The 144,179-nt window shown below is 39.2% G+C and overlaps 2 protein-coding genes across 4 annotated transcripts; one reads left to right on the top strand and one right to left on the bottom strand.

Moving 5' to 3' along the window:
• Positions 1–27,779: 27,779 nt before the first annotated feature.
• AKAP7 (A-kinase anchoring protein 7) lies at positions 27,780–98,595 on the top strand. 3 transcript variants are annotated; one of them, XM_014061638.2, is made up of 8 exons: positions 27,780–28,076; positions 33,712–33,849; positions 36,287–36,432; positions 40,426–40,562; positions 47,015–47,175; positions 60,748–60,857; positions 74,891–75,038; positions 95,593–98,595. In XM_014061638.2, exons 1-8 carry the CDS (start codon positions 27,797–27,799, stop codon positions 95,745–95,747), a joined length of 1,275 nt encoding a protein of 424 aa, XP_013917113.1. In that variant the 5' UTR covers positions 27,780–27,796; the 3' UTR covers positions 95,748–98,595. The 3 variants fall into 3 exon arrangements, with proteins under 3 accessions (XP_013917113.1, XP_013917112.1, XP_087574608.1); XM_014061637.2 differs by lacking the exon at positions 95,593–98,595 and adding an exon at positions 94,692–95,490; XM_087718482.1 differs by lacking the exons at positions 27,780–28,076; positions 33,712–33,849; positions 36,287–36,432; ... (3 more) ...; positions 74,891–75,038; positions 95,593–98,595 and adding exons at positions 86,851–87,090; positions 94,692–95,490.
• Positions 63,882–68,302, bottom strand: MSH5 (mutS homolog 5). Its single transcript, XM_014061636.2, has 2 exons — positions 68,158–68,302; positions 63,882–66,422 (listed from the first exon to the last, which is right to left on the bottom strand). Exon 2 carries the CDS (start codon positions 66,391–66,393, stop codon positions 63,952–63,954), a length of 2,442 nt encoding a protein of 813 aa, XP_013917111.2. The 5' UTR covers positions 66,394–66,422; positions 68,158–68,302; the 3' UTR covers positions 63,882–63,951.
• Positions 98,596–144,179: the final 45,584 nt, after the last annotated feature.

Genomic DNA, 144,179 nt, shown 5'->3' with positions numbered 1-144,179 from the left:
TGCAGGACAAGAGTTACATCAATATCAAAGAATTGGTGGAATAGAAGAAAGGATTAAAGAAAGATGCAAAAGGAGAGACAGAATAAAATGTGAATAGCAAAAATTAAAATATTTTTTATTTATTTTAAATAATTAATAGAATTGTTAAAATTGTCCCGGGGTGAGTTTTCCCATGGCGAGTTGGCTTGCTTTCTCTGCCCATTTTTGTCAGAATGATGACCTGATCTAACCTAGTCTAGTCAATTTGCATTTGGGGAAGGATGATGATAAAAAACCAACATTTCCACCCATGGGCATCTGGGGGAGGGGGGAATCTGTAATCTGGCATTCTCAATTTCACAACTGAGTCCCCACCCCTTTTACCTGTGAGCATGTACAAAAAAGGCAAGACTTTGATTGCAATACCCAAGCTTGCAATTCTTGCAGATTAAGAAACACTCAACCCATTCCTCAGACTCCACTGTCCCATCCGTATGGAAAGGTTTTCAATAGAAAACTGGAAAAATAGTCCTGAGACAGAGTCAATTTCATGAGCTATGGCAAGCAATATTATATTGAGGACAAATAGATCTGATACCTCCCGTATGAGGCACACTATGAGTAGATAACTGAGAATGTGATAAAGGAGAATCTTCACAGATGAAACATTTGGATAAAAGTTTAAATTGCAGCCATGAACAGGCATAATACAGGCATATGGGCAGTTCCACTACTTACAATAGTAGTTCCATCTAAAGATGGATAAGCATCCATTTTATCCCTTTTATGTCTAATCTGGCAGCTTGCTGCTATCTATGACTAATGAAGAAGAGTAATAACCAAAGCATTCATCTAGGGAGGTCATTCAGTATAACTGAGATATTCAAGATTTCATACAAATGTTTTGTCCTCAGTTTTCTATATAGCAACTAAAAATGGTGGAAACATGGTTTTTTGTTTTTGTTTTTTGTACTCAGTCTACTATACTATATGTAGACTTTGGGGTATTTGTTAATTGCCTGGAGATTATTCTGTATCTCCCTCCTCCAAGCCAAAAAGTTTACATCCAGGATAGCACCTCCATTAAGCTTTCATTCAGATAAAGTTTCATCTCAACTTTCAATTAAATTAAATATTGCCTTTGAAATAGCTTATTGCAAGCAACATTTTGAAAGGCAAATAGTAGTCGGAAGTGGGGCACCAGGCATCTGTCACATATCTGGCCTGGATTAAAAGCATATTTCAAAACAAGTCCTTAAAGCTGCTTTGGCTTCAAAATAAAAACAGTTAATTTAAATCCACTTTTGAAAATGCAAATATCTAATGGAGGTGTGGCTAAAACCAAATGGGAAAACAGGTTTGTTGGCTACAGATATTGTTTTGTTCTGTTTTGATATTCATGAAACATTTGCTTTTCCACAACTTTTATTTTTCAGTTTAGTTATTTTCATCTTAATTCATTGCAATCCTCATCTTTAACACATAAATAAAACCTAATTAAAACAGAAACATTGTTTGATCTTAGTTCTTACCTAAGATAATACTATTTTACATAATATATTGCATACTACACCGATCTTTCTACTTTTATAAATAAACAAGGAGCTATTTTTCACACCTTTCACAAATTGCTTTGATTAGGATATGAAAGGCTATCTAAAATGATGTTCAATTGTATTTTGATCATTATGTGTCTGGTGTCGTTTACATGTTGTCATTGGTGACTTTACAGTTGTCATAAACTAACCAAATAACATTCCTAAATTCAGCTGCCCTGATTTGACTCTGATTTGATAATCCTTGGAATATCATTAAAGTGGTTCCTTACATTATAATGATTACCATGTAAAGTTCCACTACATTATATAAATTTCCAGTTTGAATAGTGTGATTATTTTTCTTATTTTTAATCAAATGGCATATAAAATCAGAAGTTTAATAACTAAATATCATTATGAAAAAAATGCTTTAATAAGCAAAAGTCTCCTCCCCCATATATGCTTAGCCCAGGCTAAAAAAAAAACACCTAGATCCTGCATAGATGTTTGTATTAAATAGAATATACATTTAGCAGTTAAGGTACAGACTGTTAAAGTACAGGTTCAAAACTGCCTATACTTTAACTGCTACATGTATACAAAGCTTGTAATGTTTGCATTTATTTCCAATATAATTTCCTTTTTGCAAACGATATACACAAAATAAAAAATATTTGCATATACACATAAAACCATTGTACTGGTCATGGTATAATCATGAAGTGTTTTTGGTCATTGTAAGAACTTCTAAAACTGTATTTAATGAACTTCATACTGTATTTAATCAACTTTGTAGGCAATACTTACTTTAAATTATAGGGAAGAAAAATATAGCAGATGAAAATATAGCATGCAACTCAAAACTGACTCCTTTGTTTTTTTATTTATGTCATTAAATAGAATTTCATCTTAGATTTTTGTCTTTTATTATTCTATTGAGGAAAGCCCAGCAGTCTTTCTCAAGTGTCTGTTTATGCGTTATTATGCTCTCAGCAAAGCTTGTCCTATTTATCTGTGATGCTTCTAATGCAACCCCTTAAAATATTTAATACGTAACTATCATTGATCTTGTTATTTTACTATGCCACACTTTGAAATGAACAGTATGTAAGTGGCATAAAGTAATTCTGGTTATCTATATCAAATAATCCACAAACCTTATGATTCTTTCAGTACTTGTTTAGTTATTCATATTTTAATAGATATAGATGTATTTCAAGCTCAGAATGAAAAGTAAATCATAAATTAGAATGTTAAATGAGATGAGCCAAAAGCAAGTGTTTATTTTATTTTATTTGAGTACAAAACAGTTTGAAATTCCATTCTTTATAAGCTGGCATCTCTCACATATCAGCTGCAATCTTATTTGAGAGTCAGTACAATTGGGATCAGAGATCATAACATTGGTTTGCACAAACTGGATTATGCTGAAAGTCAAATAAACAAGACTTTTTGGGGGAGTAAGATCCAATGTTGTAAAAGCAGATGTTCATATCAGTAACAGGATTTTGTGCTCATACTTCCTGTCTTGAAAAGAAATTGCTCCAGAGGTCCTCAAGTCCTCCAGAAATAGAATCTGAGATGATCATACAGAAAGCAACACACTGGGAATCTTTGATTCCACTGATGGAGTAGATTTCCTTGAAGGAACAAAAAGTCCCATCAATGGAAACTGATTCTCCACATAATATGTTATTATTCACATATAACACTTAGCATTTTTCTTAAAAACCAGAAACTTAGATTTCTTCATGTTATAGATTTGTTTCTTCTTTATTCTAAACATGTCATCAGTATACTGGAGCAGCCAAGGGTTACAGCTCTGGTCCCTCATGATTACATGCTATAATTGCCCACCTAGAAGATAAACCATCAAAGTATGCTGCCCCCAACTCCTTGCAGATGGTTTATTAGGATACTATGGTTTGACAATATCAAAAGCCAATAGGGGCCAGAGTGGTGATTTCCCTCCATCAAGATCTTGTGGACAGTCATCAACTGGAGCACACGGTGCCATTTCTGAATGATGTAAAAATTCAATTCAATTTAATTCAATTTATTAGATTTATAGGCCGCCCAATCTCGGAGGACTCCGGGCGGCTTACAAAGAACAAAAATGTTTAGGATTGGACCTTAAATGACATGGATTCAGATAAACTGTTTCTTATAAGATTCCTTGTATCTGAATTGCATTACCTTCTCAATAATCTTCCCTTAAAAAGGGACAGTGGGAGATTGAACAATAATGATCAAGTGAGGTCTTTGGGTACTAGTACGCTCCCACCTCTTCAAGGCAGGCAGCATTCCTCCCTCCCTCCCTCCTTCCCTTCCTCAAAAAAGAAGTGATAATTTACATGCTCACACCCCAAGAGAGCCAAGAGAGGTGGGAGGAAGACAATTTGCAAGAGAAAGGCTCTTACCCCCTTTCTCAGGTTCTACAAGCTGAAGAGAAGTCCAGTTAATTTCATAAGACCTTACCTTGTTTCCCACTGTGGATTCTGCCCAGCTAGCATCCATTCCAAAGTGGTAAGTAGTCCAGAGAAGACACACACAGAGAAGTAATAGCTCTTATCTTTCTTGTAGGATTACATTAAAACAGACCTGGGCATTTGATGGCTCCAGGGCCACATCTGGCACTTTGGCTATCCTCTGTCAGAAATTAAAAATACAAATAAGTGTATGCCATAGCTGCAGTGCAACTACATTGCTTCTATTTTGAAGGCAACTGCTCCCCCCCCCCAATTTAAGTGTGTGCCTGCATGCCTCTGCACCTTCATAACCTTATTGATTTGGCCCTCTGCAACAGGCACATTTTCTCATGGGGCTCCTTGGGAAAATTAATTGCCCATCCTTGCGTTAACAGAATCTTGCAAACCTGAAAATACATCTTCTCATCCCCCTCAACTTTACAATCCAAGAAACAAGAAAGGGTCTCTTCTGGAATGTTTGCTATGCCCCCATTCCTTCCATGAGCTAAGCTGCCTCTTATCTGATTCCTCCTGTCTCCCAAGGTCATTCTCATGTACCATTACAATGGGATTTTATCCAAGAAATATACATAATTCTTTCATAAGCAATGGTATCATAAGCAGTTTAAATTGGGCAAAAGGGCATGTTCCATACATTGCTTTCGCTATTATAACGCAGGTGCCATTAGTCTTAATAAAAGCATTATTTACAGTGAGTGTTCTTAAAATTGTATAGTTTTCTGCCATTAGAGAGGCTATAGAAATGTCTATAGAAATTAATTTCAGTTAACATTGTTCATGAATAAAAGGTAGAAAAGAAGGGTGCGTCTATCCATTTTCTGAATCATAAGATGGACCAGTTGGGAAGAGTGCCAACCACATAAATGTTCGTCTTTCTGTTGGCCTAAAAGAAAGCTGCACTGCTATTTGAATTGAAATACTAAAGTCTAGAAAAAGAAACCATGTCAGCATTAGTGCAATGCTGAGCAAATTAGAACAAATAAATAAAGACTCACTATTATTTCTGTAACTACAGTACCGCAGAAACTAACTTCTCCCCCAATTTATTATCATTTATGAAATGATAGGTAAGACAAAGTAGTTCAATTTTAATGTATAAGGATGACCAAACTTAATTATAGCTTATATTTGACATGATATATGAATAATTTACTGAGCTCCTTGTGATTAAGAAATATTGTCCCAATGCAACATTTGGCCAGGTGTTCACATATAAGAAATCACAACATTTTAATTACATATTATTGCTGAATCAAGGCCCATACTTTAAGGACATAAAATTGACTTTAAAAAGACCAGAACTATTGCCAAGGCTGAACATTTTAACAACAGAATAAACAGAGAAGCCATCGAGATAGAAAAACGCCCACACAGCATGAACAGGCGGGACGATACCTCCCGCCTGCCAGCCATTTAGAAGCCTGCCCTTATTGATAAAAGAGTCCCTAACATGATGAATGACACCAGGCCCACATTCACAAGAGCCACACAGGATGTCACCACCAAACATCCACAAAGAAAGCAGACAAAAACCCACATTGATGATGAGGCACGACCAAGGACCAGAAGCCAGACTGCAACAGCACCATTAGCCACTTTAAACCCCTCCTATCCTTACATGAAACACAAACCCCCAACCAATCAGAACACACCTCCACCCAATCAGAACACAGCCAAGCTCCCACCCAATCAGCTCAACCCCCCACTGGCAGTTAAAAGGAAGAAACAGCCGAGATCTCAAGTTGCTCCTGGAAGCACGAAGCCTGAAGATGACGAATGAGACTTCGTCGAAACGTCGCCAAGACACCTCCAATTTTACACGGGAGAAAACCCGAATAACCAAAGACCTACATACTAACACCTGCGAAAACCTCAGAAAACATATATATGTTCACACACGTGTGTGTGTGTGTGTGTGTGTCTGTGTGTGTTGTATTTGTGCAGGCAACAGTAAAAATATTGGATTTCTGTCTGGATGGTCTCTTGTGACGAGCCGATGGACAGAGAATGGAAGCAGTGAGCTTCTTCCCATATTTGGGCATACCGGGGGTTGTAAATAAATAAGTAAATATATATATATATATACATATATATATACATATATATATATACATATATATATATATATATATATATATATATATATATATATATATATATATATATATATATATATATATATATATATACATACATACATACATACACACACACACACACATACACACACATACACACACACATATACATATACATATTCACACACACACACACACACACACACACACCAGTGGTGGGATTCAGCCAGTTTGCACCTATTTGGGGGAACCGGTTGGTAACTTTCTAAGTAGTTCAGAGAACCGATTGTTGGAAAAAATCTCCTTTTGTTTTTTTCCACTTTAAAAGGCTAATCCTGTAAGGAAGGCAGGAAGGAAACATTCTAGTGTTGTTTTTAGCCTAATCTTTATTGACCTGCTTACAGAAACTGCCTCTCCGGTTAACCTTATTACATTGTAACAGCTAAGGTGAAGCATCCATCAGTCTGAGTGACCTTGAGTTGGCCACACCCACCCAGTCACATGACCACTGAGCCCCACCTACTCAGATGGTCATTAGGGCAGAGAACCGGTTGTTAAATTATTTGAATCCCACCACTGATACATACATACAATGCTACTTACCAAATAATTCTTTTTTAAGTCCTTCTTTTTATATATTTCTATTTAAGTGTGCAAATAAATTTATGTGTATCGGTGCATAGCTTCTGCAATATGTTGCCACATTATTATCTATTGCAGCATCATTATATCATCTATTTTCAGTGTTCATCTATCAGCAGTTACTTCTGCAATGGTACCTATGTACAGAAAGAAGGTGCCAATTGGCTTTGAGGAATCTGGTGATTTCAGTCAGGAAGTGGGGAAAATATATTTATTTATTTATTCATTTATTTGGCAATCCATCACACTACGAGATGACTCTGGGCAGCTTACAATGTTAAAAAGCATAAAACAATTCAAAAACACTACTGCAGTGTCTTATTCTGTTCACCATCTGGTTTACAATGTGGAAATAACATTAAAGAAATCAAATGAGCTATAAGTACAGTATCTCTGCTGGTGGATAGAGCACCCTGTTGTGAAGTTACAAATAAAAGTTAACCCACAATATGATATATTTCAAAACATCACTATAAACAAATGTTTTTTTCCTCCATTTCCAGTCCAAAGGTTTACATTACCATTGCACATTACATTACTATCCCCTCTGCACACATATACACCACTAATGCAACTCATAATTCAAATATATTCTCCAGGTTAAACATGTGAGGAGACTAAAGTGTTAATTTTCCTTTTAAAGAGGTTAGCTTCATGTTTTTATTTCAACAAAGTTCTTGTTTCTATGGAACCCAGAATATGGGAGTATCTGTTCAGGGACCATCGCCAAAGTACAATATTATAGGTTTAAATTTCAGTCCAGCTGTTCTCTTGCAAATCAGTATAAGGGATATTTTATTCACGTATATCCTTGTGAATAAAATATCCCTTTATAAACAAGGACAAAAGATAGGCTTTTCTGCTCTAGTAACCTTACCCAGAATAAAGAGACTCAGAAAAGCGCCAAGGCACAGAATATAACCAGCTTGTATTGGCAAAGAAGAGTGAAAGTCTATCTGCTTTTCCCATGATGGTTAGCTGCTGGCTCTGTCAAAAAAGATAATCAAAAGTTACATTCAAATGTTTGTACAATAAAGGAAAACTGGCTCCTAAAAGTCTTAAGGTGATGGATCTCCTTAGTCAAAGTGACTTTGGCCAGTTGATGGGAAATGTTCAGAGAAGAAATGCATGAGGTGCAAGATAGAAGAACACTCTCTGCTAAGTGCTACGTAGGAATCTGTAAATGTTGTGATAATTTAAAAAATGTGGTCATCACTACTTATGATATTTGGCAGTGAGGTCTCCTTCTCTTAGTGGTGCTACTGGATACTGCCCGCTCACCATGGCAGTGCTAAGGTGAACACAGATCAAACTAACATAAAGCCAGGTGACAAGCCAGTTGGTCACTTTTTTGTCCCAACCCATCTACAGCCATCTCCGGCAAAATGCAGACATGACCTGGATGCTGTCATTTCAAGATGACGTTCTTTGATCCAAAAAGTGGATCCTGCACTTGCAGTAACAATGCTAGGAAGATGAAGATGTTGACAGCAATGATGATGAAGATAATGACTACTTCTGATATTTATCCGTTTAGTTACCTCACTCTAAGTGTAGCAATACAAAATATTAAATTGGGCTCTCCTAACTTGCTATAATCAAAAACAGGATAGAGATCTGCATTTTGGCTGTTACATCTGAGATTCAGATTATGAAAACGGATAGTGAATCAATTTAAATTAGCAATGTACATGCAATAATTTTGAGTTAATATTATTGCCTAGCAAGATTGTGCCTGATCAGAGGTCCCCAAATTCTTCAGCTCATCAATCCTTTCATTAAGTTTCATTTAGGTTTGTTCATCGACCCCCAAACATCCACTATATGAAAATAATTTAATAAATACTAATTTAATAGTACCATAAATAACAATAATTATCATAAATCATAATGACATCATAAAAGTAGCTAATATTTAAAATGTGAACAATATAAGATTTAGCTTAACTGAAACTATTAATATTCATCTCATCTTCAGGATTAGGGACTGGTATGGAACTCTACAGAGATTCCCCAAAAGATTAATTGTTCACAATCAACCTTCCATCATTTATTGTTCATCTGCTGATCTCTGAACTTTTAGTGACCCCTTAATGTAGCGACCCCATGGGTCAATACTGACTTCTTTCAGGATCCCTGGCCTAGATGAATCTCTACTACTTACGAGTCCAAATATATATTTTTGGCTTACAATTTACACATGTCAATAATTCATTCAATGTCCTCCCTCATTCAAGTTGCCTCTGTCCAAACACCAATGCCCCCATGAGCAAAGCACAATAGATTGTAATAAGACACAAGATAGGTGTTGCAGCCTTTGGAAGTCAAGCTATGTGGACAAACTGTTATACCTGTTGAGTAACACTTTCCAAGGGTGATGAAAAGCTTACAGAATCAAGAACTGGGCAGGGCAGAAGAAATAAAATAGAGAAAGCAGCAGGCAAAGACAAACAGTGCAAAGAGCAAGAAAAAATAAATAAACCAGTTTCTGGAGCTGGATAGAAAGATCTATACTCAGAACGAACTTAATGGCATCTTGTATCTTCTTGCACAGATTGAAAGAGAAGTTTGCAAGATATTGCTATCTAAAAGAGCTATTTTGCTGCAAGTTACACCCCCCCTTAAAAACAACTTGCATGATCTAATAAGGTGATCTTTAATAGTAATGTATGATTCTACTTTCCCTTTCAGATGTGAAACAGTCTTGGAAACATAGAATGGACACCCATATTTGTTTTAAGTTCAGACCTTAGGATGATGAGAGTTAGTCTGCCAGTTCATATGCTATGAAGATGTGTAAAATGATCCAGTTTTTCCTCTGTAAAGAACAAAGGATTACCACTGTTTTTTCTATATTCCCATGTAAATGTATCCTAAATTACATGACCTAGTTTCCTCATTACTTTTTAAATAACATGCATTTTTGCATTACTTTTGTTAAAAATTTGAACTTAATTTGTGATTCAAAATATATGTGAAATAAAAATAACAATAGCTAAATCCATTGTCTACCTTGGATAATTTAGGCAATTGACTCTACATGAGAGTGTCTACCTGTGTCTTTCTGTGTTTTTGTGCACACACAGATATACAGGAATGAATCAATTTGTAACTATATGGGGAAAGAGGAGCTCTTGCAAAGTGAGACCAAAAATGAGCGAACTGAGTTTAAAAGAGACTGCATGTGTATTCAACACGTTGCTGAATTTCTGTAAACTTCTTTTCATTTTGGTCAATTAGCATTCTGTAGCTATTGGATATTATTAAGACACAGGGGTGGGCTTCAAATATTTTAGCAAAATTCTGCCCAGTTGCTGGGTGGGTGTGGCCTAGTTGCACCACTGGGGGGCATTTTCGCTTTCCCTGGGCTCTTTCTCCAAGCCTCCGGGAGGGCGAAAACACCCCCCCCAGGCCTGTTTCTGGCCTTCTGGAACTTCCAGGAGGCCCATTTTTCCCCTCCCCAAGCCTCCATAGGGGCCCTGTATTTAGCTGGCATCCCAAATGGGTCACGTAGAGACTCCTGGGAGGGCAGGGGCAGGGTGGGAGGGACAGGGTAGGAGGGGCCAGCCAGGGGTGGGATTTGTAGGTTCACCAAACTGGGCAGATCCTTAGCTAGAGGATCTCCTGAACCCGTGTGAACCCGCAGCAGCCCACCTGTGATTAAGATGTCTTTTCATTGTATCCCTCAACTACTGTTTTCTTTCTCCTTCTATAAAACTTGAGTTTCCCTGTTGTGCAAGTTGTTTAATGGCATCTTACCTAATGCTGTCAATATCCTCTGCACCTAAAAAAATAGAGAGATAACAATATCCTTTATTTCACAACAGAGGTCTTTAGACAGATAAAAAGTAAACATCTCAAAAGATTGTTTTTTAAAGATAATAACAGTAATGAAGGATAAATTTTGAAAAATTATACATAGAAAAATAGAAACCATAATGTTTCACAAATAATAATATTGTGGAAGCAGGTTTTACATCTGGATTTTTATCCAAGAATGAATTTAGTCTTAAAACAATGGTTTTACTAGGTTGCAAAAATGCATCTCTTCCAACTGGAACAAGAAAATTTTTGGATCCAGTTCTGCATTCCTCACTGAAAATCCCAGTGAAATCAATTAAGAGTGTTCTGTTTAGTTGGAAAGGATAGTTATGTATACACATGAGCAAAAATGCAAAATCTAGCCCTTTTCTCAGAAAGGAAATCACTACACAGCATATGCATCAAGTTGAAATTATGTCTTTTATTGTGGATGTTGCTTTTTAATGATATATTTGACATATTTTCTCTGCAGTCCATTTGAGACTGAAAATTAATTCAAAATACTTACAGCGTTGGAAGATTTCCATCCTCCCCCTGCCCCCTTTCTCTCTTCAGAGTGCAAAGATTTGGCAGTGTTGTTGTATGAGAGGGGCACATTTCCCCCCATCAACCTGTTTCAAAAGTATGAGATATTTGGATTTTAGTAAGCTGTTTCATGGTATCTTGCTTTGGTGAATAACTTCTGATAATGGCCTCTCAAGCACATATCCTTTTACTTAGAGATACATTTTCTTTTCGAAATGCAGGAAACAAAAAAGGCAACAGGCATCCCATTGAAGCAGTTTCCTGCTTTGTGCTGACTTACAGTAATGCAATGTGGCATCCTGGAATGGTGTCAAAACTCTGTATTCAGAAATTGTAAGCTATATGATTTTGCTTAGAAGAATAATAAATCTTCACCATACAATGCTGAGAAATACTACTTGGAGATCAATAAGGCCTGGAGGTTTCTTGGATCCTAAGCATACAGAAAGCTCTCTGATAGGATCAGATCAGTTGTAAGTAAACAGAAGTGCTCCATCAAAAAGCCATGCGCCACAGCAGCCCAATTAAAGACATCATCATTCTTTGTTTCCATACAAAAGTTAAGATTACATGTTTTCAAAATAAGACAACTGAAACCATTGTCTTCGTATCCTAGAGGATTAAAAAATACCCCAGCTATAATAGATGTAAACACCAGTTTTCCATAGCATGTTATGGAATTTGGAAGAGGCACAAGAATACAATTTTGAAAACTTAATTGCTATAGTTAAAAAAGTAAACATCCCAAATTCATAACACTGCACTCAAGCCTACAGGCTAAGAATAACGCACATTTCACTACATAATGCTCTCCAGTGAGCACAAAATGATTTACTAGAAAAATGAAATGCAAACCAAAAAATAGAAATAGCACAAATTCGTTGGAAGCAAATTCATTAGAAAGAATCAAATGTTGTAATAAAGAGATGCATCTTAATTATTGTTTTTTAAAAAAAAAACTAAATCACCTTCAAACTTGCCTCTTTGAGATCCATGAAGTTTTCTAGAAATCAGCATGAAAGGGATTTGCCATTGCCTTCTTCTTCCAATTACTTTTAGAATTCCCAATCTAATATGGGACTAAGAAGAAAAAAATGCACCTAACAGAGCAGACCATGCTCTGTGCATGGAATTGCTGCCAACCCATATCTAACCTCCCATACATCAGCTGTCAACTTACAAAAATATAGAGCTATGCAACCTTCTATGCACATTATTCTGTGTGCAGATAGCTAGGTGATCTATGTTTGGCTAGAAATGCTTCAGGATGAGAAAAGGAAAAGCCCAAAATTATAGGTGGTAGTAAAGTTAGGAAAGGAAATAAAGTAATGTTAGGAAAGGATGAGGTTAGGAAAATAGAGGGAGGAGTAGGCAGGCTGAGCAGCCAAGTAATGTTATTGTAAGGTGACCAGACATCCCGCTTTTGGCGGGACAGTCCCGATTTTTAATAATTTGTCCTGCATCCCGCGGCGTTTTTAAAAAGTCCTGATTTTTTTGAAAGAATGCACGACAAGCTAGGGAACGGCGGGAGAACAGGAAGAAGAGGCTTCGTTGCTCAGGGGAACTGAACCAGCAATTCGTAGACAATCAAACCAGGGGGCTTAGCTGTTTCCCAGGTGTGCTGCTTCGGGAGGAGGGGGTTACTGGCTGGAAGCGAGGTGGGATCACCACACAAGCGGCCGGAGATGGAAAGAACGGAACCTTGCACCAGTAGGGGAGGGGCTTCTACTGCTCCTCTCGTCGAAGGCGGCCCAGTGCCCAAGATCAGAAAAAGAGAGAGAGAGGTGGGGTGGGTGTGGGGAATGTAGGAGCTGGAACAGAGGCGAGAGGGGGGAAAGAGCGGCTCCCTGCTCACCCAATCGCGCAATCTGCTCTCCACACCGAGAAGGCACGAGCCTCTCACCTCCTTTTGCCATTCCGCGTCCTTTGCAGGCAACTCAATGTCGGGAAGAGTTCCAGCCCTTTTCTCGCACTCATCTCTTGTGCATGTGCAAGCGAAATACCCTCCTGGGCCAGGATCAAGGCGGAGGAGGCAATAATTTATTTGCAATAAATCCTGGGTTCCCCCCCTTTTTTTTAAAGGAAGGAAAATGACCGATCTTCTCCCACCACCCCCCTCACCAAAAGGAGACCAGAGAAAAACAACCAGATCGAAAGGGAGGGAGATATGATCATGTTTGGAAGAGCAGGAGGAGAGGGAAACCACTGCTCTCTAAAGGCCACATCGGGAACGACACTTCAGATAAATAAAAACTTTTTTTAACAGCGTCCTTTTTAAATCGGGACTTTTTGAACACGCCGTGGGACACGGGACAAATTTTGAAAAATCGTGACTGTCCCGCCAAAAACAGGATGTCTGTTCACCTTATCAATCGGGGCCTGGAGGTGGAGGGGAACTGAGAGAGGATATTGGGGGCTGTGAGTTGCTTCTCTGGAACTGGCTCCCCTTTGTGAAAGGGGCTGGAAACCCTCCTTTTGAAGGGATCCATGGACCATATAGACCAAATTTTTAATCACCCCCCCCCCCCGGTCAATGATGTCCCTCTTTACCAATGTTAAAATCTGGTCACCTTATTATTGTCAACATCCCTAGCTTTGAGTGTGGCATATCCAATTTCTCCCACCAGAAATGAATAATCTTGCCATTGAACTTTGAGAGCATGATTGGGACTGTTGGGGAGGTTCATAAGTGATCTATAGAATAGTAATCTGATTTAGATTACATAGGCGTTTGTATTAGAGCCAACGAATTAATTTAAGGCAATTTTAACATATTTAAACCTTGTCTACTCACTTCAAGAGCAATAGCAAGTTTTTCCTAGAGTGTTAGATCTCAATATTTACTGAAGGAAGACAGAGAAAAACCATAGAATCTCAGCAACAAGAGGTCTTGCCTACTTTGCTCTGTTCCCTAATATGGTCTTCAGTATCTTAACTTAACCAAAATTTTGCTTCATCCTGATCTAGAACCCTCAGCTTTGCATCCCCACAGAAACAAGTGGCAAGCCTTGGGTAGCATTTAATAAATTTGGATGCGTATTTGTTCAGATTCAACTTCATAAATTACTAACGTGCAAAACTAACTCCATATTTTTAGACTTGTTTACCAATTCTTATATTGATCAGATATGACTAGAGAATCTTGGATTTCCTATTGAATATGCAAGGCTGTAATTCTAATTTAGGATTCTACTTTTAGAATCCTAAATACAAATTTCTAGATAACAGATTAGATGCATTTGGTTAGCTAGCATATGACATAGAATGCAGGATCAAATGGAGCTTTAGATTGATTCAGCAAGGCTTTTCTTATGTCCTTATCCTAAAATTTTCTGTTCGCAAATACACTAAGTAGTACTCACTTTAGTGGGGTTCCTATGATACAAGTTAACCTTATTAGGAAGTCAAAAGAATTGAATATAATGGGTTTTACTTACACAAGGATATAGAATACCATCATAAATGGTTAATGAATTTCATGAATGTTAATATTCCTAATATTCTGTTGAAATTCAGTAGTCATTTATGATGCAATGAATATTTATTTATTATTATGCTTTTAGATATTAGTGCATGGCACCTCAGTCTTGGGTTGAAATCCTATCCGTTGACATACTGAAACATATAGGATCCCGTTCTTAATGTTTTAAGGTAGCAAACCTTACATGCTGTTTATTATTGTTATATTATTATTGTTGTTGTTATATTATTGTTGTTATTGTTGTTATTGTTGTATTATTATTGTTGTTGTTGTTGTTGTTATTATTATTATTATTATTGTTATTATTGTTATTATTATTATTATTATTATACAATTGTATCACAGCGGCCAGTTGTTTCGCCGGATTTGGCATTGGTTACTAGTCGGGCCCCACCCAGGTACCTAGGACGTCGTAACGTATTTTCGTAATATGCGTGCAGTTCCAAGCAGTGCGGCTTTTTGCATTTGACTGGTGGTGATTTTGTCAATTTTTAACTGTTTTAAATGTAATTCCAGTGCTTTTGGAATAGTATCCAGTGTGCCAATTACCACTGGAATTACCACTGCTGGTTTGTGCCATAGTAGTTGAAATTCGATTTTTAAGTCCTGGTATTTTGCGATTTTTTCATGTTCCTTCTCGGCGACCCTGCTATCACCTGGTATTGCGATGTCTATGATTGTGACCTTATTTTTCTCAACCAGTGTGATGTCTGGTGTATTATGCGCCAGTATTTTGTCCATTTGTATACGGAAATCCCACAAGATCTTGACCATCTGATTTTTGGTGACTTTTTCAGGCTGATGTTCCCACCAGTTTGTTGCTGTTTTAATATTATAATTTTTGCATAAATTCCAATGAATCATTTGTGCTACTGAATTGTGCCGCAATTTATAATCATTCTGCGCGATTTTTTTACAGCAGCTGAGTAGGTGATCAACAGTTTCATCAGCTTCTTTGCAAAGTCTGCATTTGGCATCATCAGAGGATTTTTCGATTTTGGCCTTAATGGCATTTGTGCGGATAGCTTGTTCTTGCGCAGCCAGGATTAGTGACTCTGTTTCTTTCTTTAATGTACCTGTTGTTAACCATAACCAAGTTTGTTCACTGTCCACTTTATCTTTTATTTTTTCCAGAAATTGGCCATGCAGTGCTTTGTTCTGCCAACTCTCCATTCTTGATTTTATCACATCTTTTCTGTATTCTTGTTTCGTCTGTTGGGCCTTCAGTAGATTTTTGTTCCTTACTTCGATTAATAGATGTTCTTGACTTTCTTTTAAAAAGTCAGCCAGTGCATGTTTTTCTTCTTCAACTGTTTGCTTCACTTGTAATAATCCTCTGCCACCTGATTTTCGGGGCAGGTATAATCTATCAGTATCACCACGTGGATGTAAACTGTAGTGCATTGTCATTAGTTTCCTGGTTTTTCGGTCCAAAAGGTCCAAATCAGCTTGTGTCCAGTTAATTATACCAGCTGTGTATCTTATAACTGGTATTGCCCAGGTATTTATGGCCTTGATTGTATTTCCACCATTCAATTTAGATTTCAAAATTTTCCTAACTCTGTTGGTGTACTCTCGCCTGACAATAGTTTTTACTTCTCCATGCTTGATATTATCCAACTGCAGAATGCCTAAATATTTGTAGGCTTCATTTTTGTTGCATTTAATTAGTTGGCCATTGGGCATTTCAATTCCCTCACATGCAGTGATATTGCCTCTTTTTATGGATACAGTGCAGAGGTGGGTTCCTACCAGTTCGCACCTATTCGGTAGAACCGGTTCGTCAAATCTACCGAACTGGTTAGAAGAGGTTCCACCAGTGGACCCGGAAAGCAGGCCACACCTACAGAAGAGGTTCCAAAATTTTTTGAAACCCACCACTGATACAGTGGCACATTTTTCAAGACCAAACTGCATTGAAATATCGGTGCTGAATACTAGGACTGTGTTTGTCAATGAATTATTATTATTATTATTATTATTATTATTATTATTATTATTATTATTATTATTACCTTATTCATTAAACATGAAACTCAGCCAACTGAACATTCAAAAATGCATCACAAATACCAGTTTCCTAGATATCAACCAAGTACCTTCTTAAAATATAAGATGTTCCGAGTAGCACAGTTTTTTGCAGTTCCGCTGGTGTTATTGCAGGAAGCTGCAATTTGTTGATGTATTTTGTAAAATTCTTGGACATGGTGCCAAGTGCCCCGATAACAATAGGTATCACTGTTACATGCTTCATCCATAGCCGTGTAGTTTTGATGGCCAGGTTGTTGTTGTTGTTGTTGTTGTTGTTGTTGTTATGTGGTTAATCTTTGGTGAGATTCACAGCTTTGGGGCTGGTTGGTAGCTCAATAGCTCAAGTCCCAACCAAGGACCTAGGAACTGTTAAGGTAACATCGGGGATATAAGCTGTTCCAAGTAGGGTGGTTTTTTGTAGAATCAAAATGTTCAAGTCTGATCAATTTAAAATTTCCAAATAGCGAGGTAGCCCTTTAGGTATTGCTCCAAGGGCACCAATTACAATTGGGACAACACACAATTTTTTTGTATTTTTTCCGCCGGCCGGCAGGCGCACCAGGCCCAATCAGAAGCCTCGGGCTCTGGCTGCCGGCTGCGTCGGGAGGACGCAATACTCCTTTCCCCCCAGATTGCGCCTGCGTAGTCATTTAAGTAAGAAGGTTTTCTGCGCACGCGCTGGGAACGCCTAGGCAAAGGAGTTGGTGCGATGAGGCGCGGAGCGGGGAAGACGGCTTAAGACTGGAGAGCCGCAGTTGGGCAGGCTGGGCAGCTGTTGGGCAAGCAGGTCCCAGCTGCGGTGATAATTGTGATAATGTGATTGTGATAATGGCGTGGCCGGCTGGGGTGGCACCGCGGTTGTTTGGCAGCACAGCTGATTTTTATGGCACCGCCATAGTCTTCCATCATCGAGCTGGACCCTGTAAGAGCAGGGCCCAGTTAGTTCTATTATGACCCCCGGTAGCCACCTGGGGTCTCCAGAATAATTTTGTGTGAAGACCCCTCACCTACCAGAAAGGACCTAGGGGGCGCGGGAAGGGGACAGGCAGTGGGGGCAAAGGAGAGGTGCAAACAGTCGAGGGTCATACGAAGGCGCCGACCCATGAGGATTTCAGCTGGACACTTGCTGGAGGCCTGGCAAGAAGTGGAATGTTGAGCCAGGAGGTACGTATGGAGGCGGGCCGGCCATGGCAGGTGGGAGAGGCGGGCAAGGCCCTCCTTGGCTGAATGCACGGTGCGCTCAGCCATGCCATTGCCAGCGGGGTGGTAGGGAGCCACCAGAGCATAGTGGATGTCCAGGTTGGCCAGATAGGAGTGGAAGGGAGCAGAGGCAAATTGGGGACCATTGTCGGAAACAATGACGTCAGGGATGCCATGGTGGTAAAAAGGGCATCGAGAATTTGGATGGTGGCGCCGGACTTAGTGGACTGCATGGGGAAGATATCCACCAACTTAGAGAGGGCATCCACCATGAGGAGGAAGGTACGGCTGTCAATGGGACCTAAGAAGTCAAGTTGGAGGCGGCTCCACAGGGCGGAGGGGGCATCCCAGGTCTGGGCAGGAGCGGAGGGCGGAGCAGGGCAGATGGCTTGGCATGGAGGGCACCGCTGGACCCAGGCAGCAATGTCAGAGTTCATGGAGGGCCACCAGACATAGCTGCAACCCAGAGATTTCATTTGCACTCTGCCGGGGTGGCCCTTATGGAGGCGGCGGAGCACTTGCTGGCGGAGGGCCGCAGGGACAATGACCCTGGAGCCCCAGAGCAAGCAGTCCTGCAGGATGAAAAGTTCGTCCCGGCGGCGGAAAAACGGGAGGAACTCGGCCAAACGAGTGTCCGCCGTCCAGCCCCGGAAGATAGCGTCCAGGACTTTCTGGAGGAGGGGGTCAGAACGAGAGGCATGGGTGATGTCGGATGCAAAGAGGGGAAGAGCGAGGTCATCCGTTAAGAAAGCAACAGTAAACGCCGGGGCATGGTCAGAAACAGGGATGGGCAGCGGGAAGCGGCTAAGGGCATCTGCATGGCCCATGTACTTGCCAGGGTGGTAGAGGAGGGAGTAAGAGTAGGAGGAGAGGAACTCTGACCACCAGCCCATGCGGGGAGAGAGAATGGGGGGTGGGCCGGTCCCAGTGAGGATGCCCAGAAGAGGCTTGTGGTCGGTCAGGAGGGTGAATGGGCGGCCGTAAAGGTAGGGATGGAAGAGTTTTACCCCCGTAACGGCCGCAAGGGCCTCCTTGTCCAGCTGGCTGTAATTGCGCTCAGCCTTGGACAAGGTGCTGGAGTAAAAGGTGATCGGGGCTTCAGAGCCATCGGGATATGAATGGCTCAGGACAGCCCCTACACTGAAGGGTGAGGCATCATAAGCAAGGAGGAGTGGGAGGTGCTGATCATATTGGATGAGCACGGGGGCAGCTGTCATGAGGGATTTGACAGCCGCAAGTGCATGCACCTCGGGGTCTGTCCAAATCCAGGGGGCGGAGGAATCAAGGAGGCGGTGAAGGGGCTCCGCAATGGAAGCCTTGTGGGGAATGAAGGAGGCATAGAAGTTAAGGAGCCCCAGGAATGTCTGGAGCTCCGCCTTGGAGGAGGGGGTGGGGGCGGAGACAATGGCCTCAATTTTGGCAGGAGTGGGGTGGATTCCTCTGGAAGCCATGAGATAGCCCAAGAATTCAGAGGGGATGCCCAGCTGACACTTAGAGCGCTTTAAGTGAAATCCAGCATCCCTAAAGCGTGTCAGCACTGCCCTGAGAGTTTTGACGAGTCCTGATTGATCGGCCGCGGCAATCAGGACATCGTCAAAATATGGGACAACTTTAGACTTTAGAGTTTTATTTAGCTTGTATGCCACCCTATTCCCGGAATACTCAGGGCGGCTAACAATAAGAAGGGAAGGTGGGGTACAAAAATAAAAACAACAATTAAAAATTCAGCAACAGTCATAACATAGGATGGGGCTGGATAATTCAACAGCCCCAGGCCTGCCGGAACAGCCAGGTCTTAGTTGCTTTGCGGAAGGCCGGAAGGGTAGTAAGGGTCCGGATCTCAACGGGGAGATCATTCCATAGGGCTGGAGCAGCTACAGAGAAGGCCCTCACCAGGGGGCTGCCAGCCGACATTGGCCGGCAGATGGAATCCGGAGGAGGCCTAGTTTGTGGGATCTAATACATCTTTGGGAGATGACTGGCAGGAGGTGGTCTCTCAGGTAACCAGGTCCAATACCATGTAGGGCTTTAAAAGTAACGACTAGCACCTTGAAGTGTGTCCGGAGACCAATGAGAAGCCAGTGCAGCTCGCGGAGGATAGGTGTAACGTGGGTGTACCTAGGTGCACCCACAATCACTCGCGTGGCTGCATTCTGGACTAGCTGAAGTCTTCGAACACTCTTCAAGGGCAGCCCCATGTAGACCGCGTTACAGTAATCCAGTCTTGAGGTGACGAGGGCGTGAGTGACTATCCGAAGGGCCTCTCGGTCCAGATAGGGTCGCAATTGGTGCACCAGGCGAACCTGGGCAAAGGCCCCCCTCGTCACAGCCGACAGATGATGTTCTAGAGTCAGCTGCGGATCCAGGAGGACTCCCAAATTGCGAGCCCTCTCTGAGGGCCATATAATTTCACCCCCCAGGCTGAGAGATGGAGTAGCTGGACCATCCTTGGGAGGGAGCATCAATAGCCACTCGGTCTTGTCGGGATTGAGCGCAAGCTTGTTCATTCCCATCCAGACCTTGACAGCCTCCAGGCACTGGCACATCACTTCTACCGCTTCACTGAGTTGGCACGGAGCGGACAGATACAATTATTGATGATATTTAATCCCGTGCCGGCGTATGATCTCACCCAGCGGCTTCATGTAGATGTTAAATAGGAGGGGGGACAGGACCGAACCCTGCGGCACTCCGTAATTGAGGGGCCTAGGGGTCGATCTCTGCCCTCCGACCAACACCGACTGCGATCTGTCTGAGAGGTAGGAGGAGAATCACCGAAGAACGGTGCCTCCCACTCCCACCTCCCGTAACCGTCGCAAAAGGATACCATGGTCGATGGTATCGAAGGCCGCTGAGAGGTCAAGAAGCACTAGGATAGAGGAATGACCCCTATCCCTGGCTCGCCAGAGATCATCGATCAGCGCAACCAAAGCAGTTTCCATGCTGTAACCAGGCCTGAAACTGGACTGAAAGGAATCCAGATAATCGGTTTCATCCAAGGACTGTCAGAGTTGAAAGGCCACCACTTTCTCAACATCCTTCCCTACAAAGGGGAGGTTGGAGACTGGACGATAGTTACTCAAAATGGCTGGATCCAGAGAAGGTTTCTTCAGGAGGGGTCTCACCACCGCATCCTTTAGTAGGTGTGGGAAGGACCCCTCCCGGAGAGAGGTGTTAACTATCATCTGGATCCAGCCACGTGTCACCTCCCTGCTGGTCGAGACCAGCCAGGAGGGACATGGGTCCAGTATACAAGTGGAGGCACTCACCACTCCCATGGCCTTGTCCACTTCCTCAGGAGCGACAAGTTGAAACTCGCTCAATAAAATTTGCTCAAGCCCTTCCCCCCAGTACCTCCGCTGGTACCGTGCAATTGGAGTCCAGATCTGTCTGAATCCGAGCGACTTTATCCATTACAAACTGAACAAATTCCTCAGATCTACCCTGTAAAGGGTCGTCAGCATCCCTCCCTTTCAAGAGGGAGCAGGCTATTCTAAGCAAGGTGGCTGGGCGCGATTCAGCGGATGCAATAAGAGCGGCAAAATGCGCACATTTCACCGCCCGTATTGCCACGAGATAGGTCCTGATAAAGGCTCTCATCAGTGTTTGTTTGTTTATTGTTTGTTTATTTATTAGTTTTGTATGCCGCCCACTCCTGAAGGACTCTGGGCGGCTCACAAAAAACAGGGAAAGGGAAATAAATAAGACAATACAAAGAATTTAAAAATGCACAACATTCACAATTGAGGCGGGGCTGGATATTTCAACAGCCCCCAGCCTGTTGGAACAGCCAGGACTTGGTAGCTTTACGGAAGGCCGGGAGGGTAGTAAGGGTCCGGATCTCCACGGGGAGCTCATTCCAGAGGGCCGGCGCAGCAACAGAGAAGGGTCTCCCCCAGGGGGTTGCCAGCTGACATTGGCTGGCCGATGGAACCCGGAGAAGGCCAAGCCTGTGAGATTGAATCGGTCTTTGGGAGGTAATTGGCAGGAGGTGGTCTCAGTGCTCGGTCTGACTCGGCATTACTGGCCCTCCAGCAGCGCTCTAGGCGTCTCTTTTTGGCGCTTCATCCCCCGGAGTTCCTCAGTGAACCAAGGAGCTCTCCTGGATCCACTACCTCGGAGAGGCCGTAAAGGCGCAATCCGGTTTAGGGCCCCCACCGCCACTGTATTCCAAGCAGCGACTAAGGACTCCACCGGATTGTGGACGAGTGTCAGGTATTTCTCCAAGCGCCGTCTGAAATCCCATAGGGTCCATCAGGCACCTGGGGCGGAACCACCTAATCAGTTCCTCCTCCCTACAGTGGGGGATTGATCTCCGAAAGTCAAGCCTCAATAGGAAGTGATCAGACCATGATGAGCCCCGGGATGCCATGGAGCACCCGCTCCATTAATCCCTGAAAAAGGCCAGGAGCCATGCTGACCCCGAATTGTAGTCGGTGGCACCTGAAGGCCCCACGGTGGGTCACAATGAACTGTGCAATAGCAGAGGCCTCGTTGACGGACAGCTGCTGGTACACTTGGGCCAGGTCCAACTTCGCAAAAAGTTTGCCCTGGCCCAAGGAGTGCAACACGTGTTGCACGACTGGCACAGGATAGGGGTGGGCTTGTAGGGCCTTATTGACGGTTGCCTTATAGTCCACGCAGATCCTCAGGGATCCGTCGGACTTCAAAGGCAACACGGTGGGGGTCTCCCAAGGGGAGTGATCCACGAGCTCCAAAATGCCCTGTGCAATCAGCTTATCCAGCTCCACCTCAACCCGAGCCCGGAGGGCAAAGGGAACCTGCCGTGCCTTAAGGCGGAGGGGCGCCACCATAGGGTCCAAATTTAGGGAAATAGGGGTGCCCTTGTAGCAACCCAGGGCATCCAAGAAAACGTCGGCAAACTCAGAGAGGAGGGAATCTAGGGAGGAAGCGAGGCGTAGGGAGTTAATGCCAAAAATAGTAAGGCCAAAAGCCCTGAACCAATCAAGCCCCAGAAGGAAAGCAAGGGGGCTGCGGACCACCACGAGGGGCAAGGAGCCCTTAAATTGTCCATACTGGACAGGGAATGTCCCACAACCCAGGATGGGAATAGGGTTGCCCTGGTAGTCCCTCAGATGGCAGGTGGCAGGTGACAGCTGGCTTGGCTGGAGATGCGGCAGCAAATCATGAAGAGTGTCCCAGGACATGATCGTGCAAGCTGAGCCAGTGTCCAGTTCCATCGTGCAGGGGCAACCGGCGAGTAAGACGCGGAGATGCATCTTACTCTGGGCTCCGAAAGAAGAGGCAGCGGAGTCGGGCAGCCACTCAGGAAGCAGAGCCTCTGGGTCGGAGAAGGCGTAGCACCCCAGACGGGTGGCAGAAGAGTCAGAAGCAGGACGGTGGAAGGTGGCTGATGAATGAGGAGGAGGAGGCCCCGGGCTACGAGAGTCTCCAGGAGCCGAGCGGCAAACGGCCGCAATGTGGCCCTTCTTCCCGCACTTGCGGCAGAGGGCATTATGGAAACGGCAAGAGGCTCCTGAGTGGCGGCCGCCACAGCTGAGGCAAGCGCTGCCATCCCGAACAGCCATCGACTTGAGGCGATCGACAGAGGAATCGAGATCAGTGCGGAGCTCATCGGTCATCATCTGACAGTGGACACTAGAGTGAGGCAGCGCAGTCAACGCAGATGCAGGCAACCTTCGGACATCAGGGGTGGACTGGCTGGCCATCTCATAGGCACGGGCTTCGTCCACCGCGATCTTCATGGAGAGTTCGGCGCGGGACAAGATGAAGCGATGCAAATTGATATCGAGCAGTCCATAGATGAACTGCTCCAGGAGGGCATCTTGCAGGTCCACAAATTCACAATGTATGGCGGCAGCCCTCAGGCCAGCCACATACTGGCTGATGGACTGTCCCTCAAGTTGGATGCAGCGCCTGAAGTACTGCCGCCGGGCGTATTTGGATGGCGTCAGCTCATAGTGAAGCTTGAGCCTGGCCATTAGAATGTCAAGGGGCATTGTATGCACCGGGGTCAGTGCTGAAAGAGCCCTGGCGGTAGCAAACATTTCAGGGCCACAATAGTGGAGGAAGGTGCCCCTTTTCCTCCCCTCAGGCAAGTCAGACAGATCATGAGCCTGAAGGAAAACCTCGAAGCACTCAATGAACGAATCCCAGGATTCCTCCTCAGGGCGGAATGTGGCGAAAACAGAAGAAGGAGCCAATGCTGGGACGTGGACGGGATCCGTGTCGCTCATCCTCGTCGCCGGTTTTAAAGACTCACACCTGAGGTGAATTCAATGGAATTTTTATTGCAGAACACAACAGCGAGAACATAACACGGAGAACAGAGCCCGCCTGACAGCTATTTATACTTGATAGCTGTCAGGCGGGTAGTCAATCGGTGGCGTGTATTTCTCCCGCCGGCCAGCAGGCGCGCCAGAGCCAATCAGAAGCCTCGGGCTCTGGCTGCGGCTGCCGGCTGCATTGGGAGGACGCAACACATAGCTTTGTTTTTCCAATTTTCAGCTCGCTTCTCAATTACTCCTTTCTTATATTCAGCTTTTGATTCATCATCATCATCATCACCATCATCATCATCATCATTATTATTAAAGGTAGGCTCCAGTCACAGATGGTCACTATAAATTGAAACTTGAAATAAGAGGATATTTACTACTTTCTTTTGTGACACAAATTCTAATTGTATTTCCCTCTCCTTTCTATAGTTTGTATCTTCAGTAGTTCTGTCCATTTCACTAGGGTTCCATTATGTCTGTTTTAGCTACATTTCAGCATTTCTCCATAACATTTAACCAACATTAATGCCAACATATACTATGACCATTTATTCCTCCCTTGTTCATTTTTCAGCCAAGTTAGATGAAGTGACATCTGCTAGCTTTATAAAAGACACACAAATCACAATGAAGTCTAGACTCCAATCACAAATCCATCTCTCAGATGATCCTACATCCACAATCACAAATCCATAAGCAAATAAATCCTCAATGGCATTTCCTGTTGTAGGGTGTGCTATATAAAGGTTAAGTGGAGATTGGTAATATTTTACTTTTTCAATGCCGCTTGGTGTTTAGATTTCCATTTTTCTATTCCATGTACAATGCAAGTTTGCTGCCTTTATAAAATCTTTGTGACAATTAGTAAGAAGTGGACTACGTAAGTCTAGTTAGGACATAAGTCACTGACAATTAGGTTTGCCCTTTGAAAAGAGCCATTAAATAAGGATCAGGCTACCAGGCCAGGTTCAACGGGTCTTTTAACATTCTGTAGCAGAATGTTAAAATGTTGATGAAAAAGATATCTCAAGCCTGCTCTTTAATTTGAAAGCTATAACATATCTTGAAAATCACTGAATAGTAAAGAACCAAGGCAATTAAAACTGCAGCATTATAAATATCCTTCCCTCCCAATGAATTCAAAATCTGGAAACTGGTAGAAAATGGGCTTCATTCAAACTATTTTTTAGAAGAATTTGCTAACTCCATCTTATTGGTCACTTTTTCCCTTTAATCTCTAACAAAGGGGTTTAAAAATATTTCGGTTCATTGCCAGCTGTTCAAGATGTGTATTGTTGCATTTCCAGAAAGATAACTCTTCCATTAGCTAGCTTTCTTCCTCTGGAGGGAACATCCTTTATAATACCACTGTAATTGGTTCCATATGAACACTTTCCTCTTTTCCTTCCAGTGCCTTATTAACTCCTTCCTTCCTCCTTAGACAGCTGCTGCGGCTTCAGTTCTATTCATGCTCTGCGGGTGAATTTGCAAGGGAGATAACCTAGCTTTGTTTTATTTTCTTAAATCATCCACAGATTAATTGAAGTCTTTCCCATCTTGGGAATTTTGGGTACTGTAGTCCCAACAGATATGAAAGGACCAAATCTCAGAAGAATAGATTTGGCTTTGACCAGGCAGACTAAATACTATATGAAAACTCAAAAGAGTTAAAAGATTACAGCATATTGATGGAAAACTGTTCCAGAATACCAGAACCAGGATATTTTGACAAAGTTAAGGATTATTTTATTACTTATATCGTGCTTTTATTTAGCAGTTCAGCATTGTATGCATAGCTCTTTCTTTATTACCCCCCCCAACACACACACAAAACACTCCAGTGATATTGTGCTAAAAAAGAACAACTGGCCCAGTGAGTTGCCATGGCTGAGGGAGAACTAGAACTTGATTTCCTCCATTCATAGCCCAACCTCTTATCCTTATGACAAACACCATGTTTACTAATGGGGAGGAAAGAGCATGGAGAATAAATATTTTGGGGCTCTTCTCAAGAAATTACAGGTGCTTGCCCAAGAGAGGCAAAAACAGGGGTTGTATATAGCAGTGGTGGGTTCCGGATCCCGTTCCAACCGGTACGGTTGGAATAGGCCCAGCATCGCACATGGATGTGTGTGGTGCACGCGCATGCATCATACCTGCCTGCAACACCTTTGCAAGCTTCCGTGACGCTCCAGCTGCTTGGCAGAGCGTCACCCAGGTGCCGTACGTGCCAAGTACATGTGTGGAAGTGCCAAAGGCTTAAAGGACAGGTAAGGAGCTCAGGTGAGCGGGTGGGCCCTCCGGAGTACCGTACCGGAATGGTACCCGGTGCTCCAGGCAGGCTCTGGTACGCCCGTACCAGGGTGTACCGCCTGCAACCCACCACTGATATATAGTCAAATGTTTGCCCAAGACCATAAAAAAACGAGAATTTAATGGGCTACGAATGATGGAGCAGTCAAGTAGTAATATTTCAAAGATCTGTTGGAGGAAGATTCAAAAAGCAAGAAGGTGGAAACAATGTAAGCTAAACAAACTTCACTCTTTTTTGTATATGCATTGATGTCACATACAGACATGTGTAAAATAGGTAGGGCTTGCATTGTGACTAGATTTCCATCATCTCTTTTGGTGAATACCTTTGCTCTGGGCTGGGTTCACACAACTTACTAGCTCATGACTGACCACCTTAGTTTCCTGAGTTAACATGGATTTACATGATTTAATGGAGCATAAATTAACTTTATTAAAACTTCCACAGTACATTGACCTACAAGTCAATTAACACATCCAAGTTTAAAATGTTGTGTGATGTTATGTCTTTGCATTTATTTGCCTACATTGAGTAAATTCGCAAAAAATATATTTAACTGGTAATTTTTAAGTGCAATGCATTGTGCAAAGGCACAAACTGAATGTAAACCCAAATGAGAATCATTCCAAAATCACCACATTGTAAGTAAATCATTAATTAAGACATCTCCCAGTGAAGCCTTGTTCTATAAACCTCAATTTCTGTTTATATTTCAAAGCCAGGTATGTGGACAGGTGTAGAGCAGCTGAAAATACAAGGCACTCATTAGGAAGTTGGCTCCTAAGGGCCATGCAACAACAGCATGCCATACTTTCCAAAATTGCTTGGCTGCCATCCCCATCATTTCTTGTTTGAACCAGTCATATTGCTGTAGTGAAGTTGCCAGTGCTGTCCTGGCACAAAGGCTCGTGGGGTACCAGAGGACAAAATATTGAGAAACACTGTATTTTCCAAAACGGTTAAGTCTTGATCTAGTTTACAGAGGGGGTTGGGGGTGTTGCCACCTCCAATAAAGAGCTGCTATGGTGGGAATTACGGGTTATCGGGCTCAAGAATATTATGTAGATGCAGTCCATATTCCACACCAAGAACTTTGATTCTTCCGAGAATACAACAGAGAGGAAGAAAGAATAATAGCTGGAAATTGTTTTCACACGAGTAACATACGATGCAAGCCGAACAGAAAGGCCTAACGCCGTTCACTCCCAATAAACATTCGAAGCGGCGTCGCAATGCACGGCTCGCTCTTCCCCCTAGTTTCGAGCCCCCTTTGCAACCTGCGTTGCATGCCGGGAGTTGTAGTTTCCCCTAAATTGGACGGGGGGGAGGGCAGCAAAATCATGTCTGCTCCGCCGATTGAACGGCAGTGACCGGTGGAACTTCCCTTTGACTCCTTCGTTTTTCCGTAGGTGCTCGGAGAAGGCGAGAGCCCGGGCTATGATGATATCGAAAGTGCCGCGACTTCTTTTCCGGACTCTCCGCTCCGTTCGCTTCGCCGCGGGGGCAGCTGGGTCCTTTGGTCCCCAGATCCCCTGGGTACCCCCAGAGGTGGGACGGGGAGCTCTCTTCTCCGGCGCCGTTATGGCTGCACAGGGATCCTCCCCTCTCCTGGCGGATTCCCAAAGGCTCGAAGCGGAGGAGAAGGAAGCTGGGCGAGGAGGAATAGGAGGAAAAGTTCAGCCTCCAACTGCGAGCAAGCAGTTGTCACAACAAATTGGTGAGGAGGAGATAATCAATGCTAGCAGCGGCCCCAAAGCCAAGAGGAGCGTCCAGCAGACCCACCCTTCTATTCAACTTTTCCTTCCTTAACGTGGGAGGGGAGTGCGGGGGCACTTCCATTTTGCCTCTCACTTTTTTGGCAGTCGCAGATAATGAAACCTCCCTTCCTCGTCTAAAACTTGTGCAATGCTTTGTTCCGGCGCTTAGTTAACCCAAAAAGGGAGCTCGGTCATCATAACGGCATCAGAATCTGTAGAACAGTGGTTCCCAATCTTTTTTTTTTGGCCATGCCCCACCTAAGCATCTCTAAAATCCTGGTGCCCCCCCCCCCCCCCAATATAATTCTTACTTTACTCAAAAAGTGAACTCTACTGATGCAGAGGAAGCCCAAAAGGCCATTAACTTGGTTTAAACAAGGTTCAAATTGCCCCCATGAAAAATCAAATTGCCCCACTGTGGGCGTCGGCCTCACGTTGGGAATCACTGCTCTAGAGAGAACACTAATGGGTGAAAGAATAATTATGAGCGTTCCCCATGTATTGTGAATAATTATTCCACAAATGGGGTGATAATCCTGCTAAAAGAAATCACCAAATTGGTTTGAAAAGACTTTAGAAAAACCTTGTAACCAAAGGAGGATCTTGTTTGAGTCCAATTCAACTTTTGGATATTATGCAGACATGTCCACTTTTGCTTTCTTGGCCAGAGTACAAAGCGACTTGCCACTGTCACCTTTTTAAAAAAATATTTTCTGTCTAGCTTGCTGTTCGGATGTTTTCTGATGGCCTCCTTTCCAATTTGCTGATGAAGTCTAATCCAGCTGCTGGTTTATCATGTAATTGGCAGCTGGAGGTTACTACTAGGAATGGGAGTTATGATGGGCTTATTGTAGTGTAGTAAGTGAGCATTTAAATGCATAAACATGCCACTATTTATTAACCCATGCTTTTTAAGCAAACAGTTGGTAAGGGTAATAAAACCTCAATTTGCACAATTTTTCTGTGCCCCAGATTGGCACATAAAGTAAGTGACTGCCTTAGAAGTCATTGCATTTTGTTTGTTAAGTCACCTTTTGGTTTTATATGTATTAGTTCATGTGGGTATTTTGTCCTTTTTTTAGTGGACATAACACATGAACTGATTTTCTTTCACCATAGGTTTATCATATTAGAGAAATTTGACTAAAACTTGGTGGATGTGATAAACATTATGGTATAATATGAAGTTGAATTTTCTATCCATCTTATTCCATTATTGAAAATTGTTTTAGTTTTCATTAAAATTACATGTGATTTTTATGCCCCTGCCCTTCCATTTTCTCATAGAAACTGAATTACTGAGAGAAATTAAAAGTTCCTATGTTTTATTCCACTTAGAAAGAAAGTGATATTAATATCTGGTCTGCTTTAACACCTGCCAGCAACTCAGGCTTTAATAGTCAATGAGATACATTCATATTTACTACCTAAGACAGCAATTATTCAGGTACAAGTAGTCCTCAACTTACAACCTGTTTAGCACTGGTTTTAAGTTACAACAGTATTGAAAAAAACTGACTGGCACTTACAACTCTCACAGCATCCTCATAGTCACATGATACAAATCCGGGTGCTTAGCAACCAGCAAGTATTTACAATGGTTGTAGTATTCTGTGGTCATGTGATCACCATTTGTAATCTTCCCAGATGGCTTCTGACAACCAAAGTCAATGGAGAAAGCCAGATTCACTTAACAACCATATAATTCACTTAATAACCACAGTGATTCACTTAACACCCATCACAAAAAAAGGTAAAACCAGACATGGATCAATTAACAACCACTTGTTAACAGAAATTAGCAACAGAAATTGCGGTCTTGAGTCAAGGGCCACCTGTATTAAAATGTTGCCTGTTTTTTTAGTTACAGACAACCAAAACGGAGTACTTTTCTTTTACTGAGTGATAAGGAAAACTTCCAAAAAAATGTTTTACAATGCAGGATATGCTGAAATAAACCCTAGTTCCCAGTTAACAACCCTCGAAGGCAGATGTGGTAGCACAAATAATGAGGAAATACCTATCTTGGGAGATGCAAGGGTTGAATCTAGATATATTTTATTATGCTTCTAATAGTTGTGAATAGTATTTGAATTTACAGATCCAAATACTGTAGATCCGGGCAGTATAGCGTCAGCAAAACCTATCTGAGGCATTCCAGAGTTGCAAAATTTCTAATAATTAAGGATTACATGCATCTGTATGACAGCAGTAAAAACAACCTTGTTATAAAACCCGCATGTTGTCTATTTCTGAGAGTTTGTTCGTATTTTAGAAATTGAACATTTACGATAGAATCTGGTTCAAATCACTGTTTCTCAGTAATAAGGAACAGAGCAGCCTATGCAATGATCTTTGCAATAGATTCTCCAGGTCAGGCTCCATTCCTGATGATATAATGAATAAATTCTTATGATTTTATTGGTAACAGTCCCAGATGTGGTTTGCCATAGACATTTTTTAATGCGTTGTTTTGATTTCTCAATCTAGTCTACATCTCTTGTATTCCCTAGATGCCTTCCATTCGAATAGTAGCCACACCCCTGCTTCTCCATAATTAAAAATGCATCTTCAGTTTGAAAACAAGGAAAGAACAGTATATTCTGTGAAAGTAACTAATCCTAGGCTTAAAGCACTCAATTAAAGATTATCATTGTTTTACAACAATATGGTCATCAAGTTGAAAGGAATTATTGAGGCTATTCAGTTCAACCTGCAACTTACAGCAGGAAATTTAAAGCTTTTCTGTCTCTGACAGTATCACAAAGTGAGAGCAAAAGCTTTCAATATTAGAGATATATAGATTGAGTTGCAAAGTATAATTGGTCTTTTTTGTGAATGAAACTTCTGCAAAAATTATCTTTAATGAAAGTTATAGGCCAATAAATAACAACAACTAACTGTTATGAGTTGGAGTAACTTGTGATCTGTCTATCTATTGTTGTTAACCAGCAGACTATCCACTCATGACTATGACTCACTTGTTTGTCTCATCCTTTTTTGATGATTTCCCTTGAGAGAAAGAATACCTGCCTCACTTGTTAATACTGCAAATCATTTTGTTCAGCAGTTTCTGCTTCCTTGCGTATTGATTGTTCATAGCATTTATATTTATATAATGGTCAAATCACGCAATTCTATGTGTTGCAACTGGGGCGATTAAACTCTGACCCAAAGCCATCAGGGACATTCATCTTACCTTTTTGTTTGTTCCATTAAATACTGTCTTCATACAGGACCAAAAGTATCAGACTAATAAAAGACAGTTGCCACAATGGCCCTTTTACTTGTAATAATTTTGGAAATTTAAGATGGCAAACTAGATTTGGTCAGTGATGATGCATCTAAAAAGGAACTTGTGATCTATGTCCCAATAAATTGCTCACATGGTGTCTACGTTTGTAAGCTTTTAGCTGCCTGTCTAAAACAGAGCTACTGAAATTCATACAGCTGATTTGGGGGCAGGCAATTTTTCTCTTCCCCTCCCCAGATAAAAAGGCACACAGTGGTTTAAAAAAATAAACCTGTTGAAGACAGGATTGCTCAGCTAGGATGTTCATCTTAGCATTTCATACAAGAGAAATCTTTTCTCCCCAAAATCAGTTGCCATCTAACAGCTATTATAATTTATGTACAGCTTCCAGGAGCAGTTATCCTTTCCTTGTTTTTTGAACACTGAAGCCAATTAGCTTGTAATCAGGTGGCTTATCTCCCCTAGCGCTAGGGATGAGGTATCCAGGAAACACTATACAGGACACTAATAATCTGGATGAAATGTTTGGGGTTTTTCACACTCCATCTATCAAGCCACTGGTTTCTTTTTATGTCTTAAGAATAGAATGTGCTTCTCTGCTGCCAAATTCCCTCTGGGTTAGCGGTGGAATACCCAACCTTGACAATGAGATGTGTCTTTCTGCAGTGATTTTTTACTTCACTTTGAAATTCTTGCATGAGGCCCCAGAGGCCGTGTGAGAGCAGGGCCCTCTGAGGTCAGCTTGAGTGTAGAGAGCCTAGAGCCATTATGGTGAACCTATAGTACGTGTGGCACAGGCGGCACCAAGAGCCCTCTTTGCGGGCATGCCAGCCGTCATCCCAGCCCAGCTCCAACATGCATGTGGGTGCGCCTCGCACCGGCCAGCTGTTCTTCGGGTCTGCCGTGCATTTGTGGGGCGCATGTGGGGGATGCATGCGCAGGGCCACTCGCATTGCATTTTGGCCCTGGAAAGCCTGCACCAATCTGGAAGCCAAAACCTGTCTTGGGGCCGCCACACGAGCCTCCTCCCCATGCACACTGTTTTGGGCCTGGAAGGCCGCCTGCATCAACCTGGAAGCCAAAAATGAGTGAGGGAGGCATGCGCGGGGAGGTGCTCACATTGCATTTTGGCATTTGGGACGCCCACTTTGGACACTCAGCCCCCAAAAGGTTAACCATCACTGGTCTAGAGGCCTGGTGTGTCATGAGAAATGGCATGGCATATCACCTGTAGTTTGCCATTACTGCTCTAGTGTAAAAAGCCTCAAGAAAAGAAAAAGCCAAACACACCAAAGAATTTTAAGCTCTCTTTTTTAGAAGGCACAAACATAATATTTGTACAGCACATGGTATAATCAAAGTGGCATGGAGTTCTGGAAAACACTTGAAGGATATATGCAAATATGGCTAATAAACTTAATGTAGTGATACGGAGCAAAACTTAAAACATGTTTGCTGAGTTTATTGCTTTTCAGGATGGAATTCTATGCTCAGCCAGCCTTGGGGAACTCAGCAAAGTTTTGGAGATTCCTTAACAAATCTCTCTAAATCTGCTTAGATTTGCAACCTAGATCAAAATGAAAAACAATTTCCCAATTCATCTGTTATGTGGTTGTTCGTTTGATAAGCATCATTACAAGTCATTAAGTAATAGATAAGAATATAATTGAATCATGGCTTTTGGTTATGTCCCTGAATGCATACATAAGGATAACACAATAGTGGAGTTGCAGATACTTGAGTATTTGGAATAGGAAAAAAAAGTCTGCGTTTACTTTATTTAAAAGTATGCGTCCCACCTTTTATCGTAATTTTCCCAAATAGTTCTAAATAAGAAATGAGTGGTAACCAATAAAATCTGAAGCCAAACAAGTAATAGTATTGTTTCCATTCAACAGTTCCAGCTATGAGAAGCCTTTGAATGTATCTTGGTTAAATCATTTTTTTTCAGTGCAGAACTGAGTCGCCAACCTTACTTCACATTAATTAAACACTGTTAATAGCTTACTTAGCCACCCAGAGAAAGTTATTCTAGTTTCAAAGCTTAAAAAACAGCAAGAGAATTACTCTACACTGGATTGTTATGACAAACTTGAGTCAACTGCATCCCTGTTTTTCAAATACGTTTTCAAAACGTATCTCTTATTGTAATGTATTTAATGCTTTAAAAAGTCAGTTAAACTTGAAAACTGGAGAAATAAGCAAATGCTGGAGAACCTCTGATATTGTGCTTGAAAAGCTGCCTTGTAATTAGCTTGTAAGTCTAGGACAGAATTGTATTGGTGATGGTTTAATCAGCCATGAAATCTAAAACCAAATTCATTGTTTTAAATGTATTCCAGATGGAAAACAAACTGTGGAGTGCAAGAAAAAAGAAAGAAAAAAGCAAAGGAAGAAATCATACAGCTCTAACAATTCCATTGATAACTTGATGGCGGAAATGCCATTTGCTGAAGCAGATATTGAACTTGAACCTAGCAGTAAGTTTAGTAGAATAGAGCTATGAAACTTTGTTAGATTGGATATTCACATTGTAGTTAAGCAAATAAGTACCATAAAGCCAGATGTCTTAAAGAAAAAAAAAATCCTAATCTTTGCCATTTCAAATTCCAGGTCTTGTTAGGGTAGTTCTCCCTTTCAAAATTGCTAGAAGTTTCCTTTTTCTGAAGTATGTTTGAATTCCAAGTTATTCAGTATAAGAATTCTTTCTATGAAGCAAAAGCTTCCTTTCTAATGCTTGCTGGTGCTAACTTTGTAGGAAAATGCCACAAAAGGGCAATTTCAATAATGAAAAATGCAGTTAAAACATTGAATAAAGAAAGATGGGATTGCTTGATTATACCAGAGGCAACTAACTAAAAGATTAAGTGTGATCAGGGTGTGTGAACACAGAACTAATTAAAGCTTTAGGAGCGGAGCAGAAGGAAGTCTTAATAAGTACCCTGCAAAGGCCACCTGGAATAGAATAATGTAATTTGAGTTTTAAGTTTCAAAATATACAGAAAGGGTACACTCACATGAGCACTCTGAAAAAAATGACATGGATTGAAGGTGCCCCAGAAGATACTGGAATACAATAATTTTGAAGTGACATTGTATGATTGTTTCATAAAAGAAAAAATGAACAAACAAATGCCCCTTCTGCAAACAACTGTATATCCTAATCATCTTGACCTCACTGTTTTACATTTATAACAGGTAGAAACTTTTCAAACTTTTGACTTTTCAGTGCTTTTTTAGCCACGACAAATGTTTGTTTGGGGCAGGCAGAAGATTTCCCCATTAATGTATTAGCGGTTGAATTGGGGAGGGGGGGGCGGACATTAGTAGGATTAAGCAAACTGATACTAGATATTCCGGGCTTTGAAGTTCTTAGTGCTCTCTTAGTTTGGTTGATTGCTTGCAGACATTTCATTACCTGACTAGATCATATCATCAGTGCTAGGGATATGGAGTTTGTTCCCCACCATAGTTTGCCTACCACTGTTGATGGGGTTGTGGTTTTCTCCTTGACAGTTTCTTCATTTAGGATATTGGTTTTTGCTAGATTGCTTGTCTTGATCACCAATGTGTACTTAAACACATCCTCTGCAGCAATCAACACCCAGTTTAAGACCAGATGAGCAATCTAGTAGAAGGCAATAGTCTAATCAAGGAAGTAGTAAAGAGAAAATCGTATCCCCACATACGCTGGCAGGCCAAACTGTTGCATACAACAGGCAGCAAACTCCATGTTCCCTAGCACTGGTGATGTTAATATCACCAGCTAATAGCAAGCTAATAGCAAGCTTGAAAAGCACCAAGGACAATTCAACTCTAACCTACACATATTCCCTTCTATTGGATTCTTGACTTTAGTTAATCATTAGCTACTGCCAGTACAGCCAGTGTCAAGGAATATCAGTCTAAAATATGTGGAAGCTCCAGGTTTTTAATCCTGGACTGGGACCAGATTTGTATTTAGCAGTGTGTTGTTGGGTTTTTTAAACATTGAAAAAAGAGGGTAATATGGCCTTTGTTTTTAGTTCTTTCTTCCATTTCACTCCTTAGCATTACTTCCAAGGGTGGGTGTCAGAGGTGGTATTCTGCCGGTTCGGACCGGTTCACCCGAACCAGTAGTGGAAGTTGCGGGTGGGTCCTACCCACCTGCCCTGGCTCTATGCCATCCCATTTAGGCACCTTTTTTTTTTGCCAAAGCTCATGCGTGCACTTATATTTGCGAACCGGTAGGGAAGGTAGGTGAATACCACCCCTGGTGGATGTCTATGGAGATTCTTGACCATCCAGGTCATGGATGTCCCAAAGGTGCTTTTCAAAAGGCAACTGGACTTTCATTGTTTTGATTGAAGACATTTCGCTTCTCGTCCAAGAGCCAAGGTGGCGCAGTGGTTAAATGCAGCACTGCAGGCTACTTCAGCTGACTGCAGTTCTGCAGTTCGGCTGTTCAAATCTCACCGGCTCAGGGTTGACTCAGCCTTCTATCCTTCTGAGGTGGGTAAAATGAGAACCCAGATTGTTGTTGGCAATATGCTGACTCTGTAAACCGCTTAGAGAGGGCTGAATGCCCTATGAAGCGGTATATAAGTCTAACTGCTATTGCTATTGCTAACCTTCAATTCTGCATTTCAGTTCAGAACTAAGGCAGCTTCTTGGATGAGCAGTGAAACACCTTAGAGCAAAATAAAGTCCAGTTGCATTTTGAAAAAGCACTTTTGGGACTTCCAAGGACAGAGGAAGATCTTGAACAAAATGGAAATGTTGTTTCTGACTAAGAAAGGATGAAACTTTAGCATTCAGATTTGAAAATTAGGATAAAATAATGTCTGAATAGCCTTTTGATGTTGTATTTATCAGATGTTATGCATTATTCTACTTACATGTGCTTACAGTATAAAAACTGTTTCGCTTTCTATCCAGCCTCGAGCAAATCTAAACCATCTGTTAAAAAGAAGAGAAAGAGAATAGCAGGAAAGGGGAGTGAAGAAGACAGCACAATAACGAAGAAAAAGAAAAACCAAGACAGACCCAATTATTTCATTTCTGTTCCAATCACAAATCCAAAGGTGATCTTTTTTTCTTAAAGTCTACTCTTTTAGTAGCCAAAGTGGCATAGAGTTAATAAATCACAGTTTATTCCTAATGACAACAATCTGTTTCATATTGTTGGCACAGGAAGTCCACTGATTTAAAATCATGTTATCCAGAAAAGGCTCACCTATTCTGATTGCAACAGTGACATCAAAGATAAATTTAATAAGAGGGTGGAAGGAGAGAGGAAAGTAAGAGGGTAGTTTGAAAACAGGAAGATTTTTGAGAACTAATTATCTGCCTAACTAGCATTTTTTCTTTCTCTCAAGCATATTATCTGGGTTTGCATAACATGATAGGTTAAAAAATGGCTGGTGAGTTTGTTCTCAATGTTTTACTTTATAGTTGTTGTGGTTCATAAGCCTAGGCAATTAGGATGATTCTCACAATTGTTACAGAACACTACTAGTAGAGTACATTTACAGCTAAGACTGCAACTAGCAGAAATGATCTATTGAGTTATTTCATCTTGTAAAAAATAAGATCCTGGTGAAGGAAGGCTCCAGTCAGGCAATGTACTTATCTATGGAGTAGTGGTGGTGCAGTGTTTTGAATGCAGTATTGCAGGCTAATTCAGTTCACTGCCAGTAGTTCAATCCTTACCGGCTCAACCTTCCATTCTTCCAAGGTCAGTAAAATAAGGACCTGGATTGTTGGGGCAATAGGCTGACTCTGTAAACCGCTTAAAGAGGGCTGTAAAGCACTATGAAGTGGTATATAAGTCTAAGTGCTATTGTTATCTGGGATATTTCCTCTCTTAGCTGGACCTTTTCTTTCAACTCTCATGGTTGTGTACAGTATTCTAATAACTAAGGTAGTTGGTCATGTTACTTTATATATACCAGTGATGGCTAATCCTTTTGGCACTGTGGTGAAAGCGCCTGCGCACATGTACGCACACCCATAATGTGTGAGCAACCCCCTGCACGCCCCACCCCTGCATGTGTGTGTGACCCCCCATGTCCCCCTACACATGCATGTGTGACCCCTGAACATGCGCACACACCCTTAGCATGCACCCTGAACACCTCGCATGCCATGCCCCCCGCCACCCACACATGCATGCGCAACCCCTGCACATGCCCCCTAGCATGTGCCCCCAACCCCCACGTGACCCCTGAACGTGCCCTGCACATGCGCGACAGAGACCCAAAAACTAGCTGGACGCATGCCATAGGTTTGCTATCCCGGATATATACTTTGTCTATAACGTTATTGTAAAGCATTTCTTATTACTCTTACCAGGAAGGCATGATCAGAAAAAAAAACTTTTTTTGTTTAGGTTCCCCCACCTTAATCCCAACTTGAAATAATTTGATTACTGCTTGTCTTAAGTGTTCACCAAAATGACAGGGCTTGTCTTACCCTGGATAATCTTGAAAAGCTAATCGGGGTCAGATCTTGGACAGGAGCTCTCTGGATACATTCAGGTCACAAGTTAGGTTGTAAATTTAAAAAAGACTTCCATAAGACTATACTGGCAGATCACATCTACATTGTGGTCAGGAAACCATGGCAATGAAATTTGCAAGAGTCAAGCTCAGTTCAAAGGAATTGACTTTACAGTAAAATGAATACTTTTATTTGAGCCAGTATCTTTATCATACTATATATTTTCTTTGAATTTCTATTCCCCTTAAATTTGCACTCATTTGTTGTCATTTGGAGGCAATAGCCCTGAACAGATAGTTCTTGGTAAGCAGAGTTATACAGGCAGTCCTGGACCATTTGTTTAGTGACCAATTGAAATTGCAACAGCACTGAAAAAAGTGACTTGTGATCGTTTTTCACAATTATGACCATTGGAGCATCCATGGCATGTTCATGTGATCAAAGTTTGGCCGTTTGGCAACTAGCATTGCACTGTCCTGGGCTCATGTGAGCACCATTTGTAACTTTTCCAGTTAGCTTCTGAGAAGCAAAGTCAGAAGGGGAAGCCACATTCACTTAGGGACCATATGATTCACTTAACAACTTCAGCAATTGCCTTAGCTGTGGCAAATAAGATAATACAATGAGGAGCAATTCACTTAACAATTGCCTCACTTAGCAGTGGAAATTTAGGGCTCAATTGTGGTCATAAGTCGAAGACAACCTGTAGTTAGGCTTAACTGTACAAGTGATCCATACTGTTCTACACTTACAGGAAAGAGAATCTTACGCTGAGAATTAGGAGATACATTAAATTGAAACTGCAGTGAGTCTTGTTGCAGTTCCAGAGATGATATTTGGAAGCTCTTTTTTATTAAAGGCAGTTATGTTCATACACTAAATTGTGATTAATCTTAACTGATTTCTTTGACCTCAGCTTACTTCAAACAAAACATACTTGACTGAATATTATATTTTCCTGCTGCTTTCAGATCAAAAGTAAACCTCTTGTAAAGTGTTTCTTAAGTTTTACTCAGAAGCTTACATGCAGCATATGAAAATGAATAGTTCAAATAGATAAAGTTGAACATAATGCTTAGAAATTATTTAGAATATAATCTTGGGGAGGAAATGATCAACATTAATTATGAATTATACATGCATCAAGTAATGATATCCCTATCCTAAGTAAACTTGGTCTTTATATTAAAAAGTTCTTCCAATTTAACCTATGAGTAATATAATGAATAATCATTTGACTCTCTAAATATTATTTAGGCTTCTTTTATTAGAGACTTAAAAATTATGGCCTCACAATCTATTTTGCATGACTCTTAGAAATAGAGGTGAAAGAGACATCAAGTCCAACCCCTCTATGCAGCATAAAGATCCAAATTAAAGCATATTTACAATGCTTTTTGACAGTGCTATCAACTTGTCAAATATTGAGGGTACAGTTTACTTCAGTCTGAAGAATTCAGGGGTTACATTATAAAAATACTATTATGTAAATTCTAAATAGGTTTTAAAAATCCTCAATGAATATCACGGCATTCTCTCCCTACATATTATAGCCCTCATTCTTTCCCATTATGTTAAATTTGTCCCAGGCCAACAACAACAACAACAAAATGTACGATCCTGCTCACTGAACAGGGAAGCACTTTATTCATATGTTTGTGAATCTCTAACCAATACTAATATTCCTTATCCTATTGTTATCCTATTGTTACAGTTGATTTAACTTAGTGGAGTTACTTTATAATCCTGTAATTGTTTGCCAGACTCTGTACGAATTTAATGTTCCAAGCAGTGATAACTTAAGAACAAACTCTTTATGTTGATGTGGTATAAAATGGGCTCTAATTCCTATATATACTGTATTAATATTTGAGGATGGGCTACATGTTCTCACTCCTATAATTTCCAAACTAGCAATACCTGCTGTTAAAATGATGTTGATGTAACACAGCTTTGTTGTGATAATAGCTTCTTTTACTGCTTTGTTTTGGCATTTCCAGTCAAATAGACTGGACATGCCATCACAATTCTCTTCAGAGAAAAAGCTAATACAGTCTGTCCTTTTTTCAATAATTGTATTGATTAATCAATGTTATGATTGGATTTGCATGTTTTAATGAGAAATCTTACTTGCCGTCATGTCCTTTACTTAAGATTAATATGAATGAAATGTTTGTGAAAGCATATAATCGGGCACAAATGATGTACAGTGACATGCTTTTACAAGCTGAAACCATAACAAGATGTGACAGCAGGGAGCCATTTTATCCACTAATTTACTGAAGCAGATTTAAAACTCCAATCAGAGAGCTGATTATATACTTGTCCCCTGGAACAATTTCGGGGGGGGGGGGGGAATGCCATACACTGGATTGGCTTTCATCATAAATCCCACTAAGACATAATGGATACCTTGCCTTTGTTGGTTGTGTTCTTCCATGACCCTACTGACTATCATATTTGCTTACCTAAAACTAAAATGCTTAATCTTTTTCCCCCACTCTTTTTTCTTTTGCTGTTAATTGTAGTAATCTTTACAGTAATTTCGTTTTCTATATGCTTCTGTTTTATCTTAGATTATAGATGGCATTCAGACTCTTCAGAACACAATCATACAAAAAGATAATAGGCTCTCCAAAGCAATGATTCATTATGGCTCTTTCCATGTCACCCTCTTAGTGATGCATCTGTCCAATGAAGAAGCAATTAGCAAGTATGTGTTTCATTGTGAAATCAAATGTTTTAAAACTTGTTTTGTTTAGGATAAAACTGGGAAAAGAATGACAATTGAATAGGAGTAGAAACTATTATTAATTATTTTAATAATAATTATGACATCAATTACTTACCCAGTAACCATCATTAATATGAATTTCTGTAGTCTAGGAGGGAAATGTTTAGTTACTTCTAGATAACTAGACCTTATACATACTTAGTAACTGAAGTGATAGGCTCCTCATTGGTATTACACATAAATAGTGGCATTTAAACTTATCTGGTGAAAACCTAGAAATGGACACAATTAAATATTGAGAAGGTTTTCTTATGAGATTGCATGATGGCAGTAAGAGCACCAAAATGTCACTTTTCTCTACATTTATTACATTCATAAGTTGCTGCCCAGCTATTCCATTTAGAGCAGTGTTTCTCAACCTAGGCAACTTGAAGATGTCTGGACTTCAACTCCCAGAATTCCCCAGCCAGCATTCGCTGGCTGGGGAATTCTGGGAGTTGAAGTCCGGACATCTTCAAGTTGCCTAGGTTGAGAAACACTGATTTAGAGTATTCTGTATTCTTTTGAGAAAAGATGTGGGGGAACAGGCACACTGGAGTTTGTGGGTATCTTAGTAGATGTCGACTTAGGGTTGGGTGTTAGTTGAACAGAACCTACTCTGGTGAACAAATCATTTTTTAAAATTTTAATCTGGATTTCTTTTGAGTTTTGAGCAAGAAGAAGAGGTTACTGGTCTCAGTAGCCTGAATTATGCCAGTTGTGGATCAGTCCATGTCCTTCCCAGGGCATTTGGATAGTTAAGTGAGATGTGAGTAAGTTAGAAGCACCTCTCTGGGAAAGGATGTAATGCTCCTTGCTTTTAAGAATTGAATAGTGTTCTGTTGTCTGAAGAGAGCCAGCCCTTTTAAATAATGTTCGCCCACTTTCTAATCTTGGTTGAGAAGGTGGTGACATATTATCTTTGGACTAAATGAAACAGATTATCCAGATTCTTCGCAGTCAGAATTTAGGCTTGATTAGAGGACAGAAATGGCATATGTTGATTATCTTTGTCTATTCAAGCTAGATTTTAACTTTCTGGTGAGTATATATTGTACTTAATATTGATGGCACCACCAAAGTCCACTCACATACTTTTCATACACGGTTGCACTTGGCTGAAGGCTATGAATTTTGACAAGAAAAAAATAGTTAAACTGTTTTTGGGAACTTTGTGTTCATCTCTGACTTTTCACAAAGCAGTTAATGGCTTGAGTTTAGCAAAAATAAATCATGTGGTAAATTGGAGGATATAATGAGTCTGTGGCTGAACCTCTCAACATAACTGTGCTAAAAGCCAAAACATTTCCATTTACTTGCTTCCAGTAATTTTAGCTGTGATCTTAAATCCTACAGTTAGCAGATGTTGAATACACCATTGATCTGCAGCAAAATTTACTTTTAACACAGCTTTAAGTTAACAACAAAAAAAGTGAAGAAGTTTCATTTCTGACATTAGCAGTCTCTTAAACATATTTTATTTAATGATTTATTTAAAAAAAACAAGGACTGCTTATAAAGACTTGTTTTGCTACATCCACTGCCTTTTCTTTTCCCTTTCTCCCTTTTCCTGCAATTTCTTTGTCTCCTCATAATTCAATTTATGTTTGTGCGCTCATTATTTCTGAATGTTCTTTCAGTGCCAACTTGAAGTTCTGTATTCTATATCAGGAGTAGTGAAATATGCAAATGGTCACTTAAAAATATTGACTATGGAGTTTCATCCTTCACTAATTAAAAAGGGGGTCATATGGAAACAGGTCTTCTCCTTCAGTCTGTGTCTCAGCATACCATCAATTACTGAAAGCCAGTGCATTATCTAAAACCTACGTTTATGAGTTTATTGTTAAATAAAAACTCTCTCTCTCTCTCGCTCCCCCCCTCCTTACTGTGTAAAATTGGCAGCAGAATTCCTTTGCTCATGCTGTGCTAAATATACCACCTAAAAGTGGTATATTTTACAACATATTTATATTGGTTGAATATACAGTACTTCTAGCCTTTTTTTCCTTTGTCATCAAATAAAAAGTTCTTCCATTTCTGAATCTGATAGCACCTCTTCTCTATGCTCCATATTTTTTATTTTGATAACCATTCAATTTTATAAAATGATCACAATTTTATAAAAGTTTGGATGATGGCCCTAGTCTTCTTTGACACTTACAATCTCAGATGTTTGTATAGCTGTTACTAATATAATTACCATATTTTTCACAGCAGTCACTCAAAGGTTATCTAAACATCTTGCTATCTTTTCATCCAGTGGTAATGTTACAATATCATCTGGCTAGATATGTTTTCCATAATTGATTCATTCCAGGAAAAGTTCAGGTGTCCAACCAGCTCATTTTCTGTCTTCTGTTATCCTTATCTGAGAGGAACATATCTCCTGCAAATGGTTATTTCTTGTGGCCTTGACCTTGTGTTATCTTAACAGTAACTTCTCCAATAAGTACATTATATATACTGGTTCTTCAATTATAATAGGAAGTCTAGATGACAGCTTGCTTGTTTGTTAAGCCTAACATAATGTCACTTGAAATATTGACTTGAGTGCATTTACCTGGATTTGACTTTTGTCTTTTTACCAAGTGGTTTATAGATATGGTGGTTATATTTTCTTAGAAAACAAAAGACAAACCTAAAAAAAGGGAAAATCTGAAAAGGGTTCATAGGATATTTTTTAAAAAATAGTTTATGTTTATAATTGCTTTACAAGAAATTTTGATAGCGAAACAAAACAAAAAGGTAAATAATTAAATAAAATCTAAGGGGTAGCTTTCTGAAAAAATAGAAAGAAAATAAAATACTTCAAAAATCCTTGTTACTCTTCAAAGTACATTCCAAGGTCCCATAGCGTGGACAAAAGATAATAGATGCTAGCCCAGTCTTGGGTCACCAGCATGATAAGTTTCTGTTGTAATGTGAGATCTAGGTAACTCCAAGTGTCACAATTCTTGGTGAGAAAGAGGATTGCTTTTTTCCCCATAGAGCAGAATTAGAAGCAGAAGAAGTGAGAATCATTCATGCTTTGCTTTTGTGGTTGCTGTCAGCAAATGAATCGGCTGTTGCTTAGTTTAGAGATTGGCAATAGAAGATCTCTGAGACAGTTACATTTGTAGGATAGCTAAGAACTATTTGCATATATCTTGGTAGAAAGTGATTGGGAGAAAATTGGGTGGCTGAAAGCATAGATAAGGTTTAAGAAAGTATAAAGAATAGTATGTTCCTCTTCCAATATATACCTCTTTTTTGGAGATATCAAGACCAGGCAGTTATTAGTATTCATGCAACTTGATAATTATTATTATTTACTTATTTAGAAATTATAAATCTGGCATGAATGAGTTTTTGAGCATTCTTGGGTGGGAGAGCTGTATATAAACCATTCTTTGTTGTTTTCTTCACCATGTAATACTTACTTGTTCACACGTGTAATCCAGCTAGTTACTCTTATACAGACCCTCCTTATCAGAGAATGGAAGAAAAACTACTCTGATGTGGGTGGTTCCTATACTTGTAATGGATTGAAATAAAGGGCTGCCTTTACTACAGAAACTAACCAACCCCTGCCTCATTCCTTAGCATGTAGGCAGTGAAAGTCGTTGAGTTTCTTTGTAGAATATAATATTAGAAACAATCATGTGGGGAAAGAGTTGCTGTGAGCCTCGAAACATTTATATTCAAACTTTTTTTACTGCATTTATATTCAAACTTTTTCTAAAAACTCTGATTTTTAAAAAAATTTATAGGAATTTATAAAATCACCCCACTTCCGTTTCTATCTCCCATAATAGCAACAACCTTTTAAAGTTGGTTATGAGATCCCTGGTCAAGCAGAGATTAAAATTGGGTCTTTGTAGTTCAAATCTAAGAGCTTATCCGTTATCCAGGCTTACTGCTTCCTGTTTTGTTTTCTTGTTCTTTTTCCTGTGAAATCCATGATTTTACAACAGTAATTTTTAAGCTGTGTTCTAGGACAGCGGTCACCAACTGGTGGTCCATGGACCACTGGTGGTTCGCGAGAAAACTTTGGTGGTCTGCAGAAAAATTATTTGCATTTTTTATATTGCACTAAATACTATTTATCTTCTTTTAAAATTCATGTTAGTCGTCTGCAGGATTTAAAATTATGAATGTAGTGGTCCCTGAGGTCCGAAAGGTTGGTGACCTCTGTTCTAGGAAACAGTTATTATTTTGCTGCCCTTCTCAATGAATTATAATGAGCATGTTTCCTTGAAAATCAATTCCTAGCTGTTGATTCTTCCCTGTACTGTAGTGTGTTGCTATGGGAGATTATTAAATTTATTTATAGGCACAGTGATAAGTTGAAATAATATGGCTTGAAAAGTGTGACATATGTGATCTCCCGGACATGTCATGGGAGCCGCTACAATTCACATCAATATTGTAGCAAAGCCCTTCAGAGTTCAGAGAAGACAAAAAGGAGTGGGAAGAGAAAACTAGAAAATGATTAATTTAAAGAAAATGATTGTCAGAACATATATATGCCTTATTTGTGTTGATTGTGTTCCGGGTTACTATGTTGGGCCACAGTTATGGCTTTAGTAGGCTATCTTGGTAATTATTAAAGAACTAATTGCATATCTTACCATTATTATTTTATTTTATTTTGCTTAAGGCAGTGTTTTTCAACCACTGTGCCGTGGCACACTAGTGTGCCGTGACATAGTGTAAGGTGTGCCGTGGGAAAAACACCCGCCTATATTGAATATAGGCACAGAGTTAAAATTTTTTAACATTTTCTAATGGTGGTGTGCCTCGTGATTTTTTTCATGAAAAAAGTGTGCCTTTGCACAAAAAAGGTTGAAAAACACTGGCTTAAGGCATACTTGAGTCAAATTGCATTTTTACAGTACAAAGTATGAAAGGAAGGATGCTTGCTTAAAAGGTAGTTACTGCCACCTAGTGATAGTTATGTGAATACAATGTTAACAATAACAACAACAACGGTTTTAAAGACCTTAATAGGCTTAATAAGGCTGAAATCTTAATGATGTCTATTGGCAGGAAATCCCATTAATTATTTTTTAAGATGTATTGTGTTTTAATCTTATCCTTTTCTCACCAGAATAATACTGAATTGTAAGTTTGCAAAAACCAGGGTTCTGGCCCAAGGTTGACCATACCATTTGGTAATTTGCTCTGTATCCAACTCCCCCAAGTCCCGGTCTGATATTTTATTTCATCTATAACATCTATTTCATCTGAAAGAACAAGATTTTTGTTAAAAAAAAACATGCAAGACTGGGTTATCCCAGTCTCAAGCCTCCTAACATAAGGGAGTGCCTCCCCTGCCTCCTCCTAATCTTCCAACCCACCTATCCCGTCTCTTCCATTTTGACTGTCCTGCACAGCGACACTCCTTGGTGGCAGTACAGGAGCTGAGGTCTAGTCTGCTGTCAGTTCCCCTTGGTCTCTACTTCAGGCCTGGCACTGCTGCTGCCAAGGAGGGCCACCTCAAGCCCCACACCACTGCCTGCCATCACAACACAAAGCTCCTTCTGCTCTGAAGGCCCTGCTGATCCCAGCTTACCTTTGCTGTCTTCTCCTGCTGAGAAGGCATAACTGGCCTAGCCCTACGCAAGGCAGCTGTTGGTTACCCCAGGCCTTCCTAAGGCCACGCACACAATTTTCCAAATAGCACGCACCATTCTTGTGTTGCTTTGAGAGGCTTCTGAGGCCTTCTGAAACCTCATGAGAAGGCTGCACCCATCATTCTCCAAATAACGCATGCTGGTTCTTGCAATGCTTCAGAAAGCCTTCCAAAAGCTTCTGAGATCTTCCAAAGCATCACGAGAATGTTGAAAGCTATTTGGACAATGACAATCCTCTTTTTTTTTTTAAACGATGCAAGGGGCCTTGTGGAGAAGGAAGGCCAGCAGCTGCTTTGGGTAGGGCCAGGCTTTGCATTCCTTGTCAGCAGAGGGAGGAAGACAGCCCAGGTCAACTAGGCACAGCAGGCTTGAGAGTGAGGCAGCTGGTGAGATTGCCAAAGGCCCAAGCCTCTATTTCAGCCTCGGCATTTCTGCCGCCACCAAGGAGTGTCAATGTGCAAAGTGGCCAAAAAGGCAGAAATGGGGGTGGGGTAGGTAGAGAAGGAATTGAAGCATTCTGCAATCCAATTTTTTTGTGAGTAGCAAAGCACTCAAATTCTGATCATGTGATCATGGGGGCACTGCAATGGCAATAATTCTGGGAACCAGCTACAAGTATTGTTCGTTGAGTGCTGCTATGACTTTGGACACAGAACCAATGATCATTAAGCCAGAACTACTTGTAGCAAGCTAATGTAGTGATTGTATGTATTATGTCAGATAGATAGATGCTAGATTGATAGATTAATATATATATTATTTTCTTTCTGATAGTGGTGTTGGTGCTTTCTTGGAGAGTGGAGGCTTAATTGAAGAATTACTGCAAGGAAAACCTTTGAATTTGTCTTTTCAAGGTACTGATCACTTCAAAAATCAAGTTGGATTTGTAAAGTTGACAGAGGGTGATAACACAACCACGCTTTTAAAGATAGCAGGTAAATCTTTTTTAATATTATTAGAAATTTTTATTTTTTAAAAAAAATGTTATTTAGATATAGCTGCTACATTAGTCTTTGAGCAAGTTTGATCCATTTGTGAATCTGGAATTAAAGAGAACACAAAATAATAGCTCTAGAAATGGAGATAATATCACTACACTACCACTCCTATAGAATTCACCAATTCCACAAGGATTAGATACCCAATCTTGATTCAGATATAATCTGAAGCCTGAGATTGCAGAATATGAGAACAAGCTGAGATACACTTTGGGCACTTGCAATCCTTTCTTACTATTTTTATATCATGCCTACAAAAATGAACTTCATATTAAAGCCTAAGTAAAACCAAGGTATGGAACAAGTTGCAAACATTAACGTGATTTACTAAAATTCTTTTTATAACTGGAAATGATTATTTTTATTACATCAGAAACAGAGATAACAATAAATGAAAGATTATCATTAATATAACGAAGTGATAGACCACTTGCATGCAATGCACAACTGTATCCATCGTCCTGTTATGAAGAGAGCAACAGTAGTTATTTAGAATCACAGAGCTAGAGGTTTTTATAGGCAGAGACTCAAATTCATTGATAATCTAAGCATCTGCAAACCAATCTTCATATTAAGGAAAAAGCCACAGAAGAATAAGGTCTGCTATTGCTGTCTCATCCGTGAGATCGTGTTTGAAGGTTACAAAGCCAAGGGTTCTATATGAGATTGATTGGACTGCACTGAACAATAAGGCATCCTATGTAGATAATGTTTCAAACACAGAACTCTGCCATAATCACTAGCTTTCCCATTGTAAGTGATTCTCAATCCATTTTAAAACCACGCTGTGATTGCTACACTTTGTTCTCGCCATTTCCAGATCTAAACCACTTTTAGTTAAATGTTTGTATGCTTGTGGGTTTAGAATTTAAAAAGAGCAACTTCTGATGCTGAGCTGGACTATGTCTGAGGCCACAGAAGGAACAGCCAAAGAGGACTCACCCTTTATGCTTCAAATCTGCAAATTGCTAAGTGTTCCCAGAGCTTTCAGTGCTCCTGAGATTTTTTTAAAAAAGCCTTTCCCTTTCCTTCACCAAAAGAGGAGTAATTAAGTTCCTGGGCATCCTTGCATAAACGTGTTCGTACACTCAGATGCATGTACTGCACTTATATAGTATGTATGTGCACATTTATCTATTGGATTGTAAAACATTCTTCCTTAAGATCTAATTCATTTTGAAAGTATTAAAAATGTACAAAGAAGCCTTAAAAAATCTTACTCCATAGCTCTACAGCTCTACAAGATCTTTCAAGAATACGTATTATGTAAGAGCAACTCCTGAGAGCATTGCATGGCTACAGACCTGCAAGCCGGCAAATACTCTTCAGAGCTTTTTTCCTGTTCGACTGTGTGAAATGTGAACTGGGAGGTGAGGGGCAATCACAGAAATATCTTTAGTGAAAAAAGCATAGCAAAAAAAATATAAAATGGACTTTGTTGGTTGCTTAAGTGTAAAGAAAACAGTTATTACTTCAAATGTATCAAGGAAGTAGAGTTTTTAGCTTAAACATCAGTGGAGGTTTGTAGTTGGTGTCTTGTGAAGGTGGGAGATGTGTAAAATTTTTGTAGGATTTATTTCATGTTATACATATTGATATTTGTCAGAGGGTGTAAAATTCATGAAGGTAGGAATGGGAAAGGAAGGTTCAATGGAGAAAGTAATGTCAATGATATGATTTTGTTTGACTTTCATCCTTTGGTGATGGCAATACTGCTTTTAAGCCAATATCTTGGAGAGTTTGATTGCAATTACAATTTTGGTTGGCTGCCAAATACAGTACTTTAACTAAATAACACAGATTTATGGAGGAAGAAATTATCTCTGGCAAGTGGTCAGGATGGCTACAAACAATTTTCAGAATGAGATGTAACTTGTTGTCATGTATCACTTGCTAAGAAAAGCAGGGAGAAAGTAAAGCCTATATGCATTTCTTGGGAATTGCTGCGTATATGAGAAATGAGAGATTGTAGGCATTAGATCTAATTGAATGGAACTTTAAATGGGAGCAATACAAAACGTGGTATTAAAAAACAGAAACCATCTGAGAAAGCAAAGTGTTGGAAAAATAAAGTAACAAAAAGATCTCAGTCTGGGAGAAAAGCCTGGAGTTTGACATTGTCCTTTTACTGTTCCCCAAATTCCAATCATTTCTTGAAAAGTTTTCCTTTAAGACATTATTAGATGCAATGAATGTTCTTTTGTGCTCGAAGGAATGTGAAGTCGTACCATGCTTGAATATTGCGTGACTCACATTAGGAGAATTTTTCAAAGTTGCAAAGGCCACAGCCATTTTGATTATGTTTTACATAGCTCAATATAAGATTCACAGGCGTTCTATGTATTCCTCTAATTTCCAAATGATTAGTATGAAACTGGAGGATGGAGATGGGGGCAGTTTTAGTAGCATTGAAAACATTCTCAGGGAGAATGAGATAAACATGTTGTTCCATTCATGGAAAATAAAATACACATCCTTTGAAATAAGTCAGGACTTATTAGAAAGGGAGCATTTTTCCAAGTTGGACCTTGAAAGCCAAAAAAAAAAAAAAAAGTATTTCCAGTTTTAACTCAAAAGATTCTAGTATTGTATACTGCAATACTTAAGCATTATTAAATTTTGTAGCATTATATCTCTTTGATATGACAGCCAATTTGATATAGTGGATAAAATATGAGGTTATTGGGGATTATGTATTCTACTTCCACTTTAGGCGTAAAAGCTGGTTGGGTAACTTTGGGCTAGACACTCTCCCTCAACCCTACAAAGAAGACATTGGTAAACCACTTCTGAAATTTTGCTTAGAAAATGTTCCAGGCAGTTGTCAGGTGTCAATGACTTGAAAGCACAAACAACAAGAGCAGCCTTGTATTTTAATTTTAAATCTCTAAACAAAATGTTTCTAGGAGCAATAACTAATAACCAGTTATGAGAAAAACATAAAAATAAATACCAAACACTCTAATGGTCCTTTGTTCTACCCAGTTATATATATGACATCATGAAATATCTCATGCTGTGCAATATTTTTCCTGACAACTGTGTTTCTAGAAATTCACACAGTTAAAAAGTAGGGTCAAGATCTCAGTTATTATTAATTTTTGTGAAATGGCTACGCCAAATGAAAATGGATTAATTTATATGACATTGTCAGGTGATTTGAAACGGGGTGTGTGTGTGCATGCAAGGAACCAATTAAACATCACACAGCTGCATGAAGAAGTGGGAAAGAAGTCTTTCCAGTCAATATCAAAAACCAAAATCAGTAGTACACACTGATAATAAATGCTTACTTGAGTTTGTTGAAAGAAATGTCCTGGGTTCGGCTCCGAGTGGGAAAAAAGACATTGGAGACATGGAGGCTGCTTGGAAAGATGGTTTAATGGTGGACAGGGCCACATGGCTTGAGCCCTGAACAGAAAAGGTGATCACGTGCTTTAATGTTGGTGGAGAAGAAGAGAAGGGTTGAGGGAGTTAGCCCACATGCTTTCTGAATATCTGGGCAACAAAGGAGATTGGAGAAGAAACTGAGGTAGAGCTCCTCTTCGGTTCATCTAATGGTGGCCAGAAAATCAGAAAATTTGTTGACAAAATCTAAATCAAAACTGCCTCCTGGAGGCCAGGTTTCTACCTTAGTACTAATAGAGTAGGTTGGCCAGATAGATGTGCAGAGGGTTTTTACTCATGTCGAAGGCAAACCTCTAGTAGGAATTTCCTTCATCTCATACATGCAGACACAAGGCAACACTCCCCTCAAAAGGAAAAAAAAATTCTTCTCACTTCGCAGAATACAATCTTCCCCACTACCTAATTCAAGCTTCTTTGGCATTCAGGACCAGATGGATTCAGGATCTGCTGGCATCAGGCCAAGCCCTTGTCACCGGTCCAAACTCACCGGGAGCGCTTCTCGACATAGTCTGTGGCCCACGCCAGTTTCTCCAGTCCATCATGTTGAAGGCCTGCCGAACCTCAAAGAGGTTCAGATCAATGGGAAGCCAGATGTGCCTACCTTGAAGGAAAACAGGGCCTCCAAGTTCCATTCACGTTGGAGAATGGAAGGTTTGATAATACATTGAGACTCATAGAAGTTTGAGAACACATCCAAGTCGCAATGAGCCAAACATGAGACTTAAACAGAGGCTTACGGAAGGTCTCCTCTGGAGGCATCTGGATCTATGTGTTCTGCTCATCTGTGCAGGACTGAAAGACATGAGAACAAGGTCTCCTCCCCTACAGAAAAGGCATTGGAGGATTAGAGATAAAGGGGGTGGGGTAGATAGCTTGCAGGCAGAGTTTGGAAAAAAAAACCCACCAGTATTGCTGGTAACATTATTGGGATATCACAGATGAGAAATGGGGTCTGGATTCACATGCTTCAGGAAAGAGATGAATAGGTAAAATCATTTAAACACACAATAAAGGCAAGGATGAAACTTCTTGTAAATGAACTTAAAACATTCCCTGGGTTGTTACTTTAAGGTACAGGGAAGGAAGGAAGAAAAGTACTTCTCTTTACTCTGTTTTTGTTGGCCAAACAAACACAAAGTAAAGACTCCTCCCCACTTCATTCAGTTTTCTGGGTCTAATAAATGGAGCAAAGGCAATTTCTGCCAGTATACTCTTTCCTTTCATTGAGCAATTTAAAATTCTTGACTTTTTGGATTGGAGACATTTTATAGTTACAATTACCTTGAGGATGCACAAAGACTTAGACACACATACACAAGGACAAGGAGAAAATAAGAGGGGAGGGGGGGAAAAGAAATCTCATGTTTACATACCCTAGTCATTCCCAGCACAAATCTGGTAAATTAGGGAAGGCACAAATCTTAACAAACAAACCACATGGTTGCATAGAAGATATAAAAAGAGACAAGCAGACAAGAGGAAAAAAAAGAAACACCAACATTTTTCCTTTTCTTTTAAGTACCTTTATGTAGCCAAATTAGTTTTCCTGTATTATCTTTCAGCAAAGCCCATTTGCCACACAGTTTCCTTGCTCTCCATGCCAACCAAGATAGGCATATGTCTGGCATGCCAGGCTTCAAGGAAATCACCAAGGGAAATTCCTGTCACCTGGCTAGTATCCATGTTTGCTTGAGAACCGGCTTATTGTTTTCCTTTACTCTCCTTTCCTCTCTGCGCACACGTGCTTCTGGTCTGGGCCCCATCTGTGCCTGCCCCTCATTCAGTTGAGGCCCTGAAGACCGCTGCGTCTCCACCTCCAAAGCCAGCCCAGGCTCTCCCTTCACCGCCTCCTCATCTGACTCTACAGCTAGTTCTGCTGGCAGTTGACGGGCCACAACAATACCTTAGATTTTCTTTCAGGATATTTTCCCGTAGAGCAGAATGATTAGTGAGCTCTAGAGGAATAATTTCACTGTGGTTAAAACTTGAACTGTCTGCCACATTATTGCCCCTTTTTTGTTCTCTTATTTTTATTATTTTCCTCAGGAACAAATGCAACTGTTTTGGGAAATGCATTGCCAATATTTGTATAGATTTTTGAATCTCAAAGTCGTTTACTAAGTTTTAGAGCTATTTTTTAATTTGTGGCACAGCCAGCAGCGTCACTCCTCTCATTCTTCTGCACTGCATGAAGATGCTCATGGTTTACCTCATGGTGTCCAAGGAGAAGAGTTTCAAAGCTGGGAGAAGAAAAAAGGACCACCTGCAAGGAGGTTCCAAGAAAATTAATGGTCCAGCCATTTCCTTCCTCCCATCTTCCTGCCTCTAGCACTGCTTTCTTTTGTAAATGGGAAAAAAGTCATTAATGATTACATATGGGAGAGAAGTAGATGGGCATCCCAAAGAAGTAAGTAGGTCAGTGAGAAGCCAGCTGTTTCAAATGTGGAAGGAGCCAAAGAAATCTTCTGCATCCATACACTTTGTTTCTGAATCCAGAATTCTTCTGAAACTTGCATATAGCTCTTTGTTTTCTTTTTAAATTTGAATGTATTTTTTCACTTGCTCTTTCTTCTGTTTCATTCCTCCCCCACCCCCTATTTAATTAATTTTAAAACCAAGCTAATTCTCTTACGTTCTTGAATACTTTCCTAAAAATTGCAAGAGAAGGGAAAAGAAGATGATGTTATTGAAGATGTAACTTCAGTTTTTACAACTTACTGACCACAAGACACAGAAAATCTGTTAGGAATTCTCTCTGTGGTTTTATTGCTAACTATTTCTGGTTTTTTTCAATGAAATTGTTAATCTCAAATTCTCCTTTCCTGTTTTTTTGCACATGAACATTCTGTTCCTAACTTTGCCTGTGGTTGGATTTAGTTGGCTAGATGCTTTTCTGCCTACCTGATTTTTTCCCCCTATAACTAAAATTTATTTCTGTTAAAGCAACCAAACCTGCTTCAATAAGCTTTGTGTAGGGTAGCCAAACATTTAAGGAACACAAATCACTTCAAACAAATGCATCTACTCTACATATGGCTTTTGGATACATCCAGAGGTGAGTGGCCCGGTTCGGCCGAATCGATAGTAACTTGGTCGGACACACACCCTTACTGGTTCTATTGTGTTTTGCTTCTGCACATGTGTGCATAGCGCACAGAAAGCACCCGTGCCCCTGAGTGAATCAGCAGTAAAAGAAGCCGGAACCCACCCCTGGATACATCTCATAAAAACAAATATATATTATTATATGTAATCTGTTTCTGTCTATTTGTCATTTTTTGTAATCAAAAGAAACATTGCCAACATGGTGACATCATGTCATGTGTTTTCTTTATTAGATATTTCCACAGACAAAGCCCCCCAGATTTTACTGCTTCTCTTAGTACAACACTTTGTATTGTGTTTGTCTAATTCCAATGTATTGTTATGCCAATTATATTACTTTAACTGTTAGGATTATTGTTTCATTTTTGTAAAAAAGAGTTATTAGGTTGTCTATTGTTTATTACTGCACCAAAGCGGTTTAGAGGAAGAACAATCTAAAGAAATGACAGGAAATGAGAGCAGTTAAGGTCAGCCAACAAGCAGATTATAAGAATTTAATTAGATACTAATCTTGTGCTGGCGTTGTTCAGGTTTTAAATAACATGTAGTTTTTCCCAAGAAACTTGTGTAAATTTTGGCAGTGAGTCTACTCAAATCATTTTGAAGTAAAAGTTCACACACAAAGCAGGCCTTCAGCATGTATACATATTATATACACTGTAACTATTGTGCATCATATGAGTATCGTACTATACACAAAATAAGTCTAATAATATTTTTACTTGTTCCTAATGTGTTTCTAAATAAGTTTATTTAATAGGCTTTCTTTTTCCTGCTATGCCTCCATATTTTTTGTGGGTTAGATGTTGATTGTCTAAGAACAAATCTCCCCGTAGCTGTTAATTGAACCAGAGATTTTACTGAAAAAAAATCAGTAAATAAATGAGCAACCTAAGTGCTTAGAAAAAAAAATGTAGCAAAATGGAATGGAATGAATCCCTTGGGATTCTAAATGCTGCTTCACAAAGAAATGGCTTTCTGATTACAGTGCAGTAATGTACATTTTAAAATTTACACAAATGGTAAAATATAATAATAGAAATCACCTAGGAAATGAAAAAGTAATAGAAAAAGTAATTTTATCCTAGATTGCTGTTAATTAGAGTAAATAATTGCACAGATACTGTGGTTCCTTAAACATTGAGTTTGTCAAATTTCAACAGTGTCAAAAGGGACTAAGTTTAGAGGGCAGCTTGATGAGTCTAGAAAGAAAGCCAGGTGAATGAAATAAGTTAAATAGTCCCCTATCCTTTATCTGTTCTTCATAGGAATTTCTTTCCAAACTTAAAAAGTACGGGCGCATTTACACACACACGCACACACACACACACACACACACACACGTACGTTAACAGTGCTTCATTTTCTGCTATTAATTAGGCTCTCATACATAACACACATTTTAATAAACTTTCACAAGATCAGCCATGGTCAGTGAAGTGCTGCCATCTGCTGTTACACAGTTGTAACATTTGGTGCATCAGCACCTCAACACCTATAAGTGAAGCTTTAAAAAAAAATCTCATGTGCATCTTACAAAAAAGGGAAGGGAGAGTAATTGGAAATACATTTTCATACTGTTAAGCTGTGAGAAAGCATTTATCTCAAACAATGCCTTTTCTTTCCTATTTTGTGCTGACGGCACACAAACTAACAATTGAAAAGCTTATGTCTTGAAACTGTGGGTCTTTATTGACAACGTTAGCAGCACTTACTCTGGCTCTTTGTAGCATGAAATGGGACTCCTATTTCATAAAAGCCTACATTTACAAGCGGTACCCAGCAATCAGGAAAGGAGGAGGGGAACGCATTAGGGAGTACAATAAGTCTTTATTTAAATATAGCTATTGGACACAATGTTTGTCGTTCCAAAATATTTGTACCGTTCAAAATTCAAGTAGCGTAAAACTTCCGCTTGGTTAGTAGGTGTAGTTAATAGCAATGTCAGAATAAATTCAGTAGTCCAAGATCCTTTTGAATCCCAAATTAAATCCCAAATTTCTGCAAAGTAAATCATTATCTCTCAGCTGTTTGCCTATGTTTTTAACTTGAGACAATCATTCTAAAAATTTTCAGATTTCCAGAGAAGTCAAACAAATTAATCATTATATTAAGTGGGTAAGAATTCTTTTTTTCTTCCAAAAGCCACATTTTCCTAGAATGACTGAGACTGAAACAGGCAAGAGCTAGAAGTAGAATAGGATGCAAATAATCTTCCTTTCTCTGTGTCATATTTTATTTTTCCTGCTTCATTGCTTCCTTGTTTGAAAATGTTGTATAAACCTTGCTGGTGGCTATCATTTTTATTATCAACGCATTTTTATGCATCTATAACCCAATCCTAACTGTTGTAGGAAACTCAAGGGCAATCTCAACAGATATTACCACTTTATACAAGGTACAGCTCAAATCTGAATGAACTAAAAAGTAACCTAGAAAATGATCAATGAATCCCCATTGCTGTACATTGCAGAAGACTGAAATAGCATTGAACAAGTTGTTTTAAATGAGCTTTCTACTTTAGTAAACAAGCAGTTAAAATATCATTTGAAAAGTACTGACTTTCATGTGGCCTTCAAAGGTTTTTTGACTTGCAAAAACCAAAAATGAGCAATTCTTTTTTCAACATGGATATGCTTTGGTGATACTGATTGCAGAGGGATCTTTTATTACTGTGCTGTCACTTATAGATAGTTATTTTTCTGGTCACTTCTATAATATTTCTAGATTTATTAAAAGTTTATAATTTTCACTGTAAAGTAAAGTATTTTAGGTTCTGTTGGTGAGCAGTTTTCCTTTTTCAATTTTGAGCAAATTTTATTTAGTGCAACAACTTCATTTCGGCCATATTTGTTGGACTATAATTGGTAACTATAGTTCTGGGGTCATTTTGCCTTTCAACATAAATATTAAGTTTTTTTGACAGAAAATACAGGTAATTTTCATTTTGCAACTGCCTCATCTAGCAATCAGTTGCAATTACAACAAAGATGAAAATGTAACTTCACAACTAATTGTCACATTTACATCATTCACAGGTCTGTAAATAGAATAGCACTTAGACTTATAGTACTTTACAGCCCTCTCTAAGCAGTTTACACGGTCAGCATATTGCCCCCAACAATCTGGATCTTCATTTTACCCACCTTAGAAGGATGGAAGGATGAGTCAACATTGAGCCTGGTGAGATTTGAACTACCAAATTGCAAATAGTCGGCAGTCAGCAGAAGTAGCCTGCAGTACTGCACTCTAACCACTGTGCCACCATGGCTCAAACAAGAAAGAAAACACAGAACATCCAAAGTAAGATTATAAATACAATTGTGGTTTCACCTAGTGATTATTTACTTAAGAACCAAGTTGCTGGTTTTAGATGTGGAACTAAACCAGGACTACCTATAGATTATTTGAAGTTCTGTTGTAGATTTATATTTCTGATTCTAGAAATGTTTAAAAATTGGAACAATAGGGACAAAAATAGTTTTCTCTCTTATCCATGGTGGTACAATGGTTCAAATGCATTATTGCAGGCTAATTCTGCCAATTGCCAGCAGTTTGATCCTGACCAACTCAAAGTCAACTCAGCCTTCCATCCTTCTGAGATCGGTAAAATGAGGACACATATAGTTGGGGGGCAATATGCTAATTCTGTAAACTGCTTAGAGAGGGCTATGAAGTGGTATAAGTGCTATTACTGAATAGGTCTGTTAAATAGATTTATTAGTAACTATTTAGCTGAATGAAGAAATGGACTTTTGAAGACAGAGATAGAATGGGTAGAACTCAGTTTTGGGCATTCCCAACTTACGTAGAATCTCTGAACAGGCCTGAAATTTCTAGTTCAAAGAGAAAAATCAGAGGACATGTCTGTGAAATGTTACTGAGGCATGAAGTCTGAATCCAGCTGTACTAACAACTGTAAATATCACAGATTTCTTTGCATAAAAATAAAGCAAAGGAAATTAAAATAGAAAATGAATGTCGGAAGGAGATACTGAGAAATTACAATAAACCATTGATATTAACATTTAAAGTTTAATATAAGCCTTTCATCAGATAACTGTAGCCTATTTTAAAAATTCAAAGAGAACAGTTTTCTGATCCATGATCATATTATATTAACAAAGGAGAATTAAAAACTGGTATCCCAACTGTTCAGTGAAGAAGGTAAACAAAAAAAATGGACTTATGTAGTTCCTATTTTGGTCCAACAAAAATCAATGTGTTCCACAGCAAAATGTGAAGGACAGAATGAATGTGCTAAAAGAACCATGTTAAGGAACACCTATTTCAGTCTCCAGAACCAGATTATTTGCATCTTAAGAGTATTGAAGGAATTGGCTTGATGAAACCTTGTGTATTAGATTTTGAGGCACTCTAGAGATATGAAGTGCCTCATGAATGAAGGAGGACAAATATTCCTATCTTCCAAAATTGGGGTGGGGGTGGAGGAATCCAAGAAACTAACTGTCAGCATCATAGCAATACCTATGGAAATTCTGTAGTGGCTTTAAAAATATTGATCTGTAAATACCTTGAAAACAATTTACAATTGCTGGATATCAGCGTGCATTTGTCCAGAACAAATTTGGCCAGACTAATTTTATGTCATTATGTCATAAAAATAGTTCTTCTGCAGTAACTTCCTTCATATATTATGGGATTACTGTAGACAAACTTTACCTTAACTGCAGAAAAGTATTTGTCAAAGGACTCCATACTATATTGATTAAAAAGCTATTAGGTATGGGCTGGATGGCATGATCATTAGGTGGATTTATAATTGGCTTGAAAATCATACTCATCAGGTTCTGGTCAGTGGTTCCTCATCAAATTGGAGAGAGAATGCTGCTTGGTTCAGTCTTCTATTTTTCAGGGTTTTAATTAATGATTTGGGCACAGTGGTGGAGGAATGCTTATCAGTTTGCAGAGGATAGAAAATTGGATGTGATAGCTAATATACCAGAAGACAGAAATGAAATTCAAATCAAACATACAGAATGAAAATTGAAAGTGACAAGTGCAAAGTTCTTCGGTAATAAAAATCAAAGGTACAGCTTTGGAATACGTGATTTGGTAATAGTGCTTTTGAAAAAGATATTACAGTAGTAAGTGATTGAAAACTGAATATAAACCAACTGATGTATTGAAAGATGACAAACACACTTTTTCTGTACAAATCTTTTTTATTTCCATTTCATTCTATACAATCACATGTTTACTGTGCAACCGAGGCATATAACATTGGGTAATAAACACAGCCCTCACTTTTATAGAAAATGCCCCCTACAATACAAACCCAATATACCGCCTTAGCCCACCATACACCCTCTTTCATCCCCCTCCAACTTTCATTCTTCCTTCTCTCATACCCCTCTACACCTACTTCCCCTCCCCCTCTATCTAACCCTAACCCTATCACTCCCTCTCTTAATCCATTCCCTCCCTTCCTTCTCCTCCTCCTCTCTCTCACCCTCTCTACTCTCCTTCTTCTTTCACTCAGCTCCTCCCTTCGGTATACTTCTATTACTTTCCAATATATTCAGTTTGTTCTGTTTTGACACTTAACATTAAAAAAACCACAGTATACAAGTGCAATCATGCTTTAAAATTTAACACATATTATATTTCCCCCCTCCCCCCCTCCCCCTAGATCCCCCCCTCCCTTCCCTCCCCCCGACTTCCCAGAGCCCACACATGGTATAACTTTTTGACAATCACAGTCTAAAATATCTCTACATTGAACTCAGCTTCTTGCTGTTACCCAAATTTTTAACAATTTAAGTTGTTACTAATTTTAAGCATAAGCTATCTGGAATTTCCTAGTCCCGTATTTGCTTTGTATATAATCAATCCATTTTTTCCAGTCTCGTTTATACCTCTCATTTGAATGTTCTTTAAGATATGCTGAAATTTTTGCCATTTCGGCTAAGTTTGTAACCTTCAAAGTCCATTCTTGAATTGTAGGCAGGTCAGACAAACACACTTTTTATATCACTTCAATAAAAGTATAATTTCTATATGGTAAGTAGTAACCATTCTACTTGGTCAAATCCCATCTTGAGTGTTGTGTTCAGTTCTGGGCACATATTTCAAGACAGATTGAGGAAAACTGAAAATATTCAGAAAATAACAATCATGGAGCTAGAAATGAACTCCTGTGAAAAGACATTGGAGAAGCAGGGCCTTGACAAAAGTTGACTGAAAGAGTTCTTCAAATACTTGAAGGGATATATAGACAAGCATTCCCTGTTCTCTTTAGAGTGCAAGATTCAGTAAGTAACAGGAAGGCAGAATCCAGTTCAATAGGAAAAAACAAAACACGCAGAGCACCTTGAAGGTAGTTGGTCCCATTTAATGTCTTCAAGTTAAAGCGATACAGCCATGTGTTAAGAATGCTTTGATTTAGATTCCTGCACTGAGCAGGATGTGGACTCAGTGAACTTTCCAGCAGCTCTGTGGTTCTACAATTCCCTCTTATTTTAAATATGTTATTATGATAAAAAAGTTTAAACTCTTGAATCTATCTAAGATTTTAAAAAATGCATTGCAATAGACTAAAAATAATTCTGCTGCCTGATCACACATTTGTAAAAGTCACAATAGTGTTTGCTTTACTACTGACTTTCCAAATACATTTAAGTTTCATACACAACGTGATTTAGCATTAATATGCCTGAAGCAAATGTGAGCTGACATTTTGCTTTCACACATACCAGTAATTGCAAAATGAAGTGTGAGAGCGATCTCAGAATAAGGCAATACTTGTGTATCAATATATAGCCATGTTGGAGGCAGCATACCTGCTTTCTCCAAGAAATAATCAGCACCATAATTATATGCAATTAATATTACATGTGTAAAATTATATGGTTTAGTTGTAGCCAATTTAAAAATAAAATGTTCTCTCTCTTCAGTGGATTCTTCTTTTTTTATGAAACAGATATTTCTCATTCTCCGATGTACCTCTAAGTATTTCTATTTTTTTAAACCTAGAAATTGTGAAGAAGATGTTTCAAGAAAAAGGTATCGTCACAGATGACAAAGTTTTAAAGCCTCACTTGACCTTCATGAAGTTGTCAAAATCCCCAAAACTACAAAAGCAGGTGAAGTAATCACAATAGGGCTTGGGGGAAGTTTGCATTATAAAGATTTAGATTGTCTACAAACTATTTTTATATGATTTTACGTTTAAATGTAGCCAAGTGACTTAATCAGTATTAAGTCTGTTATCAGGAAATCCTGTATACATTATTTCAAGTTGAAATCTAATCCAACAGACAGCATAATAATCAGATTTTTAAATCAGATTTTTTAATATTATTAAAAATGTATACAAAAACTGTTAACTTCAGCTTGTACAGCTCTCTTAAATAAAGAAAAGAAAAATTAAGGAAGAGGGCATTTTTAAAAATTCAGATTTTCCTCTGAAATTTTCATGCTTTATTATTAGTAATTCCCAACTCAGGTTTTTTTTATGACTATAAGGAAATACTGGGGCCAAGTACTTACCTGGGCTGTAATAAATATACTACTTCTTTATTGACCTTTGCCTTGATGTCATTATTCATTGCACATATTTTATAATGGAGCATCTGGGAAATAATATGTAAAGTGCCCTGATGTATAAGATGTTAGAATGATATGCCGTATCAGAGTATAAGACGCATCAATATTTTGAAGAGGTAAATTTTTTAAAAAAGTTTTTGCACTCTGCTGGGCTCCCAAACCCTTTGCACGCCTCATTTTTATGTGAAAACGGAGCATGCAGAGGGTTTGGGAGGCCTGAAAAGTGCTGCTGGGAGCTGGGGGGAGGGAAATGAGCAAAAAATGGCCCGTTTTTCACTTGTTTTTGCCCTCTCCAGTCCCAGGAGCACTTTGCAGACCTCCCAAACCCTCTGCACATCCATTTTTGTGAAAAATTGGATGCGTGGGGACGGGGTTTAGAGGGCAAAAATACTGTATTTGATGGATAAAATGCACCCAGTTTTTCACCCTCTCTTTTTGGGGGAAAGATGCATCTTATACATCGAAAAATACACAAGAATGTATACACGTTCTTACATAAATGTTGTTTTTTTCCCCATTAATTTTAATTTGAGTTAAAAATCAAACAATATTGGTAGTATAACCTTTTGCCTGTCTTCTTAGAAGTAAGCCTCACATTTATTTCCAAAGTAAATGTACATACTAGTATTATAGCCTTTGAGTAATAATGAAAATAATATAACTTTAAAGTGTAGCCATTGTGAAGATGTTTGCGGATAAGATTCAGAAAAATATATTTTAAAAAAGTATGAAAGTAGAATTAAGAATTAATTATATATTTTAGAAATATATTTATTTTTCTAAGATTATGAATAACATAGTTGAAAATTTTAGAGTAATTTGAAGTAAAAAAATACAGTAAGAACAACATTATTAACAAATCTATTTGTTATGATATATATGATTTTAGAGCTTCCTCTTTCTTCTGAATACTTCTAGTTTTACTGTATTATCAAATTTTCTTTTTTCACTATGTATCAAGAAATTTAAGTGTAAAGAGATACATCTCCATTTTATATGATAATAGTTGTCTCATTACTAGCAAGTGTTCAAAATAAATAATAAAACTAATGTAGTAATTACAACAAGTTCATGTATGATTTTATTTGTGTTTTCATCTAAACAGGACTATCACTATCAGTATCTCACTCTTGATCTAATGTCAGCCATAATGAATGGTTTAAATGTATATGGAAGCCATAGGTTCCTACTGTGGATGCAAAAGCATACTAAAAAGAGAGAAAAAGAGAAAAATATAATCTAGTCTTGATCATATACTGCCATCTATGGTTGTGCCTGAACAAATTCAATTTCTCATATATTATAATAGTATTTTAGTAAACAGTAATAAAGGTAATGTTTCGGTATGCAAAATATCTGAATGTTCTGAATTAAAGATTTTTATTGTAAAGCTAAAAAAACTGGGATATTTGAAAACAATATCAACATGAAGCATTGTAGGTTTTATTTTTTAGAATACCAGCATACAAAAACATTTAACATACACAACAAAGCAAAGACAAAATTACTATTAAAAAAGAATATTAATAACAATTTCTTTGCTTTTAAATATTTTTGCATTGTATATTTTCTGGACTGTTTTCATGTTATGGACATATTTAATGCATGTAACACAAATTTAGAAATTATCAGTGGAAAAAACCTGAACATAATCCACTTGTGTGTCCAAATATTGACAAATATGTTTATAAAATTCAGGGAAATATATAAATAATCTTCTAAATTTAATTTCATTTATAATTTATTCATGAATACACATTAATAGTTCAACAAATGTAACAATAGTTGGTTTGCAGCTATTAGGTGGTTAATAGGTGGTTTGCAGGATCAGGATCATAGTTTTGTCATCTCCCATATATGACAGAATGGGATATGCTGGTTGGATATGACAAGCATCGGATAAAACATAATAAAGGCCTGATGGATGAAACTCAGTTTGGTGCATTATGAATTTTTCAGGCTTTTTGTCTGAAGAAATAAGTGGCATTTTTTTCTGATGTATTTCCTACTTTGTAACAATTCAGTATACACTAAACTATATAGTTCAGACTTACATTGTTTGTATTACAATTACTTACCGTATTTTTCGGAGTATAAGATGCACCGAGTATAAAAAGCACCAAGATTTTGAAGAGGCAATTTTTAAAAAAAAGTTTTTACACTCTGGAGACCTCCCAAAAATGGCCCATTTTTGCGAAAATAAGCCCCCCCCCAAAAGGGGCATGAATAGCCTTTAGGAGACTTTTTAGAGTACTCATGGGGCAAAAATGAGCAAAAAAATGGCCAATTTTTGCAAAAACTGGCCTGTTTTTTGTCCCCCCCCAAAAAAAGGCATGCATAGAGGCTTATAGAGTGCTCCTGGGGACTCGGGGGGGAGGGGAAATTGAGCAAAAAACAGCCCACTTTTCACTCATTTCTGCCCTCCCCAGCCCTCGGGAGCACTATGGAAGCCTTCTAAAGGGAATATCCAGCCATTTTGGTGAAGGGGTAGGGTTTTGGGAGGCAAAAAATGCTGTATTCAGTGTATAAGACACCCAGATTTTCAGCCTCTTTTTTGAGGGAAAAGGGTGTGTCTTATACTCCGAAAAATATGGTATATGCGCTCTATTCAAATCACTCTAGGTTAATAGGTTACAATATGGAAGCTGAAGAAGGTAGAACCTCTTGAATCATAAACTCCTTTACATCCACTTGGGAATTATCAAGATCTAGGGAGAGGAATTTATCCACCAGAGATTTGCAATTTTGCATCTGTTTCTCTTTTGAGGGGTGATCAGTACGTTGGATAGGTTTTCCATTTCGAAACAGTTCTGATACTTCAACTCCTCTGTCAATAATTTTGGAAGGCATGCCAGCCAAAGCTGCAATATTGGCTGCATGGCTGACAGTGGACATGCCTTCTTTAATCTGATAGAAAAATACAAGCTCATCTCCATCTTGGTGGGTATCCATGGTCAGATATTGCACAAAAGGAGTGTGGGGCAAGAGCTTTAGTTGCATCAGGCTATGGAAATTAGTGGCAACAAAAATGTGTGGGCACTGTCTCACTTGTGCAATCCAATGCCTTAGAACAGCAGCCAAAAGAGAGAGGCCATCTATAGTATTTGTGCCTTTGCCAAACTCGTCAATTAATACCAAAGAGTTTTCAGTGGCATTATTCACTGCTTTGGCTATCTGGTTAAGATCAATCATGAAAGTGGACAGTCCAAGAGATACCGATTCTCTGCTGTGGATCCTTGTATAAATTCCATCTATAGGTCCTATTTCAGCTTCAGTAGCAGGGACATAACTGCCAATTAGAGCCATAAATGTAATAAGACCTACTTGTTTTAGGTACACACTTTTACCAGATGAATTAGGCCCAGTAAGGAGCTTAATCCGTCCATATGTTTCACTGCTGTCCACTGAATTAGGCACAAAGGTTTTTGCGCATAATTCTATCAGAGGATGCTTTCCATCTTTTATGTGAATAATATGAGAATGAGAGAAGCTGGGTCTAGTATATCCATTCTCTCGAGCAATGACTGCCATGGATAATAGCACATCTAAATGTGCTGTATATTCAATCACATCACTAAGTACTGCAGATTTTTCCAGGATCTTAGACTGTAGCTGGTACATGATTAATGTTTCCTGATCTCGTATTTCACAATGAAGGTCACCAAGCAAACTATCCAACTCTTTGGTCCTGGCACTGCGATAATGCAGCTTTTCTTCTGATAAGAACATAAAATCTAGATCTTTAATCTCAAAGTCTGTCTTGCTCACCATTGTGGACAGCCGTGGAATAGAGAGTAAGAACCCTATCAAAGGAATATAAATAACACTGCAAGATGGAATCCTATTATCCAGGTCCTCTAGTTCTTTGCGAGCTACCTCTGTGAGGAAGTCTGAAAGCCCCACTAGTTTTCGTTTCTTCTCATCAATTATGGGGTCCACATTTGGTCTGACAATGAAGTGGTTTTCTGAGATGCTGCTTTCAAAATCTACCACTTTGCTAATTAGGCTGGCTATATAGTGTAGATCATCAGTGAAAACATGAGAAATTGTCTGGAAAAGCTCAATGGTGCTTGGGAGAGAGCGACATTTATCTCTTAGGCACACAGCACTGTAAACAGTTTTATAAAGTGCCTGCCAGTCGCTTACCTTTGTGTTAGAGAGAGCCATCCTCTTAAGAATCAGAGGTACATTTTTTATATTTTTGAGACATTCCTGTAAGGTCAGAATTGTTTCATGGTTCTGAGCTAACAAAAAGAATTGGATAACATCCAGTCGCTTATTAAGCTCTGTAAAGTTGCTGGTTGGCCTCATGAGCCACAGTCTCATCAGTTTTTCTCCCCACTTGCACCTACAGTGGTTCAGAATTCCATATAAGCTCAGGCCTTCTTTCTTCCCAGTGGCCTGCTTATACACAGAAGGATGTACTTCACTTTTAAAAATCTGCAGTACACAGTAAGTGTCTTGATCCACATTTACGGTGTCTGTCAATACAAACTTTTTAAAGGCCAAAATGGGGACAACAACATGACTATCTTCTAGTTCAACTCCAGGCCTTCTCCTGTCAAGGAATTTTAGCAGACCTCCTAATGCTCTTAACACAAGAGGGCTCTCAAAAGGTAAAATAGAGGACAAATAGAGAATTTTCTCTGTTGCTGTCATGTGAGAAGGGACAAAAGGGAATTGCCTAGATAGAATCCTTTGTTTGCTCACTTCCAAACCAAAATCCATATTTGGATAGAGGACAACCTCTAGTTTTCCTCCTTCTGGCTTTTCTCCTTCAGTCATACCTATATTGGTCAGAAATTTGGCAATGTTAGAATCTTGTTTGGCACTACTCAATATACATTTGGGAGAGACCTCATCTACCACTCTCTGAAGCAGTTTGAGGTCTTCGTTGTCAGGTGTGTCAGACATTAAATATACTGAGCAGTCTCCAGTGTCATAGTAAACAATTCCCAGCTCACCTCCATACCACAAAACACACAGGTAGATTTCAGATGGCCCTTCATCTTCTTCAGTGACATGCTGAGGTTGGAATTGGCACTGGTTGGAAAAAGTAGCAGCAGTACTCATTTTCCTGGAGTTCAAAAAAGTTCAAGCATCTGTGTAGTTGGATACACAATATTGTATTAATGGCTCATCCTTTATGGAACATGTGTGCAAAATGCGGGTTATATAATCTTTTTAATCTAGAAGCCATATTTCAAAGAGTAAAAAAGTCCCAGGGTAAAATAGTGAATGGATCAGGACAAAATCTAATTAATACAAGATAATTAACTCATACACATGAACATTCTGAGGTCCCCATCCACCCTTAACATTAATTTATTCCCGTGACCCAACAAATGCGTGCATGACAAAAGCGCGCCGACAAAAGCGCGGCGCTAAAACCGTGACGTTATCAATGCGACGTTATCAATGCAGCAACAACAGCGCGGCAACAGAAGCACAATTTAAGTTAGGGTTAGGGTTGGCTTTAGGGTTAGGTTTAGGTTTACAGCGCGCTTCTGTCGGTGCGCTTCAGCACTCATTCGTCGCCGCGCTTTAGAACTTGCGGTTTTGTCACCGCGGTTTAGTCGGGCGCGCTTTTGTCATTCGCCTTTTTGTCGGTGAACCATTTATTCCTTGCATCCAATTTTAAATTAAAATACAACATTCATAAACTTGGTCAATAATCTTTCTTTTTAACAGAAACACTTCAAAATTATTGTAATATTGTTAGATAAGTAGTGAATAAAAATACTTTTATTTTACATTTTGGAATCAAGACTAAAAGTACGTATGCTTCCCAGAAATATTCTTAAAGTGAGACTACTGATATTTGTAATCTTTGAAATAGAAAGTAAAAAAAAATATTGTGCACAATAAATATGCAGGACCAAATGTGTATGTAAATATACAGATATTTCCCTTTTATAGAAATATAAATTCTGGGCAGCAATATATGAACCAGATTAAATTAGCTTACAACAGTTATTCTTCTGCATGATTAGTAATATGGCTTTTGTATACGTAATTTAAATATGTGAAAAAATTCACATAATATATGCCAGTACATTATGCCAGTCACAGTAAACATTTCCATTTTGTCTGCATTTGGTTTCATACAATTTATTGACTGCAGGCAGCCAGTCCTATAAGGGAACTTCAAGTTGTCATACAGAAATAGATTTAAGTATCATCATCAGACTGAGAGTTCTGTATCTCCTGATGATACCCCACCAGATATTTCATGTAAATATTGAAAAAGTTTGGAGATAGACTGAAGCAATTACAGTATTTTTCACTCCATAGACCACTCTCCCCCCCTCCAAAAAAAAAAGGGTAGAAATGTCTGGGTGTCTTATGGATAGAATGGAGCTGATCTTTTTATGAATAGTAGCTGGGATGTGGCAGCGGAGTCCTTTTACAGTGCTGAACCCAGCCTCTTCTGTCTTTGTCATTGCCCGCCTCTGTGGTCCTCTCAGGCTCTACCTTCTGCCCTCACTACACTGCTGCTCCATATTCGGTGCTCCATATGCACAGTGAGATGGTGCTCCATATTCAGATTTTTTTCTTGTTTTTCTCCTCTAAAGCTAGGTGTGTCTTATGGTCAGGTGCGTCTTATAGTGTGAAAAATATGGTAATATCTCCCTGAGAGATATCTCCTAAAGGATCCATTGTGCTTAAGATATCTAATAATTGATTCCTTTAAAGAATGTAGTATGTTTATTCATAGTATTTTTATTTATTCAGAAATTTACAGAACTGAATAAATCTTCTCTAATAACTTCCTAAGTAGAAGTAATAAACAACGATCAGAAGAGCATATGGTAAAAAAATACCATCTTAAGTCACCTGTCCAATAGCTTTTTGGGGGTAAATCATCCTAATAGATTCAGGGTCCCCAAAAAGATGATGTATAGCCATTAATCCAACATTAACCAGATAGCAGTCTATCCATAACTCCAGGGAAGACCTCAGACTTCTCCACTGTCAGAACAGCCTCCTGATTAGAACAAAAAAAATCAAATTAATCATGGAAGCTACATTATATTGACCCACTGCTCTGTTGGGTGCTGTATAGTCCTAAACTACCCCAGACAAACCAGCTCCACGGTGGATATTGAAGTCACCCAGCATAATAAGCCCAGATGCTCCTAAAACTTGAAAATGAAATCTAAAATAAACTCGATAGGAATTTCCTTCAGCATCAGGATGAATAGTACACTAACAAAATCCTGAATGCATTCCTAGTCCCAAGCCTAAAGTACCCAGATTCTGAATGAACAGGTGGACAGTGTTAATGTATTCCTCATCTATCTACAAGCTACTTTTTAGTATTGAAAGTAGATATTTTCCATGCAGAACACCTCACTTTTTTGTACTAGTGCTGCTGACTGTCCTTTCTAAAGTGAACTTCCATTTACAGTATTTTCTAATTATTCCAATGGTGTAAACTAGTTTGATCAATATTTCCTAAATTCATACCATTTTTCTTCTTACATTTATATGCATGTACCATACTTTAGTCTTGTGCATGCTTTGAAAATTATTTGGAAAAGATGAAAACCCCTTTGCTGAGATGCCATGCTTGTATTCTTAGATGTTCCATGTACTGTATCTCTTTTGAATTTCTGATTGATGCCTAGCCTTATTTTATAGACAGGTATCCACACAAGTACATACACTGACATGTTTCCTATGCATGCTGTTGCAATACAGTTGCAAAAACACCTTGCTAATATTTTCCGATCAAAGCCCGTTTTATATAACATTTATTTTCTGAATTTATCACTTTTGCATTCTTTTCTCATAGAAGTAAAGCAGTTTTCCATCACCTTTAGTCATCCACTGAAATCTTATAAATATTCCGATGGCTGTATTGGTTTTTTAAAAAGTGAACTTCTTGCCTTTGACAGAGGGCAGTGATGGTAGTTTTTGGGCTTGGCATGTGAAAAATTTATAATTACCTAACTTGACTCAGTTAGCATATCACACTACAACCATCCTGACCAAAAGAGAAATTCTTTACCTTCCCCTCACCTCTCTCCCATATAGGCCACCCTGAACAGTGGTTGATAGCAACACCGAGACTGGGCCTGAAATGGAGGCCTAGGCCTTGACCTCAGCCCTAGCCCCACTGTTACCAGTCGAAAAAGGCCAACTCACCATTCCCCAAGGCACATGAGCAATGGGGAATAGCACGATTGTGCACATGTGTGTGCGTGCGTGCACACACACACTCCTCAGATCCTCCCTAAATAATTTTTCTTCCTTAAATAAATTCTCTCACAACTGCTGTTGTCTCTCACTTTCAGCATTCCAGAGAGGGTCCCCTCCCCCCTCAGTGTTTGTTCTCCAGACTCTCTTCTGTCATTGTCAAAACAAAGTTGGGGGAAGGGTTGTCCCCTAGCAGAGCAAATGCTTTGAGGTGGGTGAAGGGACTAACATAAGTCAAGGGAGCCATTTAGCACGCCATGACATCAAAATAAAATTCTTTTCAGATAGCTTCATTGCCAGCATCTTGAGGGGAGAGGACTAACTTACATGTTTCTGCTCCCCCGAATGAATGGAAATTAGTTTCTGAACTAACTTGGGAACTTATTTGGAGTAAGGCATTTACACAAGGTCTTCCTTTTTCACAGAAACATCTCTGAGTTAAAACAAAGGTTGGGTAGGAAACCAGTCCTTCATATAGATGTCTTAGACATAAGATGAGGAATATTCAATCTATAGAGGAAGATGAAACTGTACTTTCCCATTTTGGAAATTCTCTTGTTAAAATTAGGAAAAGGAACCAGCTTTTCAAATTTAGAGGAGTTACTAATAAAGGAGAATATTTGTAATTCAGGGTTGAAATGAGGGGCCCCTGGTACTCTCTGAGCTTGGTTGTTCACTTGAAGATGTTTCAGTGTACTGATTATGTTACCTAGTTTGAGTAATGAAATGTCTGCAAGAAAACAACCCAGCTCAGAGAGCACCAATAGCTCCTCATTAAAAGGCTTAGTTTGTCTCCTGTTTCTCATTTGTTTAAATCCCTTGGTAGTTGATGGAATGCAAATATTGTATTATGCTATTAGTGTATTTTAGTGGCAGTGCAGGTGGTTAAATAGCCTCTGTCTATAGTTACTGATTTAGAAACACTTGCTATGGAACTAAAAGGAGCTAGGGATGAGATATCAAGAAGATATCAGCTCATATGCAGCACACATGATGCACCACTAGATGTCAGCCACATTTCAGGCAATAACTAAAACAGAGCTAGCTATCATATAGTAGTTAGTACTAAATCTCATATGTCCCCTTATTTTTCTGAGAGTGTTGCTTGGTTCTTGTGCAAGAAATTTTGCTCAAAATAAATCATTGCTAGAAGGAAGAAAAATGATAACAACACTTATGTATAGATAACTTTAAGCAAAAAAATATGATAATTGATTATTATGTGCTATTCAGTTAATGCTGATTCTCAGAAGCCATATAGATAGATGCCACTAACCTGATCATTTGGTTCTTCAAAAAAGTACACCCATTTCTGTAATAAATGAGTTCATGCACCTTGTCCTCTTCTTTTCTTTCCTACCACATTTAGCAACTTAATAGACTTTACTAAAGAACTAGATAATGTCCCCAAATATGATACTTTGAATCTGGTCATATGTGCCTTGAGTGAATTAAATTTAAAGCTGATTATGAATCTTTTTCTGCCTATTTTATTTTAAATATTGTATTAAAAAATTTACATTTATGATATGTCTGTATTTTGAAGTACATGTTATATCACTTAGTAGGAAATTATTTCAAATTATTGAATAAATACTTCTTTAGGTACCAGATGCCAGATTGACATCGTAACATTTACTGTTATGCAATTGATTGTTGTTCTGTTCACTTACAGTGGGGCAAAAAAGTATTTAGTCAGTCACCAATTGTGCAAGTTCTTCCACTTAAAAAGATGAGAGAGGCCTGTAATTGACATCATAGGTAGACCTCAACTATGAGAGACAAAATGAGAAAACAAATCCAGACAATCACATTGTCTGATTTGGAAAGAATTTTTTTGCAAATTATGGTGGAAAATAAGTATTTGGTCACCTACAAACAAGCAAGATTTCTGGCTCTCACAGACCTGTAACTTCTTCTTTAAGAGGCTCCTCTGTCCTCCACTCATTACCTGTATTAATGGCACCTGTTTGAACTTGTTAGCAGTATAAAAGACACCTGTCCACAACCTCAAACAGTCACACTCTAAACGCCACTATGGTGAAGACCAAAGAGCTGTCGAAGGACACCAGAAACAAAATTGTAGACCTGCACCAGGCTGGGAAGACTGAATCTGCAATAGGCAAGCAGTTTGGTGTGAAGAAATCAACTTTGGGAGCAATAATTAGAAAATGGAAGACATACAAGACCACTGATAATCTCCCTCGATCTGGGGCTCCACGCAAGATCTCACCCCATGTGGTCAAAATGATCACAAGAATGATGAGCAAAAATCCCAGAACGACATGGGGGGACCTAGTGAATGACCTGCAGAGAGCTGGGACCAACGTAGCAAAGGCTACCATCAGTAACACTCTACGCTGCCAGGGACTCTAATCCTGCAGTGCCAGACGCGTCCCCCTGCTTAAGCCAGTACATGTCCGGACCCATCTGAAGTTTGCTAGAGAGGATTTGGATGAAGAGGATTGGCCAAGTGTTCCATCTCTCAGGCTGGGGGGTCAAACAGTACGCCCCTCAGACAGGGTTCGCAATTTGGGAGTCCTCCTGGACCCACAGCTGACTTTTGAACACCACTTGTTGGCTGTGACCAGGGGGGCATTTGCCCAGGTTCGCCTGGTGTACCAGTTGCGTCCCTACCTGAACCGGGAGGCCCTCACAACAGTCACTCGCGCCCTTGTGACTTCTAGACTGGACTACTGCAACGTGCTCTACATGGGGCAGCCCTTGAAGAACATTCGGAGACTTCAGCTTGTCCAGAATGCAGCCGCGCGAGCAATCGTGGGTGCACCTCGGTTCACCCACGTAACACCTATCGTCCGCGAGCTGCACTGGCTGCCTATTGGTCTCCGGATACGCTTCAAGGCACTAGTCGTCACTTATAAAGCCCTTCATGGTATTGGACTTGGGTACTTGAGAGACCGCCTGCTGCCAATCACCTCCACTAGACCGATTAGATCCCACAGATTAGGCCTCCTCCAAATTCCATCCGCCGGCCAGTGTCGACTGGCGACTACCCGGAGGAGAGCCTTCTCTGTGGCTGCTCCGACCCTCTGGAACGAACTCCCCGTGGAGATTCGAACCCTCGCCACCCTCCAGGCCTTCCGCAAAGCCCTTAAAACCTGGCTGTTCCAACAGGCCTGGGGCTAAAGAGCTGTTGCCCCCGTCTTGAATGGTATGACTGTTGTGTGTTTTTAAACTATGCATTGTTATGTTTCGTTTTTTTAATTTTTGTCTGTACCCCCCTTCCCTGATTTGAATTGTGAGCCGCCCTGAGTCCCCTTCGGGGGAAAAGGGCAGCATATAAATATAATAAAATCCAATCCAAATCCAATTGGGAGAATGTCATATGGTCAGATGAAACCAAAGTAGAAATGTTTGGTAGAAACACAACTCGTCATGTTTGGAGGAGAGAGAATGCTGAGTTGCATCCAAAGAACACCATACCTACTGTGAAGCACAGGGTGGCAACATCATGCTTTGGGCTGTTTCTCTGCAAAGGGACCAGGACGACTGATCCATGTACAGGAAAGAATGAATGGGGCCATGTATCGTGAGACTTTGAGTGCAAACCTCCTTCCATCAGCAAGGGCATTGAAGATGAAACGTAGCTGGGTCTTTCAGCAGGACAATGATCCCAAACACACCGCCCGGGCAACGAAGGAGTGGCTTCGTAAGAAGCATTTCAAGGTCCTGGAGTGGCCTAGCCAGTCTCCAGATCTCAACACCATAGAAAACCTTTGGAGGGAGTTGAAAGTTCGTGTTGCCCAGCGACAGCCCCAAAACATCACTGCTCTAGAGGAGATCTGCATGGAGGAATGGGCCAACATACCAGCAACAGTGTGTGCCAACCTTGTGAACACTTACAGAAAACATTTGACCTCTGTCATTGCCAACAAAGGATATATAACTAAGTATTGAGATGAACTTGTGATATTGACCAAATACTTATTTTCCATCATAATTTGCAAAAAAATTCTTTCAAAATCAGACAATGTGATTGTCTGGATTTGTTTTCTCATTTTGTCTCTCATAGTTTAGGTCTACTTATAATGTCAATTACAGGCTTCTCTCATGTTTTTAAGTGGGAGAACTTGCACAATTGGTGGCTGACTAAATAGTTTTTTGCCCAACTGTATATAATACTTCTAACATATAGGGTAGCGGAAGTCCCTTCCTATCACAAATGGCAGTAATTGTCATAATTAACTTTTTTTTAAAAAAATGCACTAGGTTGTGAAAGTTGTGTTCAAATTCAGTTATGTAAGGTACAGATGTAAAATACGGTTATGTACATGGAAACATGAGTACAGCACCTGCCTGCAATTTATTAGAGTAGTCACACCTTTTCTCAAAATTGTGTAGCTGCTACGAAAGGCTTGATCCTGGAAAGACATAAATAGTTGAGGCCAAGAGCTGAGTTTACAATTCTCTGCAATCCTTAAAACAATTTTGCAATCCTATCCAAAATGCCATCTCAAATAACTATTATTCCGAAATAAACACAGGGAAACAATTGAGAAAAGGGGAAAATAGAGATAGAATAAAAGAAAAGAACAAAAAAAACTTATTTTGTTATCCATATTTTTAGTAACAGTCAGATTATAGAGGAAATAACAAAATATTGAGCTGATTTCCATTATTCAACACACAAACCCATAAAAAAGACACAAAGGTAAAGAATTAGGAAAAAGTAACCCAAACATGGGCACCAATTCTTTTTTATATTAGTGGAGAATGTAGAGACTATTGAAATCCTGATGTGAAAATCTATTGGCACTGATTCTTCAACTTCATGAGCTTCTCATCACAAGAGAGCAGTAGAGTATAGGGAGAGAGCTAAGGTTTTACTTCCTGCATAGCTTGATTTGCACAACTGCCCAGAGGAAGAGTTCAAACAATATGAAGCCATACTTGTCACTCTTGCCATTGTTTGCCTGATAGAACTGAACTGCCAGGAACAGCTGGGAATATAACAGCAAAGCCTGGAGCTTCCAGAGATTAGCTATGGGTCTAGTGTTAATCTCAGTTGCTAATTATATTATTTACTAATTAAAAGAATTGTACTAATGAACAGTGTTGATCTTTTTCTTTATCAGACAGAAGGCTACTTTAAGAAGATACTAATCTTATTGGTTAAGCTATAGCAATGAAATTTAATGCTTAATATATTCTCACTGCTCTAGTAGCATTCTAAGTTAGGTCTTTACCTAGGAAATAATCAACTTTATTTTAAAACTTAATTAGATCTAAACTAGTACTGCCCGGAAATTCACATTTTTAGGTTATTCTTTGAAATGTTATATGTGTACTCATTGTATGATGTTCACTTTCTCTTCTTCTCTCTGTGCTTTTTCTTTGATGCTACAAGGGAGTGAAGAGAATTGATTCAAGCATGTTTGCAAATTTCAAAAATTATCATTTTGGAGATGAACTTATGAACCGTCTAGATCTTTGCTCAATGTTGAAAAAAAAGCAACCCAATGGCTACTATCATTGTGAATCCTCAATTGTAGTAGGTAAGAAAATATATTTATTAACATTTTCTATGCTATTTAATAATGCAGAATATACTGTATGTGTAAAACCTTTGCTGATTTCTTTATAGAATTTTGCAAGTGAATATAACATTAAGAATGCAAGCTTAAGTACTAGACCTGTCATAAGACTTTGAAGCTTTTTTTTGCATAGTGTTGCTCTGTCTTCAAGCAATGCTCTTGGAAAAGTGGCTGTGTGGCATACCCTGATTACAATAGATGCCCTCTTTCGTGTGTGTGTGTGTTTCAGCACTGCAGCATAATTTCAGCAATCTGGGGAGATAATTATATTATCTGTTGGTTTTTCTATTACCACCAAATACTTTCCTGACTTGGAAATTTTTTAATGCTTGTAATGTGTACATTCTTATATATCCATATGTGCATTTGTATATATGTATGTGTGTTATAAAGGGTAAAATGCTTTGGAATAAAACAGAGTAAAACAATTCTTCTGTAAAAAGAACTGTAAAAGCATTCCCTTTAAATTTATAATTTACTTCGACCTCTCTTTTGCAGCAAGATGACTCCTAATTTTTCTACAAAATATCTATATATCAATAAATATTTGTACATAGTGGTAATTTATTGATTAGTCTTATGCCTGTATCATAAAATAAAAAACAAGATTTAATAAGAGGATAAAATATACGAAAGAAAATACAGTAATAAAATACATATGTGGCAAATACAAAGGATCAGCATTCAGATAAATATATTACCTTTATAGGATACCCTGATCTGTTCAATGTAATTGGTGCCTTAACTAGAAATTTAGCAATTCTGCTCACAATATGTAGTTTAAAGCCCAGGAGAAAATAGAACAATCTGTGATTCAGATCCCAGTGGGCCATCTTTTCAAGGAAGGATGTTAAATATGTAAATCTAAGAATTACATACAGTTGACAGTCAAAAAAACATGAACAATATCTTCAACAATTGAGGCACTCCAACAATTCAAATCTTGCTCTAGAATATGGCCCTTCTTAAGAATATGTCAGGGATTTAACTTTTATCTGTTCACAGTGATAGCAGGAGACTTTCCTTGGGTTGAGGCTACAGATTTCTCATACCTATCCTACCCATATGTCCATCAAATCTCTGTTTCTTCACCTCAATTTCTTCTAGAATTTAAATGGAAATGTGTGGCCATATGTTAAACATTCTTTGACTGACAGTTCCAATACCCAGTTATCAAGGTAGTATTTTCATTTTGAAAAACTGCCTACTTCACAAATGGATAAATTAGATCTATAATTGCACATTAAAATGGTTTTCTCTGTCATGCTTTAGGGAGGAAAGGCTAAAAGATATATTTGGCATCTGCTTATCTTTTTTCTGCTGTAACCAAGTTGATGGAAACGGAATAGAAATAGGACTGTTTCTCACAGTTGATTTGAAGTGTTATTCAGCTATCCTTGAGCCAGCAAAAGAATTGCCTCTTCTATTCTGTAGAATCCTATTCTGCTACAGTAACAAGGTCAGCAAATGATGCAGTTATTTATTTACTGCAGGCCAGTAAATTGATAGATTCCCTTTGCTTCCTTTATCCCTTCCAGAAAGTGACTCTTGCTGGTAGGAAAACATTCTCCCTGGTAAAGAATGGGCAAAGTTTGTGTGAAGGCTTATAATAAAGGGTTTAGCTACCTGTCAAATTGGTCAATTAACAAACATGACAGGGTCCTAAAAGGGATGTCAAGTAAAATAGATCGGAATTATTTATTTTAAGCAAAGACTGTCTCCAAAAAGCCCTGCATGGAAGTGGCTGTACTAGCAATGATTGACCAAGAGATCCAGTTGATTTCATGACTGAAAGAATCCAGGGAAGAGCTATGGAAAGCATACGTACTACATGAAATTTCTGGAATCATGCAATTGTGAGTGGTCTGCCTGTAAGAACTGTCATCATCCCTGATATGACACACCTCCAAAGCTGGTACTAAATGGTGCCTTTCTACTCTGCATTGAGGATAATAAGAAGTAACCATGGTGCATTACCCAAACAGCTATGAAAACTACAGTTGAATGGCTAAGAGCATTGTTCGGTCAAGGCAATAACTAGCATTCTTTCAAAAGTCCTGAGAAACACAAAAGAAAGAAAATAGTAAAAAGCAAATCCATGCAAAACTTTTTTTTGGCAGAAGCAGTGGAAAATGTGTAATACAGGTATTCCTCAAGTTACGACAATTCAATTAGTGACAGTTCAAAATTACGATACCTCCCTCCCCCCAAAAGTATTTTCAACTCAGTCCCAATGTTCCGCATGTTGCAGCACCACAGTGGTCATTTGCCCTTACAACCAACCGCTGAGATGCTGCAACATGCCCCCGGCTTATTTCCCTCCCTATCCTGCCCTGATGGGTCTCCACAAGCACTGTGCCTGCTAGTGTCCCGTATTCCATTTACTCCTTCCCACCCCATTTCCTATGGCTTTACTGTACTTACTTTTCAAAGAGCTCCAAAAGAGGATGGCCCACATAATAGAGAAGCCGAAATCTTTTAATTCAGAAGCCAGTGAAGCTGTAAGAACATGAGAATGTGAGGAAAACAGCTTTGCCCCATCTGAATAAAAGCCTGGCTTCTTTGCCACAAGGACCTGCAGGCTTCATTTGGGTCCAGTCTGGCTGCTGGTGAGCAGCTTCCTGCTTGCTGCTGACTGGCTAGTTCGAATGAGCAGCTTCAGGGATTGGGACGTGGCAACCAGTCAACATGGAGCTTGTTTCCTTTGTCTCATTGGATTCCATGTTGATTAGTGAATGCATTGGGGAAAGCAGGGAAATGAATCCTTAGGTTATGAATGTATTTGGCAGGCTGTATTACATTTGTAACTTGAGGATTATCTGTACATCCAGTCATATTTAACTAGCAATATACAGTACGTATAGCAGAACTTGTCTTTCTTTTCCAGTTTCTATGTGTATGAGACTATTACTTTTTTTAAAAAAAGAATACCTAAATCCATATTTTAAAAAATAGGCCAGCATTTATTCCAGAGCATTAAATCTTTGTTTCTAAAAATTATTTTTCTTTTGCCTTCTCATAGAGGAGCATGACTCTTTCACTGTCAAAAGGTGGTTTACCTAGCTTGCAAGGGCAGATGTTTTTTTATCACAGAGAGAAGCGCATTGAATTGGCCTTTCATTTGATCTTCTTCCTTTAAACTTCAGAGCTAAGATTTGAACAGAAATAGAGCTGGTCCTTTATAACTTCAGCCTTGTATGTCAAAAGAGGAGCAGGGAGAATGAAAGGAAAAGAAAAACTAGTTAGGTACAAAGTTTAAAATCTTTTTGCAGAGGAAAACTCTAGCCTCCAGTTTGACGAGCAAACAAGTACTGTCTACTATGTAAACTTGCAGAAAAGCCGAGAGTTTTATGTTCCAAAATACCTTCCCCCTCCCAATTGGGTTCAGTTTATTCATGGATGGTCTTATCTATGAAAACATATGGCAGTACACTTCTCTAAAGTAACTATGTGTATACAGTACACACACATATAAGCCCATCCACACATAAGTCAACCTCAGATTTTTAGACAAAATATCAGGAGAAATGTGCCACCTACGATAAGCCATCTGTGCAAACTAAAACATCTGAAAGAATGCAGAATTGAATTGACTGGGCAGGTGTTATGGGAGGTGGTCCCTCAACTAATCACACTTTAATATGGCTGGGGGGAAAAACTAAGGTTGAGAATAATCAAAAGCTGAATTTGTTCTGCGGTATAAGGGTCTTCTTTTTACTAAAATGTTTAAATTGCAATATTGAATCTTGGGATCTCTAGGTTTAGATGTATACTGTGATTTTATAACCAGCAACTGCTAATAAATTTTAGATCAAAGGTGTTATAGATTGATTTGTAAACCAGAAGATTGCAGTAAGAGTTTGAAAAAAATGCAGAAAAACACAAAACCAAATGTTTTATGCAATGGTCTCATAATTATTTGGAATTAAAAATAAAAATATGTTAAGAAATTAGATGTTAGAAACTCCACTTTTATCTATTTGGGCAGCAAGCATATTTAACAAATAATATGATACCATAATCTTTAAAAATACCTCATGAATTTATTGATAGAAAGGACCATAGGCAATAACTAATGAATTAGTTTCAGCTGTGCTTTGAGATAATTGGTAATATTAACTACATCTTGCAAATTTATTAGCTCTATAATAATTCAAACTCTAAGATGCCATTAAATAGTAAAATAATTTATTATTCAGTATTATGTATCAATTTTACATTGATGTATTAATACATGAAAAAACATGATTTTAGCAGTATACTTCAGGGTCAGCAAACAATTTGATTTAATTTTCATTTGACTGAGACTGTTTCCACTTTGATTTTTAATATAAAGTAAATAGTTTAAAACTATTTAGAGTGAACAAATTTTTCATTCAAATATCATACCTTTTATTTAAAATAATAATCTCTAGTAAATCAAGGGTTTGTGTATTCAATACTGTAATTTAAAAATGTGAAGAACTGAATGATGGAGGAATTTAAAGCTTAATTCTCAGAATAAATAAATGCCAACAAGGCTAATCAGTTAAAATATGTTAGGGTATTTGGTTAAAACTTACATAAGATTAATGATGATGTGTCACCATGGAATGATCTTATCTCAAAGTATTAAGATAAAGCTTTCTTTGAAGTTTGCCTGATTTAGCTAATGTCTCCATAAAAGATTTACTTTTAGCAGCATTGGTCTATCATTCAGGCTATGAGCTAATACTCTAAAAATATCTCTTTTGCTTTGATCAAGCACTCTGGCCCAATTCTGAAAATATTTTAGAATTGCTGTGTTGTTGTTGCGGAACGCATAAAGAGTTATAAATAGATATATTGGTCATATTTTTCTGGGCTAAATTGCTTTGATTTGGTATAAAGGTTGATATTAGAAAGTGCCACCCTACAGTGAAAAATGAAAAGTTTTGAGAGCTCTCTCTGCTTTTGATTTAGAAGATTCATCTCCAAAATATATTATTAGATACAGTTAAAACTCTTTGAGAAAGACAGTTTTTACATTGTTGAGAAACCACAATGAAGAGTTCAACTCTCTTCTGTCAGTAGACTCTGGAGAAAGGGCAGAAGGACTTTTCAATTAAGACGGGTTTCTTTGGCCTGATTTTTTTTGTTGTTGTTAGTTGCAAAGTCATGTCGCAGCCCATAGACAACGTTCCTCCAAGCCTTCCTGTCCTCTACCAGCTTCTGGAGTCCATTTAAGCTCATGCCGACTGCTTCAGTGATTCCATTCAGCCACTTAATTCCCTGTCATCCTCTTCTTCTTTTCCCCACAATTTTTCCCAGCATTAGGCTCCTTCTCCAGTGAGTCCTTCCTTCTCATTCGGTGGCCAAAGTATTTAATTTTCCTCTTCAGGATCTGGCCTTCTAAAGAGCAGTCAGGGTTGATCTCTCTAGGATTGACCAGTTTGATCGCCTTGCAGTCCAAGGGACTCACAGGAGTCTTCTCCAGCACCATAGTTCAAAGGCCTCAATTCTTTGGCGCTCAGCCTTTCTTATGGTCCAACACTCACAGCCATGCATTGCAACTGGGAAAACCATAGCCTTGACTGTACACACTTTTGTTTGCAGGGTGATGTCTCTGCGTTTTAGTATGCTGTCTAGATTTGCCATAGTTTTCCTCCCCAGGAGCAAGCGTCTTCTAATTTCTTGGCTGCAGTCCCCATCTGTGGTGATCTTGGAGCTCAGGAAAATAAAATCTGTCAGTACTTCCATTTCTTCCCCATCTATTTGCCAGGAATTGAGAGGGCCAGATGCCATAATCTTAGTTTCCTTAATGTTGAGTTTCAAGCCAACTTTTGCACTCTCCTTCTTCACCCGCATCAAAAGGCTCTTTAATTCCTCTTCACTTTCTGCCATTAGAGTGGCATCATCTGCATCTGAGGTTGTTGATGTTTCTCCCAGCAATCTTAATTCCAACTTTTTGATTCATCTAGCTCTGCCTGATTTTTAAATGGACATTTAAAGTATTGTTTTAAGATCTGAGATCCGGGTTTGTCTAGTAGTTAGAACAACCAGGCTAGAAAGCAAGAGACTGCGAGTTCTAGTCTTGCTTTAGCCATGACCTTGGGCAAGTCACTTTTAGCCCCTCACAGAGTAGTTGTTGGGAAAATAGAAGGATGGTATGATGGATATGTTCACTGTTTTGAGTTAATTATAAACATAATAATAAAGGTGGGATACAAATAAATAAATCTGCTTTAAGAAATTGAATTCTTTGCTATAGAACAGTACTATTTGGGATATCCATTGACCATGTTAGCTGGTTCAAAATGGTGGATGCTATTGGGGTAATCTAATTGCTCTCCCCACCCCATGTTAGTAGAGGCAAAGCTTTAGTTGTCAGTTTTGCCTTCTATTTTGATGTTGTTAACCCTGTAGACACTCCTGGATACAGCCCTATATTGATGATTTGGTGTTTGTAACAGTTCAGGCATTGTGACTTTTACTATCATATAACTGTTTGTGCATTGTGCACAGGAAGCAAAGGAGGCAAAGGAGTCTTTCAGGAACACCAAGTGATTTCATGAAAAGTGAACTTTTTACAAGGTGCTGAATTCTGTTGTTGGAAAAATGCCCAAGACTAAATCTTACTCTTAAGGAAGTCAGAGAACTCCAGTACTGAATCTGAAATAAATATAATGTAATCTCTCTAATGGAGCTTTTTAAATCTTTGTGTTATAGATACGCCTACCGTGTTTACGTATATAGCTAGTTCTCAATTGATTACCACTTGTTCAGCAACCATTCAAAGTTACAATGGTGCTGAATAAGTAGTAACTATGACTGGTCTTTGAAGTTCCAGTTTTCCCAACAACTGGCTAGTCATAATCTGGGTGCTTGGCAACCACTTGCACTTAACAATGTTTGCAGTGTTCCACAGTCATGTGACTGCTATTTGCAATCTTCCCTGCCAGCTTCCCACAAGCAAAGTCAATGGGAAAGCCAGTAAGGAAAGTCGAAAATTGTTCTGGTAAGATACCCACATCTAGCAGCAGCCACCCAAGTCCCACTGTGCTCCTGCTGCACTTGTCTCATTTGCACCCTGCAATAGCAACCTCAAGTCCTGTGACACGCCATCCCCCATCTTGTGCGCCTCTTGCACCCTGCAGAAGCCATACCAAGCGCCACTGTGCTTGTGCCTCCCTGCTCCTCACACATCCCTGTGCACCCTTCCCCATCTACCGATAGCAGCCAGCCTGTTTGCAAGCCACCTGGGACTTGTAACTTCCTACTGCCTTCCCCATTGACTTTGATTATTGGAAGTCAACAGAAAGTTGCGAGGAGGTTCTCAGTTAATAACTCTTGTACCTCACTTAATGACAGCAATAAGGACTTCCAAGATTGCTATTGCTGAATGGTGTTAGGTGCACATCACTTATCAGTGGAAATTCTGGTTCCAATTAAGTAACAGAGGACTATAAAAGAGAATCCTCCGTTGGGTTTAATATACAATGCAATACAATAGCAGAGTTGGAAGGGACCTTGGAGGTCTTCTAGTCCAACCCCTGCCTAGGCAGGAAACCTTATACCGTTTCAGACAAATGGCTATCCAACATCTTCTTAAAGAGTTCCAGTGTTGGGGCATTCACAACTTCTGGAGGCAAGCTATATATTATACTAATCGATAATGGTTAGTCTCTGGCTTGGGTTTATCTTCATGAAGTATCTGAACAAAATTGCTGTGATGTATAAACTATGGATTATGTCTCAGGTTATTACATGAACATAACCATCTTGATTTATTCAGAAAATCTTTATTTAACTAGTAACTTAATGTAGTGAGAAAAGAAGGTTATTCTTCTTCTTTTCTTTATGGGAGGGTATACATACATATGCATATATATAGATTAAAGATTTTTTTGAAATCTCAAATCCATTTTTTAAAATTAAGGAATTGGTAATGTACATTTATGTCCATAAAAATACCATACAAATGGATGATTTCTGTTTTAAAATCTCACTATAGTTTTAATGAATTAAATACATAAGGAAATGAAAATTCTTAACAGGAAATTTGAACTCTTACATAAATAGGCTGTGCGCATTTAAAGAGCTTTGTGTAGTAGTATCTAAGAAGCAATTAAATCTTGGTTAATGAATAAAAATCACATAACCAGAAAAAATATGTAATGCTCATAGCAGCAAGTTCAGATCCAGAATAGTGTAACCACAATGGTCTTCAGATTCCCTCACATCCCTGGCTCTCATATTTCTTCTTTTTGTTTGTTTGTTTGTTTGTTCTTTGAGTTTGAGTTAGCACTCAACAATGTACTTATAGAACAAGTTTTTTTGTTTTTTCACTTGGTCTTCCCTTTGCCAGACCTGCAATTCAAAAGGAAGGAAGATAGTAACAGAAAAGGTAGACATGGCCATGATACATTTTAATTTTATTTTACTGATAAGACACCTATGCTAAGAAACAAGAACAAATATACTTAACACTCAAGACAAAAAGAAGATACTAAAAAAATTAAAATGCTTTCAAGGATGCTATTCAGAAGGGGGAGCTACAGCTTCTCATCATGATGCAGATTGGGGACTGCAGTGGAGAGATTATGTTTTTCTTATTCAGTGGTTTCAGGAAACCAACGTGATCTGTTAATAGGGCTGGGAGATAAATTTGCTCAGCTCAACTTTTAAAGCATTCATTTCTAAACAGTATTTCTTGAATAGATTTGCATGCAGAAATGCAGTTGTCTATTTTTGTATCTTTATGAGTTCTGTGATGCTGTTTTTCAATCATCAGAGTGCATGTAATTCTCGACTTATGATCACAATTGAGCCCAAAATTTATGTTGTTAAGTGAGACATTTGTTAAGTGAGTTTTGTCCCATTTTACAACCTTTATTGCCAAAGTTGTTAAATGAATCACTGCAGTTGATAAGCTAGTAACCTGGGTGTTAAGTGTATCTGGCTTCCCTTTTGACCTTACTTGTCAGAAAGTCACAAAAGGTGATCACATGACCTTGGGACATAGCAACAGTCATAAGTGTGAATCAGTTGCCAAGCATCTGAATTTTGATCACATGATCATGGGGAAGTTTCATAGGTCTTAACTGAAAAATGGTCAAAAGTCACTTTTTTCAATGCCATTGTAGCTTTGAACACTCACTAAGTGAACTGTTGTAAGTTGAGGACTACATGAATAAATCTGCGTACTAAAGTACACAAAATGGTACATTTTAAAAGATAATGGACAAAGTATCATTTTATTCAGGAAGTATGCATTTGAGGAAAAAGAGCTTATGAATTTTTATGCAGATGTTTAAAAATTGTAAATAAACATAGATATAGAATGAAGGGTAACTGTAGAATAAAATGTTGTATAAAAACAGTGAAATTATAAATGAATAGATTTATTTATCAAAACCTGATTATGCGTGTGTGTGTGTATGTATATATGTATATGTATGTATGTATGTGTGTGTATGTATGTATGTATATACACATACATACATACACACACACACACACATACTCTTTTCATAGTGAAGTTTTATTAAATTTAGTATGAGAACTTCAAGCCACATTTTTCTTCATGCTGAAATTATTTGGACATATTTCATTAAATACTCTTAGAAATCAAATATCTGTTGTCACTTCACAGTTGTAAAATGAAACAAAAAGTACACTTCTAGCCATTTTCTCAGTTAGTTTCCTTTTTAAATAAATAAGGCATTAGTCTCCTGAAAAGAGTAAAATGAAAGAAGTTCCCACCAGACACATTTTCTTTTGCTTTAATGACAGGCTTTTACTTATGCCCTGTAGATGTGTGTTAAGTAGTCATGTTTAATTCATTTGTTCTTTAGAATATGGGTCATGTGCTTCTTTTTTTTTACATGTGATTTGACAGGCTGACAGTTTTTGCTTAAGCAGGCTTTATTACAGAATGTAGATGAAGCTGTTCATATGCATGATAGAGTTTTATAGTCCATCCTGCCATATCAGAATAATTTATAAGTACCATATAATATTTGCCTGAAAAATATCCAGTATTTCCATGAAAGAACCTTCTGACTTCTGTCCCTGATAAGCTACCAAATGATCCTGGAACAATTCTCAATGTTCTCAGGACAGGGTGTTCTGTTCACATTGTTTTAAAGAACAGTTGTGATTCAATATTTAAAAATAATACTCCTCTGTTTTTGTTTGTGAATGATACTGCAAAGAAGAAATTCTTCCAGCAAGTGAATTGTAATTGGTAAAGACATAGAAAGAGTAGGATAGAGGCTTAGTATATAACTTGTTATCCTGTAATCATAGATTTTTTTTCCTTTCAATTTCTTTCACTATTAAAGATTAAGAGAACCAAGTATCAGTTGTATCATCACATTTTCCCTGTTTAGGGATAATGTGACTTTAGCAATTACCTTACAATTGTTTAAGGTAATCCATAAGGGGAACACTAGACGTTGCAGTGAAATATTAATTACTTTTCTGATAGTGGTGGGAAATTATTGCTTTTGCTGGAATTTGGGGCTGCAAAGTTAAATTAGACTCAATGAGCACTGCATGTGGTGAAAGCTAAACTAAGCTATGGTTGTGATGCAGACTGTAGAATCCCATATGTTGAGGCCAGGCAGCCACTTCCTTACATAAAATTATCAAAAGAATTTTCAGAATGACTGATGTATAAGATGTTGTTCTTCCAGGACAAGGTCAAACAATGGTGGATTTTCAACTTTTGCCCTCATTACTTCAGTGTTGGTGGCTGCTTCTGTCTTTAGAGTACTACTTAAGGGTATATCTCATCTCCTATTGGGCATTTTCTCACTTTTAATGTTTTCTCTCTCTATGATAATCACATAAGCAGAACCAAGCATTATCAAGAATGTAGTATTAGTTGAAGTCTAGAAAAAGTTTTAATAAAGTGGTACCTTGGTGTACCCCACTGCTTCAAAGCTTGTTGAATTTGGTACTTAATGCATTTGGACATACTAATGTTGTTCCAGTACTCATTGTTTGTTTAGTACTCAATGCACTGAAAAAGGAAGAGGGGGGGGACAGTCGCAGGGAAGGACAGGAAGATGGCCATGCTGGGAAGATGGCTGCAAAAGGAAGTGAGGGGCGCACAGGGGTGGACAGGAAGTTGACCATGCTGGGAAGGTCATTGACATAGGAAAAAGGACAGATAGGAGGTCCTTCCTGGCCGAAACAAAGAGACGTAGTAAGTCATATGGTTTGTTTGGTACTCATCCTTTTTAATACTCATCCCTCCTCCCAGAACCAATTAAGAGCGAGTACTGTGTGTGTGTGTGTGTGCGCGCGCGCGTATACTTACTTACTTACTTACTTACTTACTTACTTACTTACTTTAAGTAAAGATTTTGCCTGTGTCTGATTGCATCCCTGCATCTTCATAGGTTTTAAGTGAGGTAGAATTATAAAATTACATGGGTTGTTTTAAAATTGAGATGAGGTGATGGGAAATATTGTATCTCTTATATTTCTGCAAGTATTACAGCTTTTGGGGCATAGAAGGACAAGAGAGAAAAAAATTGAGAAGGAAAACTCTGCCTCTAACATGGTCCCAACTGTAAGATTTAAAACTGGCTATTAATATAACCAGTTCTTGATGGTGACAAGGTACTGTATTTTAACATTCTAAATTCCTGTGCAAAGAAATTGTGAAATGTGTGAAGCACCCATGTGTGTATGCGTAAAATAGTGTCACTGTAAACCCCTCCAGATGGTAGGAATACTTTTCCTTCTCTACACCTATCAGTGCCGAGGACAAAGAGGTGGAGCCTTTCTCATTCTTTACAGCAGAGAGCTGGCTGCTTTCTCTTTCCCTCCCCTCAGTGTGTGTGTGTGTGTGTGTGCATGCGTGTGTGCGCCTTTCTCTGTTCCTCTGAGTAGAATGAACAGTTTGCTTTCAGAGTCGAGAGCAACATCCAGTTTACAGTTTGGGGTGGTGCATACTGAAAGGACGAGGAAGAAAACCAAACAGTAGATATCATGGGCCAGCTGTGCTGTTATCCTTTTGGGAGAGAGGAGAAAAAAATCAGTAAGTCTGATTGTTTTGTGCAATGCCAGTACTGGGTGCAGCTATTTCAGAATGTAGTTTACTGCTAAGAAAAAAATATCCAGCTATATGCATTTGGAGTATGGGTCATTCTCACCTACACTTTAATTTATATATTACGGTTTAAAGGAATACAGGTAAGTAGAAATTGAATATGTATCTATATGTTTATATACATACTAGGCTAGGAAACACATTTTGTGTCTGTAACTCTGAATTATGGCTGGTTATTCTTTCAGTGCATATAATGAAATATGATCTAACATTGGGATGTGCATTTGTTGAACTTATCAGATGTACCCTATCCGATAGGTTAGTGTTGCCACGCTAAATCTAATTTCAATTGAAGGCAGTGCTTACTAGCAAAATGTAAAGGACATGGAGGATCCAAAAGACAGATGATTTGTTGCTGTTGTACTTAAAAATAGGGAAAGGATTCTCTAATATTTTTGTTGCAATGCATTTCACTCCTTCAAAGAGTGTCTTCTTTTCTGAACAGTTGCCAGGCATGTTTTTATTTTATTCAGATTACAGAAAAGGCATTGCAATAGATAAATTTTATTAACTTAATTTACAATAATCATTTCATTGGAATGGTCATTTTTAATTGTGTTTTTTAGAATAGTTTGTATGGCAATATTCAAACATTGTGGGCTGTCAGACTTCCTATCAGAAAATTAATTGAGATACCTGCCATATCCTAAATTTAATTTAATTTTAATAGGGAATATTTAGGGGAACTGTTTTTAATGTTGCATTTGTGTTTTATTTTACATTCCATTTCTGGTTTTGCTGTGGTTAGCTTTAATGATAAACTCTGCAATTGTATACACATACCCTTGTCCACTCAGTGGAATTTTCAAATAAACAGTTATAAGAATATTATATTAGCTGACCAGTAATATTACTAAGGTACTTAAGCTGTCTCAGACCCTTGATTTTGTCACTGTACTGCTTAATTCCTGATTCTAAGTAACTTTTAATTAACCCAACACCTCATTCCAATTATTATAAATGAAGTAAAATACAATAGAATACAAAAATAGATTCTAAGAATCTTGGATGGAGATCCAATGTAGTTCCAAGAAATGTAATAGGAAGTGCAGGATAAGAGCCAGGTTTAAAGTAAGAGGAAGTGAGCAGAAATGTTGCTGAAATAACTGGCAGAATCTTGGAATCAAGTAAGAGAGGTAGGATGAAACAAAGGGTCCCCCAAAAAATACTGTTATTATGAAAGAAAGTCATGGAATAAGCTAATAAATCAGAATTTAGATTAAGTGAAGGCCAGAGAAAGATATATAAAAATATAGATGATAATTAGGTAAATGCAGATATCTGGTCCACTTCTCTATGGTACATTTTCAAATATTAATCTTTCTTCTTTATTTTATGGAAATTGTTTTTTTTAATCGATAATTATTGCCAAGCTTCCAAGTACCTGCACTTCGTTAATCCCTTTGACTGCAAAACTTTTTTTAGTATATTCTTTCTCCAAATATCTGGGGTTTTTTTTTAAGTCCAGAAACTTTTTAAGAAAAATATTAGTGGTTTCTATGAATTCTGAGTTTAATTGAATTTTTATGAGTACTGGTTTGTGACATCATAATGTAATACAGATGAAGTTTGTTATAAAGTTTAATCTGCCACATACAAAAGGGAAGCTATCATGTAGATTGCATGATATGATTATAATACATTTATTCTTCAAAATATGCTTGCAGATCTCTTTCTAATTTACATCATTTTTGTATTTGTATCTAATAGGGCAATGAGTTTGATTATACTGGGATATATAATTTTGCAATAAATAATTCCTGCTTTTAACATTAATTGCAATTATAAAGCAATCAAGGACTTTGAGATTCTTTTCAAGCACTTCTTCCTTGGTAGTCATTCTTTTTTATGCAGAATAAACAATAATGAATATATTAATTACAAAATTAAATTTCACATACTTAAACTTTTAATGGATTGAAATGTTAGTAAGATTTTTCTTAATTGGGGTCATTAACTTTGTGCATGCAAATGAAAAGTTGAATTATGAAGTAAAAAATGATACAATAACTTTCATTCTCTATTTTTGGTCTGTATCTATGCTTTGGTTAAGGTTGCAGGTCAACATGGTTCCCCACCACCCCCATGCGAAAGAATACATCTTACGTATAAGAAAGTAATCAAAAACTGAAAGATTATTAGTTGCAAAAGCTTTAATCCAGAGTTTGAAATGACACATTCCAATAACATTGGTTTGTAGACTAGATCAATACAGTATTGGGGCAATCAGTGTGTACATATATCAGTCAAAAGCACAAGACTGATAACTTGATAAAATAGGCCTTTTAGAAGGAGTAAAATAATGGAAGAAGCAAAATAAAGAGTGTGTAGGTGAAACTATTGATGGCATAGATGAGCCATTTATGGCTCAAAATGTCAAATCACTCCAGAAGCCAAGAGGTTAGGCAACCAAATATATTTCCATTGTGTCTAGTTTAAGATCACTTTGCAAGAACAAATATCCCCAGTGTTAACAGGCTAATAGGATGATGAAATATGAATAGAAATAGACAAAGGAACGCCTGTAGATCCATGGCCATCACATATATCCTGGATGATTAAACAGGACTGGCTCTGGCTTGTACTTGTATGGGAATTCCAAGGCTGAAGGCTAGTTTGAGAAATTAAAGGACATCCTAGAAGAAAAAAACAGTAAATAACTTCTGTAATTTTGCCAAGAAAATTGAACAATGCTGTCAACTGATTGAATTTGACATGAGACTATCTTTATACAGAATCGTTTATTTACAAAAGCTGATTCTCCATCATGTTTATCCTCAATTCAGGCCTATCACCTCAATTCACGCCTATCACCATACGCATGTATATGAGAAGAGATGTGTGTGAAAGAAGAGTTCTGCATGTTTAAAATCCTGGCTGATTTGAACATGAACTTTACAATTATAGTTGCAATTTATCACTTCTGATGGAAGTTATTTTTCAGGGGCAGATACAGCATAGCACAGTTTGGAATTGGGTGATCCTGTCCTCTTTAATTCAGCTGGTATACTGGTGGGAGGGAGGAATTGAATGAGCTTATTATGATTCTAGTATGCTTATGTCACAAAAGAAATTAGTATTCTAACCTTGTTACATGTGCTTTTAAAAAAAAGCCTCAAATTTGTATAACACAGGTTAAAAGAGGATGAGGGAAAAATAACAACAGGACTATATAATGTTATATGCTACTTAAAGGTAAAGTACAGTAGCATGAAAACAACATTTGTCAACCTGGTGCTATGGAATCTGCTAGTTTCTCTTTCGTTGTTTCTTTACTTTAATCAAGAGAAGAGCAGATAAAATAATACAGTTTATTGCCCTTGCAAGCATATCTACCTTTTTTCTGACAGAACAATTAATCAGTGAAACAACTTGCCTCCAGAAGTTGTAAATGCTCCAACACTGGAAGTTTTAAAGAAAAGGTTGGATAACCATTTGTCTGAAATGGTATAGGGATTCCTGCCTAAGCAGGGGTTTGCTAGAAGACCTCCAAGGTCCTTTCCAACTCTGTTATTCTATTCTTTCCTTTCCCCAGTTGCAGAATGAAGTGTTATCATAGGGAAGTTACTTTAATTCTTTCCTTATAAATATTAGAAAAGAGAGAAGAAAGGCTAGCAGTCCCATAACCTGTCAGACCAACAGACTTTGAGAAGATTAGACATATTGGTATAGATTCAGAAAAGAACAAATAGGATCTAGGTCCTATGACAGACTAAAAAAAGCCTTGACAATGTTTAGGGGAAATGTTAATATTCTTTATGTATCTGAATGGATGCCCCATAAAAGATTATGATTTTTATCCCAAAGGATAAGAGGCAGAACAACGAGCAATTATCAAAACTTAATCAGAGTAGAACCATTGAAGTTAGTGCAATTTAAGTTACCATGAATAATTTAAATCCCACTGGGTTGATGAGTGTGGTAATAAAATATATTATGTTATTATATACAGAATGCAACAGTGGTGAATATACTGTTATGTTTTGACAAAATATGTTGCAATGTTTCCTTATTGCTTTACAGAAACAAACAAATCACAGATAATATATCTTTAAGATATGTAAGAGCTGACAGAATAACAATAACTTAGGTTTAATTTCAGAATCTAGGGAGAGGAAAAGAAAAATGTGGTGAAACTTCTTTTATTAGGCCATAATTATGGGATTCCCATAGGCATCTGTTTGGTCACCTTAGAAAACAAACTGCCCAATTAGATGGAACATTTGTTACAGAGACTCCAGAAGGGGAGAAAGCCACTTGACATGTGTTTTGTACAGCAGTGTCCATTAATGCTGGAAAGGATTTTTTTTTAAACAGTTAAAGGTGACATAGTATCCCAGAGGATGAAAATAGATAAAAGATTGTAGCTTCATTGGAAGTACTAAATAGGACTGGATGAAACAGAAGCGGTACACGGTTCCTTCAAAGTGAAAAATAACTTGTTTCAACTGAAGTCTTTGAATTATTTTGTCTGTTTATGATTTATACAGCATTCAAGGCCATGCATACAAGCAATGTCATAAAAAATACTCTGTGAAAGTTTCCTAGCTATTATTACAAGTCCCAAGGCTTTCCACTGTTTCTTATCTCATTAGATTAAAAGGCCTTTCTAATGCAGTGAAAGAGGAATAGAATGTAACATAGCTACTTAATCATAAGCTTTCCTACCAAAGTGCAATTTATAAATATACAACTCTATTGAATGCAGTCAATCTATATTTTGCTATGAAACTAGTACTATTGTTAAGCTTTCATTTTTAAAGTAAAACAGCTTTTTTGCTCCTAAGCAACTCATTAGTAATGGACTGAAAATGTCACTTGTGTCTAAAACCAACTCTGAAAAATATTGAGCAGGGACCGGAACACTGGTTCTTCTTTTATTTTACTTGTTTGATTTCTATAGTTGCCCATCTCAATAATGACTCTGGATAGTTTATATCTATGCCATCCTTCTCTGCTCACATAGGATTAATTTAGTTCAGGAATTTTAAGAAGTGAATGGATGCCTTAAACCACTGTGTCCCCTTAAAAGCCCATATGCGCATTCAAGGAGGAAAATAAGGATCCATAGTTATGCTCCATTATTCTGGAAAGCTTTAGGAATAACTAAAGAATACTGGTAGGCCAAACACAGTGAGCTGTGGTTTTCATATCCCTACTTTAGCCATAGTTTTTTGGCTTGAATCATAGTTTTCATATCCGTACTTTAGATTATTCTTGAGCCACAGTTTTCATACCCATACTTTAGGTTATTCAAATCTAGAGTCTTTTAAATCCTTCATGAAAATTATTAACTCTGAAATATTCACCTGCTTTCAAATGTTTAAAAATAGAGAAACAGGGCACATTTTCATTAAAAAAGAAAGCACTTCCACACTGACAGCATTTCCATTTCCTAGTTCCAGACAAAGCAGTTTCAGATTGACCTACTATATAATTGTGCTAACCTTGAAAAGCCAAGAATAGTATGAGTTCACCAGGACTTAGCACTTCTGTTTCAGCTAACAATAAGAATATGTCACCCAGTCCATGTTCTGCCCTGACAGCTACCACCATTTAACAAATATCCTCACCTCTACTCCACAAAATCAGTTGCCAGCACCATGTTTTTCATACATCCCTTTAAATAGACTCATTTGCACTTTGCAAAAGAATTTGACTAATAGCAGTGATGGGAAGCTATATTCAAACAAGGCACGGCAATCTTTCTATGGCTTTCTAGCATGTTGATGATACCTAGCATGTTATTTACATTTAAAAGCTTTGTGTGTTATGAAGGTGACAGAATAGCAAATCATTACTTTTTCAGATGTTATTCCCAAAACTAAGACCATGATTGTAAGTTGGCTGGGCAAAGAGAAAAGGGAGAAGAAAAGGAAGAGTTTAGCTTCAGGACCTTACGGGTAGAGAATAATGGGTAGCTTGAACCCAAGAGCTGTAGGTGGTGAAGCAAGATTTCTCACTCCCAGGAAAACCCAACATCTCATAATAGTTGCAGATTTCAAGGAAAATACTTGCCTTGCTCCAATTTCTGCCTTATATGATCACTGAGTTATGGAATGAGTCCAAGACTGTTGCAAGTATGACTTGACGTAAATATGAAATAAACAGGATTTCAATCTAGGAATCTTTGAATAACATTGACTTGCCATTTCAATAGTGTATCGATTTGGAAAAACATTTCATAACTAAAAAAATAAGTGATTCTTCTGGAGGATAAGCTCTATGTGACTTGTGTTTCTGTTTAAAGATATTTATTATATGTTTTGTTATTACTTCTTAGTCTTCCAGTAGTTCCTCGTAAGGCTTTCTCATCTCAGTCCTAATTTCATAATGTCAACAAGATTATAAACAAATTAGTTTCCGAATTGCACCAAGATTTATATTTCAAATTCCTGAAATAAGATGATTTTCAAAGTATAAGCTGAGACTTTGGGTAATTGTTGGTTTAGGAATTTTCTTTGGGCAAAAAAGATAAATGGAATAGCCAGAATCCATGGAAGGAGACAAGGAAATGAGGCAGATTTCTCTAAGTATAAGTATAATCTTTATTGTCATTGTACTTAAATACAATGAAATTGGTTTAAGAACTGAGGAAGAATTAAGTTCAGCCTCACTATGTAAACCAAACCAAAAAAACAACCCTACAAGAAGGCTCAAACTACAACATTTGATATTATTATTGGCTACAGTAGCAGAATCTTGCAAATTTGACCATTTTTACTCCGACCATAGTCATGTAAATTAGACGGGTATCTGTCTTAGGCACATCTTCTTGGTTTAGACTTAAGCTGTGTTTTTGCCCTTGTTGTTTTAGGAACAGATCTGGCCCACAGTGTCTCTGGCAAGGTCATCTTCTTTACTGCCCATATTACAGGCTCTCTTTTTTTCAACGTAAGAGAATATTTATCATATTTTTCGGAGTATAAGATGCACCGGAGTATAAGACGTACCAAGATTTTGAAGAGGCAAATTAAAAAAAAGATTTTTGCACTCTGCAGACCTCCCAAAACGGCCCATTTTTTGAAAAAACATCCCTGTTTTGTTTAAAAGGGACATGAATAGCCTTTAAGAGGCTTGTAGAATGCTCGTGGGGGGTGGTGGTGCCTCCTAAAGGCTATGCACGGCCATTTTGGTGAAGGGGGCGGGGTTTCAGGAGGCAAAAACTGCTGTATTCAGTGTATAAGACACACCCAGATTTTCACCCTCTTTTTTGAGGGAAAAAAGTGTGTCTTATACTCCGAAAAATACGGTATGCTCAGGGTTGAATTGAGTTGAACTGAGAGACCAATGATGTTACCTAGTTTGGCTAATAAAACGTCTGCAAGAAAAAACCAAGCTCAGAGAACACCAGGGACTCCTTTTTTGTTTCATTCTGAAGGGTTTTCAGGGGTTTTGAAACCAAAGAAAACAAGAGCACCCTGATGAATGTATATCCCATGTACTGAGGAGTTTTTCCACAGAAGTGTGTATTTGCATGCAGTTTTCCCTGCTTAGGTTTACTGATTTTTGTCTGTTGTGGTGTACAGGTGACATAAAGGGGGCAGAGCCAGATGATGCAGAATTGCTGAGCCTCAGCAAAAAACTGGTGGAGACTGCGGTCCTCAAGGCGGTACAGCAGTATCTAGAAGAAACTCAAAACAAAAACATTCAAAATGATTGTGGGACCCCAGTGAAAACTGAGGAGGTGGCTATTGGAAATAGCAAAGCAAGCGAGAATGACATTAGTAGAAAATGACTGTTTTGGAGGACAAAAAGGCAGGGCTGTAGCACCAACATCCATGTCTCTGCTCCCTACTCCTCAGAGTTGTTCTCGCTGGCATGATGGTTATGGTTTGCTATCAGGTATCATTTCTGAACTGAGAACACAGAGCTTTACAAGAGACAGATGCCAATGCTACTGAAAATGATTATTAAAAAAACTTCTGAACTCTGGGAAAGAAGATAAGACTGAGAGAGGAAAGGACAAGAAGGACAGAGAGATGTGATCCCCCAAAGTGCCATCTTTCTTGTATTCTTGACTACAGAGTTATTTCTCCATTGCTTTCTTTCTGTGCCGCCTGGAAGCAAACCGAATGGCCAAAGAAACAGTATCTTGAATTTTGTTCAGCAGAACTAAATAAAGTTCTGGAGAAGAAGGCAATTATTGTATCGAAGAGCAGTCACTACTGAAATCTTAATGTGAACCACAATTACTGTTACCCAATAGAATGTAACTGGATATTGAATCTCATATCATGCTTCATTTTTAAGTACAATTTTCACACATAAATTGTATTTGTCTCTGATTACCCTTCACAGTAAAAAAAATGCATTCAAGCAAAATTATGTACTTTCCGCACAATGGTGTATTTTTGGCAATTTGTTCCATAACATTTTAATCACTATTAATTGTATACAAATATGTGATGTTATTCTTTTTCCCTTTAGGGAAGAGCCCTGAAACAGCTCTAGTAAAGGAAGCTTTGCATAGAGAATTGTTGCCCCTGTTGGCCAAAGTGAATGAGATAAGAGAACTTTTATCCAGACCATCAATTCGGATGAAAATATACAAGGAACTGCTTGAACAAGGACAGCTTAGTTGACAGCATCTCGGAAAATGACACTGATCCAACTTCTTTAGTGTCTTAATTTTTAACTGCAAATTATACAGATTAATTTTTAACGAAGATTACTTACATGCCCGGTTTGTATTGCTTCTTTTTTAGAGGAAGATACGTACCTGTATACGGATAGTTGAAAGTAATAGGGAAAAATACCGTATTTCTCCATAAATAAAACCCAATTGGAAAATAAGCCCTAGCATGATTTTTCAGGATGCTCATAATATAAGACCTACCCCAAAATAAGCCCCAGTTAAGATTGTCAGTCCGATGTATGCTTTTAGTACCATATTTTCCCAAAAATAAGCCCTAATGGGTCTTTTGAAGCAAAAGTTAATATAAGACCAGGTCTTATTTTTGGAGAAAAACAGGTAGGTTATATAATACATAAGGATTTTTTTTTTCTAAGGTCCATCCTATTTGGTGAAGAATGAGGAAATCTGACTGAGTCAGAAGAAGGCAAGTCTATTGTACTGTAAATAGTACATCAAGGACTCTAAAGCTACCAATATTTATCAGTACATAGAAATACAGTATAATTCTGTAACATTGATTGAGAGAAGTCATGATTTATGATATGACTAATCTCACCCTATGCATTTTATTACTGACATGGGGAAAGTTGGTGTATAAAACTTAGATGCAAATTTTCACTGCTTAGAGTGTATCATTTAGTTAGTACAAACCAAAAACCGAGTTAAGGACAGGTACTGTTTGGAGTGAAATTGCATGCACTGTCTTACATATGAATTACATCATCTCATTATCTTTTTTTCCTTTTTCTTACCATTTACCATATTGACCAGACCATGTCCTCTCTTAGCCCGTGTTTATTTTGTAATATATAATACAGTGGATTATTTCAATGGCTGTAAACTTTATAATGAGGTTCTGTTAGGTGGCTTTAAACTGTACCACTTAAGGGAACATTTTGTATTATCCTCCTGTCTTTTAACTATTTATGGTGATACTTTGGTTTTGAACTGCTTACTTTTTTAACACACCAGAATTTTAAATCTTATGTACAGATTCTGACATACAATTTTTGCTATTGTTTATATGCAAAACAAGACAGTTTAAAATGTTTTAATATTTATTGTAAAATTGCAGCAGGTCATTTATTTCATCACTTGTTACGAGTATACTAATTTTAAAAAAACAGGAAAAATTCAATAGCTTTTGTGAATATAATTTCTGAAATTTGAAAAGGGCTAAAAGTGTATGTGGGTGGGCGGGTAAGACATATCACATTAATGTTTATACAAAGTGCTTTTTTGAATGCAGGCTTGTGCTTCCAGTAGATAAACTGTGTGTGGTATGCTAGTCTCTGTCTTCTACCTCTGCAGGCAAATGATGAAAGAAGAAAGTTGATCTCTTCAAATGCCTTAATGGTTCTTTTAATTCTCTTGCTCTTATTCTATCTTTAAATTCAGTTTGCTGGATATTCATTGTTGCTTTTTCCAACTCCACTCAGAGAGGAACATTTCACACTTCAATTAATTGGACTGCTGAAGTTCTTATGGAATCTGTTTTATCAGTAGTAGATGTGGTGCCAACATCTGCATCTCCAGGATATCAGGAATCAGAAACAGAATACAGCCTGAACCAGGGGTGGGTTCCTGCCAGTTCTAACCTCTTCTATAGAAGAGGTTCCACAAATCTACAGTGCCGTTTAGAACCAGTTCCAGCTCCCTCCCCCTGCCCGGCCGCACATCATCAAGATGAAGAGCGAGAGGAGGAATTCTGGGAGTTGAAGTCCACAAGTATTAAAGCTGTCAAGTTTGGACACCCCTGGTTTTTTTTTTTTCTCTAAAGGGTTAGGGGTGCAAGGGTCTTGTAACTTGACAGCTTTAAGACATGCACATTTCAATGCCAGAGTTTCTGAGCCAACATTTTGGTTGCTAAGCAAGAGTGTTGTTAAATGAGTTTCAACACATTTTATAAGTTGGTCACACCCATCCAGTCACATGGCTGGCAAGCCACTCCCACTCGGTCACATGGCTGGCAAGCCACTCCCACAAAGGCCACACCTACAGAAGAGGTTCCAAAAAATTTTGAAACTCACCACTGGCCTAAACGTTCTGAAGAGAATGCTACCTTTATGGCTTCACATAAACCTGGGAAAGTAAGACCAGAGAGAAATATCTAATCCGCCATGCAGATTGACCACAGAAAGAGAAAAATGAAAAATGAGTGTTGTGCATATACGTCCTGATGCAATAGGATTTCGGCATTGCAAGTAGTCCTCGACTTAACCACCACCATAGAGCCCAAAATTTCGGTTGCCAAGTAAAATGTTGGTGAAGTGAGTTTTGCTCCATTTGATGACCTGTCTTGCCACAATTGTTAAGTGAATCACTGCAGTTGTTGATTTAGTAACATGGTGGTTACGTGAATCTGGTTTCCCAAATCGCCTTTGCTTGACAAAGGTTGCAAAAGATGGTCACATCACCCGCAGGACACTGCAACTGTCATAAATAAGAACGGGTTCCCAAGCATCTGAATTTTGATCATGTGACTGCAGGGATGCTGCAGTGTTGTCAGAGTGAATAATGGTCACAAGTCCCTTTTTTCAGCACTGTTGTAACTTTGAATGAACTGTTGTATGTCGAGTACTACCTGTATCAGGGATGTTTAGGAAGGTAAGCTTCATCTGAGTAGGTACTTAACGGGGGGGGGAATTAAAATTAATGATAATTAGTTAGCATGTTTATGAAGATGTGTTTCCCTGAATTTCTTTCAGCTGCAATATTGTCCAGTCTTGTCAGATTCACGGGGACCAATAAGAAGCAATGTTTGTAAGAAAGGATAAACGTATACATTTTGAAAACTGACTTTTTCATCTAATTACTCATACAATGTCAAATATATTTTATAAGTGTGATGTCTTTCCCCTGTTTCCAAAGCCAAGATTTTAAATAGGTTAAAAAAAACCTGCTTGACATGGCATTAGAAAGAACCAGGATTTTTGCCATGCTCTGTTGACATGAACCCAAGGGTAAAATGCCTGGACAAATAAGCTTGATTGATAGAATAAAAGTGTTGTGTGTTTTACCTTGATGCCATAAGTGACAACCAAAGCCAAAATATAAATACACATACAATAAATCCTTTTATTTCACAGGCTTGAGAATACAGAACTCACCAAAACAAATGCCAACTATGTCATTCCACTGTCAGCCCTGTCCACTTATTTCCCAGAAAATTTGAGTTACTCCACTTAATCACAACCTAGCAGAATCCATGAGAATATATACGGAGCAACGCTTCATCGGTCCGCCGTCTGAGTGCCACTGAGAGGATTTTCTGTGTATGGTGAACATACTCCTCCGCCCTTTCCAAATCCTTATTTTGCTATCCTTTGCCCTGAGAGAAAGGAGGCAAAGCCATCTTCTCCATTTGAACTGTACTCTGGACAGCCTGCTAGGTAGGAAGACCGATGGACACATTCTTGGCATGCTACTTTTGTTGTATGCCAGTAATTATCCTGGTCTTTGACAATAATAAAGATTTGACTTGATTTGCATGCCAGTAAAAAACCGGGTGTACAACAAATGACACTTCCTTCTTGGGATGTTTGTTGGCAACATTCTATATGTGACTGTGTGATGCAGTGTTGTGGCCCACCAGTGGAGCTGGCAGTACATTCAGACAGTGAGGAAATATTTGGGTTTTACCTGTGTTCGGTAAAAGTGATATTCAGCAAGTTCTGACCAGTTCTGGAGAACTGGTAGCAGAAATTTTGAGTAGTTCGGAGAACTAGTAAATACCATCTCTTACTGGCCCTGTCCCCATCTATTCTCTGCCTCCCGAGTCCCAGCTGATTGGGAGGAAATGGGGATTTTGCAGTAACCTTCCCCTGGAGTGGGGAGGGAATTGAGATTTTACAGTATCTTCCCCTGCCACGCCCAACAAACCATGTCACGCCTACCAAGCCATGCCCACAGAACCGGTGGTAAAAAAAATTGAGTCCCAGTACTGGTGTTCGGGTATACTTCAGTAGATCCATACAGATATTGGATTAAGAAAGCTTCAAGTTACAGTTGGATTTGTAACATGGGGAAAATGTAATAACAGTGTCATATAGAGATGAATCTTTCCATCAAATTGTCCTTTGATTTCTAAAAGGCACTGTGTCATTCAAACATGAATGTTTCATGAAATGTCAGTGTTTGTAACAGGGCTCGTTAAGAAAGCCATTTGGTCATCTAATTTCTGTGAAAGACCTAATAGCCTAGTTGTTTGTCTCCATTATTCTTTTGATCAAAATATATTAAAAAAAACCTAATTTCATTTATATTCTTCCCATGTTAAATGTCTTCCTAATGAGAACATTTGTACTACAGGGAAGCTGATTCTGCAGAGGCTAAAATGTACTTTCACATCCAAACAATAATTAGAAGCCTGTTGAGGATTTTGAAAAAATAAAACATTACTAAAAAGTATCTGCAATGAAGAAAGCAGACTATTACAGGAATAATGTAATAATTCCTCTTATACATTTTATTTCATATCTTCCATTAGTGCTTTGATTAAATAAAGCTACATGTCTTTGCCAACATTCTGAATGTTTGGAGAGCACATTGATACATATTATGTATGTAATGTTAATACTTGAAAATCATAATCACACATTGTTCCTCTCTGTAAAAATTAAGCTAAAATTAAAATCCTTGGAAAGATGAATCTAATATTACACTTAAAGCTTTTAATTTCAGCTCATTCAACTATCATTTTATTCCATGTGCTATATATATGTTATTATATCAACTTGCTCTAATGGTTGATCCATTGCTTTTTTTTTCCACGTCAAAGTGCATACAGAAGATTTTTAAAAACCTCTGAATATATCTATCTACCCACCCATCCCCACACATAAATCATTAGTGAAAAGAGTGTTCTAATGTAATTTGTTTGTTTGCAGTCTAAAGTTATGTATCAAAGGTTGCTATGTTTATTTAGCAATTTAATTCACATATGAATGCTTGAAAAGCATAACTAAATGTATTCCTGCCTGCAGGAATACAATATTAACTAAATGTATTCCTGCCTGCAGGAATACAATATTTAACAATATTTCTCTTGAAATATTGTTAAAATTGCTTGTTAATATTCGAGCTGTATATATCCAACATGCTCTTCCTCTGCAAGTAGTGTAACCGAAATTGTGGAAATACAAAAATTGAGCAACAATATTAAATGCAAGAGATGAGAAAAAGAAATGTAACAATTTAGGTGTACACCAAGAACATTCACTAACTTCTCTATACGTTCTAGCAAACCAAACTTGCTTCACAAGTACAGTATCTGTTCTGACCCCCCCTCTTCACACACCAAAGCACTCCGAGACAAAGATACTTCAAGGATTTATTAATACACAGACTAGCCCTTGGCAGCAATCCAGCACAGACCAGACCTTGGCAGCAATCCAGCACAGACTAGATGTTGGCAGCAATCCAGCACAAACTAACCTTGGCAGCAATCCAGCCTGCCAAGCTAGCCACAAGAGTTCTCCAGCTCTAGTAAATACGTTGACTCCTGCAATGAGCGTGTGGACAATCATTCCTTTTATAGTCTTGAGAGGAGCCTAATTACCACCAGCTGAGTGCAATTATCTCCTGTAACTGCGTGACTGTTCTTTATGCCTATTAGCTCTCTGTTGCTGGGCATCCAGGACCAACTCCCTTGTCTCCTCCCCACTGCTCCAATGCATGATGTCAGGATCACACTCCCTTGTCTCCTCCCCACTGGTCCAAGGCTCAGGCGCCTCCTGGTGGCCAACCAGCCCCTCTGCTCAGAGTCGGAACCCTGTCTAGGGTCCTCCACATCCTCCAGAGCCAACTCATAGGGCCCCTCGCTGTTGGAGTCTGGTGGCAGCTCCAACGGCTCCTGCTGGGCCACAACAGTATCTAATGCTAATTCATATACATTTCTCACTTTTTGAGGTCATCACCTCCATCTAGCCACGACTTTCATTTTATGCTTTCCTCTTGTCCCATTGACTCTACAATTATATACTGTATGTATAAAGGTAAAGGTTCCCTTTGCACACATATGCTAGTTGTTCCCGACTCTAGGCGGCAAAGCTCATCTCCGTTTCAAAGCCGAAGAGCCAGCACTGTCCGAAGTGGTCTCCCTGGTCATGTGGCTGGCATGACTAAACACCTAAGGCACACAGAACGCTGTATGCATATGACTATGCAAAAGAGACTACAACCTAGCCCCAAAAAGGAACAAAATGACCCAAGCACCCAAATCAGCATAGATTAACTCCAAGGTTAACATCAGACCAGCAAGTAAGTAAATAATACTCCAATCAAGAAACTGCCAAAGGAGCCAACAGCAAACAGCACAACCAAAGAATCTAAGACCATCCCGACTCCCACTGATACGCAAGCCACAAGAATATAAACTGACAGCAAGCAGCACTTCTTACTAGCACTGATGATGTTACCTAGTTTGGGTAATGAAATGTCTGCAAGAAAACAAGCAAGGTCAGAGAGCACCAAGGACCCCTCATGTACTGTATTTATTTGAGATTCAGTCTTTATTTATACTTGGTATATGATCCAATCTTAGTAAGTTTCTTTCAACCTGGCCAATCACTTTTGGATTCAGTCCACACCCAATCAGTCCACTCATGCTTGACTCTATCTCTTCTTGTTTTATCATCACAGTTCTTATGTTATATGTTCCCACTACGTGTCAACTTTTATGTTATTTTCCTGCCATCCCCAACTTTTATTTCCATGTAAGTAAGCTATAGCAATTATAACTTCTTTTGACAAATATTAGTACTACATTCTACCATTATTTTTCTATCAGCATTTACACCTATTCATCTATTCCATCTCTAATAAACATTTTACAAAGAGACACATTTATCTAATTTTTCACCATTGATTTGTAGGTTATAAACATTCAATTTTCCTTATCAAACCTTGACCTTTCAGACATTAATTTTTTAGATATGTGCTCTTTATTGTGCCATATGATTGAATATATACTTATTCATCTACATGTCTACACATTTATGCCTCTAACACACTTTGAACATCATAAGTATTTTATGCATTTATTCTTAAATATATTTCATAGCAAAAATATATGAAATATCTGCTAATATTGATTATTCACTAACAATGTATTCTCGTACAAGTTTTTGCTTCCATCATATACCATTCTTAATGAATTCTACAACCAATTTTGAGTTACTCAAAATATTTTGCAACTTTCTCTAAATTACAACTTTCTCACATTAATGCATTGGTACATTAATGCAATTGCACATCTTTTTCCACTATAAAAATGTTTCGTTTCCCAAACTCTATTAATTGTTATTACATATCCTATCTATTGGATAGATGTACTTTACAAATGGATCCACCTGTATGGTTTTCATTTATTATTATTATATTTCCCTTTATATTTATTTGATTTTGTGCCATTAAGTTGGGGTCAACTCTTAGTGAACACACAGATTTTCTCTGTGACAATTTGCCCCTAGCCTGGTCTTTTAGTTCTTCAAACAGTACATCAAACATCACTGTAACTGAGTTACTCCACGCTAATGCTGGTCACCCTCTTTCCCTTCACCTTTCTCAATACCAGAGATTTCTCCAGAGAGCTAAGTCTTTTCATAATGTGACCTAAGTAAGATGAATCTCATCATTTGTTCCTCTTTCCTTTGTATACGAGAATTATAACACCATATTCCATCTTCAAGCAATTTTTTTTAAAGGTGCAATCTCGTATACCAACCATTACTGTATTGTAACTGTTGATAGTACCAACATCAACTGCCTTTTTTCAATATTTCATACCATTGAGGCCTTTCCATCAACTCTATTACACTTCTCAAATAAATCAAAAGGGATACTCATGGATGAACTTTCTGCTATACCAGCAAGCTGTGGACTTCTTTCTTTATTAAGCTACTAGAGACCTGTAGTTAAAAAGATTCTTGGTTTAGGTTGAACTTTGTGTTGGTGAATATACAATCTTTGTTGACCTTATAAACAATCCATTTTTGCTAAACTACTCCAAGAACAGAAGGGTATTGTCTAATTTCAGGAACAGTAGAAATCTTAAGTCTTCACTGCTGGCTTCTAACTGGAACTCAGTAACCACAGGTTATTTTCTCAAAAGCCTTAATATTTCTAGGTAAACATTTGTGTAGGATGGTGCCTTTTTCTGGTTACTTGGTAGTTACCATGGAGAAATGAAAGTGTATTTTGTGAACAACAACAGGAATAAAACCTTTATGACCCTTCACTCTTGCTTGCAGAGTTAGAAAAAAACAGAGCTGATGCTTGGGTATCTGAAAGAGTTGTGATTGTGACCCAAAAAAGGATTATTACATGAAGCAAACATTAATTATGGTGTCCAACTTATAGAATATGGACTTTTTGCCATCAGGTAATCTCTGTACAGTATTTTATACATATAGTGAATAAAAGTATTAGCAGAAAAAAATTGGCATGCCCTTGCAAATAGTTTGTTTTCTGTGTGGGGAAGTACTTTGAGTTGGAGGAGCGTGGTTGTGAAAGGTTATGGGCTTTATTTTATTAGAAACAAGTTTTATGCTGCTGTTTTCTATTTTAGGAGGGAAACACTCCACTTAAAAAAAATTTGAAAGTGGCAAACCAGCACATTCTTTGCAGTTAATTCTGCTATTAGAATGCAACCACCCCAGTTCTTAGCTCATACTTCACCTTATTTAGGTTTAATGTAATTTAATTAAGAGCTGTGGTGGCACAGTGGCTAGAATGCAGTATTGCAGGCTGATTCTGCCCACTGCCAGGAATTTGATCCTGACCAGCTCAAGATTCACTCAGCCTTCCATCCTTCTGAGGTGGGTAAAATGAGGAACAAATTGTTAGGGAAATCTACTGACTCTGTAAAATGCTTAGAGAGGGCTATAAAACACTATGAAGCTGTATATAAGTCTAAGTGCTATTGGTACTATATTAATTACTGGCATTTGAATTCCTGTCCATGGGATAGAACTATTCCCCTTTTATTAAGAGCCAGTTGCATGCCAGATTTTCCAGTGGTGCCATATGTCGCTTAGGTAAGTCTTCACCAAACATTCCTTAATTTTTTGAGCTGCTTTCCCGGTACAGTTTTATCCACACTCATAGCAAAGGTGTTCAGTGGTCACTCATTAATAAATAGATCCCTGGCTGTATTGCTATTAGAGCATGATCAAATATCATTTATTATTATTCTTGCAAGAGCAGAAAGGTCACGCATAGCATTTGTATTTATCTGGGAAGCCCATTCCACAAGTGTAGAAAGTCCGAGGTGCAGTTTTAAAAATAAAATAGGTACATTTTTATTTACAGTTCTCCAGTTCTATGGAAATCAAGGGTAATCAAATTTTCTCATTGATAATTGTTTTAATGATTTAGATGCATGTATATCTAAAGGAACTGGATTTTTAATTGACAAAGTTCCACAACACAGTGAACTTTAGGATTAGAGAAAACCTTTCAAGAAGTGCTTTAACCCATGCAGAGGTTCTTATGTAATTTCTCACAAAAAATTTTCTTCTAAGAAGAATGTTATGGGCTTTGTAATAAGTTATTGATGACTCTTAGTGGCCACATAAGTAGTTTTTCTCTATGCTGATCCAGTGACGTGTGGTGAGGTTCATGGCCGGTGAGGCAAGCGGGCAAAAGCCGTCCTATGTCTGCCAGCACCGGGGCTTCAGTGGGGCTTTCGAAAAGCCGCACCAAAGCCCCAGCGCGGCTTTCCGAAAGCCCTGCCGAAGCCCCGCCGCTGTGTCCACGATACAGGCAGGATGCGTCCTGCTCTATGGTGGACACGGTGGCAGGGCTTTAAAGTCCTGGCACCTGTCTGCCATAGAGCGGGACATGTCCCGCTATATGGTGGACACGGCGGCAGGGCTTCAGTGGGGCTTCGGGGGCCACCTGAGCGGCCATAATCTCCCCTCCGCAGCCAGCCAGCCCACCCCCCCGCCCAACCTACTCCCCGCCTGGTCGGCTGGCTGTCACAAGACCTCACCGCTCTTCTCCTCCTCCTCCTCCTCTTCGTCCTCCCCACTCAAGCGGCGGCAGGCTCCGTGGGACAATGGGGTCTCATTCCTCTCCCGGCGCAGCGAGCTCCAGCGGGCTGGACACGGGTGCAAGGGGCCTGACCCTGTGGTGCCTCCTGACTCAGTTGCAACCTGTGAAAAAAGGGGAGAGGAGGAGGAGGAGGAAAGGGGGAGGGGAGCAGGATGGGGTTCCCAGTGGGGGGAGAGGAGAAAGGGGAGGGGGCACAGCAGGCAAAAGAAAAAAAGCACCAGCTCGCCAGCAGAGGCGGGTAAAAGACCCGCCTCTGCTGGCAGTCTGCCCCTCTCTTCTCAAACAAACTCTCTCTCAAATTGAGAGAGAGTTTGTTTGAGTGAAGTGAAGAAACAAACATACGGACACACACAGAGACAGGCACAAATTACTTACAATAAAAAATTACATACAAATTACAATAATTTTGAATTCCTCCCTCCTCCGTCTGACCCACATACCTTTTCCAGCTGTGTCACAGAGGATTTCAACTCTGCTCTTGTCTGCCATGATGAATGTAAAAAAATGTAAACAGAAAAAGGCAAGTGCTGCTGAGGTCAGGCTGGGTTAACTGCTGCCAGAGCCTCCAATGGATGACTCTGCTTAACTGTTTAAAAAAAGCCTCTAAAAAAAGTGCCCTCTACAGGAGGAGGCGAGAGAACCATGTGCCTCATCTACATAAGGAATTTTTCGGCTTTTAACCCTTGCTTAACTCTGCTCAAGTGATCATAAAGATAGACTAAATGAGGCACGTGGTTCTCTCGCCTCCTCCTGCAGAGGGCACTTTTTAAAGAGGCTTTTTTAAACAGTTAAGCACTAAGTAGAATCATCCACTGTGACTCTGGCAGCAACTACCTCAGCCTTTTTCCTTTTAATTTTTTTTTCTTTTCATGATGACAGTGGTGCGGCCCTGCCTCCCCTGACTGCATGTCACTGTGCTGATCTATCCCTATCTTGGTCATCCAGGGTGTGCATCAAGGCAGTCTTTGATGACCTGGGGTGTGGAACAAAGGTAACACAGCCAGAGAAACGATATGAGTCCCTTTATTAATACCAACTGTGCCCGCAACGTCTCTTTCACTCTCCGGTCTGGAGGAAAGCTCTTCCAAAAGCCTGCAAATACTCCAGCAGGGCAAGATAAGCAAGGAGCGAAGGGTAATTCAAGCAGGATGAGATAAACACACAGAAGGTCGTAAATATTTCAAGTTGTCGGGAGGAATGCCAGGAATGCAGGCCACAATGCTACACTAGGTGAGTTCAGCATTTTTCACCAACAAACACCCCTCCCAACTGCCTCTCCTTTAAACTCCATCCCCAGGTGTGCCTTGTGAAGGTAATCAGGGCTCTTTCCTTCCTCGTAAGCCACACAACCCATGTTGCTCTCATCTGCATTCTTCCCTGCGCTCCCTAGGATGAGGAGGGGGTGAGCCTTGGTCTTCATCTGAACCCCCTCTCCCTTGTTCTACCTCTCCCCTACTCTGCCCAGCCTGACTTTGCCCTTCCCCAGTTTCCTCCACAGTCAATAGAGGCACTCTCCTGCTCTCTGTCAGCTGTTTGTCTTCTATCTCAGACTCCAACGGGGGCATGACACATTCATCACACTCATTCTCCTTCTTTCCATCTTTCCAGAGCGTTCTCCAGAAAAAGAAAGTCAAAATACCTAGAAAATAAAAATGACAGCTTGAATGTCAAACTATGTCCCTCGCCACAGACACCCACATGTTCAGAACAACAAGTAGTGGGTTTTTTTCCCAACCGTAGGAGGTGATTGGGAGGAGAAGAAGGAGAGACAGGAATATACAAATTGCTGCCCTAAATGATTGAATCACCTAAATATTTGTTCTAATGTGTATTCTGGGTAGCAATACTACCCAGATTGTCCCTGAAGAATGGTAAAGGATAACACTTTCTACATAATGTGCTTTCCTCCTGATTGAAGAATGAGAGGACCACAAGTTTCCATGGCCATGAAGTGGCCAAAGTGAGGCATGCATTTAGTGCAGACTATTTATTTATCTATTTGATTGATTCGTGTGCTGCCCATCTTATCCAGAGGCAATTGTTCACTTAAGCAAGGAAAGCAAACAGATTTCTTTTGTGTGAGATTGACTCAAAGGATTCAGATCAAGTTTATTGATAAGATTGCTTGGGGTAGCAATCTAGGTAGCAGAGCTTAAACTGTAGAAGAGGGGAAACTGATACAAGAATTTCCTACAGGAAAGTAAGAAAATAGCCATCTCCAAGGGTTATGGAGCTCTAATGTTACAAATGACAAAAATGTTATGATTTTGGCTGCATCACAGCTGAACTGTATGAAGAATAAGAGGAGAGGCATAAATGCCATACCTCAAGAGACCTGAAGCTATCTAGCAGAGGTTGTTGAATTAAAAAGTAGTTATTTCATGCATCAGCAGATTCATCCAAGGGAAGGAATGTAAAAATCGGGACCAAGGATTTTATGACTTGTAAGACATTTTATTGCCTTTGGAGAATCTCCTCTAGTTGCATGACAGCATTTCATCAGAACAGAAAACTAATATTAATGTTATTCTTTTTTTCAGCATTGAAACTGAAAGCACATAATAAGAATAGAAAATATTTACTTTTAGAGCAAACCTAATTTGGCATGGATATCTATGTATCCTTCCTCCACTTCCCCTTAGTAAGAAGCCTGCATTTGCATCCCATTCCTGATGCTGATTTCCAGCTCCAGATGAAAGAACCAGGATATGTAGCTCCCCCCCCCCCCATGATGAAAAGGAATGTGAGCAGGGCAATTTCAAGAGTTTCTTTCTTTCTTTAGGGAACATTAGTGTATACTTTTTTGCAACTCAGATTGGCAAAGTGCCAAATTTGTGTTTGGTTTTAATATGCAAGATCAAACTAGGTGGTACTTTCAGACCTGCTTCATACAATATGGCTATTGTGGTTTGTTTTTATTTTTGTTTTCATTTCCTATGTGAATGAAATCTTTGTGGTTATTAACCATATTTATTGGCTTGTTACATTGGGTGACCTCAGGCAAATGTAGTAAATCATTTGCCTCTAAGGCTTCCAGTTGTTTCTTAAGCCAATTTCAGATATGGGATGCATCTGCAATGGGCCAGAAAGGACAGGAAGACAAAAGGGGAAATGACCCATACTCAGCATTTATTCCCAACAAACGCCCCTCCCAACTTCCTCTCCTTTAAACCCCATCCCCAGGTGTGCCTTGTGAAGGTAATCGGGCCCTTTCCTTACTCGTAGGCCACACAACCCTCAAAAAGTGAGGATCTGCTCACAATTTATTCAATAGGACACATTAAAGTAAAACTTAATATATTGTGCAAGTTAACACTTATTATGTGATGGAGCATAGTTAAACATTCATGTAAACCAACCCTCAGTTTCACAGGTGGTATTCAGCAGGTTCTGACCAGTTCTGAAGAACCAGTAGTGGAAATTTTGAGTAGTTTGGAGAACTGGTAAATACCACCTCTGACTGGCTCTGCTCCATCTATTCTCTGCCTCCTGAGTCCCAGCTGATTGGGAGGAAATGGGGATTTTGCAGTAACCTTCCCCTGGAGTGGGGTGGGAATGGAGATTTTACAGTATCCTTCCCCTGCCTCGGTCACCAGCCACGCCCACAGAACCAGTAGTAAAAAAATTTGAATCCCATCACTGATCAGTTTGCCTGAAGAAAGGAACGTAGTGCCATATACTGAATCAGGTTTAAGTAGCTCAATATTATCTACAGTGACTGCAGATCTCTCAATGTCCCATTTCCAATTTCTCTGAACTTGGCTGGCTGAATCATGAAACTTCTGCAGGAAGCAATGATTGAAGGGAGGTTTATCCTCCCTTCAAATAGATAGTCACTTATCAGGAACAATCTTCAAGCTGAATGGAGGCACCCCCCCTAAAGCAGAAGTTGGCCTCATCTGAAAAGTGGACACTGTTATGACATCTCTGCACAGATAATGATAGACCCAATCAAATTATCAGTATGGATTCAGACAGCAGAGTGACTCAGCCCAGCAGAAGGAAGCCAAAACAAAATTGGAATCCTACAACATTACGCTGCAGTCAAATGTCTTTCCTCTAGATGAGTATTTTGGAATCACAGATGTTTTCAGTCATTTATTTCTGCCTCTAACTACTTCATTTAAAATTGTGTGCATGGCTTTTTGAAACACAATTTTGGAATTACTATTCTGAAATGCTTTTGTTAACAACATACAGCAATGCACGATGGCATGAAAGGAAACACACTGTGGTTGTCATGGTACCACATATTTCAAAATTCAGATTATTGCTGTACAGAAAGATTTACGGAATATATTTTGCCTTCAGTTAATTGAATACACAAGCAAAGTATATTATATAGAGTCAGTTGTCCAGTTACGATGTTTTGCTGGTGGTAGGTTGCTCAGTTGGGGCTTAACAAAACTCCTTGTATGTTATTCAAACCAAGCTGTTCTGTATAGTGACACTTGGAAATATGGGAAATTGTCTTGGAGACCATCTGTATATCTAAATTTCCTCCAACCAGGTACCCTTGGGATTCATGTGACTACCACTTCTCCAAGAGCAAAACTATCTGAAAGTTCTCAAGTTCAGAAAGATTACTCATGAAAAGTGCCCCCCCTCCAATATGTGCACCTCACTTGATGACACTTGGAATTGGTAAGATCATATGTGGAATACTACATCCACTTTTCGTCTTTACAGTATAAAAAAGATGTTGAGATTTTGGAAAAAATGCAGAGAAAAGCAACAAAGATGATTTAAGGGGCTGAAGGATAACATATGTGAAGAACAAATGCAGGACTTGGGTGTTTAGTCTAGTGAAAAGAAGGACTAGGGGAGACATGATAGTAGTGTTCTAATATTTGAGGGATTGCCACAAAGAAGAGGAGGCCAAGCTATTCTCCAAAGCTCCTGAAGGGCAGGAAAAGGAATATTGGATGGAAACTAATTAAGGAGAGAACCAGGGGTGGGTTCCTACCAGTCCTTGCGGACCAGTTGGTCGGTGAACCTGGAAGTAATTAACTTCCGGGAACGCCCCCTCTAAGGTGCAGCTAGAACTGGCCACCCGCAAAGGACCTCCTCAGACTTGTTTTGTTGAGCACTGGACAACTGATGGTAGTTTGCGCCGGCTGCAGCCGCTCAAACTATCACCAGTTGCCCCGTTTTCAGCAAAGCAAGCCCGGGGAGGTCCTTTGTGGGTGGCTAGTCCTAGCCGCTTGCACCCGGCGCTGCAGCTGAGGTGAAGCCCCAAAGCCCCCGCCACCACCGGAATATCTGCTGCCACCTCCTCCTCCTCCAACAGCACTGCCAGATTTGCCACCCGATGCTGCGGCTGAGGTGAAGCCCCAAAGCCCCCACCAGCACCCCCGCCTGTGGAAGCGATGCCTCCCCCTCCGCTCGGAGCACCTGAGCTGGGCCCGTATTATCCCCCCCCTCCCCTATGCTTTTGAGGAGCCATGAGGCCGCGGGAGCCAGTAGGAAGGCGGCGGAGGGGGTGGGAGGAGGGAAAAAAGGCATCATGGCTTCTCAAAAGCATGGAGGAGGAGGAGGAGGAGGAGGAGGAGGAGGAGGAGGAGGAGGAGGAGGCAGGGGTAACGTGGGGCCCAACTCAGGTGCTCCGAGCAGAGGGGGAGGAGTCACTGCCATGGGCGGTGGTGCCGGTGGGAGCTTTGGCAGCTTCACCTCAGCCACAACGTTGGGCGGCAAATCCGGCAGTGCTGTTGGAGTAGTAGTAGTAGTAGTAGTAGTAGTAGTAGTAGTAGTAGTAGCAGCAGCAGTTTATTGGTCTTGTATGCTGCCCACTCCAGGAGGACTCCGGGCAGCTTACCATAAACAAGGGAAGGGGATAAATAGACAAAACAACACTTTAAAATACACAACATTCATAGTTACCATGGGGCTGGGTATTTCAACAGCCCCCCAGCCTGCTGGAGCAGCCAGGACTTAGTGGCTTTGCGGAAGGCCGGGAGAGTAGTAAGGGTCCGGATCTCCATGGGGAGGTCATTCCAAAGGGCTGGAGCTGCAACAGAGAAGGCTCTCCCCCGGGGAGTCGCCAGCCGACATTGGCTGGCAGATGGAATCCGGAGAAGACCTAGCCTGTGAGATCTGATCGGTCTATGGAAGGTAATCGGCAGGAGGAGGAGGCGGCAGCAGATATTAGGGTGGCGGCAGGGGCTTTGGGGCTTCACCTCAGCCGCAGTGTCAGGCGGCAAATCCAGCAATGCTGCTGGAGGAGGAGGAGGAGGCAGCAGATATTCCGGTGGCAGCGGGGGCTTTGGGGGATTAGTTCAGCCGCAGCGCCAGGCGCAAGTGGCTAGGAATGGCCACCCACAAAGGGGACTTACTAAGTTTACCCACCTTCTCCAAGAAGCAACTACATTTCTCTCTTTCTTTATCCCCTACGTTACTTCTTTTTCAGTTTGTACATGTTCCTGGGTGGTATCTTTTTGCCCACTTCTACTTAAGGATGGAAGTCCTCCCGAGGAAAATGATTGCACCTGACATACTATCTCTCCTTAGTTGGTATTACTACCAACTAAGAAGAGATAGTATGTGAGGTGCAATCATTTTCTATTTAGAAATTTACTATTTTAGAAAAGCCCTTTCTCTACTTTTGTCTCGTTATTTTCATTCTCCTTGTTAGGCCCCATTTTTCCACTCTGTTTTTCATTTGACTCATGGCAGCTGTTGGCTTCTTTAAAGACAATGGGGCCTAATAATGAAAAATGCTTCTTTCTTAAAATAAAAAAGCAAAAAAAAACAGAATTTCATGACGGGGGATAAGAGAAAGGGCCCTTGGATATGATTATTTTACACTATCATGCTCATATTTATAAAACACAGTGCCTCTGTGAAAGGTAAGGATGACTACTGCGTTTGTGGTGCAATCAAAACATTGCGTGTGTTGAAGTTGTTTTAACACAAACCAAAGATGCCTTTTAAAAAACAAGTTTACATCATATTCTTATGCATGCCAGTGCTGTGTGTGAGGTAATTTAAGGTGGTTCTGACAAGTGTCGTTGGCATCTTCATATCCGGCTTTCGATATCATCGACCATGGTATCCTTCTGCGACGACTGCGGGAGGTGGGGGTGGGAGGCACTGTTTTACGGTGGTTCTCCTCTTACCTCTCAGACAGGTCGCAGTCGGTGTTAGTCGGAGGGCAGAGATCGACCCCTAGACCCCTAACCTATGGGGTGCCGCAGGGTTCGGTCCTGTCCCCCCTACTTTTTAATATCTACATGAAACCGCTGGGCGAGATCATTCGACGGCACGGGATAAAATACCACCAGTATGCGGACGATACACAGTTGTATCTGTCCGCCCCATGCCAACTCAATGAAGCGATGGACGTGATGAGCCAGGGCCTTGAGGCTGTTAGAGACTGGATGGGGGTTAACAAGCTTGTACTCAATCCAGATAAGACCGAGTGGCTGTTGTGCTTCCCTCCCACTAATTGGCCAAGTATTCCATCTCTCAGGCTGAGGGGTCAAATATTACGCCCCTCAGATAGGGTCCGCAACTTGGGAGTCCTCCTGGACCCACAGCTGACTTTTTTTTTTTTTTTTTTTTTTGAGAACTTTTTTATTTTTCTTTAAAAAAAAAAACACAAATATGTCATCATTTGTCAATCATTAAGACATTGAAGTACAATTTTTTTTTTGTTGTGTATACCCCTCCCTCCCTCCACCCCCCCATCCCCCCTCCTCCTTCCCCCCCCCCGACTTCCCAGAACCCGTACACGGTATGGATTTTTAACTAACACAGTCTAAAATCTATTGAGAAAAAAGAAATAAAGAAATTAATGACATTCTAGATTGAACTTAGCTTCTTCTTACTGAACTGACTTTTAACAGTTTAAATCATTTCTGATCTTAAGCATAGGCTAACTGGAATTTCTTAGTCCCGTATTTATTTTGTATATAGTCAATCCATTTTTTCCAGTCTCGTTTATATCTCTCATTTGAATAATCTTTGAGATATGCCGATATTTTAGCCATTTCAGCTAAGTTTGTTACTTTCAATGTCCATTCTTGGATTGTAGGCAAATCTTCCTTCTTCCAATATTGCGCCACCAACAATCTTGCTGCAGTTATCAGGTGCAAAATCAAATTGGTCTCTACCACTGTAAAATCAGTACATATACCTAGTAAAAATAACTGAGGAATAAACTTTATCCTTCTTTTAAAAACATTTTGCATGACCCACCATATTTTTATCCAAAATGCCTTAACCTTTTGGCAGGTCCACCATATATGATAATATGTAGCATCGAGAGAACCACACCTCCAACATTTAGGCTGTACATTCGGATACATAGAAGCCAACTTTTTAGGATCTAAATGCCATCTGTAGAACATCTTGTAAAAATTTTCTCTCAGATTTTGAGCTTGTGTAAATTTCACATTTCTTACCCAAATTCTTTCCCATGTATCCAACATTATTGGTTCCTCAATATTTTGAGCCCATTTTATCATACAATCTTTAACTAATTCTGTTTCCGAATCCATCTGTATTAATACATTATATATCCTCTTTATATGCATTAAGCTTTGATCTCTTATTTGTTTAAACAGATTATCCTCAACTTGAATAAAACCAATTTTTTGATCTATTTTCCACCTAGCCTGTAATTGCCCATACTGGAACCATGTTTGAACTACCTTCTCCTCTTTTAATACCTCTAAAGATTTTAATTGTAATACCCCCCTTTCCGAGGTAAGAAGCTGTCTGTAAGTAAATCTGTCCTGTTTTTGTGCTGTATTCATATTTTCAATTGCATGTCTAGGAATTGCCCACATGGGTATCTTGTCATTTAATTTATATTGGTATTTCTTCCAAACCCGCAGTAAAGCATTTCTTAAAATATGACTTTTAAAGTTCTTATCCAATTTTTTGTTGAATAACAGGTAAGCGTGCCAACCAAATACCAGATCGTGTCCCTCAATGTTCAATATTCTATCATTGGTTAAATGAATCCAATCACTAATTACAGATAATGCCACTGCATCATAGTATAGTTTTAAATTAGGTAGTTTCAGTCCTCCTCTCTCACGTACATCTTGCATTATTTTCATCTTTACCCTCGGCTTCTTTCCTGCCCACACAAATTTGTTGATACCCTTCTGCCATTCTAAAAGGTTCGCATCTTTTTTAAGTATAGGTAACATTTGGAAAAGAAATAAAAATTTTGGTAAAATGTTCATTTTCACTGCCGCTATCCTGCCCAGCAAAGATAAGTGCAATTTCTCCCATTTTTTCATCTCTGTCTGTATGCTATGCCAAAGTGGTTCATAATTATGCTTATATAACTTCCCATTTGAAATTAAAATGTTAACTCCAAGATATTTGACTTTTTTAACTACCTCACATCCTAGCATCACTCCTAATTCTTCCTTTTGTTTAATATTCATATTTATAGCTAATGTTTTGGTTTTTCCTAAGTTTATTTTAAAGCCAGACACTTGACCATATTGATTAATCGTATTCATTAAAACCATACTGGATTCCTGCGGTTGTTCCAATATTATGACCAAATCATCCGCAAAAGCGCGGACTCTATATTCTTGCTGCCTAATCTTGATCCCTTTTAAGCCATCCAAGCCCCGTATTTTATTCAACAATACTTCCAAAGTTATAATAAACAATAATGGGGACAAAGGACAACCCTGTCTTGTACCTTTTCCAATTTGAATAGAGTCTGTTAAACTTCCATTGATTATGATTTGTGCTGTTTGCTGTTGGTATATTGCTTTAATTGACTGTAAAAAATTATCTCCTATCTGCATTTTTTGCAATATCTTCAGCAGAAATTGCCAGTTAACTCGATCAAAGGCCTTCTCAGCATCCAAAAATATAAACGCAGCAGGGATCTGGTTGTTCTTTCCCAAATATTCTAATGCATTAATAATTAATCTGACATTACTTTTCATCTGTCTCCCTTGTATAAAACCTGTTTGGTCCGTATGTATCAATTGTTGAATGACCAACATTAACCTATTTGCTAATATTTTAGTAAAAATTTTATAATCTACATTCAGTAATGAAATGGGTCTATAATTTTTGGGTTGAGTAGTATCTTGATCTTCTTTGGGTATCAAAGATATAAACGCTGTCTTCCAAGATGGAGGGACTTTACCTTCCGTTTGAATCATATTAAATAATTCTCTAAGAGGTTCTACCATTTCTAACTGTAAGTTTTTATAGTAAACCGCTGTCAAGCCATCTGTACCTGGTGCTTTCCCTGGCTTTAATTGCTTAATTACCTGCAGGATTTCCCCCGAGGTTATTGGTTGATTCAATTTTTGCCTGTGTTCTTCTCTAACTGAAGGTATTTTCTCCTTGTCTAAATATTTGTCTATGTCTAAACCATTAATTTTATCCCCTTTATACAGTTCTGTAAAAAATTCCCAGAAAGCCTTTTGAATCTCTTCCTGTTGGAACACCTCCTTCCCTCTGTAAATCAGTTTAGATATATTTCGAGTTTTCCTTTTTTTCCTAATCTGATAAGCTAACCATCTGCCAGGTTTGTTTGCATTACAAAAAGTATTGTGTTTTGCATATAATAAATTAGTAGCTACCTGGTCAGAGATCAACATGTCAAATTGAGATTTTAATATGTTAATAGTTTCCTTAACCTTTGTATCGTCTGGTTTCCTTGTTAACTCCAGCTCTTTTCTCTTAATTTCCTCTTCCAGTTCTGTTCGTTTTAACCCTTGCTTATTTCTATGTGTTTTATTTATATTCATCAAAACTCCTCTCATATACGCTTTGCTTGCATCCCATACAAATTCCATAGATGTACCCTTATTCATATTCAAAACAAAATATTCAGATAGTAATTTTTTACAATCATTAATATAGTTTTCATATCTAAATAAATTTTCATTCAGTCTCCAAAACCTTCTTGCCTGCACTACCCTTCCCAACTCCATCCAAACTGGGTTATGGTCCGAAAGGACTCTAGCTGCAATCTTTGTTTTCTTGACCCTAGAAAGCAAATCATTAGTGGTTAGAATAAAATCAATCCTTGAAAGGGATTGATGCCTGTCCGAGAAGAAAGTGAAGTCATATTCCTCTGCATTTCTTTCTCGCCAGATATCTCTCAATTCAAAATCATCCATAATGTCAAAGAAGGATTTGGGTAACTTTGCTCGCATCTTGGTATTTAGGCGGGAAATCTTCTTATCTCTCTTAGTGTCTATCACTCCATTCCAGTCACCCAATAGTATACAGGAACTATAGTCCCACTGTACTAATTTAGCATGAAGATTTCTATAGAATCTATCTTGCTGTTGATTGGGTGCATAAATTCCCAAAAGTAATGTCTTTTTCCCTTCTAAGATCAAGTCTAAAGCAATATATCTTCCGAAGGGATCTGCTTCTATTAATTCAGCTTTCATATCTTTTCTTAAGTATACAACTATACCATTCTTCTTTTCCATAGCAGAAGCTGCAAAATGTTGACCAAGTTTTGAGTTGATCAAATATTTTTGATCAGTTGACTTGATATGAGTTTCTTGCAAACAAATTACATCGTTCTTAAACTGTTTAAGATAATGAAATATTTTCTTCCTCTTCTGTGGAGAGTTCAGTCCGTTGACATTCCATGTTAAAATCTTAGTTGTCATCTTTGGTTGGTTGAAGCATTTTTAGAGCTTCCTGCACGGCCTGTTTAACCTTAGGTTTAGCTCCTCCCACTGCTTCCAGATTTGTTGTTGTAGTTCCTTGATCGATGGCCGATAATTGTTGATACTGTTGCTTCTTAGCTTGTTTCTCCATACGTCTAGTAGTCATGCGGCTAGGTCTTGGTTCCATAGCACCTTGCACTTCTAGAGAAGAGAGATGCTCCATCTTGTCTGGTGGTTGTGTAGTTTGCTGTCTATCCTGTCCTTCTTGTGGTCTTTCTCTAGGTCCAGATGGTGCAGGGTGTCCGGCCTTCAATATATTATAATAAAAATCTCGGGCTTTCCATACAGAGTTGAGGCGGTACCTTTGCTTATCAAATGTAAATATGATGCCGAATGGTGCATCCCATCTATACTGTATCTGACGGTTTCTGAGTTCTTCGACCAAAAAAGCGTAGTCTCTTCTGGCTCTTAACATTTGAGGTGGTATCTCTTTCAAAACAGCCAGGTCTTGACCGCCAATTTGAAGCTTAGTGTTATAAGACGCTTGCAGTACCATATTTCTGAACTCTCTTGTAGTAAAATATATAACGATGTCTCGAGGAAGCTGCTTCTGCTTTGCCAGCCAGGAGTTAACGCGGTAAGCTTTGTCAATTTGCCAGCCTTGGTTGGTCCCTGGTCTTCCCATCAGGCGGTCAAAAGCTTCCGATAGGATCTGTTTCAGGTTCTCCTGTTTCTCCTCACGCAGCCCCCTTACTCTTAATGCAAGCTCCATTTGTCGGTACTGTATCATAATAATTTCTTTTTCAGCATTTTCCACTTTTTGTTCCACCACCTCTGTTTTCAATGTCAAGTTAGCATTGGCATCATTAAGAACCTCTAGAGTATCTTCCACTCCAGAAATATGTTCTGTTAATACAGTTACAAGACTCAGCATGTCGTCTCTAATTTTATCAACCTTAGCCTCAAATTTCTCATACAACTCCTGTTTAAGTCCTTTTATTTCACTTTTAATTTCACTTTTAATTTCTTCTTTCATTTCTTTTATTTCCTCTTTTCTCTCCTCTCTATTATCTCTAAATTTATCTTCCATTTTAATTGTCTGTGCATTAAGAGCCTCGCTTAGATTACTCAGAAAAAATTCTTTCGTTAACACATCCCCAGCAGGGGGCGTAGGAAGCGGAGGCTGCAGCTTTGTGCCAGGCACTGAGGGTGTGCCCCTGGAAGTAGAGGGTGAAGACTTCAAGTTAATATTTGGTTTAGAGGCCATTTCAAAATTTGTCTGCCTGCAGTTAATAAAACTCTATCGCCTAAATATGCAGCTTTAAGTAAAGAGGCTTTTATTTTGAAGTTTAAGGCTTGGCAAAACTTTCAGTGAGTAAACATTGTAACAAGACCGTTCAACAGATTCATCACCATTTAACTTCCAAATAACAAAGTTAATGAAGGAGTAAAATTCTTCTATTGTGAAACCAAAACATTTGATAAGCTATCTCTTTTGTTTTGAATTCTTTTGAAGTCTTGTGAGGATTAGCAAAAAGTGTTCGTTATTACCGGAGAAACCAGCCTGCTCGGCGCCATTTTAAAAGCCTCTGAGTAAATAATTTTTCGGAGGAGAAAAAGAGAAGAAACTAAAATGTTGATAAGCAATTATTGTCCTCGCAGTAAACGGATTCAGCTCGTGATAAGATTAAATCAAACAAAACTTAGAGCAGAGTGGGAGAGACCTACTTTGTCCTGCACAAGGCAGTTTGAAGTTCCCAGCACGGACAGCCGTTCTGCCTTGGGCTCGCCCCCCTTTCCTTGCAAGCACAAAAGCTGCAAAAATCGAAGAGCATTTGCCAGCAAAACAGTTTCTTCTTTCCCTCTTGCCTGAAGGATAAGAAAACCTGATAAGACGTCAGATGGAAGATCCTCTAAACAGGTACGTAGCCAGGAATTCGGAGGCAGCTGATTTTTTGCTGCCTTCACCAGTAGGCTCCTCCCAGGAAGTCCCCACAGCTGACTTTTGAATACCATTTGTCAGCTGTGACCAGGGGGGCATTTGCCCAGGTTCGCCTGGTGCACCAGTTGCGTCCCTACCTGAACTGGGAGGCTCTCACAACAGTCACTCGTGCCCTTGTGACCTCTAGGCTGGAGTACTGCAATGTGTTCTACATGGGGCTGCCCTTGAAGAGTATTCGGCGACTTCAACTGGTCCAGAATGCAGCCGCGCGAGCGATCGTGGGTGCACCTCATTTCACCCACGTAACACCTATCCTCCGCGAGCTGCACTGGCTGCCTGTTGATCTCCGGGTGCGCTTCAAGGTGCTAGTTGTCACCTACAAAGCCCTTCATGGTATTGGATCTGGGTACTTGAGAGACCGCCTACTGCCAATTACCTCCACTAGGCCAATAAGATCCCATAGATTAGGCCTCCTCCAAATTCCATCAGCCGGTCAATGTCGACTGGCAACTACCCGGAGGAGAGCCTTCTTGGTGGCTGCTCCGACCCTATGGAATGAACTCCCCGTGGATATTCGTACCCTCACCACCCTTCAGACCTTCCGCATAGCCCTTAAAACCTGGCTGTCCCGACAGGCCTGGGGCTAAAGACTTCAACCCCACCCGAATAGTATGACTGTTGTGCTTTTTAACGATGTATTGTCTTCATGTGTATAGCTTGTTTTGTCCTTCCCTCCCCCTGAATTGTGAGCCGCCCTGAGTCCCCTCAGGGAAAAGGGCGGCATACAAATAAAGTTAAATCCAAATCCAAATCCGGTCACATGGGTGGCAAGCCCCTCCCACCCGGTTACATGGGCAGCAAGCCACTCCCACAAAGGAGGCCACACCCACAGAGTAGGTTCGAACAATTTTTGAAACCCACCATTGGAGAGAACCAACCTAGAACTAAGGAGAAATTCCCTGACAATGAGAACAATTAACCAGTAGAACTGGACCAGTGAATTGTCTTCAAAAGTTGTAGGTCTTCCATCCCTGGAGGTTTTTAAGAATCCATTCATCCAAAATGGTATAGGGTCTCCTGCTTGAGCAGGGAGTTGGACTAGAAGACCTCCAAGGTTTCCTCCAATTCTGTTATTCAATTCTTTGCTTTCTCAACAATAGCCATATTGGCTACAAATTCTGGACATTGAAGCCCACACATCTGGAAGACACTCAAGTTAAAAAAAAAAGATTCCTTTAGTTCATCATTTGTGGAGCAACTGCCTTGAATGATGGTTTCAGTAGCTGAGTGGGCGTCTTGCCTAAGTTGTGCAGAGACAGCAGAAACTTTTTCTGGCATTTCAAATAGTTACACATGTAATAAACAGGTTTTCCTACTTTGCATCACAGTTGTCATCTTGGCTAGAAACTCTGGGATTAGCGCAAAATGCAATATGTGTTTACTGAATGGTGGTATACTCAACCAAACCTGAACACAAACATTTCAAAGTGTTCATGTCCATAACGTGTCCTTTTTGTCACTTGTGCTCAAGTTATGGCAATGTTTTTGATCAATTTAAAACTAACAATTGTCATGATTAGCACAGAACACACAAAAAGCAAAGTGATTTCTCTTTCTAATGAACGGCTATAAAGGAGCACAGATAATGCTTTATTCAACTTAGTACAAGGAGAAGAGAGAGGACTGAATGAAAGAAAGAGGTATTGAATGATACTTTATTCATCATTCAAGTTAGTACAAAAGGACTGAATAAAAAGGTGTTGAATAAAAGTAGATAAGTAGATAAAACAAAATGTAGCTTGCAAAGTTTTGTTAAGGCTCCTGTAAGACTAAAACTGATCAGTGGAGACAGACAGGGAAGGAAGGATAGCTTGGGATGTGAAACATCACTGCAAAAATATGAAGGCATTGATCATGAGGCCGAGGAATTGCTAAACACAATGGGTAAAAGAAGAAGAAAATATTTATAGATTCCTTAATTTCAATAAAAATATCACAAGAAGAACAGAGAAGGGAGACATTTACATAAAAAAGAAAATCTCACAACCTTTAACAGGAGAGAAAAAGAAGTGATGGACCAGAGGCATAATGGGCTGCTATTAATCTATTAATACTTCAATGATCATTTCCATATACACCCTGAATTGAATTAACTATTTAGGTACTCTTTGTGGCATTTCTCAAACAATTTCATTAAATATGAATACAAAAGTTTCTTTGGATGTTGATAGAGGTCTTTATGCTGCGCTCTCTGCAGTAGGGCAAATACATTGCAAGATGTATTAAATCAATCATTTGTCAAAATCGTGCTTCATGAACTCAAACATATGCCTGCTTTTGCTGGCTTGCATTCTGTTCAATGTCATTCTGGGCCAGAGGCTTTCAGCCTGGAAACACACGTCATTTTTTCCCCCTGACACTCAAGTATTTTACAGCATTGCATGGCTCACTGGTTCACAGCACCTTCTGTTGCCATTCACTCTATATAAATAGCATCAAGTCTATCAGGGAGCAATATCCGCTAACTGTAGGCCTTGAATAATTTCCTGATATATTATACCTTTCATTAAATACTGAACCTGGCTACTATTTTCTGTTCAACATATTGCAATCAGGAATGAATCATACGTGAAATGCAAAATGAGTTTGGAAATCACCTGGTGCAACTGGGCAATAAAGAAAGAAAAGTTTAGACTGATTTTGTTCCATTAACAAAGAGGTGCTCTGCAGAAATCAGCAGGTAAGTCATTTTGTCACTGACTAAAGAGGACTCCTGGGAATTTTTATTAAAGGGTTAGCAATAGGAGGGCAGGCTTAATGTTTTTACCATACTGTGTAGCATTAATGAAGGTGTTTAGAACTGTCTAAATAAGACATCACTGGAATGCAAAGTAGGCTCTGATATGGTTGGTAAAGGAAGAAATACTATATGGGGGCTGTGCATGTTTTGAAAATGAATGAAAAGAAGCACTTCAAAGCTCATGGATCTCTTCGAAAGCATGCTTAGTGCTCTCTCTCTCTCTCTCTCTCACACACACACACACACACACACACACACACACACACACGCCACAGTTTTGAAAATGTTACCAACATTCTTAGCAAGTGTTACTAACCTAACCTAAGAACTGCAGTCATTCACTTAACAACTGTGGCAAGAAAGATTGTAAAATGGGGCAACCCCACTTAACAACTGTCTCACTTAGCAACAGAAATTTGGGGCTCAATTGTGGCCATAATTCGAAGACTACATGCATTATATTATAACAGGTCTCCCCAACTCCCGGTCCATGGCCCACTACTGGGCCTTGAGCCATTCAGAACCAGGCCACAAAAGTGGGGAGTGCGCACATGCGCTCATCCCTACTTGGGAAAGCAGTAGGCCACCACTCATGTGGAACCATCCCTCTCTTCCTCTCCCCCACTGGGCCACAAAGCACAAAGGCTGGGGAACTCTGTATTATAACCTACAATCTTAATTTTGAAGACAGTATTGGGGTCTTTTTGTCCCTCTATTTATTATATTAAAACTCTGCAGTTTAAAAGCTCACTGGAGAGTAACTCCTCTCTGTTTACCCAGACTCTGAATTACTTTTGTTGTGTTTCTCATAAAATTATTGGGTGCTGTATTCTTTAATTAGCTTATATACTAGTTTAACCATATGCCAACTTTATTGTGAAGACATCTACCTTGGAAACAAAGAATCTAAATATTTGGATAAAATATAGAAGTAAAATGTTGCAGACATTAATAGGTATTTTTAAGGAGAGAGTAAAATAAAAACATATAGATTGATTTTAGAGATTTGGCTCCTGTCTTTATTTCCCTTTAGGTATTTAGATAAGTCTTTGTTGCCTTCTGTTCTTTTCAGCTTGTCTTTGTTGAAATAGACACCTGTTGAAACCACAAACAACAATTTAAATCTGTGTTTTGGATTTATGGCTCTGAAATGGCTTGTATTTAAAATCTTGCATAAGTTTTTGTTTTGTTTTGAGTCTTAATATTCTTACTCAGGATATCCAGGTGTATTCCATCCAAGTTTTATGTATATATTTAATTAAATTTTATATAAAGCAGATTGTTCTGAAAATTTCCTAATTTAGCTTTTTTTTAAAAATCAATTTGATATTCAGAGAAAATAGAGCAAGTCCTGTACTGGTGAGAATCTCTTTAACAGGTCTCTCCAGATCTTTTTCCAGTGATTCCTTCAAGCTGTATGGGGTAAACCCGCTTCTTCCCTAACAGAAATAGACCCAAATCATAGTCATGTCAGAATGTATATAGAATTGTACTATTAGAAAGTAAAAGTGCCCGTGACACCTTCCAACCAGACCACGCACTGTAATCTTGGCCATACCTGACTTCAGGAAGCCCCAGATCACAAAACAAAGAACCTCCTGAGCTTTCAGCCAGGAATGAAACTGATAGGAAGTTGGCAGACATTAGTAACTCAATCATTATAAATGAATGATCATTATAAATCCCCTCCTTTAAAGACACACACAAAGTACTTGAGATTAGCCAAAGGTTGCAGCCCACTCAGGTATATACCAGATATCATGACTATTAATAAAAAGATCCCTACCATTGAGTGACTGCCACCTCCAGCCTCAATGTTAATTAAGCAGGAAGCCAGTTGTTAAGATAGATGAGTGGGAAAATGCCATAAGCCAGTGATGGCTAACCTTTTTCTCCTCGTGTGCTGAAATCATGTGCACACATGAAACAGTGTGTGCATACATGCCCACATCCATAATGCAATGCATCCCACCCCTGTGCATGTGTGCATGACCCCCCTGCACACATGCCCCCCACATGTATGCAACCCTCCTGTACTCCCCACACGCATGCATGCAACCCCCGCACTTGTGCATGCTCCCCCCTCTGCCCCATTTTGGTCTTAGCAGGCCTCCCTGAAGCATCCTGAAACAAAAAATGAGGCATGGGGGATGCCGCACCCCCTCCACTCCCCCAGCCCCATACATGCACATGTGCACATGTCTTCTGCATGCGCAGCAGAGATCCCAAAATCAGCTGGCCGGTATGAGGCATACAAACATGCATGGTGGAACTGAGATGGGTGACGGCCCGCGTGCCTGCAGAGAGGGCTCCACCTGCCACCTGTGGCACATGTGCCATAGGTTTGTCATCACAGCCATAAGCCAACACCAAATGCCCCCTTTAAGCCATCCAAGTTAATTGCAGTTTTCAATAATTCCTACAGGATGGGCCTCTGTTTCTGAAGAGAGTGTGTGAATAGAACAGAGGAAATGTATAAAGGTAATTACTTGACAACTATAACTTTGTTACAAACTTTGATAGCCTACTTCACATTATGCTCTCAAATAAACCTTGTCTTTGCTCCAAGTGGCTTGCCCGGTATGTTCTTTGGATGACCCAGCCTGTTTTCGAACCCAGGATTCTCTTCTAAAAATCCAATATACTAGGTTGGAGAAAGCCACTTTAAAGAGTAATTATTTTGCTGTGGGCCACACCATCTATGAACAATTCACACAGTTCCTTTTATATCTACATGGTGTCCTTAGTCTTTGTCACAATGGCAGTGAAATTATGTGCTCTGTTTACAAAAACAAGAGTAGGTATTAATACTGAAGTTCCTGTTTGTTGCAGAAAAGAGCTTTGTCTGTGCCAAAAAATCCACACAGGGGAAGCAAGGTCTTCAGTGCTTGATTAATAGCATGCCGATTTAGCATACACTTGTCACCTAGCTCAAGTCAAAATGATGTTAGATCAACACACAGCAGAGTGAAGTTCAAACATCGCCTTCTCAGTCTGCAACTTTGGTAGGCTAAGTTGTCCAGATGGACTTAGAATGATGCAATCATGTCAGAATTAAAGGTTTTTCTATTGTGAGCCAAACGTCAGGTTCATGTAGATATTGAGAATGAGATGTTTAATGGTTGATTAAAACCTCTGGTTAAGGGAGACCTGCCTTCTTTCTGTAAACATACAAAAGAACAGAAAATAAAAGAGAGATGGACTATGTATGCATATTTGGAAAGACCTTGTCCTTTCCCCCATCCTCTGGCAGACTTACAGAAGTGACAAAGCCCTTCCAGTCATGTGAGGCTAAATTTCCCTTCATTTCTCACTGCCAATAGTCATGGTTAGGTTACTAATGGTTGTATTTCAACCACCTAGAAGTCACTAGGTTGGACTGTTTTCTGGTTGTGAAGAAAATGTCCATAGCCTGTCTGTATATAAATGACCCCAGTTTCAATACTTTTAATTCCTAAGTAGAGCAGTGAATGTCCCTTTCCTGAAAGATTAGGTTGTTGTTCTCATCCAGAGAAAATAATGCTTAATTAAACACATTGAATCTTTAACTTGATATAAATCAACTTTTTATATTCTTTTTTCTGAAATCTGTAAATAAAGGAAAAGGCACAACTTGTTCAGTTCAGGACAGATTACATATGCCCCTTTATGTTTCCCTTTCAATCTACTCATCCTGAAGTAACCAGGAATAAAATAAAGAAGTCATGAGGAAAATATCATCTGTGGTAGATCACTCAAAGACTTTTCCTTGGATGTACTCCATCCCATATACCTGGATTCAAACTATTTGGATGTTTTCATTACAAACTCACACAGAACTTCTAATTATAGAATAATGGTAGTAGCTCTTAATGATTCATATAATGTGTTGGAACAACTGTCATAACAGCATGATTAGGAAATGAGATTCAATCACAATTGCTGGAAGTTATTATTTCCAAAGCTAATTTTCTGAAGTTTTTGCTTGTGTGCATTGCAAACGGGGACAAATGAAAAGAGACAAACGGGTTGGGACTACAGAAAGTGCATATTTTGTAACCAGTGACATCCATCCCATCCTACCCCACCCTGTAGTCCTGAAGAGAACTATTTTTCTATTTGGAATTTGGAATGGAAATAGATCTAGTAAGTCAGAAGATAACATGTTTTCAGGGTGTTCATAGCACTCCCTCTTTCATTAATCAATCAGGGATTGAGATGAACATTCATGCTTTGGGTGAGTTACCCTTATAGCACAGTGTACATAAATGATGGAGCTTAATGACATTGCCAAATCAAAGACCAACCTCTCACAATCTCAACTATCAGTGTGTTAACTGAAGTGTTCAAACACTTACAGCAAGTAGCAAATAATCTGCCATGCTAATCTGTCTTCTTTCTACATAATTTATTATTGCCTTCTAACTTGCTTTAGGCCAATACAAATGATGTTTTTCTCCCCCCTTTTTACATGAAAGGTGAATATTAAATCTTAATGAATTCTGTTTTTCTCACAGAGTTAGTACTATATGAGGAAGAGTCAAAGCCAACCTCTTTTGACTTCACTGCCTACTGATAGTTAAAATGAAACAATTTAAGAGGGAGACCATTTTTGTAATGAGCCAAGTCAGGGTACCCATATTGTCAATAGGCAAATTCTCATGGCAGCAATTTTGTGATTGCACCCATAACATGCTTTCAAATATGTTCCCATTGCCTTTGGAGAGCAGAACATCAGATATCTCATTTGTAATCTGTATCAATCACCAGAGAAGAGGATGATCAGCAGCAGGATAGAGAGACTCAATTACAGTGGCAATTGGGATAACATTGGAAGATCTGAAGACCAAGATTGGAACAATTAATCCTAGAAAAAAAATCTATGTGGTCACCCATAGTCAGCACAAATGTAGTGGCACATAATCAATCAATTACTTGCTATAGTAGACCCCTGCTGGTCATTGCAAGACGTTGCCAAATGGCCCTGACTCAACATGGCTGACCTACCAGTCCTACACTGTCACCCTTGCTATCCCTGCTGTGGTTGTCTTCCCGCAATTCAGTTTATTTTTATTCTTCCTCTTATTACTATAACTTGAAACTTGCTTGATAAGAATGTCCAATTTCTGTTTGCCAGTGCTGAGTTGTCACATTTCCCCCTCTGTTCTTTAAAGGATAACTAATACAGTAATACTTTGATTAGCTTCTCCCAGCAGGAAAAGCTTCACGTTTTCATTTAAAACTGTTGTTAAAGAGACAGAACCGGTAAAAATGCTATTCAAAAATAGTTTTGGTTCAATCCTGTTATCTTTCTCTCTATGTTCCATTTTCGCTATTAATGATTATAAACCCAGAATTTGTATTTCTGCCTATAAGATCACATGTAGAATGAGCCCAAGAATATTTAAAAAAGTGGGGAAAGAGGGGAAATTGGGCTCTTTTTCTAATTATAGGGAAATTTTTGCTTTTCTACAGGTTTTATGAAATAATGTTAGCACATATACACCGTTAAAACATGATTTCTTGGTTTAGAGTGCCATTATGGTTTTAATAGGTTTATTTCCAAGTTAAAAGTACAGGGGATTGAGCTGTTTGAATAATACCTGCCATTATATTTTTCCCTTTATTATGACACATTTTCTACACGCACACACACAATAGTTGAACCTAGTCCTTCTAGCATTTGAAAACAAAAAGTAACCTGGGATCTTTCTTATAGCCATTCTAACTTTTGGTCCCCTAGACCAGGGATGTCAAGCCTTTTGGCTTGCCTGGGCCACACTGAGTGAAGATAAATTGTCTGGAGTTGCATATAAAATTTATAATGTAGTTAATGTATATTAATATCACCAAATATCACATAATAATCTTACAAGTGTATGATCTTGTGGGGCTACCCAGGGCCACATGAGGCTATGGATTGTGGGTTGGATACTCTTTCTCTAGACATTGAGTTGGCAAAAAATTGCTGACATAAATTTTGATGCCCTAATCTAATTCGGTCCCAGTAATGAGACAGTGATTGGGCACCGTCCTTATTCCTTCAATACAGGATAAATTAGGGGAAACATTGATGGAATCTCCAAGATTTGTTTTTCCTGTCAGAGTGGCATGTTCTAATGCAGAGGTCAGCAATCCACGGCTCTGGAGCCGCACGTGACTCTTTCATCCTTCTGCTGTGGCTCTCTGTCGCCAGTTGGCACCACAATTTTGAGAGGAGCTTCTGGTTGAGGGGGAGAGCAGGACGCACCAGAAGAAGACTCTATGGCAAGAGGTGGGTTTTCCTGTCAGCTCCACAATTGATAGGCTTTTGGTTAGGACAGGTAGAGGCAAAAGGATGCTGTACTAGGAGAGACTATGGTGTGGAAACCGAGCTTCTGGTCAGCTCCAGAATTAAAGGGGAGGCTTCCGGTTAGGACCTTTGTGGTCCTTTGAGTGTTTAAGGCTGCCAATCCCTGTGCTAGTGGGATAAACAAAGACCTATCACTCTACTTAATGTGCGGTGAGATCACTGCTGGATGAATATAGGCAAATGGTTTGAACAGTTTGTTTAATCCTCTGCTAATTGGACAGTTAGCCATTAATTATTGATCTACTTGCTATGTTTCCAGAAGGGCGAAGGAGAAGAATGGTCAGAGGAAGCAGGCCTGCACCAGTCTGTAACTAACTGATCCCAGGTCCTGACATGCCCCATCAATCACACGTGGGACAAAGAGTCCAACGTATGTCCATGAAAAAATTAGTGGCAAGAGAAAAAGTAAAAGCCATTTAAAAACAGGAGCTTAAAATATTCCATTCAAAATTGTTAGCAGGGCACATTCATCTATGGTCAGAAGATACATTTTAAGGGATCTTGGTCTGCCACAAGATTTCACTTATTTATTTAGTTTGTAAAAGTGAAATGAAAAAAAATTGCTTTAATCGTACAGCAACATTTCCAGTATTTTTTAAAAAATGTGCTGAAACCATACAGTGGAGAGGTTTGGAGTTCAGGGTTAGATTTCTTTGTTTAACATGTAGCTGTAAAGGCAGCTGCACTAGACTTGAACATGATAAAACTTTCTAGCTGGCCAAATAAAATAAAATAGATAAACAATCGTTGTTCTACCTCTGTGAAGGGTCATGATAACTTCACAACAAGAGAATCTTTATGTGGCCTATTTTTGTTTATAAGATATCCTGAATGTTTAAATTCAGTCTACTGAAGGGGAAGGTCAGGAGAATAGAAAAACTAAAACCAGATTTGACTCTTAAGTACAGGTAGTCAGTGATGGTATTCAGCCAGTTTGGATTGGTTCGGACAAACTGGTAGTGGTGACCTGTGGGTGGCCCCGGCGCTATGCTGTCCTATTTAGCCATGTTTTCTAAAGCTGCACACATGCATGCAAGCTGTGTACATGAGCAAAGCTCATGCACGGAAGGCTGTGCAGATGTGCGGAAAGTGCACATTCACCTTTTTGGTCTGCAGCGAACCGGTTGTAAAATTATGTGAAACCCACCTCTGCCGTAGTCCTCAAATTACAACCACAATTGGGCCCGAAATTGCTATGTGAGAAATCTGTTAAATGAGTTATGCCCCATTTTATGGCTTTTTTCACTGCATTTGTTCAGTGAATCACTGCAGTGGTTAAATTAGTAACATGGCTGTTAAGTGAGTCTGGTTTCCCACATTGACTTTGCTTGTCGGGAGGTTGCAAATGGGGATCCCATGACCCCGGGACACTACAGTTGTCATAAATGTGAATCAGTTGTCAAGCGTCCAAATGTAAATCACATGAACATGAGGATGCTGCAATGGTCATAAGTGTGAAAAATGGTCATAAGTCACTTTTTCAGTGCCATTGTAACTTTGAATGGTCACCAAATGGAATGTTGTGAATCAAGGACCAACTATATTCTGAAGTCTCAGAGAATATTGGAATATTCTCACTCCTCCTTTGTGAGGTGATTTTGAGAGGGACTCCAGTGAGACAATAAGTTGCCTTTAGGGCAGCATTTCTCAAACTTGACAACTGTAAAATGCTGAATTCTGGGAGTTGATCCAAGCATCTTAAGTTTGCCACGTTTCTGAATTGCTGTGTTTTCCATTTAGTCCAGATAAAGCTAGAATATTATCTAATATTATCATGGAGATCCGTATTATTAATATTTATATGGCAATTGTTTATTTCCTTCAGATTCTACATTTAAAAAAGCTTTGAAGACATGTGATCATGTGAGGACTCTATTTCCAAGTTAAGCTCTCATACATTGCATTCTTTAGAAGCCATCTCCATCCGATATTCTTCATATCTGTTGGGATTCAAGATTCCTTAATTCTTAAACCTGGCCATACTATCTGGGAGTTCTGCAAAGTGTAATTACTATGAAGCTTGGGTCATGTGCAAAGGGAACTGAACATGCTTTTACCACTATAAATCCAGAAATATCTCACAGCTACCCCATCTTTTCCTTTTGAAGCAATAAGAAGAGTGTTGCATTAGAAAGTTACCACATTAGCTTGCCTTGTAATATTTTAAGGAGGCAGGTTAATGGCACAAAGCCTACGTTGAAAAATGTCCTTCTTTTGCGGTTTTATTTGAAAATCTAAAATGAGTTGTTCCCTTGACAAATGTGTTTTTTGTTGTTATTGTTGTTAGATTTATACCCTGTCTGTCTTCCAGGAACTCAAGAATGCTGCATTTTACAGCATATGCCCAGAGTGTGTCCCACTCCATTTCTTCTGAAAAACCACTCCATGTGTTTTCTTCATATTGTTTTCTTAATGCAATTTGATTTCGCAATATAACTGCATTTCTTTTCATAATATCGCTTTCTTTCTTTATATAGCTACACAGTGTATATTCCTCTAATTCAGTGTTTCTGTGTCTTGATCGAAAAGAAAAATCTTGCTTAATATAGCGAACTTAGTTTTGGATATTTCTGCTCCCCTTCTTCTTCTTTTTTTTTTAAGAAGGAGAAATGACCAGAGGTGGTATTCAGCAGGTTCCAACCAGTTCTGAAGAACCAGTAGCGGAAATTTTGAGTAGTTCGGAGAACCGGTAAATACCACTTCTGACTGGCCTGGCCCCCATCTATTCTCTGCCTCCTGAGTCCCAGCTGATCAGGAGGGAATGGGGATTTTGCAGTAACCTTCCCCTGGAGTTCAGAAGGAATGGAGATTCTACAGTATCCTTCCCCTGCCCACCAAGGCAAGGCAAGCCAAGCCACGCCACCAAACCAAGTCATGCTCACCAAGCCACGCCCCAGAACTGGTAGTAAAAAAAATTGAATCCCACCACTGCAAACAATTATTTTGTATTTGTATAGTTACTTACCCAGAAGAAGACCCATTAAACTCAATGAGATTTAATTTTAAGTGTGTATCTCTATGTGAATATGCTTTCTCTGGTATTTGCAAACTCAGGCAGGATTGCAGGATTGGTTGCTGTCTGTAGATCCTTCAATATAGGAAAGCTTGCTTGCTTTGGCACAGGGCAAACAAAGAAGTAAATCCTTAAAATTGGTAAAACTTATTTTTAATTAGATACTCAGCGAAAGTAAACACATTATTGTTCACACAATCAGCTCTCCCTTTTAAAAGGGTTGACTGAGATGATGTTGGCAGACCTTGAAAATACCCTGGGATCTTTGCTACATACCTGGAAAAAAAAAACCACATGGATGCCAGTTCCTTTGTTCTTGTACTCAAAGCCAGCTGTAGTTTTGTTTTGTTTTTTAAAAGTAGAAAGGTTTGTCTGCAGCAATTATTTTTTCCTATGCAAAGTGGCTTTAAAGAATGAACGTATTCTGCCATCTTGAGTTTTAGCCTATCCTGACCAGCACTTTACTTCATGATTTTCTCTTATAAATGCAAATTGATCATTAAAAAGCAGTGAGAATCTTCCAGAACAACTATTTTTAACATTTGCATGTGAAGTTTGCCTAGGCTAATCATATGCAAAAACAAGAAAACAAGGATTCTGGATTTCAATGGCTGCCAAGAACAGGAAAAATTTACATCTTCATCAGGGTATCATTTAACTGTTTCCATCCTGCAATGAGGACTTTATGTTTTTTCACCCAGGTCGACTTGTCACCTCTTTTTCACATCCAGTGCTTTAATGCTTTCTTTTTACCTGATGACCACTACAATCAGTTTATGTGTGACTCATAAGCACAGAGAATATGTAGAATATATTTATTCTAGGGAATAAAAGAATAGATGAAAATAACATTTAGAGGAATGCTTTGGGCCTACCTGCTATTCATTACAGCAGCCATTATTTTTCCAACTTCTTCATGAGTCTAGATTTATAAAAAAAATATGAATGCTTTAAGAGTTGCATCAAGTTTAGAGAACTGGCTTGTGTTCAGACTTGTACCAAGAGTCTGAAATAAATAAAAAACACCCAATTTAATGAATATCAGAGGAGAAATGAGCTTCATTGAAATATGATGTAGATTGACTGGATAGTTTTTAAAATGTGTGCTGCCTAATAAAAGGAATTCAGTTTTTCCTCTCGAAATGTTTGTAGTGTAACATGGAAAAGGATCACATTAGGGCAAAGTGGAGAAGGGGAAATGTTCCCATTCTCTCAGTCCCGCCCATATCTGAAGCAAGGAAATGTGAAAAACGTACAGAGGGAATCTAAAACACCAGGTCCTTTTCTTTTTGGAGTTCCATATAACAATGTGGGAAGGGAATAGGATGTATGGCTTAAATATATTGCTTCTGCATACTTATACCTCCACCACAGACAACATTTTCCCTGCTGTTAGCTGTTTTAAAAAGACCTTGTACAGTCCTGATGTTTTCAATTCTGTTTACAGCTCTCTCTCATTCCATTTTTTCTTTCTGATGAGTATATGCATTGCATTAGAATAAGGTGACCAGAAGTCCCGATTTTGGTGGGACAGTCACGATTTTGCACAATTTGTCCTGCGTCCCAGGGCATTCTTAAAAAGTCCCGATTTTTGTGACTGGGCCTGGAAGTAAGCCTGCCCCACCCCCAGCCCTGTTTACCCATCCCAGCTGGCCAGTGTTTTGTCCCTTCTGTCTCCCCGTTGCTCAGAAAAGCAACTTCGGGAAGGTCCTTTGCTAGCAGGCAGGTTCTAGGACGTCTGCCACCACCACCAAAGGACCTTCCTGGAGTTGCTTTTCTGAGCAACAGGGAGACAGAAGGGACGCAATCTCCTTTCATTCTCCCTCTGCCTCATTCACTTGTTCGGGCAGCAGAAAACAAAAGAAAATCGCATAGCCGAGGACAAAGGCGCCTGCAGCCTCCTTCATTCAAACGTTCAGGCAGAGGGGATGGGGGGGAGGCTTTCTCGCATGCCTTCTTTCTCTGAAGCCGCGCCGGATTCAGCAAACCGGGCAGCATGTGCCCTTGGGATTGTGCAACAGCCGAAAAACAGGAGGCAAGAATTCGGATGCTGCACAAGGCCATGGGCACGCCCTACCCTCTTCTCTCTGATAGCCACCTGGTTAAAAAGGAGGAGGTGACTCCACTGGTCCGGAGCCAATCCAGGGAGACGAGGAACGCAAGGGGGATCCCGCATGTTGAGCTGCCCAGCCAAAAAACCCTTTCCTTCTGTAGAAAAAAGGGGGGGAATTCCAGAGACCGACTGAAAGAGGGAATCCTCAGCCAGGGCACCCTTTGCTCCGCCACAGCAACCTTTTCAAGCAGGATCAGACTAGTTTGAAAGCCTCGCCTTCTACTTCGGCGGGGAAATTCCCTGCCGCCCAGGCTCCATCCTGCAGAAAAATTCCCCTTTGCCGAAGCTCAAGAGGCAAGCGCTGCCTCCGCCTTCCAGAATCTCTGGAGAGAACTTTGCAACTAGCTGAAGAGCGGCGAGCAGTGGACTTGAGCGTTTGCACGCATTCAGCCAAGGTCCTGCTGAGCCCTGCTACTTTGGATGACCCGATGGATCTTACGATGGATGTGCACCCCCGGGAGGTGCTGAAGAAAGACAGGCAGCTCAGCCTAATCCAGGACGACAGGCGCGACAGCGGCTTACAGACAGACACAGAGAGACACACACACAGAGTGAGAAACACACACACACACACACACACACACACACACAGGGAGGGAGGAGAGACAGAGAGAGAGACACACAGAGAGACAGACACACAGAGAGACGGAGGGAGGGAGATAGAGGCAAAGAGCCACACAGAGAGTGAGAGACAAACAGATACAGAGAGAGGGGGGGATATTTAAGAAACTTTGGAGTGAATCCAGGAAGAGGGAAGAGATGGAGGACTGACTTTTCGCTCCGATTTCTGAGCACCCAGCTGTTAGTGACGGAGGAGGAGGAGGAGAAGAAAGGGGTTGCATTTTGTCATGCTGACAGCTCATTCTGTGGCATTTTTAAAAAGTCCCGGTTTTTTTTTAAGCACAAAAGGAAAAATCTGCAAAAAGTCACGAGGAGACCCTGGGATTGTTCCTCGCAAAGCATCATGGTCGCAGAGAATGCAAATGAAGGTGCTTATCTCCCCACCCAGCTCCGTGTCCTTCTATTCAAATCGGAGTCATGCTGAGTCCCATTCAGAGGGTGGAGAGATGCTGTGCTTTTTTGTTTTGTTTTACCTATGTTCTCACAATCATGCAAAGGTGGGTTTTGTGCTACAGGGATCTTTCTTTCTTTCTTTCTTTCTTTCTTTCTTTCTTTCTTTCTTTCTTTCTTTCTTTCCCTATCTGCGGTTCCGATTGCAGTTGCTTTGGATTAAAGCACCGTTTCTCATTCCTTGCAAAACTGGGGAAATGGCAGGGCTGCCTCCCTCCCCCCTTTCCTCGGTTGCAAAATGTTCCCCTGATTTGGTTTATAGGTTCGCAGCAATGCACTCCAACAAATAGGAAAGTTTTAATAAGATCTACTGACTTTATTTGGTCTCTGCTGCCCCCCCAACCCCTCCCAAGGAGAGAGTGGGAAGGAGAGGAAGGAAGGAGGGAGGGGGGAAGGAAAAGAAGAAGGGAGGGGGGAGAAGATGGAAGGAGAAAAGATGGAAGGAAGGAGAAAGAATAGAAAAAAGAAGGAGGAGAAGGAGGGAGATGGAAGAAGAAAGGAAGGAAGAAAAAGAAGAAGGGAGGGAGAAAAGAGGGAAGGAGGTAGGAAGAGAAGGGGAAGAGAGGGAAAGAGCAGAAAGACAAAGAGAATGAAGTTGATAGGCAAGAGGAAGGAGGAAGGAAGAAAGAAAGAAAAAGGGAGAGAGAGGAAAGAAGAAAAGGTGGAACCAGAAAGGAAAGAAGGGAGGGAGGAAAGGGGAAGACAGGGAAAGAGCAGAAAGACAGAGAAGATGAAGGTAGATAGGCAGAAGGAAGGAAGAAGGAAGAAATAGGAAGGAAGGAAGGTGAAAGGATGGAAGGAACAGAAGCGAAGGGAAAGAGAGAGATGGAAAGAGTAGAAAGACAGAGAAGGTAGATAGGCAAAAGAAAGGAAGCTGAAAGAATGGAAGGAGGAAGGAAGAGAAAAGGAGGAAGGGAGTAAGTGAGGAAAAAGAGGATGGAAGGAGAAAGGAAGGAAGAGAGGGAAAGAGCAGAATACGGATAAGGTGAAGGTAGATAAGCAAGAGGAATGAAGGAAGAAGTGAGGAGTCTCGAGGAGGGGGAAAACGTTTAGTGACCAAAGTTACAATGGCATTGAAAAAAGTGACTGATGACCATTTTTCACACTTAGCAACTCTTGCGACCATTTTTCACACTTAGCAACCATTGCAGCATCCTCATGGTCACGTGATCAAAATTTTGTTTGGCAACAGATTCGTATTTATGATGGTTTCAGTGTCCTGGGGTCATTAATCGCCTTTTGTGAGCTTTTGACAAAATATAAAATTTTTAATCAAGCCCCCCCCCCCCCCCTTCCCGGTCAATGGTGTTACCAATCTGAAAATCTGGTCACCTTACATTAGAACCATTTAGTATTTTGGTACGCAGAAGCATATGTTCAGAAATCCTATTTCCCTTGTTATTTAAGGAGCTTTAAGCACTTGGAGCCCCACTGCATTTAGAAGCATCTCATGATGGTGATAAAAAAAGGAAGTTTTTAAATTTTTATTTATTCAATTTCTATAGTCGCCCAACTGAATCAAGTGATAGATGCTTTTTTAAAAAAGAAAAGAAAAAAGAAAAAGGTTTTATTTTTAAAAATTGCATTGTGAGATTCCCTTTAGGTACCATGCTGAAATTGGGACATTTTAAATGGAAGGTGAACATGTGTGAGTTTTGTACCCTAGCTCATAAATAGGCAATTTGTCCATTGCAGCAATCTAACTCACAGATTTAATTTTGTTGGACCGCTGACATTTATTTATTTAGCATGAGGCTAGAACTATTGACAGTATGCTAGGATGAGGCGACCTACAGTTGATGAGCAGATGTGGACCCTCCTGGAGAAAATACTTTTCAGTATCCTTGTGTGATTCTGGAAGTAAAAGCCTAGTCATATGCAATATAAACTCACTCAATATGTTGTTATAGGGAGCAAGGACAGTACAAATTGTCCCACATTTCTCTATCCAAACATTTAATGGAACATAATTATTATTACTATCAGACTGTCATTTGAATGGGTAAAATAGACAACCAAGAAATGTTTCATCCTTAATAATGTAAAGAATGGTTGCTGGAATTCATATATCTGGTTTAATGAAAAGAAAGAGTAGGGGAGACATGATAGCAGTGTTCTGATATCTCAGGGGTTGCCACAAAGAAGAGGGAGTCAACCTATTCTCCAAAGCACCTAAGGGCAGGACAAGAAGCAATGGGTGGAAAATAATCAAGGAGAGAAGCAACTTAGAACTAAGGAGAAATTTCCTGACAGCTAGAACAATTGATTAGGGAACAACTTGCCTCCAGAAATTGTGAATTCTCCAAGACTGGATAATCATTTGTCTGAAATGGTATAGAGTTCCCTGCCTGGGCAGGGGGTGGACTAGAAGACTTCTAAGGTCCCTTACAACTCTGTTATTCTAGTCTATTCCATTCCATTCTATTCAATGTATCCATATGTGTGTTCAAAGTATGCATGCTGCATGGTTAAAAATGGACAGTCACTCCTATGTCTTTTGCCAATGAGCTGCTTTCCTTGATCTAAGCCATTGTTCCTTAGCCTGGTATAATAGCCTATTATTTCTTGGAGGTAATTAGCCTGCCACTCTAAGTCTATTGAACAAATATTCAAGAAGTAGAAAGAGGAAAAATAAGGTCACTAAACTAGGGGAACTCTGGAAGTGCTTGGATGAGTTTGGTGGTCATCCAAGTGTGCAGTAAATTTCCAAGAATTTGACAGCCTTTAGAAGGCTGTTACAATATTGAGTTTTTAAATGACCAAGGCATTCATAATTCTTGCTGACAGCACATGATTTAGAGAGTGCAAAGAGAGTAGCTAGTGATTTCTCTGTCTGACAGGAGGTCTCTGAAGATATGAGAGCATCTTGCTTTTTTCTCCATACTGAATCATGTGAGATAGATATAACCAAAGGAACTGAATGCTTTCAGCTTTGTCCATCTCTTGGGTATTAATATAACTTCAAAGGTTATCAGGGTTGCACAAACAAGTTGTTAGAAAGCTCATCAGGCAGCTGTGATCTTGACAAATAGATGAGTAGGTTCTTGGCCAAGTTATAAAATAAAGATTTTTACTTATGAACATCAGTGTTATGTCACTGAATCTTCAAGGACTTTTCTATAATACCACACTGTCTGCTTCTAAATTTGGCCCACAACCTTGCTTTTGTAATTGCTGAAACCCCCAACAATCACTATTGTTGAGAGTGGAAGATTTGCAGGAAATACATAACAGTTACATGGTCCATTATAATGTAAGTGAAAATCCATTCTGTTCTCATTTCTATCAATAACAGTGCCTGTTCTTCCCATTATAATATCTCCATCCATTGTGCTTCAACTCTCCAAATATGTTATGTGAAGCTACAGATACCAAAGACTTCTCTCTTTATGGTGGCAAATATACCATGGGTCTTGGAGAGGGGGAGGCAAATTTCTGACATTTTCTTCACCACAACAGCAATGTTTCAATCATCAGAAGTGGTATGAGCTATTCTGTTTCCTTGAAAATAAGACCTCCCCGAATAAGAAGCCCAATTGGACTTTTGAGCGCATGCACTAAAAGAAGCCCTCCCTGAAAATATTGCAACACAGCAGCAGCCATGAGGTGACCACGCTCACTGCCTTCTGCACCTCAAAAATAATAAGACCTCCCCAAAAATAAGGCTAAGTGCTTATTTCACGGGTCAAAAGAAAATAAGACACAGTCTTATTTTCAGGAAACACAGTAGTATGGTATAAATTTGAGTCTTTTTGAAGATTTGTGATATTTTTGTTTGGTAGACAAGGCATAGACAATGACTAGCTCAAAGTTATCCAATAAAAGTTATGGTTATCAGAAAATGCATACTCTGCAGAATTAACAAAAAATCCTTTAAATCAAGTTTGATTGCTAATGACTATATGGACATTGGCAGAAATATAAAAGTACCTTGTCTTTACTTTCTTCTGGGATATATTTTTCAACTTCCCAGTCCTACATATTGTACATAGGTTTTTCTAATGGCCTCCTATCTAAGTGCTAAACATGTCTGAAACTGCTTAATCTTGTTAGCATCTAACAAACCTGGCCCACTGTGACATGACTCACTTCATTTACCCAAACGTATGCGCTCATTACATGGGGCTAAAAGTGCAGTCCTGATGAGCAATATGCTTCAAAATTTATCAAGTCTCCTCTGCTTGTAGTGAGCATCCATTATTTGTCACTCTAGAGTCAGATGTAGTTAGTCTCTCCATAGTCACTTTTCTAGGCGGATGGCCTCATAGTATGTAAGACATTTATTTATAAGCTGACATTTATTTATGAATCCACATTCGGAATGGGCAAGAATTTCATTTAAGTCATGTTTTGATTAGAATGATGAATGTGAAAAGCTAATTTCATGAATTGTGGAAAGACTTAAGATATAAATTTATTAAATATAATGTAGGGGTATATAAAATTGAACTTAAAAATATTTGAATCAATGTTTGGGCTTAAATTCTTATATATAATGATGTGCATTTTCTGCATTGGAAGGATTCTTCCTTCTTTTGATAGATCTGTTCATTTTTAATATAGACAAAAATGGACAGTATATTTCTCCCCATTCTAGGAACAGTTGCACTTATTAAATGCGGTGCAATGACCAAGAATGTTGATTTCTGTTTCATATTTTCATTACAATTTACCAAAGTAAGGTTTTCTTAAAAATAACACAACAGAGACTTGATATTAAATGAATTTAGAAGTGCAAGGAGAGAGCACAGATATCTCCATCCAAATTTACCACTTCAGTGAGTGTGTTTGTGAAACCCAAATGAGGTTTCACAACAACTGAGGTTGCATAGATTGCAGTTGTTTGATGAACAAATCTGTGCTATTGTAGATTCCCTAAGAGTTTGTTTGCTTGTTTAAATCATTTGATCTATGGCCTTGCCCATATTATTTGCCACTGTGTTCTCTTAACAGATTTTGTGTTGCACCAAAAAGATTTATACTGAACACAGTCTACATCACTCTCCTACTGTATATTGTTGTTACAGAAGAAAAATTCTATCTACCGTTACTGTGTTTTCCCCACTATACGCACTACTTGTAATTATTCACTATGTGATTATGAGAATATTGTTGCATTTATCCATCTTCAGCAAGATACATTTAGAGTATCTAGACAGTAAATGTTAAGCCCAGATAATCTCTTTCTCATCAATTACTGAAGTGTGTGCCAGGAATTGTACAAAACAAATGGTATAATAAGATATTCAGGTTTTTTTTAAAAAAAAAATTCAATAATCTCATATGAAATTGCTAATAGCTCACTTTGATACAGTTTGAAATGCTGGAGCACTTAGACAATGCTACTGATTGTGATTAAGCCAGCTGCATTAAAATAATAATGTTTTTTTCCTCATAGCAGGTAATTTGGTTTGCTCTGCTAAATCCTTCCAGTAAGACTGCATGAGATACTATCTTGCACATTTATTGGCTTCTACATTGATACCTTTGCTAAGCAATAGTTTGAACTACAAGTTAAACAAATCTGGCCTATTTGCCTCATGCATAATGCTAAGTTTTAAACCAGTTTTAAAGTATAAAACCAGTTTTACAAGCAATAATATGAGTTCATAAAAAATCTTAAGTGTACATCAAATGTGCCACTTTATGTTAAGCACAATGTGTTAAGCCAATATATTGACATGACTGAAGGCATTGCAAAAGAAACCTGAAGTTTCTTCAGGCAATGTTGAGAAACTAGAGAAAGATGTATAAAGGGATTAATCTGCAGAGTCTGGAATTCCTGAAAATCCTCAATCCCTGAAACATTCAGTATGCAACAGTAATTTTACTAATTGCTTTACAAGTGCATAATATATTTGTCTTTAAGAGAAGCTTACTTCTTGAGTCACTTTCTTTCCAAAAACTTTCCAGACTCTGTGGATTAATCTCTTCATAATTCTTTCTCTAGTTTCAAGCACAGAACTTGAGAAGAGGGGGGTGGTGGGAATCTGTAGATGCCAGGTGGGAAAAAACCAATAAAATAGAACCTGAAATAGATTGAGAAATAAAAAGAATTAATCTCGGAAATAGATGATGAATAGATTCTCAATATTGCCTGGAAGACCCATTGGAATGAACCCAGTCAACTCTGAAGATGGCCTGACTGAAGCCATCTTTGAGGCTTCAGTGTTGCCACAAGGGAGATGAAGTTTAGGGACGGGGAAATAGAGATATCTGGGAATTTGTAGCCAAAACAAAATACTTTCCCCTAGGAACCAAGGACATTCCAACAGGTGGCTGAAGAGAGGAGGAGGAGTGATGTTACTAAGCAACTGGACATCACCCTGATTGGACCATGTGACTATTTGGGAAAAGGGAGAAACTGTTACTTTTAATTAGGTGGAAACAGCAAGAGTTGGTTTTCACCAGCCTATGCCAATATGATAGATCCAATAAAATTGTTCTTTCTGAAATCTACCTGCCTCGGAGTTCTGTTTGTTATGGGTGCATTGCTTGGAATCCTGACAGCCACTTTAGGATGGGTGACTAGAGAGTTTCTCTCGCAAGGCCTTCAGTCTTGTCAATACATTGTCTTAACATATTGTGCATAATATAAAGTGATATATTCGATATTGGATTAACATGGGTTATGAACTCAGATGTTGGAAAGCGTAGTTTATAGCTTAGCGAATTTAATCAATATTATACCTATTATAATTTGCAACTATATATGGGTCTCACACTTTTCATCTCAGTTAATGGTGACAAGAGTGACGAATCATCTCTAACATCTCATTTCACTTCTTGTTCCATACCGGCTCACAATGAAACATTTTATTGCAATTGAAATAGCTTCCAATTCCTCTTTGTTAAATCTCAAAAGATATTACTTCCAGCTCTACTTAAGGGAGACAATCCTAACATTAAGAATGTCAAGACTTTAGAAGTCCCATGCAGAGGTGGGTTCCTACCAGTTCGCACCTATTTGGTAGAACCGGTTTGTGAAATCTACCGAACCGGTTAGAAAAGGTTCCACCAGTGGACCGGAAAGCAGGCCAAACCTACAGAAGAGGTTCCAAAAATTTTTGAAACCCACCACTGGTCCTTGGATATGATTATTCTACACTATCATGCTCATATTTATAAAACTCAGTGCCTCTGTGAAAGGTAAGGATGACTACTGCGTTTGTGGTGCAATCAGAACATCGCGTGTGTTGAAGTTGTTTTAACGCAAACCAAAGATGCCTTTTAAAAAACAAGTTTACATCATATTCATATGCATGCCAGTGCTGTGTGTGAGGTAATTTAAGGTGATTCTGACAAGTGCCGTTGGCATCTTCATATCCGGTCACATGGGCGGCAAGCCACTCCCATCCCATCCGGTCACATGGGTGGCAAGCCACTCCCACAAAGGAGGCCACACCCACAGAGTAGGTTCGAACAATTTTTGAAACCCACCACTGGTCCCATGGGTTAATCATTACTTAAATAGCTATCCATAACAATATGATCTCACTCAGGGGTGGATTGCTGCCAGTTTTACTACCGGTTCTCAACCTGCACATGCACATATATGCGCTGTGCACATGTGCACTGTTCAATGTAAATTATTCTTTGTGCATGCTGACAACAATTTACAGTGAACTGTGCATGCGCAGTCACTAAAATAAAAATGGTGGTGGCCGAGCAGCAGTGAGTGAACCGGTTCATGGGCGTGGCAGGCCTGGGTCACTGCCGGTTCTGTGACCCAATCCTGAATTCCACTACCAGTTTGACTGAACCGGGCCGAACAGGGAGCAAACCACCTCTGAGCTTACTTCTACCAAATGTTTACAGTGTCTTTGTACTTGGCATTGCATGTACTTAACCTGTTATGTGTTTATTAATATAAAGCTGTATCTGTCCGCCCCGTGCCAACTCAGTGAAGCGGTTGAAGTGATGTGTCAGTGCCTGGAGGCTGTCAGGGTCTGGATGGGTGTGAACAAGCTTGCACTCAATCCCGACAAGACCGAGTGGCTTGTGTTTTTCCCTCCCAAAGATTGGCCCTGTATTCCATCTCTCAGGCTGGAGGCTGAAATTATACACCCCTCAGACAGGGTTCACAATTTGGGAGTCCTCCTGGACCCACAGCTGACTTTAGAACACCATCTGTCGGCTGTGACCAGGGGGACATTTGCCCAGGTTCGCCTGGTGCACCAAATGCGTCCCTACCTAAACCGGGAGGCTCTCAGAACAGTCACTCGCCCTTGTGACCTCAAGACTGGACTACTGTAATGCACTCTACATGGGGCAGCCCTTGAAGAGCATTCGGAGACTTCAGCTTATCCAGAATGCAGCCACGCGAGCGATTGTGGATGCACCATGGTACACCCACGTCACACTTATCCTCCACGAGCTGCACTGGTTGCCTGTTGGCCTCCGGACGCGCTTCAAGGTGCTAGTCGTTACTTTTAAAGCCCTACATGGTATCAGACCTGGGTACTTGAGAGACCACCTCCTGCCAATTACCTCCCTGCGACCAATTAGATCCCACAGATTAGGCCTCTTCCGAATACCATCAGCTAGCCAATGTCGACTGTTGACCCCTCGGGGGAGGGCCTTCTCTGTGGCTGCTCCGGCCCTCTGGAACGATCTCCCCGTGGAGATTCGGAACCTCACCACCCTTCTGGCTTTCCGCAAAGCTGTCAAGACCTGGCTATTCTGGCAGGCCTGGGGCTGATGAGTTCCCAGCCCCACTTGAATTGCTGTGACTGTTGTCTTGTTTTTAATCTGTTTTGTGTATCTTGTTCTGTCTTGCTTGTTTTTTGTATTTCCCCCTTCCCCACTTGTTTGTTAGCCGCCCTGAGTCCCTCGGGAATAGGGGGGCATACAAGTATAATAAACATCCAACATAATAAACATATTAATATCACTATTTACAAAATAATGTTTGACTGCATTGTGCATGACTGGTGCCTTAGGTGTTGACCCTTCATGAATCATATGTTCATAGATATTTACATTGTTGAGGAGTCTTTGCAGCTCCTGTTGGATGGTTGTTTTCTTATAGATGATTCACTACCCAAACTAAGTAACATCATCAGTGCGCTGCAACCCAAATTGCTTATTAATGTTGGTGATGTTACCAAGTTTGGGTAATGAAATGTCTGCAAAAAAACAACCAAGCTCAGAGAGAACCCAGGATCTCCTCCTTTCAACCTTGAGCTACAAATATTCTCCTTTATCAGATTAATAGTATTATTTTCCAAATTATCTAGGAGAAGGGAAACTTTCACTGAATTAAACAACAAAGCTTCTCTTGAAACAGCAATTTTATTCCTGATGACAGACATAATTAGATATCCTAACTAGAAGAGCTCAAATGGATTTTTTTAAAGAGATGAATTTACTTTCTGTGCTCTAGCAACGTTTCAAGGATATTCTTTTATTTTCTGGGCAATTGAAGTACAACCA

This window comes from Thamnophis sirtalis, unplaced genomic scaffold (assembly GCF_051295495.1).
Source record: "Thamnophis sirtalis isolate CommonGarterSnake01/CBP01778 unplaced genomic scaffold, rThaSir2_p1.2 scaffold_6, whole genome shotgun sequence".
Lineage (NCBI taxonomy): Eukaryota > Metazoa > Chordata > Lepidosauria > Squamata > Natricidae > Thamnophis > Thamnophis sirtalis.
This window is presented reverse-complemented; position numbering and strand designations above follow the sequence as displayed.

Bases quoted from the DNA above. Each gene is read 5' to 3' on its own strand.
- AKAP7 (XM_014061637.2), top strand. From the start codon at position 27,797: ATGATGATATCGAAAGTGCCGCGACTTCTTTTCCGGACTCTCCGCTCC. The intron at 28,077-33,711 runs GTGAGGAGGAGA...AATGTATTCCAG, and splicing joins GCAGTTGTCACAACAAATTG to ATGGAAAACAAACTGTGGAG. The intron at 75,039-94,691 runs GTAAGAAAATAT...TGTGGTGTACAG, and splicing joins TGAATCCTCAATTGTAGTAG to GTGACATAAAGGGGGCAGAG.
- MSH5 (XM_014061636.2), bottom strand. From the start codon at position 66,393: ATGAGTACTGCTGCTACTTTTTCCAACCAGTGCCAATTCCAACCTCAG.